Consider the following 114925-nt stretch of genomic DNA (forward strand, 5'->3'; position numbering starts at 1 on the left):
TGAAAATCCCAGAAATCCATTCTATCACTGTCCTGGAGGCCTGAAGTTCAAACTTGAGGTGTCGGCAGGGCCAGGTTGGAGGGGAGGAGACACCCTTGCCCATATCCTAACTTTTGGGGTGGCAGGAAGATGGGAAGGCCCCTGGCCAGTATCGTATGACCCCATCTCTGCCTCCATCTTCCTGGGCTTCTTCTCTGTGTGTTTCTGGGTCTCTTCTCATAAGGACAGAGCCACACGGGACCCAGGGCCCTCCTGACCCAGCATGGCTGCGTCTTAACAAATGACCTCATCAGCAACCTACTCCAAATAGGCTCCATTCCGTGCTTCTGGGAAGGACTCAAGTTTGAGGGAACCCTGTTCACCAGCCTGGAGAGGGGCAGCAGAAAGAAGACAGGGAAAGCCAGACCACAGAAAATGGCCAGGTCGCTCAGAGATCTGGAAGAGCAGAGACAGGCTGGAGAGATGAGGCTGGGGATCCAGGAGCCGCAGACCCCGGGCTTATCCTGAGCCAGGAGCAAGCCTTCTCACGGGTCTTTGCTCCACAGAGACCCTGGGCCCCACGGGGCGGGCAGCATGAAGGGATCTGATTGAGCCGTGTGATACTGTGATTTATAATCAGAAATGCACGTTCGGTCTTTGTCCTGCGCCTGGCACACAGCTCCTAAAACTCTCTCAATTTCCTAGTGGTGAGTGCAACCAAGTTGTCTTTTGTTGTGTTAATGAAATGACTTTGGACTTGCACCCAAAGGATGGGGGCTGGCTGCCGGGAGAACCAGCAGGGTGCATGCCATGCTCCCACCCCCACCCCAGGAGGAGAGGAGCTGGAGCGCTGATCACTGATTCAGCCAATCCTGCCCAGGTAATGCAAATACAACCTGCTCCAGTATTCCTGCCTGGGAAACCCCACGGGCAGAGGAGTCTGGCAGGCTACAGTCCGTGGGGTCTCGAAGACTTGAACGTGACTTACTGACTGAGCAAACATGCCTAGGTAATGTAACCTCCATAAAAACCCCAAAGGGGCGGGTTTGAGAAGCTGGTTGGTGAACAGGTGGAGATGTGGGTAGACTGTCTCGCTGAAGTGGAAACAAAAGCTTTCCCCATACCCCGCACCCTGCGTCTCTTGCATCGGTCTGTTCCTACGTCATATCCTTCTATAATAGACCGGTGGTCTACTAAGTACATTGTCTCTCTGAGTCCTGCAAGTCTCTCTAGCAAATTAATTTAACCCAAGGAAGGGGTCGTTAGACCCTCGAACTGCAGCAAGTCGGCCAGACTCACTGGTGACAATTTGGACTTTTAAGTGGCGTCCGCAGGGCAGAGGTCTTCTCGTAGGACAGAGCCCTTCACTTACACGGTGTGACGCTGTTTCCAGGTGGACAGTTCAGGGCTGAGCTGGGTGGTAGGACTCCCAGCTGGCGTTGCAGAGGGTCGCACGGTGGTAAAGGTGGTGGGAAGCCCCCATGAATTTTAATCGGTGTCAAAGTCTGGAGCAGGTTAAGCTGGGAAGACCTCAGGAAGGTTCTGAGCTGTGAGCTAGGTCTTGACCATCCCACGGATGGGCAGGGAAGATGGGAGGGACACCCCAGAGGGCCCAGGGCCCCAAACAGGCTGTACGTTGGCTCCATACACATTTTCGATTCAGTTTGATGGAGATGCCATGGCAGGAAGGGAGCCGTGCAGGGTGGACTCAGAGACCCAGGGCACGGGGTCCCGTGGCCTGACCGGGCAGTGAGCTGACTAGAATGTGCTCGGCCCCAAGCGGGGCCCCTAACCCCAGACAGCCCCTGGGCACCTCCGGCTCTTCACAGCAGCTTCTGCAGCGCTTCCTGGAGGTGGACTTTCTGAGACGAAGCAGCAGAGGACAGCAGCTCCTTGGCCCATGGGGAGGCCGGGGCTGAAGACTGGTCCCTGCCCTCCTCCGCCCCACCCTCCTCGACGCCCCCGTCACCACAGACGGGGGAGCAGCATAGAGCGGTGCTGGAGGCTGCGGGGTCAGGAACTCTGGAAAGAAAGCCAGGCCTGAGCGGGCTCTGCTGACACGACTTCAGATGCGGGTGGCTGGAAGCTGCCGGGGAGTTTAGATTAAAAGAGTTTCTGAAGAAGCTTCTTCAAGGTCAGCGACAGAGGGTCCAGGCACATCTCCTGCCTCTTGCCAAGAATTCCGGAGGCCAGGACCCTCTTCTGGGAGCCGAAGTTGCAGAGTTTCCCAGGGAGCCCCCTAATGGGGGCAGATTCCATCTTTCCTCATTTTCCACCTCTAGAGTCAGAAGCTGAGGGAGACCCCAGCGTAGGAAGGGAGACGAGGCGGACAGGGATACGAATTCCACGTCTCTGTCGATGAGCTGTGTGATCTTAGGCCACTGACTTAGCCTCTCTGAGCCTGTTTCTCCACCTATAAAAGCAGACGTAAAGTGAGTTGAGGCGCAGAGTGCAGGTGGTGGACATGCAAAGTCAAAAGACGGCTAACGGGGCGAGACTGCACACGTGAGCCACTGCCAGCCAGGGTCCCGGGCAGACTTCATGCGTGAACGTAACATACGTGCGGAGAGTTACTGCCTGCGGCCACTGCCCCGGACACTGAGGATTTGCAGTGAACTAACAAGGCCTTAAACACTTATGCTCGGCTGGAAGAAGACAGAAGCAAATGATCCGATCAGTAAATACAGTCGACCCTGAACAACCCAGGCTTGAACTGTGCGGGTCCACTTGCAAGCAGATACTTTTTCAGTAAGTCCTGCCGTGTGATACAATTGTACTTGGTTGACTCCTCTAATATGGAACCTGGTTATAGTGGTTTGACTGTAAAGTTAAATACAGTGGCACCCCGCACCCCGCATTGTTCAAGGGTCGAGAGTATTTACCACATCAGTTCATGATAAGCTGTCCAATGCGTTGGTGACGCCGTCCCACCATCTCATCCTCTGTCACCCTCTTTTCCTCCTGCCCTTAATCTTTCAGCATCAGGGTTTTTTCTAATGAGTCATTTCTCCGCACCAGGTGGCTAAAGTATTGGAACTTCAGCTTCAGCATCAGTCCTTCCAATGAATATTCAGGGTTGATTTCCTTTAGGAGTGACTGGTTGGATCTCCTTGCAGTCCAAGGGATTCTCAAGAGTCTTCTCCAGCACCACAATTTGAAAGCATCAGCTCTTCAGCGCTCAGCCGTCTTTATGGTCCAGCTCTCACATTGGTACATGACTACTGGAAAAACCATAGCTTTACTGTATGGATAGCATCACCAACTCAATGGAAGGACTGATGTTGAAGCTGAAATTCCAATACTTTGGCCACCTTATGCGAAGATCTGACTCATTTAAAAAGACCCTGTTGCTGGGAAAGATTGAGGGCAGGAGGAGAAGTGGGTGACAGAGGATGAGATGGTTGGATGGCATCACCGACTCAATGGACATGAGTCTGGGTGCACTCCGGGAGTTGGTGATGGACAGGGAGGCCTGGCGTGCTGCAGTCCATGGGGTCACAAAGAGTCAGACATGACTGAGAGACTGAGCTGAACTGAACCAACTCAACGGACATGAGTTTGAGAAAGCTCCAGGAAATAGTGAAGGACAGGGAAAGCTGGCGAGCTGCAGTCCATGACACCGCAGAGTCGGACACGACTGAGCAGCTGAACAATGACAACAAGAGTGATAAGTGCTGAGAAAAAGACCGCAGTCCACAGGGGCAGAAGGGCAGAACCTGGGACACAAAGGAGGACCTGGGTGGGATTGGATTGATCGGGTAGGATTTTAAATAGGACACCCGGACAGGTCTCAGATCAGATGACCTTTGAAGAGGGAGCAGAGTCAAGCCAGGCAAAAGTAGCTGCAGCTGCAAAGGCCCTGAGCAGAGCGGGGGCAGCAGGGGACGGGGGCAGCGCAGCAGCCGAGAGGCCCAGAGCAGAGCGGGGGCAGCAGGGGACGGGGGCAGCGCAGCAGCCGAGAGGCCCAGAGCAGAGCGGGGAGCGGGCAGAAGGGAGACCGGAAAGGACGAGACCCGCATCAGGCAAGGCCTTGTCACAAAGACCTTGGGTTTTATCCACAGCGGGATGGGAGCCTCCTTATCAATCCTGTTTCTTCCATGTTCATCGGGCTCTTCCCTGGTGCCAGGCCTGGGGCTGAGCGCTGCTGTGCATACAATTAGTTCTTAGAGAACCCCGTGGGGTGTGGTCACGAGCCCCAAGTCACAGGTGACAAGGAGGCTTAGACGTGGGAAGCCCCAGTCATGGCTCAGGACTCAGCCAAGGAGTCCCTGACTCTACACCCTCCTTCTGTCTTGGATTATCTTTGCCACCAGGCCTCCAACTCTCTACCTCATTCCCTTTTTATCCAGAGAAGAGCATCTTGCCAAGACCTGTGAGAAGACAAACACAGACCGAAGCGAGGCACCCACAGGCTCTCGAATGCCAGGCGCTTGGAGCAAGACAAGGAACAGACTCTCCTTCTGGAAGGAACCCACCCACTGACACCTTGACTTTAGACTTCTGGCTTCCAGGACTGTAGAAAGAATAAATTCTTATTGTTTTCAGCCGCCAGGTTGGAGATCATTTATCATGGCAGCCGTAAGTAATGAACACAGGTGTGTGCAACGTGATGGAACAAACCCTGAATTGAGAGCCAGATGACCTCAGTTTGAGCTCTTGCTCAACACCTCCCGGCCAGTCTTGACTCAGCTCCTTCATTTTCACCCTGGCCTCAGTATTTTCCTCTGTAGAATGGGTACGCGGACACAGGCTTCTAGCATTGTAGCGAGAATGAAGTGAGAGCTAAGACCACTCAGGTTAGACCCAGCAGGCTGGACAGAGCTCCTAAATCATGGAGGGCTCGGCCAGGGAGGGGGGGCAGTGAGCTGGGCTCCCCGGTGCTCGGGCTGGGCCTGGAAGTGGCAGCTCCCAGGAGCTTGCTTCCAAGGGCTTCGGCAAGCTGTTGGCGACGTGGCTTCTCCCTGACGTCACCTCTTGCAGAGGGAGGGTCCAGGCAGAAGTAACCGTTTGCAGAATGAGTCAGGGAGCCCTGGCACTTGGATCTTCAGCCAGTCCTTCCTGCCAGGAGCCTGGGTGTGTGTAGGGAAGGGAGTCCTGTGCCAACGGGAGTCTTAGGGCTTCAAAGCCAAAGAAAAGGCAATTAAGTTTATGGTGGAATTAGTCAGGAAACCATAAACCTAGGACATTGCCCCCATACAGAAGATCCTTTTAGCACCATCTCAGAACACATGGAACCGCCTGGGACCCGGTTCCAACAAAATTGCCTCTTAAAAATAAGTTCAGAGTCTAGACAGGGTCACCATGACCTCCTCACCACCCCTGGGTCTTCATCTGTCATCACGTTGGGGGTTGTGCTCAGTGATAAACCAAGAAACTCTGAGTCCTGGACCCCCAAGCCTAACCAAACCCCACCCTGGATCTGGCTTCCATTAAGCCCTCCCAGTGGAGAAGCATGGGAAGGAAGCTGGAGATGGCACCGGGCACAGCCCATCAGGGCCGCCAAGGGTAAGAGCAATTCGCCCCCCATTAAGTACTGGCTCTGATGGCAGCTAAGATTGGTGAAACCAAGTTAAGCATCCAATATGGGCTTTATTGTGATCATGTTACTATATCACTCTGACGCTGGTGGTGGTGGTTTAGTCAGTAATTCTTGTCTGAATCTTTGTGACCCCATGGACTGTAGCCCACCAGGTTCCCCTGTCCATGGGATGTCCCAAGCAAAAACACTGGAGTGGGCTGCCTTTTCCTTCTCCAGGGGATCTTCCCCACCCAGGGATTGAACCTGGGTCTCCTTCATTGTAGGCAGATTCTTTACCAACTGAGCCACCAGGGCTCATTAGAGACCATAATCACCATAAAGCCTAAAATATTTACTATCTGGCCCATTAAGAAGTCTGCAGACCCCTGGACCTATTTATCAGGGTTTATTTTGGTATAAATAGTCTGCTTAACCAGAAAGTAATTTTAAGACATTTGATTTAAAAGAAACAGACACCAGATGAACATTTAAATTATAGTGGGTACACACACACATACACACACACGTACACATATACACACATTTATACACGCACACACACACATGTACACACACATACATACACACACGCGTTGGAATATTATTCAGCTTTTGAAAAGAAGGAAATTCTGACACATGCTACAACATGAACTTTGAGGACATTACACTAAATGAAAAAGTCAGTCACAAAAGGACACATACCGGGGACCCTCCCTGGTGGTCCAGTGGTCACGGGTCTGTGCTTCCAACGCAAGGGCTGAGACCCCACATGCTGCGAATCACGGCCAGAAAGTAGAAAATAAATAAACAAACAAAAGGGCACCGAAGGATTACTCCACTGAGGTGAGGTACTCCGTCCCGTTCACAGGGACAGACTGTCAGGACCTGGGGGGAGCGGGGAGTTGGTGCTTAATGGGGACAGAGTCTCAGTTTGGGAAGATGAGAAAGTTCTGGAGGTGGGCGACGGCGGTGGTTGCCGGACAACGTGAGCGCATTTCACGCCACTGAACTTAAAAATGGTTAAGACAGTCGATTTTATGTTATGCGTATTTTATTACAATTGTTAAAAAAAAAAGAGAGAAACAGATAGGTGATGAAGTAGAAGGTAATTTTCCAGGAAGCTTTTTCTTTGGATAAATGGAACTTCTGGGCTTCCTCCATCCCCTGGGGTTCAGGACACACAGGAGGGCGGGAGCTGTCTCGGAGCTGCGGGTCCAGGCCTCGTGCCCGCCACTCCAGGCCTCTGAGCAATGTTCTCTCTGATCCAGGCGGGTCCAGGTGGGTCCCCTCAGCTCACGGGGCCGCAAAGGCGACTGAGCCCAGGCGGGCTTCTCAGGGGAGGGTGGCGCCCACACATCCTGGGAGGCAGCCTGCAGGATACGGTGGGTGGGGGGTCCCTTGGGGGTGAGGTCGGCAGGGAGGAGAGACCATGCAGGTCCCATGTCCACCCCAACCACAGGCTCCGAGACCTCCCGGGAGCAGGAGACGAGATAACAGAGGTGAAAGTGGAAAGGCTTTCAGGAGTTGAAAGCACGTGATGATGGCTGGCAGTGTCCTCTGCCCCTTAGGGGTCGCGTCTGTTTGGACAGGTGCTGCAGGGGGGCAGCCTGGAGCAGAGCTCGGGGGGCCTCCGATCAGCCTGCTCCGAGACCTCCGGTTTTGTGGTGCTGATGAAGCGCTTGGCGGATCTGAGCCTGTTTTCCGGGGCGTAGATGGGAAAAGGGTCAGCTCTGGGGGTGACCCCAATGAATCCAGGAAGGGTTGTGAAAATCCACACGTGCTCCTTGAAAATGGACCTGGAGTCACAGCCCCCAGAGTCAGCCAAGTCCTCCCTGCCCACCCAGCCCACGGCCGGGGGTGATGCCCCCCGAGTCTGCTCGCGGACGGCCTCTGCTCCGTCCAGCCCGAGGGGGCTCCTCCCGGGGTGGTGGTGAGTGAGGGCGTCAGACACCTGCTCTGGATGCCAGGGACACTCACTTCTGAGCAAACCTGCCCATCCAGGGCCCCCCGGCCTGGTGGGCTGTTGAATGAAGCTGCGGAATCCCACCGTCAGGCCAACATCTAAGTCACACAGAGCTGGGTGGTGAAGCCCGGGGCAGAGCTGACTGTTGTCACAGGTGATGGACAGGCAGAGTCGTGGGGTGCCCGCCACCGCTTTGTCAAGACAGAGCCTTCTGTGTGCAGAGAGGAGGCGGAATGGCAGAGCTCAGACCGTGGCCCCGAAGCAGGACCTTGTGAAGCACAAGACACGTCCTCCTGGCCACCCATAGGACTGCACCTGCCACAGACCCAGCGGGGCTCCCTGAGTGGGGGTGGCCAGACCCCACCACTCTGAGCCAGAATCCCACCGCTCATCACCCTCTGGGCAGCCCTAGAGAGAGCACCCTCAGCTGGATTCTTACAGGACTTGTTGGATGATGTTGCTGTTCAGTTGCTAAGTTGCATCCGACTCTGCGACCCCAGGGCTGCAGCCCACCAGGCTCCTCTGTCCTTCACAGTCTCCTGGAGTTTGTTCAAACTCCTGTCCATTGAGTCAGTGATGCCATCCAACCATCTCATCCTTTGTCACCCGCTCTCCTCCAGCCCTCAATCTTTCCCAGCATCAGGGTTTTTCCATTGAGTCTGTGGGCAAAATCTAGACCTAGGAGTGTGGCTGTGATTAGCCTCGGGGGACAGGGTGAGTAGGGGCGAGGGCTGGAGGCGAGGGATGGTGACCAAGGAAGGAGGTCCGCCATGATGCTCTTGTGTAGCGTTGGCCAACACTTCAGTCTTCAGAAAACGCGTGTTGACCCTCAAGTAGTTAAAACCTAGAAATGAAAACAATAACGCTTCCGTGGAGGTTTTTAAAATTAAATAAAGGGCGAGAGCAAAAGGTAAAACCAGGTAGGTGGCTCTGGGCCAAGTCTCAGCTGACTCTCGGGCCAGGCGGCACATCCGCGAAAGGACCGTCTCCCTCCCCCGCTTTCTGCATGCGGTGACATCGTCCAATGACACTTTGTTGAAAATATTAAAACCTTGAGGCCATGCCAAGCCCGGCTTGAAAGCAGGAAGACATTCTTTCGCCCGAGCGCAAGTGCATATTTGGAATTGTAAATGCAAATTCTTTGGAGACAGACGTGCCTTCCTGGCCGTGAGTACAGACAGAACATTTGAAAGCGGGTCTCACTTTAATTTTTGACAAGTGTTAGGAAGACATACCCCTCGCAGCTTGAGAGAGACATAGAATGAAAACCAGCCTGCGGGTCAGAGGTGGGAGGGCGGGGGCGGGGAGAGGAGGAGTGGGCTTCTGGAAGGGACCGTGTGACTCAGTTTCCAAGTCCGCCAAGGGCTGTCTTGGGGGTTAAGGAGGAGGTGGCGGGGACGTCTCGAGGGGAAGTCCAGGGACATCAAGGCAGCCAGTGCAGCGGGGCCGGCAGCCGGCCATCTGGCAAGTAATCTGAATGTTTCTAAAGGAGGCGAGGAGGCGGCAGAAGCGTGGGTCCCTCTCTGCTCAGCGCTCTCTGAGTGTTCATGCTCAGTCCTGTCTACCTCTCTGTGACCCCGGACTGCAGCCTGCCAGGTGCCTCTGTCCATGGGATTTCCCAGGCAAGAATACTGGATCAGGTTGCCATTTCCTTCTCCAGGGGATCTTCCCGACCCAGGGATCGAACCCGAGGCTCTTAGGTCTCCTGCACCGGCAGGCAGGTTCTTAACCGCTGAGTCACCTGGATCTGCAGTGCGCACATAAAGCGTGGCCTGTTGTGTCTGGCTTCTCTCCAGCAGCATAACGTTTTCAAAGTTCACGCATGTTCCCCCATGTATCAGTATTTCATTCCTTTTCGTGGCTGCAAAATATTCCCTTGTAGGAACAATTTGTTGTCATCAGTTGATGGGCACGTGGGCTCTTTCTGCCTCTTTGACCGTTGTGAGTAATCCTGTTCTGAGCAGTTATGTACAAGTTTTTGTGTAGACACTTGTTTTCAGTTCTCCTGGGATGGACCTCAAAGTGGAGTTGCTGAGTCATGGGCTAACTCTAAATTTAACTTTTTGAGGAATTACTGTTTTCCGAAATGGCTACACAGTTTCAGATTCCCCTCGGCAATGCGGGGGATTTCCAATCTGTCACCTTTGCAGCGTCTGTTGCTGACGTTTTGATCACAGCCGCCCTAGTGGGTGTGAGGTGATGCCTTACTGTGGTTTTTGACTTGCATTTCTCTAAAGGTTAATGATGTCAAACTTATTTTATGCCTATTGCTTATTTGCACATCTTCTCTGGAGAATGTCTATTCAAATCCTTTGTCCATTTTAAAATAGTTATTTATTTTTGGCTGAGCTGGGTCTTCGTTGCTTCATGCGGGCCACTCCCTAGTTGCAGTACACAGGCTTTGCATTACGGTGGCTTCTTGTTTCAAAGTACCGGCTCTAGGGTGAACGGGCTTAGCTGCTTCATGGCAAGTGGAGTCTTCCTGACCAGGGATCGAACCCATGTCCCCTGAATTGACGGACAGATTCTTAACCACTGGACCACCAGAGAAGTCCCTGTGTCCATTTTTAAAATTAGGTTGCCTGTCTATGAGGCCTTTATGAGACATTAGATTTGCAAATATTTTCTCCTATTCTGTGAGTTGTCTTTTCACTTTCTTGATCAAGTCCTTTGCAGCGCTTAATTTTGACGAAGTTCAATTTATCACTTTTCAGGAGGTTGCTTTCCCTATGGCGTTATATCTAAAAAGCCATTGCCCGAGTCAAGGCCCTGAAGACTTACACCCAGGTTTTCTTCTAAAAGCTTTAGCTCTTACATTTAGGTCTTTGGCCGCGCTGAGGTAGTTTGCATCTGCGGTATAAGGTAGGGATCCAACTTCATCATTTTTTGTGTGGATGTCCCATAGTTCCAGAACTGCTTGTTGAAAAGTATTCATTCTCCACTGAATTGTCTTGACGTATTTGTCTAAAATCAATTGATCGTAAGTATATGGATTTATTCCTAGGCTCTCACTTCTTCTCAAAAACTTTTTATTGTACATTGGAATATAGCCAATTAACAATGTTGTGAGAGTTTCAGGTGGACGGCGAAGGACTCAGCCACACACACGCGCGTCCACTCTCCCCCAGACTCCCCGCCCGTCCAGGTGGCCGCACACTGAGCTGAGTTCCCAGTGCTGTACAGGAAGTCCTTGGTTTTCCACATTAAATATAGTGCTGTGGTCCTGTTCTGACTCTCTGTTCTATTCCATGGACCCTGGTCTATCCTTTACTAGGACCACACAGTCCTGATGCCTGTAGCTCTCTGTATACATCCTTGATTTCCACACCTGACTGTTTTGAACTTGAAAAAGTATGAGTCTTCCAACTTGGGTCTTCCTTTTCAATAGTTTTGGCTATTGAACCACTAACCTCATGGCCACCTTCACCATGAAGGGTAAGGAAATCAAGACCCACCTCCTCAGCCCCAACCTCAAACCAAATCCTGTGTGGTTGCCTTGACAAAGCCCAGGCCAGCCAGACACACGTCCCCTTTCCAAACGGACAACGCAGCACATTCGTGTTAGAGTGCCATGGATCTTGCAGCCTCGTCACTCTTTCAATCATGAATCCTTCCAGGCTTTGCATTTATCTGCGTCTGAAAAAAAAAAGGAAAATACGATGCCAAAATCCAGGGGTCCTTGTCTCGTTTACATCTAGCATCTGTAGTGTGAGAGCGGCCCAGAAAGTCCACCTCCGCCCTCTCCCCCTCCCTTTCCCACTACGTCCCCCCCAGCACCCCCCTAGCTGGGCTGAGTCAGTTTCTCCCGGGTCCGCCCCTGTGGTCTCCGGCCCAAGCTGCCCGCCACCCCCTGGGCAGCTCCTTGGCAGAGATTTGAAACGTTTCTATTGAAATGACATTTGAACAAACGCGGAGGGGTTCAGCTGTACTTCAATCAAATTCCGTCGGATCCAGTTGGGAGCCGGGTCCCTGTGGACACTGCTCGCGGAGTCCCCTCTGTTTTCTGATTTGAATTGCTTTGTTCTCCGTCCAGGAAGGGGGAAAGGGGGAGGATGCGTTTGGCCCAAAATGAAACATTTCCCTTTTAAGTCAAAAACTTGAACATGGCTTGAAGGAGAGAGTTTAAGCTCCATAATCCCCGGTCCTGAGCGAAGCTGTAACAAGCCTGCAATTTCCTTTTTGGAGGAGGGAGTCGGGGAAACAGCTCTTGGGCAGAGCCGCCCGGCGCCCCCGTGAGCCTGCCCGGAGCTGGCGTTTCCCTGCTCCCGGGGCCAGCGCTCAGAACCCTTTCCTCTCCCTGTGTGTGCAGACACGCTCTGAATTTCAGTTGTTGGAGGAGAACCCCAAGGCAGCTTTTCTGGGGCCCCCAGCTCTTTTCTTCCACTTTTCATTTCTGGGTGGGTGCCCCAGACACCACCATCACCACGGCAGCTGCTCCATGTCCTTTCCGGGCCTTGCTGCCCGACCCCACAGGCAAGTGATGACGTCATGGGGGCGGAGTGGGTGTCGGGCTCTGGGTACGAAAGTTTGAGTGTTCTCGTCCCAGACATGATAAAATCGGACCGTATAGCCCTCTAAGTTATCATCCATTCTGAAAACCGTCTGAATCATCACGGAACAGCCTCAAAGGGACGTGAGCAAGTATCTAACTAGATTTTCTCATTTTTTTTTTAATGCAAAAGAGGGCCTCAGCCTCCAGGCGCAGAAGAGTCTTGCTAATCTGATCATGACCTAGTGTTTCAAGTCATCTCCCTCCTTAGGCCTTGTGATAGTTGCTTTCTTATTTAATTTTCATTTTTTTATTGGTGTATGGTTGATTTGCAGTGTCGTGTTGGCTGCAGATATACAGCGAAGTGATTCAGTTATACATATACAGGTATTTATTTCTTTTCAGATTCTTTCCCCACATAGATTATTACAGAATATTGAGTAGATTCAGTTATACATATACATGTATTTATTCCTTTTCAGACTCTTTCCCCACATAGACTATTACAGAACATTGAGCAGAGTCCCCTGCCCTATACAGTAGGTCCTTGTTGATCACCTGTTTTATATGTAGTAGTGAGTTAAGTCGCTCAGCGGTGTCCGACTCTGTGCGACCCCACAGATGGTAGCCCACCAGGCTCCTCTGTCCATGGGATTTTCCAGGCAAGGATACTGGAGTGGGTTGCCATTTCCTTCTCCAATATATAGTAGTGTGTATCTGATAACCCCAAACTCCTAATTTACCCCTTTCCCATCCACCTTTTCCCTTTGGTAACTGTAAGTTTGTTTCCAAAGTCTGTGAGTCTGGGACTTCCTGGCGGTCCACGGGTTAAAACTTCACCGTCTAAGGCACAGGATGCAGGTTTGATCCCTGGTCAGGGAGCTACGATCCCACATATCTACAGCCAAAAAACCAGGACATAAAACAGAAGCAATATTGTAACGAATTCAATAAAGATTATTAAAAATGGTCCACATCAAATAAAAAAATTTTTTAAGTCTGTGAATCTGTTTCGTAAATAAGTCCATTTGTATCATTTTTTTAGATTCCACGTATTATACGGTCTTTGTCCTTCTCTGACTCACTTCTTTGTGTCCGTTATTTAAACTCTGTTGATATTTGTTTAATTAGTGGGTAAATATAGAGATGGATGGATGAATAGAGGAGTGGATGGAAGGAGATGCTATCAAACTTAAAGAGTTATTAAGTTCTTACTTTTGGCTGTGCCGTGAGGCGTGTGGGATCTTAGTGCTGCGACCAGGGATCGAACCAGCACCCCCGCCTCAGCGGTGCTGCATCTTAACCGCTGGACCACTAGGGAAGTTTCAGGGCTGACAGGTGGTTTCTCTCTTTCCCAGGGCTCAGCATCACAATAATAATGGTCAGAAGCAGGTTCAGAAACGCAGCAGAGCCAGTCGTCCCGAGTTCCAGTTGCTGTAGGTTCGATTCTTTCAGGCTCAAACTTGCTTCTGTTTCATCTGTTCTGGAGGAGGATGACAAGACAGAGTTTTCTTCTGTGATTTGATGTCCTTGGAACTGTGAGTCTTTTTTTGAAGTGCATCTTTCAAACTTCTGATCCGGTTTCTTCATGCTAGTGTTTATGTAGGAAGCTCACTACATTCATTGAACACTTTGTGTTACAAGGGCCAGAAACCCCACCCAACCCAGCTTGAGGCCAGAAGGGAGTTTACTGGTGCATGTAAACAAAAGTTCCAAAGATGGGTTTGCCTCTGCCTAGACCAGTGGAAAATTCTGAAAGAGATGGGAATACCAGACCACCTGATCTGCCTCTTGAGAAATCTGTATGCAGGTAAGGAAGCAACAGTTAGAACTGGACATGGAAGAACAGACTGGGTCCAAAAAAGAAAAGGAGTACGTCAAGGCTGCATATTGTCACCCTGCTTATTTAACTTCTGTGCAGAGCACATCATGAGAAACACTGGACTGGAAGAAGCACAAGCTGGAATCAAGATTGCCGGGAGAAATATCAATCACCTCAGATATGCAGATGACACCACCCTTATGGCAGAAAGTGAAGAGGAACTAAAGAGCCTCTTGATGACAGTGAAAGAGGAGAGTGAAAAAGTTGGCTTAAAGCTCAACATTCTGAAAACTAAGATCATGGCATCTGGTCCCATCACTTCATGGGAAATAGATGGGGAAACAGTGGAAACAGTGGCTGACTTTATTTTGGGGGGCTCCAAAATGACTGCAGATGGTGATTGCAGCCATGAAATTAAAAGACGCTTACTCCTTAGAAGGAAACTTATGACCAACCTAGATAGCATATTCAAAAGCAGAGACATTACTTTGCCAACAAAGGTCCGTCTAGTCAAGGCTATGGTTTTTCCAGTGCTCATGTATGGATGTGAGAGTTGGACTGTGAAGAAAGCTGAGCGCCGAAGAATTGATGCTTTTGAACTGTGGTGTTGGAGAAGACTCTTGAGAGTCCCTTGGACTGCAAGGAGATCCAACCAGTCCATTCTGAAGGAGATCAGTCCTGGGTGTTCATTGGAAGGACTGATGCTAAAGCTGAACCTCCAGTCCTTTGGCCACCTCATGCAAAGAGTTGACTCATTGGAAAAGACCCTGATGCTGGGAGGAATTGGGGGCAGGAGGAGAAGGGGACGACAGAGGATAAGATGGCTGGATGGCATCACCGACTCGATGGACGTGAGTCTGAGTGAACTCCGGGAGTTGGTGATGGACAGGGAGGCCTGGCGTGCTGCGGTCCATGGCGTCACAGAGAGTCAGACATGACTTAGCAACTAAATAACAACAACAGAGCTGAAACCAGGTCCATAACAACATGATCAGAAATCTTTCTCTCTCTTGATCTCTCAGGCTCCCACAGTGGAACCTCAGAAAGATGCTGTACACCAAGTAGGTGAAAGTTGGCTCGGTCTTTAGAGCCAAAGACCACAGTGAAGAGTAGGGCTCGCCCAGTGGTTCCCACTACGTTCTCAGTTTCTCTGGTTTAGTGGAAGAGCTATGCTCATCAGGAGTGCCCCACAGTGGCCATCTGATCAGAGTCTCTCATTGGAAAATGAGGCTTGTAGAGAAGGAGAGAGAGAGAAGTATGATAAATAGGGGGAAACCATTGAAAGACAACAGAGAGAAGACTGGAGATGCAATGGATGACTTGAGACTTAGAAGCCTTAACGGGGCGTCATCAGGGACACGGGAAGAAAGAAATCTGACACCGCTCTGTCAGCAGCAGCAGGGACAAACGGGCCAGGCAGTAACAGATGCCTCTGCTCCGAGGGCAGCCGGAGGACCGAGTTTCTCAGTGGGATGACCGGCGTTGCTATGGAGACCACCTAGCTCTTGAACCACCCTACTGAAAAAGCCTGGCTGTTGAAATACCATAACTCTCGTTATGATGAAAGGTTCTTGTTCCTTGTGGGCCGTGGCCATGCGGCTGCTAAGATGTCTGCCATCTCTCTAGCTTCCCTGGGTCCTTTATCATAAACCGAGCTAACCACGGCAATCTGGACACGCCCCCGTTCCCCACAACTTCAACACACCTGTCAGACCCTCCTCTCCACCTACATGTTCAGGTCTTCCCTCAAAAGAAAGTGTGATGTAGACATCTCAGGCATCAGTGAAAAGACTAGTGGGAACATGTGTTTTCAGTAAGGAAACATAAAAAATCATACCATAGGGACTTTCCAGGGGCTAAGACTCCACACTCCAATTCAGGGGACCTGGGTTCCATCCCTGGTCAGGGAACTCGATCCCACATGCCACAGCTAAGAGTCTGCACGCTGCAACCATAGCACCCACAGGCTGCAACGAAGAGTGGAGACCTTGTGTGTCAAAACTAAGCCCAGGAGCAGTCAGATAAATAAATATTTTTTAAAGCGTGCAGTTAAAAAAATCATACCACAGAGACCACGTGTACAATTACTCCAACAGAATCAGAATTATGCCACAAAGAATTATAGTAATTATTCTTTAAAATCTCTACAAAAGAGTTGAACAGGACTTCACCACAAAAGGATATCCAAATGGCCAATAAACACACAGGGAGGCGTTCAGGTACTCAGCTTCAGTGAGGCAACAACATACCTCTGCATGCCCACCGAAGCAGAAAGCACCAAGTGCTGGCAAAGGGGCCGGGGACGAGAGTCTCTGAGACACTCGGAGCTCGGACGCAACCTGGTCCAGCCGCTTGGGAATGCTGTCTGGTGGAATCTACCAAAGCAGAGCACGCGTAGTCTCCATGACCCAGCAATTCCACTCCTGGGGATCTGCCCCAGAGAAACACATTCACCAAACAACATGAAAAAAAAAAAGTAGAAACAATCAAACGCCCATCAGCAGGAAAATGGCTAAGACCTTCTGTGTAGACTCACATTTGATAAATATAATCATTTGGTGGATAAAGTAGCAGCCCACTCCAGTGTTCTTGCCTGGAGAATCCCGTGGAGAGAAGGACCTGGCGGGCTACAGTCTCTGGGGTTGCCAAAAGTCGGACACGGCTGAGGTGACTGAGCACACACAGTGGGTATTGTATGTCAGTGAGCTTGAAAAAAGATGCATCAACATCACAGGTAAATCTCATAAACATCCTTTATGATCCATTTATATAATGTTCAAAAGTTTCCATTCACAGAAAGTTTAAATCAGGCAAAACTCAGCTCAGGTGTTAGAAGTCAGGGGAGTTATTATCTTTGTCGAGGAGAAGGAATCTGAAAGAGGGTACCCGGCGGGCTCCTGGGGGCCTTGAAACGCCTGTGAAAATCCATCAGGCTGCACCCTGGTTCGCTGTGTGAGCGTCTCTATTTATGTCAGACTTCAGTGAGGACGTACCCTAGAAAAAGGTTCAAAAATTACACCAAGTGGATCAATGTTGGTGGGATTCATGTGCCTTTGTCTCTTAAAAACAGCTCAATTCTTTCAAAAACGGTTCTCCCATTGTTGCATCAGTATAATTCATCGTGGCAAGCCTTCCTTTCATACTGTACAGACAGCTGTGTCCCGGGCCCCACGCTGGCCCGCCCTTTGTACAGACTCGTCTGTTTACTGGCGAGGCCAGCCCGGCTCAGCACCTGTGTTCTCTTGGAATCTCTAGCCCCAACCCAGATGCTCTGGCTAACTTCGCATTTCACAAGGAAAAAAAAAACTTTGTCTGGTAGACAATGGGGTGAGGCGGAAAGAGTCCAGGACTTGGAGTCAGATCTGTGTGGCGAGTACCCTTCTGCGGCTGTAGGCAAGCTGCACCACCTCTCTGAGCCTCGGGGTTCTTCTCTGAGGGCATGGCCGTGGAGGGTGTGAGCAAGGAAGGGGATGGCACATAGGCCGGCGCGCCGAGCCTCCTCCTCGGCGAAGGTGAACTCTCGTTCTTGCTGTTGGAGGAGGACCTGAAACACGTTTGTTTTTTTTTTTCTAATTTCAATATTAATGAGTGTTCTATCGCCAAACACGTGAAAAACCAGGAAAGCATCCAGAAGAAAACAGAAATCGCTCAGCAGTAACCACTGAGTCATACTGCTTTCCTGTCCATGAGCCCTGGGTCCACGGCTTCAGGTGGGCAAGAAAGAGATGTTGATTTCCTGTAGTTCAGCTCATCGTGAACCCGACCCCCCGCAGGCAGGAATTCACTGCCATCCGTTCAGTCCCCTCCTTTTCCCTGGATTAGCAGCCAAATTCTCACCACGGGTGGAGAAGAGAAGGGGAAGAACTGGGGGTCGGGCATCTGGTCTGTAGGTCTTGGCAGTCTTCGATGCGTGCGCTGCCCCTCAGCAGGCCCTGTGAGGCCCCCAGTGCCGGGGAAAGGCCGGGTGGGCCACAGGGCGGGCTAGGGCCCGTCTCGGGTCCTCTCCACGTGGCACCCCACTGGGGTCAGAGGGCTCTGAGCAACAGCCTCAGATGCTCTTGGTTCTCAGAACCTTTGGAGGAGCCTCCACACAGCTCCCAGCAGATTCGGCCCAAGTGATGGGCCAAGCTCAGCATTTGATCTCGGGAACCCCCAGCCCCTCAGCCTCTCTCCCTCTCCCTCCCCCTCCATCCCGCCCCTCCCTAACCCCAGAGGACCTTTTTTTCCTGGGGTGGAGCAGGGAGAGGGGGTGTGGAGTTTATCCATCCTGCCTCCTTATTTCCGCTCTGAAGACTTTGTTATTTTCAAGCCCAAACCCTGACATCGCTCCTTCTCTTCCAAATCCCCTCCCAGAGGCAACGAGCACCAAAGAGCCGAACTTTAATTCGGAGATAGTGGGCTCAGGGGAGGCTCAGCAAAGGAAATGCAGGTGCAAAACAGCCCTTGATGTTTAAGAGATACTGTCCACACACACGAGCTTGCAGGCACGCACGCACGCACGCCTGTGGGATGCAACTTCGTGACCTCATTTTTCCACTTAATGGCACATACGGACCCATCCCTGCACCATGATGGCGTTTTTATCAGCTATGCCGTTATTTGGGGTGCAGTCACTTATCTGACAGCCCCCAGTGTTGAGAAACACACAGCATGTCTTCCTTGATTTATTGGTTTACACCAACAAACTCTGAGTAAGCTGAAACCTCTTAAGTCAAAAACGCATTTCATACACCTCTTCTACCAAACATCGTGGTGTCTCAGGTGGCTCAGTGGCAAAGAATCCACCTGCCGATGCAGGAGACATGGGTTTGATACCTGGGTCGGGAAGAGCCCCAGGAAAAGGAAATGGGAGCCCAGTCTGGTATGCTCGTCTGGGGAACCCCGTGGACAGAGAAGCCTAGCAGGCCACAGTTCAAGGGGCCACAAAGAGTTGGACAGAGCTTAGCGACTAAACAACAGGAAGCATCACGGCTTAGCCCAGCCCACCTCAAACATGCTCAGAACACCTCCGTTAGCCGGCAGTTGGGCAAAATCATCTAACAAGAAGCCTATGTTAGAGTGAAGCGTTGGATATCTCATGTGAATTATTGAACTAACCCTGGACTGAAAGGAGAGGCCAGGGTGACTGTCTAGGTCCCGGGTGGCCGTCAGTGCGTCGGCTCTTTACCCTCGTGACCCCCTGGCTGCCCAGGCAACACAGGGGAAGGGGAGACCGGACCATGCGTCGTGGGCCAGGAAGAAATCCAAATGCCAGACTCGAAGCACAGTTTCTACTGAATGAGCGTCACTTCCACACCAGCTTGCAGTGGAGAAATCTTAAGTTAAATCATCGTAAGTAGGCGACTGTTTGACCCTCCAAATGTTTATACCTGCATATGACGTTGCCACACACGCACCATGGGCATGCCACTCTCAGCTGTGGGTTCCAAGACAAAGGTCATCACTTCTCGAAGCCTCAGCATCTCAATTCATAAAACATTGGCACTACCTCACAGAATGGTCAGAATAATCAAATGAGAGAGTAAATGGAAGATGTGATGTGTGTGTATGTGTGTAAGACTCTTTGCAACCCCATGGACTGCATCCCACCAGGCTCCTCGGTCCATGGGGTTCTCCAGGCAAGGATACTGGAGTGAGTTGCCATTTCCTCCTCCAGAGGATCTTTCCAACCCAGGGATCTAACCTGGGAGTCCAGGAGTGGCCAGAGGGGTGGGCAGGCTGAAGGTAACTGAGATGAAGTTCAGAACGAGGCCAAGGTGAAAAGCGGACGTTGTGATCTTGTTCAAGTACGTTGTGCAGCAAGGATGCCCAGCAGATGAGCAGACCACCTGGTGCGTGCACAGTAGGAGAAAGAGTAATAACGTGCCCAGCACTGCCTTTGGGTGGACCAGCCAATGCCTCTTTCACCCTCTCTCTCCCTCTCTCTCCCTCTCCCTCTCCTTGATGACTGAAGCACCCACTCTGTGCGGCCTTCTGCTCAATCCACACTGGTAATAGTGACAAGACTTTGATGTGCTCCTCATTCAACAGAATGTTGTTTAGTTCAAAGTGAAGAACAGAGGCAATTCTTTGCTTTTAAATTATTAGCTCCCTAAGTCTTCTGTAATGATATAGTTTGACTGAAGTGTGCAGTTTATTAACTACATAAAGACGACATTATCAGAGCCGAGAAAGGCCACTGCGAGTTCTGCCTTTCAGCCCAGCAGCAGGGGTTCTGGAGGCTTTGATCTCAATCAATGCTAAATGTCTTTGTGAGATAGAGCACGAGCTGAAATTATCTTTGGCATGGAGGCAGCATCAATTATTCAAGTCCTTTTCCTTATGAATTAAAGTGTTCTTCGACTTCCTACCCCACTTGTGGGTTGGGGGCTTTTTTTTTCTTTTATTGTTGTTTTTCTAATCAGGAAAGGCCTTTGGAATAAACCTCCAAGCGTTGGCTGATCATACTCCAACTGACCTTTGAAAATTCACGTCTCCTCCTCCTCCTCCCTAATTGCTCTCCCCACCCTCACTCGGAGCCCTGGTCCTCTCGGAGCTGACCCGAGGGACTGCAGAGAGAAGGGGGGGCGTTGTTTCCATCTGGCGTCGTGCCAGAGTGGTCAGCAGAGGCCAGTTCAGTAGCCCCTTGACAACAAGTGTTGGTTTGAAATCGGATGAAATGGAGGCGTCCCTGGGTTGTGAAAAGCCACCCGGGCTGACCTCAGACGCTCACTGTGCCTCTCAAGGAAGAGGTCAGCTATCAAACTGCCTTTCTGATCAAGACCAGCTCTTCTGAGAATGCCCACCCTCTAGGACAGCGGTTTTTCCATCTGCAGGCTGAGACCCAGGAGTGGGTCATCAAGTCAATGTAACGGATCAGGTCCAGCAGAATTACAGAGAAAAGAAAAAAGACCAGAATGCATTTGATGTATTAGGGTAAGTACTGTTCTCTGAGATCCTGTTTCAGATCTGAGTGCCCTCAGTCACCATATATCATCAATGCCGCCCCTCCTTCACCAGAGAAAGCCTGAGACATTGGAGGTCACTTATTTGGGGGTGATTCCAGAAAGTTCCGTGAGGCCGTGGGGTAAGTGAAATAAGAACTGAGAAAACCAATGAGCTGTGTGTTGCTGACAAAGCTGCTGGGCCCCTGGGGCTGATCCCCCTGGGGAACTTCTGAGTTGTCCCACCCAAAATGAGGGAAGCTCTTCGCAATTTATTTATTTTTAATTGAAGGATAATTACTTTAAAATACTGTGTTGGTTTCTGCCACACATCCACATGAGTCAGCCATCGGTACACACGTCCCCTCCCACTTGAACCCCCTCCCTCCCCATCCGCCCTCCAGGTTGTCCCAGAGCACCAGGCTGAGCTCCCTGCCCTATACAGACGCTTCCCCCAGATGAGGGAACTTTAAACCAGTCTGTGAACCACAGCGGGATCACTGAGCACCCACTGATTTCTCAGTGTGGCACTTGGTACTGTGGGCCGTCAGGACCTGGAGGTACTGATGACCCGAAAGAAAGACAAAGCCAAGCAAAACACACCAGCTGAAGCGCGTCAGGCGCATGTGCTGAGTCGCTCAGTCGTGCCTGCTCCTGGCCCATGTGCTGAGTCGCTCAGCCGTGCCTGCTCTGCGTGACCCCATGGACTGTGGCCCGCCAGGCTCCTCGGTCCATGGGATTCTCCAGGCCAGAACACTGGAGCGGGTTGCCAGGCCCTCCTCCAGGGGATCTTCCCGGTCGAACCTGTGTCTCCACGTCTCTTGCACTGCAGCTGGGTTCTTTACCAGTTGTGCCACCTGGAAGCCCCAGAAAGCATCAGGCGGCCAGGGAAAGACCGAGTCAGGATGTGGGACCTGCCCCGCGTGGTGGGTAGGGCCGCAGGACTCAGGTGCTCGGTCATTATTCTAAATCCTTTCTAAATTCTAAACTTCATCCTAAATGTTTCTGTGAAGATAGCTGAGGAGTAGATGAACATGTAAGTGAGTGGTGTTTTTTAAAAATATACTTTTAAATTGTAATACCACAGTAGGTGAAACGGGGGCTCAGATATTCTGCTGAAGGCATATTCCTGGAAGTCAAGTGACCAACAGGTATCAAAAGCATTCAGGTTTTTCTTCTCATTTTCAAGCAATACTTCTAGGAATTTTTTTTGTGGTAAGAAACACCTGTAAAAGTGAAAAATTAGAAATATCCCAAATATCCAACTAAGTGGGATTACTTCAATAAATATGCTATGTCCTTACAATTGAACATGATCTGATTATTTTAAATGATGTTGAGATGAAGATTGTTGAGAACAATATTTATTGTTCGTGACAAGTGAAAAAAGCCAGTATTAAACTGAGTGAAAGGTATATGGGAATTCCCTGTACTACTTTCCAACGTTTCTGTAAATCTAAAACTATTTTCAGATGTAACAGTTTGTCTAAACATCTTAAAAAGCAGATATTTACAGCACTGTCTTATTTGAATTTGACATACACTCATGAAAGAATATGTTTGAAGGTAATCACAGTGGGTATTCTTTATGGTAAGACTGGGGGCTTTTATTGCCTTCTTTTTACTCACCTGTATTTTCTGCATTTTCTACAATGAACATGTAGTACTTTTGTAGTGCTTTTATTTTTTAAAACATTTTTTTGAAAACATTTTTAGAGACTTTTTAAAATGTGGACCATTTAAAAATCTTTTTATTGAATTTGTTACATTTTTGCTTCAGTTTCATGTTTTGGTTTTTTGGCTTCGAGGCATGTAGGATGTTAACACCCTGACCAGGAGTCAAACCTGCAACCCCTGCTTTGGAAGACAAAGCCATGACCACTGGACCACCAGGGAAGTCCCTGTACCACTTTTAATAAGAAAGAGAAATAAAACTTATCTTAAATTTCTCTTAAATGTTCTTTAAAGGGAGTTTATCAAAGAGGGAAAGAAAACAGGCTAATGGATAGAGGAGAATAGTGACGAGATGCTTTAACATTTTACTTTAGTCTTTATTCCAGTTCTAAAATAATGTATCCTTAACACGCAGAAATGAACATTGCTGAAGTGTATAAAAGGTATCATCATCACACGTCAGCTTGCTTCTCAGAAACGGTCCTGGGTAGTGGGCCCTGGAGCAGCACTGAGGCCCCACGGACCCCTGCGGCTGTTTCTGCAGCTCCTCTTCCGGGCTCAGCGTGGTTTTGCTCCTAACCTCCAGCACCTGTGATGCCCCTGAAAGGCTCCTCTCAGGTCCTGGAGCTGCTTTGCCCAAATGTGCAGAAAGGGAGAGGCAGGTGGGCAGACTGTACGTGAAGACATAGAAAACGTGCCGAGGCGCAACATACACGCCAGATTCACGCCAGAGTCCCCTGCGGGCAGAGGCTGTGTCCCGAGAGCACATTCTGGTGTGGCTTCTTCTGTCTCCCCGCCCAGCCTCCCCATCCCTGACCTGGCCCTCCCGCCTCCCCGCCCGGCCTCCCCATCCCTGACCTGGCCCTCCCGCCTCCCCACCCGGCCTCCCCATCCCTGACCAGGCCCTCCCGCCTCCCTGCCCGGCCTCCCCATCCCTGACCAGGCCCTCCCGCCTCCCCGCCCGGCCTCCCCATCCCTGACCTGGCCCTCCCGCCTCCCCGCCCGGCCTCTCCATCCCTGACCAGGCCCTCCCGGAAGTGCTCATCGGGCATCACCGGCACGCGCGTCTTCATCTCAGGGTCTGCTTTGAGGAAACACAGCAGTGTTGTTGCTGTTGACGCGCCAGCTCGTCTCCTTCCCTTTTTTCTCTGTTCACACAGCACACGCTGTACGGCTCAGACATACTGCATTTTTATAGAAGACATGGCTCTGATTTCCCCAGAAGCCAGCGCTGAGACAGCCTGGATTGGTCACATGATTCACGGCATCTATGGGATTAAAAAAATGAATTTGAGCAAACTCTGCGAGATAGTGAAGGACAGGGAAGCCTGGTGTGCTGCAATCCATGGGGCCACAGAGTCAGGCAGGACTGAGCAACAGCAATAACCGGTCACACAGTGTGAGTCAGGTGGGTGAGGAGAAAGGTGAAAAAAATGCTGTTTGAGGACTGAGCATTTTTTCTATGACTGTACAGAAGTAATAATGCCAGGGAATCTCAACTATGTCTCGGGGAAAAGAAGAAAGGGTTGAAAGTCACCCCAAGTGTGACTTAGGAGGCCAGATATGTAGAGTCAGCCTCCAGGACCAAAGGACACATTTTTGTTTTGTTTAATTTCATTCTTAGCTTGAGAATAATCACTTTCCAATACTGTGATGGTTTCTGCACACATCACCATGAATCAGCCTAGGCACACACGTGTCCCCCCTCCAAGCCTCCCCACCTCCCTCCCCACCCCACTCTCGAGGTCATCACAGAGCTCCAGCCGTGGGCTTCTGTGTCAGACGGCAGATTCCCTCCCCACCCCACTCTTGAGGTCGTCACAGAGCCCCGGCTGTGGGCTCCTGTCAGACAACAGATTCCCCCGGCTTTCTACTTCACATGTGCTATATGTGTGTTTCAAGCTACTCTCTCAGATCACTCCACCGTCTTTCTCCCCCACCGTCAGACACACAGACACAGAAGTAAGTGGTGGGGCTGAGGCGTTTTCCCGAGAAGACATCAGCTCACAGCTGCCCCAGCGCTGCCAGCCTGCACCCGTGGCCTCCAGCTGGCCCCCCACTCCTCCAGCTCCTCACTCACTCCCCCCACCCCAGGCTCTGCTCCTGAACCTCCCTCCCATCTCCCCCTGCCCTGCCTGCCAATCTGCTCTCGAACACCAGGTCTTCAGCGCCCCTGTCGTGCCTAAGGATGTCCACGAGGGCTACCTGGCCCTTCCAGCTCCTCTGCTAGCACCCCTCGGGAATCTTCGGACTCAGCGTCATGCATTATCTCCCCCACCCGCCTCCTCCTCTTGGTCTCCTGGCCCATCCGAGGGCAGCTGCCCTCTCTGATGCACCGGGCTCCCCGTCTCAGCCGCCTTCGCCCCCAACTTCTTCTGGCCCCTTTTGACGTGCCCAGGCCTGTTTGACCTCTGGCTGTTCTGTCCCTTCAAACCCCCTTGCTGTCAGCCTCATGCGGTCCCCTTACCCCTCGAGCCCCATGGAGGTCTCACAAGCTCGCTGTGGCTCCGTCATCCCAAACTCTGCCCCCAGACATATTCTTCCAAAGTGTGACTCTGATCAGACATGCTCAGGCTCTATGACCCCCTGTTGCCCATCGAGTTAAGCCCATCCTCCTGAGCGCAGCTCTGGAGTCAGCCTATGTTGCAGCATCACCTCCTCCTGGCCCTTTAGTGAACCAGACCCTTGGTCATTCCCAGATGCTGCCCCGTCTGTCCTGCGGCCACCCGGTTGTCCTTGTGGTCCTTCCAACTGGAATGCTCTCCTCCTCTTCCTCCCATCAACTGAGGCTCAACCTAGACCCACCTGTGAAAACCCCGATGGCACCCGTGGAGTGATTCTCCCTTCTCTGAAGTCTCTAGGCAGTTGATCACATGCTGCTTTGCATCATTTTAAAAAATCTTTATTGGAGTAGAGTTGCTTTACGATGTCATGTTTGTTTCTGCCGTACAGCAAACTGCGTCGGCTGCACATGTATCCTCTCTTTTCTTGGATTTCCTTCCCACTGAGGTCACCACAATGTTGAGGAGAGTCCCCTGTGCTATACAGCAGACTCTCACTAGCTATCTGGTCTATAGACAGCAGCGTACACCATTTTAACGCAGATTTCAGTGCCCTGGGCCTTCCCTGGTGGGTTAGACTGAAGAGAATCTGCCAGCAATGCAGGAGACCCAGGTTCAATCCCTGGGTCAGGAAGATCCCTGGAGAAGAGAATGGCAATCCACTCCAGTATCCTGCCTGGGAAATCCCACGGACAGAGGAGTCTGGTGGGCTACGGTCCGCGGGGTCGCAGAGTCGGACACGACTGAGCAACTAACGCTTTCACTGTCTTTAGTGACCTGACTACCCAGTGAGTCCTTAAGGGTTTAAATCACGTGACTCATTCTTGCATCTTCCCACGCCAACCACACAGTAAGTCCTCATGACGGCTGTTCAATGAACCCTTAAATTACTCAGGTTGTTAGGACTAGCTGAGCCAGGCCACATCTGGAGATAAACCACACTCTTCCTTGGCTCTGCTGCTAAATACACACAAACCTCCTCATTGGTGCTTCCCTCTCGAGCAGAGCAGTGCAGACACGTCCCTCGTTACAGACCGTTCAACTGCTCTCTCTTCAGACTCAAATCTCTTGCCCGGAGGGTTTCAAGCCAACTCCCCCCGACCAGAATCACAGTGTCTGGGCTTAGCCGACTTCTGAGAGCCTCCTTCTTTGTCTTCCCATTCCCAGCTGTCCACTGCTGGGACAATCCCCAGGCGCAGGAGCAAAGCCAAAGCTTGACCCCAAGGCAGTGTCCCCTTGGAGCCAGCTCAAGAGCAAAAGAAACCCTGCCTTCCCCGAGATGAAAGCTCCCTGCAGCCGGATCACCCGTGGCCTAATGCCACGCTGCCATGGCAACATGAATTTTAAGCAGTCATCGGCAGAACGCGCTTCTTCGATTTCGGCAACCCTGGAGCCAGCCTCTCCTGGGTGGGTCTTCCCACCACAAGGGTCCCGGTGGACCTGAGGGCCCTGAATCATTCTCTGCAGTCAAGACAACCCGACCTGGCAGCTGACACGCTGAGACCTGATGGGTGTGATGCTTGGACTACATGCACGTCTCCAGACAGACTTCACTGCCAGGGCCGAACCCCCAGAGAAGGAGGGAAGCAGCTCCTCACTTCTCTGTTCTCCAGGAACCTGGACCTTTCTGTCTTCTGCGTCCACACAAAGATGCCAAGAGCCCCGACTCTGCTAACTGCCCAGTGCATCAGCCCCCATCCAGGTGCCTCTGCCTGGCCCAGCCTCCAGCCTCACCTGCCCAACAGGGGAGCTGACGAGCCGCTCAGGCTGAGCAGGGAAAGACGCGTGTGGGTGCACTCAGTCGTGTCCGACTCTTGTGACCCCATGGGCTGTAGCCCACCAGGCTCCTCTGTCCACGGGATTCTCCAGGCAAGAATCCTGGAGTGGGCTGCCACTTCTTTCTCCAGAGGATCTTCCCAACCCAGGATCGAACCCGCGTCTCTCACCTCTCCTGCATTGGCAGGTGGGTTCTTGATCACCAGTGACATCTGGGCAACCTGCAGAAACAGATGAAGCAAGTTAATCAGTTTGCATCCAGAAGTCGGGGGTGGACATGCAGAGATGACCTTCCAAGTGAGGGATTCTCTTGGCCATGGTCCACAGGCTGAGGAGGGAGCTTTCTTCCTGCGGGAGTTTTTCTGCAGAGTCTCAACACTCACCAAAGCCACTAGAAACGGCCCAGCCCCCAGGTCACCCCCAGGACGCAGCAGCCAGGAGACCCCCACAGGCCACCATCAGCCTACAGCTCAGCAGCTCCGGGGCTCTGGGGCTGAGCACAGGGGGAGGCCCAATCCCTTCCGCTCCCTGCATCCCCCTCTCTGGCTTTCCAGCCAGGAGAGGACCTTCCTCTGGCCCGCTTCCTTCTCACTCCAGTCTTGAGTCCCCAGGAGGAAAAGCTGCCTCTCTGGGGATCCGTGAGCCTGGGACTCCCCCTTCTGGTGAAGCCTCGGGAGGGGACCGTCCCCAGAGTGCAGGGCAGGGCCTCTGAGGCCGAGGAGCCCGGGACCTGTGTCCCCTCGCCCCTACCCCGCTCGGCCTGTAGGCTCCTGAGGGCCCCGGCGCCCTGGGCTGGCACAAAGCCATACCAGTCCCTTGATTGTCTCTCTTCCCTGGAGGCCACTCACCCTGGGCCTTCCCTGCCTTTGAACCGCATGTGGTGGACACAGAAATCCCTTCCCGTGTGGACCACTGCCTTCCTTCCTCCTGGGGTTCTCAGTGACCGCGCTTCCCCTGGTGCAGGGCTTGCCAGGCGCCACTAGTGGTAAAGAGCCCACCTGCCAACTCAGGAGTCAGAAGAGGGGCCTGGAGGCGACCATCCCTCGGGTCGCAAAGAGTCGGACGCAGCTGAAGCAACTTGGCACACACAGGTGCTCAGCTCAGGCAACCAGAGTCCATCATCCATCACCAGATGCCGGGCGGGGTTCCCTGCAGGACCCCGGGCGCCCGGGGGCATGAGTGTGCGAGCCCGGTACTGAGATTCTCCTCGTCTCCAGACACACTGGCTGCCGGGAGGACGTGGATTTGCCCCTCATCTCCTTTCAGACCAGCTTTGCAATGAAACACATCCAGCTGTGATCCTGTGGACTGCAGCCCACCAGGCTCCTCTGTCCATGGGGCTCTCCAGGCAGGAACACAGGACTGGGGTGCTGTGTCCTCCTCCAGGGGATCTTTCCGACCCAGGGACCAAACACAGGTCTCTTGCACGGCAGGCAGATTCTTTACTGTCTGAGCCACCGGGGAAGCCCATTTCAATGGATTGGCCTGCTCAACCGTCCAAGAAACGTGGCTGACTGCTCACCCTCTGGGAGAAAGTTTCCCTTCCCCTTCCTGAGGGACTCCTGTGAGCGTAAGAGAGGGGACTCTGTAGAATCTGATATGAGATGCTATTTCAGAGCTGAAGCCTCTGAGTTTCCCTGCAGGGCAGTAGATCCAGGTTTGGGGGACACAGCTACCCGCCCCCACTCATCTCCTGATGTGTGCAGAGCGATGGTTCAGCCCCAGTGTTTGTGGGCTAAATAAAGTAAGTGTCTGAGGTTAAAAGTGAGAGGCTCTTGAATTCTGAGGATTAAAGGTGAAGAACATAATAAGTGGTTTGGCAAACCACTTACCTTTTTTTCTACGAGGACCTTCCAGGCATCTTTTTTTTAAGTTTTTTTTTTTTTTTTTAATGTGACCATTCTTATAGTCTTTATTGAATTTGTTACAGTAGTGCTTCTGTTTTATGTTTTGGTTTTTGAGCTGCAAGGCCTGTGGGATCCTCGCTCCCTGACCAGGGATCGAACCTGAACACCCTGCATTGGGAGGGAAAGCCTTAACCTCTGGTCCACCAGGGAAGTCTCCAGGTAACTTTTAAGAAATGTTTTATTCACCATGTAACCCTTAATTTCAACCCACTGCCCAGTTCAAGCATGATCCCAGTGGACCCTTTAGGGCAACGCTTCAGGGCTTTGGGCAGAAACCAGCAGCGTCCAGCACACAGGCAGTGACCTGTGACCTCTGTTCCGGGTTCCTCCACTGCGGCTGAGACTTCAGAGCCCATCATCCTCTGTCGAGCAGCGGGTGGGGGCAGTCCCACATTGTAGTTCACTTAGCAGCACCTTCCCTGCTGGCTCAGTTGGTAAAGAATCCACCTGCAATGCAGGAGACCCCGGTTCGATCCCTGGGTCTGGAAGATCCGCTGGAGAAGGGAACAGCAACCCACTCAAGTATTCTGGCCTAGAGAATTCCATGGACTGTATAGTCAGTCCATGGGGTCGCAAAGAGTCGGACACAACTGAGCGAATTTCACTTTCACTTTGGTCTCTGCATACTGGACTTCAGGAAACCCCCACCCCCACCCAGCACAGGCCAACCCCAGACATGGCAACTGAACATGACTCTGGACACTGCTCAACGTCCCCTGTGACAAAGTTGGGCCCTGGTTGAGAACCAGTGCTCTAGAGGAATTCCACCAAGTGAGATGTCCGGCTGGCTGCCCAGGGCCCTGCAGAGACTCACCGTGGGGGCGCTCTGTCCAGCATGCTGAGTTCACAACTGGAGAAGAGCTGGGAGCGAAGGGCGACCAGGGCACAAACCTCTGGGAGCGGCCCCAGCGTGTCCACGCCACAGTCAGGCCGCCCGTGGAGGCTCCCAGCCAACGGCCTTACAGCGGGGTCCAAATGCACAGCCACCCTCAAAAGACACAGGCTCAAGGACACCCCAGCAAACTCGCCAAGACGTTCCTGGAACTGCTCCGCCATCCGGGGCTCCCGCCCCCCGCCTCCCCAAAGGTCGGCCCTGCGCTGTGGTCCGAGAGCCCCACCCCTTTCTCCAGCAATTCCCCTAGCAGTTCCCTGGTCCACCTCATCCCACCTTGCCCTCTGCTTCTGGGTGGATCTGAGCAAGCCTGGCACTCCAGGAGGATGTCTTTCCCAGCCCCCTCTTCCTGTGTGGTGGCCCAGCCCCAAGCTCCCCCTGAGGAGCTCAGTTGATGAGGGCATCAAGCACAAACCAATTATACATGCAGGGAGCTCTTAGAGGCGATTCAGTTCTCTTGGTGCAGAAAACCAAGACCTGAGTTTATCGCATAAATAAGATCTCATAAAGGGCTTCCCAGGTGGCTGCTGCTGCTACGTCTCTTCAGTCGTGTCCGACTCTGTGCAACCCCAGAGACGGCAGCCCACCAGGCTCCCCCGTCCCTGGGATTCTCCAGGCAAGAACACTGGAGTGGGCTGCCATCCCTTCTCCCAGGTGGCACTAGTGGTAAAGAACCCACCTGCCAACGCAGGAGATGCAGGAGATCCAGGGTTCGATCCCTGAATCAGGAAGATCCCCTGGAGGAGAGCATGGCAACCCATTCCAGTAGTCTTGCCTGGAGAATCCCCTGAACAGAGGAGCCTGGGGGGCTACAGTCCATGGGGTTGCAAAAGAGTTGGACACGACTAGAGGGACTTAGCAGGCGAGAACTCATAGATAGCTTATAAAACTAGATGTACGCTAGCATTCCGATCCAAAAACACTTAGACAAGGTAACCTTTTATTGGTTTTAAGGCAGCAAGTCAAGTCCTCTGGTCCACATGCCTTTCTTCTGATGACAAGAGGAAAGATGGGGGCAAGGGAAAGGCTGGCCATGGGGCACCCACCCGGAGCACTCTTCTGCAGAGTCCACCCATCTTGTCCCTCCGGCCCCCACGTGTGATCTTCGTGCACTCTGGTCCCAGAGACATCGGGTCCCGTGGCCCCATCCTGCAGAGTCTGTGGGAGCGACTTCCTGGCCCAAGGCCCCAGGCTCAGCCAGCGTGGCCCTCTGCGGGGCTCTCCCAGGGGCAGATGACCTCCTTTTCTGTGGCCTGGTCACCTCGTGCTCCGGGGCCCGGGTCCTCCGAGTCCATCAGACAGGCCCCGCTTCCCATAGGCACGTCCATCTTGATCTGGAAAAAGCTTCAGACACACGAGCAGAGCAGTGTGTGGAGACGGAAGGTCACCACACCCGGCTCACCCGACCCCCCGAGGAGGCACAGACCCAGGCGCCTTTCTGGAAGCTGTGTGTGCAGTGACCCGCTCGGGGCTGGGGGGGGGACCCCTTTCACTGGGTGTCGAGGGAGGCTCTGTTTTCCTGCTGAATGAAGGATAATTCAGAGAACGCTTTATTTCCCTTTTCAAGGGGCTTCAGTTTTTTCGGTTTTGATGAATTCCAGATATTCCTTAGAACATACCAGGACCCAGGCCTCAGCCCCTTTAAACTGCCTTCTAATAAAGTGATGGCCACTGAGCACAGAGGTTTTCAAAAGCCCCAAGACTGCTGTGGCCACAAGCTAGAGCGTTCCCTCAGCAGGCCCCATCGGGAGGGATCAACGGACAAGTTCTTTCCCCCTGGATCCCCCCACCCCTGATGCACTGCACACAGCCGAGGCTGGAGACTTGGGTATCCATGGCAACCTACGGCCTCAGCACGGAGCCGCCGTCTCCAAGACCATGCGTGGCCGAAACGCAGGAGCATGGCGGAGGGTGGAGGGGTGCTCCGCGATGTCTCCCCCAAGACCAAACAAAGGTGGGGCTGCCTTTGTGTTGCACTGTCCGTAACTCTTCTTTCTGCCCAGGAGCTCGGAGCCCTCAAGTGCAGCCCGGAGCCCCTGTTCTTCACCAGAGAGCTGCCTCGGGGCAGGGGGCTCTCAGAGGTCCGTCTTGCTTTGCCGCCCATAGTGGGGATAACAGGGGCCAGCCCTGATGGAGGCTGCACACTGTCAGCACCCTGTAGCCCCCCTGAGTGCTCCCCAGGGCAGATGTGTGCAGGAGTGGGTTGGGGAGGGGAGGGCCCCCCAGGCAGGGGTGGGGACCGGGGCCCAGCACCACCTGTGGGTCCCACCACTGCCACTGAAATTCCTGACCTTTTAAAAATGCAACAAACTCATTAGGCCAAGGTTTTAGGTGGGGCAGGGTGAGTGGAAGAGGATTGCGTTGTTGTTTAGTTACTAAGTCATGTCTGACTCTTTGCGACCCCATGGACTGTAGCCCACCAGGCCCCTCAGTCCATGGAATTCTCCAGGCTGGAATACTGGAGCGGTTAGCCATTCCCTCCTCCAGGGATCAAACCTGGGTCTCCTGCATTTAGATGGATTCTTTACCACTGAGCCACCAGAGAAGCCTGGAAGAGCATGTTAATAGAAAGGGGGAAAGATGGAAAAGAAAAACAATCCCATGGACTGTATAGTCCAAGGGGACGAAAAGAGTCGGACTTAGCTGAATTACTTTCACGTCACTTCACTTTCCTTTCCCCTAGAAAGACCGCAGAGGGCAGCGCTGAGTCTGGAAAGGGTCTGGAGGTCAAAGGTTTGTCCATGGGGTCTGCTTTCCAGAATCCTCCTCCTCACCCAGCACTCTCCCCCCTCCATCTGCCCAGCCCCCAGGCCCTAGACCCCAGACCACAGAACCTGGGTCCTCATCAGACACCCGTGTGCACACATACACACAATCCTGTGTGCGCACACACACACACACAATCCCCATGTGCACACACACACATTCTGTGCACACACACACAATCCCCATGTGCACACACACACAATCCCATGTGCGCACACACACTCCCCATGTTCACACACACAAAATCCGTGCGCACACACACATACTCCCCATGTGCACACACAATCCGTGCACACACACACACTCCCCATGTGCACGCACACACACAATCCCCATGTGCACACACACACAATCCCCGTGTGCACACACACAATCCCCGTGTTCACACACACAATCTGGTATGGACACACACACTCCCCATGTGTACACACACACACACAATCCCCATGTGCACACACACACTCCCCATGTTCACACACACAAAATCCCCGTGTGCACACAACACAATCTCCGTGTGCACACAATCTCATGCACACACACAATCCCCGTGTGTGCACACACTCCGCATGTGCACACACACAATTCCGTGTGTACACACACACTCCCCGTGTGTGCACACACAAATCCCATGTCCACACACACTCCGTGTGCACACACACAATCCCCGTGTGCACACATACACACAATCCCATGTGCACACACGCACACAATCCCCGTGTACACACACACTCTCCATGTGTGCACACAGAATCCCCATGTGCGCACACACAAAATCCCGTGTACACACACAATCCCCGTGTGCACACATACACACAATCCCACGTGCACACACACACACAATCCCGTGTGCACACACGCACACAATCCCCGTGTACACACACACTCTCCATGTGTGCACACAGAATCCCCATGTGCGCACACACACAATCCCGTGTGCACACACACTCCCCATGTGCGCACACACACAATCCCGTGTGCACACACACACACTCCCATGCACGCACACACAATCCCTGTGTGCGCACACACACAATTCATGTGCACACACACAATCCCCGAGTGCACACACACACAATCCCCATGTGTGTGCACACACTCCCCATGAGCACGCGTGCACACACACACATACACTACCCACTCCATCCTTACTTGGCTGCTCTCCGGGGCCTCGGTCGTGATAGCTGCCGGCTGGCATCCCCCAGGGGCTGCACCTTGCCGTGGGACATAGCGGGACACTTTGGGGAGAGCCGGGCGAAGACCGGGGAAGCCAAACAGCCTCGTCTTAGGAACCGCCCGAGGGACAGGCGCACGCGCGCCTTGGGCTGGGCCCGGGGCCGGGGCTGATCCATGGAGGCCCCGCGGACCGCCCCTGACACGCCGGCCTCCCGCTTCTGCTCGGACCCCGGGGAGCCCTCCAGGGCCACGCTGATGGGTGAGGGACAGACGGTGCTGCTGGGCCTCCGGATGAAGCGGCTGGGCGAGCGGAAGGGCCTTCCAGGGGAGCGGCAGCTTTGGGAGAAGGGGCTGGAGGGAGACGGGGGCGCGCAGGTTCCGGTGTACACAGCCAGATGGGGGCTGGGAGCCAGCCGCTGGCCGGGCTGCAGAGAAGGAGAGAGACGGGGAGTGAGGGCACAGCTGGCCCCGCCGCGGGCTGCCCCCTGCCCATTCGGCCCCTTCCAGGCTGGAGCCCAGGCCCGTCCGGTTGCCCCTGGGGACCAGGGAGGGGTGCCCCGAGCCCCCTGAGAGAATGGCACAGCCTCAAACAGGCTTCCCCAAGCCCTGGCCGCCTCCCCAGGGCACAGCTGGAGGCTCCTCCAGGCCTGGGAGCTGGCGGCGGGCTGGGGTTTCCCCTCGACCATCAACTCCACTCTCCACGAGCATGGGCTCCACCCACCGAGCATCATCCTGTCTCCGCCCTGCCTTGGTGCCACATGTGGTCTGCAGGCATGTAAAACCCTTTCCACAGAGCACTGGAGGTGGCGCAAGGAGCCCTGACTTGTGCGGACCCTTCCAGGCCTGAGACCTGCCGCCGCGTCCTGAGCCCCGACACTCATCCACCGCCACCCTCTCCTGCGCCTCCCACGGGCACCGCAGCAGGGCCTGGGCCCCCGGGGGAGGAGGAGACTGGAAATACAGATAAGGCGGCTCCTTGAGGCAACCGCCCTGGGCGGCTTTGGCCCTGGGTCCCCGACCAGCGGGGCCGGTCAGCTGAAGGAGCCCGAGAGCTCCGTGCGAGTAGATGGGGGCATCAGGATCCAAGTCCTGGGCAGGGAAGCTCGCTTGTCTCGCCTCTCCCCCGCTGGGTTTGTGTCCCCCAGGGCCTGCCGCCGCAGCCGTGCAGCACTTGGCAGCCCGGTGTGGTCCGGGCTGGGGGCTGGGCCGGTCCTGGGCCGTGCCGGGAGAGGTGGACCAAAACTGCCTCCAAGAGAGGACTGGCCTCAGGGAAGCACAAGCCCTCTGTGAAACCATCACAGCCCCACGGCCCAGAGCGGGTGTCTGCCCTGGGGGCCTGGGCATCGCCTGGGCCCGAAGGAGGGTGGCTGCGGGCCCCAGCCTGAAGAGGGAAGGGCGGGCAGGCAGACTCCCAGCAGCCCTCAGAAGAAAAGCAAGGCCTGGAGACTACTGGGGCTTAGCCCTTGGGGTGGGGTGGGGGCCCCACGGGGGCCCCACCCTCTCCCACTTGCTCCCTGAAGCTCAAGCAAGATTCTGAAACAGCAGCTCGCAGCCACCAATGCTGATCCACTGCTCAGACAGGCCTACCAACCAGAGCCAAGGCCCTGACCCAGGGCCACTGGGTTATTATGCTTACTAATCACCATCGTGATTATTATTAACATGCTTGAGAAGCTCAGAAATTTGAGTTTCTGGCCTGCAAACTTGATGTGAATTATTGCAGGTACCTCCAGAGCAGCTAACACTTACTATGCCCATTTTACAGATGAGAAAGCTAAGGCTTCCAGGAGCCAAGCCCAGGAACGCAGGGACGGTCAGCAGGCTTTGCAACTGGGCTCACTGGCTCCACAGTTAACATGTGTGATGCCCAATGGATGCTTACAGGTCAGCATCGCACGGGGTGTCCGTTATAAATGCAGACCCCAGACTCACCCCAGACTCACCGGAGGGGAACCTGAGTTGGGGGACAAAGCCTCACAAACACCGAGGGCACTGCTTTGCAAGTAAGCAAGAGCCAGGTCATGTGAGGAGCTGAGCCCTGTGCTTCTGACGCCGCCTCCTACAGGGACTCACGTCTCCCCTGCAGGACAGTCTGCAGGGAATGGCCGTGATGGAGGGTTTGGGAGGTGACTGTCAGGCATGTGGCCCTGCGGGTTATGAAGACCTACTCTGTGCCAGTTCCCTGCGAATCTACAACTGCCCCGTTTTAGAGACCAGAATGTTGAGGACGGAGCGGTTTGGGACCATCCCCAGGCTCCCACTGCAAACCGGTGACTGCAGAACGTAGAACTTTAAGGTGGCCACCAAGACCTCAGGATGGGTGTGAACTGTGAATGTGCTGGGCAGTCACCCCCATGATCATGCCGTGAGATATGGCATAGGTGACTCTGAATCGTTCCGGTGACACTGAGCTCTTCACCTGAACCCTTCAATCCTGAGTCTAGAAGCCAGAGACAGAAGTCAGAGAGGCTCGTGATAAAAATCCAACGAGCCGGGGTTCTCCATGGTTGGCTTTGAAGATGGAGAGTGGGGAGCAGGTGGTAAGGAGTTTGGGCAGCTTCTGGAAGCTGAGAGCAACCAGCAAAAAATGGGGCCCTGGGTCCTACAACAAGAGATGGGATCCTTCCAACAACCTGGAAGCAGACTCTTCCTGAGCCCCCAGTGAGAACTCACACAGCCCGAGACACCTTGACGGTGTGCCCGGAAATCCTGCGAAGCCTCACCCAGCCAACCGCGAGCTCATAAATGGTGGCCGTTGGTGCGAACTTGCTACTCGGCGATTGTTAACTCTTACCGTGACCAAATGAGACTCTGACCCCAGGTCCGTGTAACCCTCAAAGCCCTTGCTTGCCTACTGATTCACATTGCCAGCCTGTTGCCTACAGGGTTTGGGCAGGACTTGGGGTGCTGGGCCAATATGCCAAACTGAGACCAGGCTTTGTTCAGAGAGACGGGAGGTGGGGCAGCAAGGTTCTCCTTCCTCCAGTTCACCAAGGACACCTGCGCCTCAGGGCATCACCTTAAACCTCACTCATTCAGCCTGTGATCAACTCCTGTTATGATCCCACTTCACAGATTAAAACACTGAGGCCCACGGAGATGAGGCAGCCTGACCCAGGGGACTTCATGGCACGCACCCCCACCTGACTCCGGGCTCTCCCACAGCCCACCCCCCTCCCCCAGCACCTGCTCCTCCCCGGGGTGAACGACAGGACAGGTAAAGAGGCAGCTCTCATCCAGCTTCACTCACCTGTCCTGAGAAGGTCCTTCCTTCTGGGTGAGCAGCCCTGGACACAGCCCAACAGGCCCTGGACACTCGAGCAAGATGCCTCTTCCTCCCGCTTCCACCACGATCCCCAGTTGCCACAGCCCCGGCAGCCCAGGCCACACCCACTGCGGGCGTGAAACAGCAAAGCAGCGCGTGCAAGGCGCATGGCAGAGAAATGGTGCGACAGAGACACAGTGATGGCGAGCTCAGCTTCGCTTTGTGCTGTTTATTTTCCCAGGAGAACGCGATGGCGTGGAGCAGGCCGCTGACATGAGAGCACGAGCTCAGGCTTTCATGAAAGGCAAAGCAGATGGTACAGGGATGCCATTCACGTCCCATCCAGAAGCCAGCTGGGAATTTGGAGGAGACCCTGCGGCCACTTCCTGGGAGCAGGCAGGAGGAGGGGGCCACCTTCCGGGCTGCATGCTCTGCACCAGTCCCCCCTTCCCGCCCCCTCTCACTCTCCCCGTCTCTGCTGTCCCCCAAAGCAAGTGAGCACACTCGACCCCACGGTGGAAAATCCACACGAGCCAACTCCCCGTTTCTTCTGTCTGTCATCTCCTCTGCCCACCCCAGTGTCAGCCTTCCCACCACGGCCTGATCAGTCATTGCCTGCTGCTGGTCAGCCCTCACCCAGGAACTGCGGACAGGCCACAGGACAGTGATGCCCTGCTCTCCTCCCCTCGGATATATCCTAGTGGTCCCTGGAGGGCCAGATTCTCAGCGAGGACAGAGGCAAGACGGTGTGAGTCAACAGGGCTTTAAATGCCCTAAATAATAAAGAATGGTAGGTCACTGTACTGGGCAACACGGACATGCAAGGGAGCATGCGCTTCAAGAGCGTGAAGCTGCTAGGGATGGTGGTGACGCTGGTGGAGGTGATGCTGGTGGTGATGATGGAGGTGATGGTGGAGGTGACGCTGGTGGAGGTGATGCTGGTGGTGATGATGGAGGTGACGGTGGAGGTGACGCTGGTGGAGGTGGTGAGAATGAGTGAGGACAGTAACAGTAACAGTGGATGTGACGCCGCTCACAGCACCAGCATCTGCCGAGCACTCACGCCGGGCATTTCCCAAAGCACTCTACTCGACTCTCTAGCCCGTGTATTTCCACTCAACGCTCACAACAAAAGCAGTCTTTTCTCTAAAAGCCAAGCTTCACACTGGAATTCTACAGAGACAACCCTGGCACTCTGTAGCACAACTTACCTTCTAGCATCAGATACACCCCATATGGGTAGAGAAACTCAGACTGTTTAAAATATGGTAATAACAGAATTGAGAAGGTGCCTAAGTACAGGGCATAATAAGGAGCATGACACTAATTTAAATGTAGCAACAATATTGTCCAGATAAATACTGTTTTTATATCATTGAGAATCAAAGAGGCCCTGTGGGGCTAACAGGGATGGAGAGCAGAGACTAAGCTGGCAGGGGCGGGGCCCGCGGCTGGAGTCCAGAAGCAGACACGCTTCCAAAACCTCAAAACTGGGGAGGGACCTGTGGTTTCTTCCTACAGAACATGAGAATTTCCAAGTGGACCCCTTGAGTCCCCAGGCCAGACAGTTCTCCGTCCCCAGGTTCTTCCAGCACGTCCGTGTCACGCACTGCCCAGCCTGGATGCGCTCACACCCTCGTCAGCCCCGTGAGGGCAGAAGACATCTGTCCACGTTTGCAGCTGGGTCAGAGCCCCCACCACAGGCCCGCACACAAAGCAGGCATTTAAAATCCATCGGTGGGTGTGGATTAAGAGGCACAAACTACTGGGTATAAAATAAGCTGGGTGCCAGGGCGTGATGCACAGCACGGGGGCACGGCCAACGCTTCACAATAACTTTAGACAGAGTACAACCCATAAAAATACTGAATCACTCTGCTGTACACATGAAGCCAACATAATATATAACCTCACTCTACTCTAATAATAATAGAATAAAAGACATGTGTGGAGCGTGACTGCTGCCATCCAGAAGTGAAGACATTTGTCATCCGCCTTCCTTCAGATGGGCTCACGTGTCCAGTAAAGAATGACAACCTACTTGGTTGACATGCCTACGCCTCTGCTTGGATTGTGGGGTCCTTGTGTATCTGACATGAGGTTTCCAGCAGCATCTCTGCCAGACCTACTACGTGTCTGACCCGGAGCACACAGTACTCTGCTGGAGGATGAGTCGCGTGAAGCAGACATGTCTCACAAGTGAGGAATGGGCAGGTGAACGGCTGAGTCACAGATGAACAAGACACACTCCATGACCTGAAGGTTCAAGGTGCACTTCGACACGCCCACCAGCCACCCCCACTCTGCTGGGTGCACAACCTCAGCTCACACACGGTAACTACGAGGGGTGGCAAATACCTCCAGATCATGCTCCGCAAACTTTCCCGTTAAAGTAGGACAAACAGCAGGAGAGCCAGGGAGCCACACTGTCCCAGGAGTCTGAGGGCAGAGCCTGAATCTGCCACAGCCAGGCATGAGATGGCTTTGATGTCTCAAATTTCATCTTAAAAATTCATGTACATCTTGCAGTCTAATTCATAATATATTCATGATTATTTTAATGTGAAATTTTAAAAATTATCTATCTTTCCTCCCATTCCAAATCTTCAAGTAAAACTGATGCTCCAGGCTGGGTATCCTCCTGGAATTCACTGAGTCTGGTCTAAGAAGCATGGATCTGGCCCCAACGCCTCAGTTCACAAATCACAAAGCATAGAGGTGAAGAGACTTGCTGAAGACTACCTGGCTAACAGGAGAATGAGGACCAAAGCCTAGGAGGCCTTCTCCAAACCCAAGGCTCTGCCCACTCATCCATCGACTTATCCCTCCATCCATCCATCCATCCATCCATCCACCCACTCATCAATTCATCCATCCATCCATTCACATAATGCATTGATGCAGAACTAATTAGATCTAAAGCCTTAGACTCCACATGGTGAGGTATTGTCCCCCACTCAGGTCAGTTTACAAAAGGTTCATCACCTGGAATTTCTCCTTGAGGTGCCCCCCCCCCATAGGAGGACTCCAGCATTCTTCAAAGGAGAGAGAAACAAAGCGCCTCTAGTTGCTCTTTCAGAGTGTAAGCTGGTCTCTGACTGGGAACAGCGAGTACCGCCCCACCACAGGCTCACCTAATCTAAAGCTACACAGAAGGGAAGCACCAACATCTAGAAAATAACCCAAAGAGAACTATCTTTGACTCTGACTCACTTTGAAAATGTCACAGACCTCCAACCATCCCTCCTTCTACGAATGAAGACATCAGCACTTTCATCCTTTGTCCAGAAAGATGCTCCGTGTTACCTGGACCCATCCTGAGGCCTCCAGCCTGAGTCCTTCATTCCTACAAGCTACTAATTTCCCCTGGCATCGTGTAACAGGGGGAGAGGAGGCAAAAACGAAGGAGAGACCCGGCCAGCCTTCAAAACTCATCCTGAGAACAGGCTCAACAGAACTGTGTCAGCAGAGCTGCTCTGGGCTGGTTTGACGAGGAACCTTGAAGCAGCCCCTTGGGGGGAGGGCGGGGGGCGGGTCTCCAACTGCTTTAGAGAAAAAGTCTAACTTGGAGAGACTGGAGGAGGAGCTTCCTGAAGCCACTGGACACAAACAAAAAACCTGCCTGAAAGAACTACGCGGAGGGGTGGGGAGGGCCCTTCTGAACGTCCTAAAGCCAGTGGCGGTTCAGGAGGCGGCTTTTCTCTCTGGCTCTCACCCCAAGTGGTCCGGAGGGAAGCAGGCAGATGTCACAGCTATGGAGTCAGGTGCCCAAGCCCCTGCCTTTGCCCACCTGAGGCCACGGCGAGCTGGAGGGGTCGTGGGAAGCCCAGGACGGGGGTCTGAGGAATCAGTGTGAACCCGAGCGGCCCACCGCCCCACGAACACAGAAAGGCCTCCTCCAGCCCTGCCTCCCCCACCCCGGGAGGAAGCAAGTGTGGATTTATTTGGGAGGCGGCTCTTTTCTGAGTTGGCTCCTGCGGTCCAGCTTGCTCATGACCTGGGTGATGTCCACCGTGGTGGCCGCCTCCCGCGCCTTGGCTTCCTCTTCCAGCTGCCGGAGGATGACGGGGCTGGGGCTGGAGCGCAGGTGCCGCCGCAGGAACGGGAGGCTCGAGCTGGAAGGGAGGAGGGGGTGGTCGGCGGAGCGCAGCACTGGACACCTGGTGGGGCGAGGCCGGCCTCTGGCGGCCCCTCATCCTCCCGGAGAACCTCAAGGGGGACCCTCGGAGGCCCCCCAGCCATGGGAGGATGGGGCCTGAGTGAGCCCCAGCTGCCATTAGTTCTTAGAGGCCGCCAGAGGGCTTGGGCAGCACCGAGCACAGACCACCCGCCACAGTGTCTGGAAACCAACATGTCCCCTTAGCTTCCTAGAGGTTCTTCTGGAAAGAAAGGGACAAGGGGGCCTGGGTACTGGAAGCCCAAGGGCTCTCGCCCCCCGGGGAGAACTGGAGCATTTGTTCTCAAAAGTCAAGGTTCTGGTAAGGAAGGAAAGTGCGAGGCCATCGCAGAGCGAGGCAGGACCGGCAGAGGAAGGGGAAGGGGCTGGAGGTCTAGGGATGCGCTGGCGGCTCTGTGCGCATGCGCCGACCCGTCCGCCTCTTCCACCGACGCCACCCACGCATCGCCAAGACCGCACTGTCCACCATCACCTCGGGGGCCAGGACACAGCTCCGGGTATGTGATGGAGGCGACCGTGAGCAGGCTTGGGGAAGCATTTCAGCCGCAAAGGGCGACTTCAGGCCTAGGAGCTCTCCAAATTTCGGGAGCATGTAACCCCTGGAACTTCCGTATCCGCCGGGGGAGGAACCACGCCCCCACCTGTGAGCCGTGCCTGAGGCTCGGTCTCCACCCCCAGCCCTGCCTGCTTGGAGCTCCACTTAACTTGCTCTGGAAAACTTCCGTTTCGTGCACTGTCTCACGCCTGACAGTCATGGGACACACTCACAGCCCCTGCCATTCCCGCACAGCTACCGGCCGGGCTTCCCGGGTCCCCAGGGTGCGCTTACTACCCAGAGCGCGGACAGCATCACCAGACCGCGGTCCTCGACCCTGAAGCCGAGCGAGGCCCCCGCGGTCCAGCGCCACCCCAGACAAGAGCCCAGGCACCCCACAAGAGACCCCAGCTGATTTCTCAGGTCTGTGCCAACCTAAAAACATCTGGACAGAGGCACAAGACGCTCCCCTCCCTCCCCCACTGCTTTCTGGCAGGACGTCTGGAGCTATTGTGGCCGTTTCTTGTGGCTTAAAGAAGGAGCTTTCCGGTCCCCAGGGACACTGAACTCCCGTCCTTACCTACCACCAAGACCTCCTTTCTCTCCTTTTCATAGCAAGGCCGTTATCCTCAAAAATGAAATCAACTTAGGGTCTTTTAAAGCTCCCCTGATGAAGGCTCTGGTCCAACCTCCCCCTCCTTTGGATTGACCGGAGACGCTGGAAAAGCGCCTGGCGTGGGGCTGAGCTGACAAACGGGAAGCATCTATGGGGGAGGGGAGGACAGGCCCTGGGGCTGGGGAAACTCTGCCAAAGTCCCAAATCTTTGTTCAAGCTGTTGTTTGGTTACTCTTCTGAATCTTAAATCCCTCTAGCGTTTTCTTTTTCGCCCCCAGAGAGTTCAAACTGCTCCTCAGGACGTTTTATCCTTTGCCCAAGGGCTGCCAGACGGACATTCGCATCTCCAGTGAGGAAGGTGAGCATGGATAAAGGAACAGAGGGACTTGATGAAAGGCAGTCCCCTGTGGTCAGCAAGAATAGTTCCCCTGTTCGTTCCCCTGAAAGTCCAGCATTTTTCTTTGGGAGCAGTCTGCCCGTCGCCACAGTCTTGAGCCATCACAAAAGATGTTACCAGGATGTAGCTAAATTAATTCCTAAACACCAGTTTGGAGTGGAGAAGTGTGCCAGTTAAAAGGCCAATGCAATGCTTCCATCTGTAATAAAGGTCATTATTCCATTTGATAATCAAAACTCTTTCAAACCAGCATTAGGAAAACAAAACTGACTGGCAGTAATGACCATGTGCGTCTCGCCAGCATGCTTTCAGAGCGTGATGAAGCCAATAAGGCGATCAGACGCTAAGAATGCCTCCCAGTCTCAATATTTTCATCCAGAAAATATCTTGATAATATCCATTTGGCTGAAAAAGATCCTCCTTTCCCTGTAAACAAAACAGCAGGCCGTGAGCGATTTCAGCCCATTCTACTTGCCTTTTCCTCGTAGTTCCCTGGGGTTCAATTGCTTTGGCCAGCATCTCCTTATAGATTGGGGATTTTAAGTAGCGAGCGTAAGAGTCCTGGCAGGAACAAGAGAAAAACGAGAATTATAAGAAGGAAAGGGTCCAGTCAAAAGAATACACTTGCCTTTTTCCCAGCCTCCTCCCAGCAGCGAGACGGGAGTTGAGAGGATTTGTTTCCTTGTGCTCAAGGCATTCAGATCTGCATCTAAAGCCACGGTTCCCAAGTGTGGCCCCCAGGCCGGCGGCATCCATTTCACCCGATCACTCACAGTGCTGTGCTGATGCACTCGGTCGTGTCCGACTCTTTGCGACCCGTGGACGGTAGCCCACCAGGCTCCTCTGTCCATGGCATTCTCCAGGCAAGAATACTAGAGTGGGTTGCCATTTCCTTCTCCAGGGGATCTTCTTGACCCAGGGATCAAACCTGGGTTTCCTGCACTGCAGGCAGGTTCTTTACCGTCTGAGCCACCAGGGAAGCCCGGATTCCTTTGTGTGGCTATTTCCTGGGACCCCGGGCAGGTTCAGAGAAGTCACTCCTGAATGCTCCCTCACCCAAACCAACTGCAAACGTCAGTCCCAACAAACACAGGAGAAAGCCCAGAGCGACAACTGGGGGGACGTCTCAGCAACCAATGGGGAATTGATTTTAATTTCTTGAAATGGTACCATTCTAAAAACTAAGCAGTGACAGCAAAAGTCCTGAGAACTGTGGGCAGAAGAACTAACGGACAGATGGCCAAACAGTCACGGGAAAAGATGCTCAACATCACTAATTACCAGAGCAATGCAAAGCAAAACCCCAATGCGGTGCCACTTCACACCCGTCAGAACGGCCATCATGAAGAAGTCTGCAAGCAAAAACCGCTGGAGAGGATGTGGAGAGAAGGGAACCCTCCCGCACGCGCGGTGGGAATGGAAGTTGGTGCGTCACTATGTCAGGACAACCCTTCAACTGCAGAGTGAGAAGCCCTGAGAGGGCTTGAGCCTCAGCAGCTGCTCCTCCCTGGCCAGAGGGCTCGGGAGCACAGGGAGGGGCCAGCCCTGCTGCAGGTGGAAGACACAGCTGACAGATCTGCACCCAACAGCAGCAAGGCCACGACCACACATGCCCCCTTCCCCCGCATCCGGGGACCCAGAGACGGGAGGACTTCCTGGCCGTGACCACACACGCCCCCTTCCCCGCATCCGGGGACCCAGAGACGGGAGGACTTCCGGCCGTGACCACACATGCCCCCTTCCCCCGCATCCGGGGACCCAGAGACGGGAGGACTTCCTGGCGCTCTCAGCCAACCTGCCTACCTTCTTCATGAGCATGTAGATGTGGGTCTGCGCCGCGTCCAGCACGTAGCGGTGGGGGTGCTTCAGCCCCTTGACCGTGATGTCCATGGTCTTGCCGTCTATGTTTATCCACCGTCTCGCCCCGGGGGCCAGGAAAAGCCTGAGACCGGGAGAAGAATGTTAGCCAAAGTAGCCAGACCAGAAGTTCCCCGGTGGTGGTCCCGTGGTGAAGACTCCCTACTTCTACTGCTGCTGCCGCTGCTAAGTTGCTTCAGTTGTGTCCGACTCTGTGCGACCGCATAGACGGCAGAGGGTGTGAATTCCATCCCTGGTCAGGGAACTAAGATCCTACAGGCTGTGTAGTGCGGCCAAAACTAAATTTAAAATGAAAGTAGCCAAACCAAGTCAGTGAATGGAACCTTCCCAGCTGCTCGGGAGAGAGGGGCTGGCAGACATAACTCACCCCTCACCGACCCTGGGGTGAAAGGGGTCCTTTTCCAGAATACTCAAGCATCTGAATAGGTTGTCAAGCAACATTTCCTAGAAGCAAGAAGACTTCCCTGCCAGCACTGGGAATGTGAAATATGCTTAACTTGGGAATTCCCAACCTCTTAGAGAGCAAACAGTGGGTGGGGTGACCCCCAGCCCCCCAGAGCAGGGGTGAGGCGTCCACACACGAGGCGCACTGACGGCCCGACACGGGGCGTGTGGGGCCTCCGTCCAGTGTGACCTCGGGTGCAGGGCAGGGACTAGCCGGGTGGGTGGCCTCTGCACCCGCACGGCTCGTGCTCACTTGTAAATCTCCTCTGCCTTCTCCTTGACTTTGGACTGATCGCCGTACTTCAGGTCCTCACAGGCTTCCCAGAAGCCCAGGTTCTCCCCTGCGAGGGGCAGACGGTAGACGCCGTGGACACCCAGACGGGAAGCCGGATGGGAGGCGGAGGAGGGAAAGAAGAGAAGCGGTCAGTGGGCATGGATCCCGCCCTGGGCCACGAGCGCGGGGGTGGAGGTGGGACCGCAGGCTCCTGGGTGCTCCGGCCAGGGCCCGGGAGAGGGCATGAGGCCAGGGAGCATGCCGACGGTGCCTCCTTGGTGCACAGAGACCCCGCCTCTGAGAGCCCTTGCAGCGCGCGTTCCCGCCAGAGCCCCTCACAGATGCTCTGCTGAAGCCGCAGCCCTAAAGGACTGACCCTCCGGGAAGGCCTGGCCGCGGGGGACTAAATGCAGGGCCGCCTGAGCCAGAGACCCTGCCCCTCTGGGCCCAGAAGGAAAGCCGGGCGTCACCCTCCTGTGTCCTTCCAGCTCGACGCTCTCCACCCGGTGCCCCCGCACCCAGGAGTGTGACACCGGGTGCATCTCCCCAGGTGGCAGTTTCACCTGAGAAAATAAAGGAGGTCACAGCAGTGGGAAAGCAGGAGCCTGCGTCTGTGTGTGTGGACATGGGTGTGCGCGCGTGGGGGGGGGGGGGTGAGTCATGGAATACCACCACGTAGGGAAATGTACCACCCCATCCCTCTGCTCCATTTCCTCGTTCCCTGGAAGCCTCCCGGGCATTTCAGACCAGAGAAGCCTGTAGGAGCCTAAGCGAGTTGACTCTGTCCCCTAATTCTATAGAATTAGAATTCTATAGAATTCTATAGAATTATACCCTTCCTCTTTGGCATAAAATCCAGGGAGCCCTTAGGACCAAGACCACCCGCAGGAGCAGACAGGCCAGGATGCTCTTGAGTGACAGCCACTGGCCTTACATCAAGGGCCCTGGAGACCACCTTGCCCACAGCAAAAGAGAGTTCATTGCTTAGGAGTAAAATTAAACGCACAATTGTTCACAAAAGTCAAAAGGTGGAAACCACCCAAATGTTCGCCAGCACAAGAGCAGACAAACATGTGTGATGCGCATGCGCAATGAGCGCCACTCATCCCAGAGAGGGAGGGGATCCTGGCACAGGTCACAACGGGGTGAACCCTGAAGGAAGTGAGCGCCACTCACCCCAGAGAGGGAGGGATCCTGGCACAGGTCACAACGGGGTGAACCCTGAAGGAAGTGAGCGCCACTCACCCCAGAGAGGGAGGGATCCTGGCACAGGTCACAACGGGGTGAAGCCTGAAGGAAGCGGTGCCAAGTGAAACCAGCCAGACACAAAGGAACAAATACCGTAGATTCCATGTATACGAGGCCCCCGAGCACTTGGGCCCAGAGGAAGCAGAACGGCTTCCAGGGGATGGGAGTTCGTGTTTATAGGTGACATTTTCAGTTTGGAAAGATTAAAAGGCTCTGGAGATGGATGGTGGTGAGAGTGTCACTGAACTCGACACTGAGAATGGTAACAATGGCAAGCCTTATGAATATTTTACCAGTGTAAATACATGAGCACACAGAAGTGTGTACACGGATGTTCACAGCAGTACTACTCTAAACAGCCAAACAGCGGAAACGACCCAAGTGTCTACCACCTGAGGCTGGGCACACAAAGCCATGTGCCTGCACAGAACGGAACGCTGCTGGTGTTCAGTCGCTCAGTCGCGTCCGACTCCTTTGCAACCCCACGGACGGTAGCCCACCAGGCTCCTCTGTCCATGGGATGTTCCAGGCAAGAATACTAGATGGAGTTCATGGCCATATCCTTCTTCAGGGGATCTTCTGACCCAGGGATCAAACCCATGTCTCCTGTATTGGCAGGCAGATTTTTGCTGCTGAGCCACCAAGGAAGCCTGAATGGAATACTATTTGGCCATTAAAAAGGATGAAGCATTATTACATGCTCCAACACGGAAAGACTTTCAAAATACTATCCTGAGTGAAAGAAGACAGCAAGCCACATATTGTATGATTCCATGTATAGAAAATGTCCCAAACAGGCAAATCCATGAAAATAGAAAGAAAATCAACGGTTGCCCAGGACTGGGGCAGGGGGCTGTGGGGAGAGAGGCAGACAGAGGAATAGGGAACGACTCCATGGGTTGGGGTTCCTTTTTGAGGGCGCTGACAACGTTCTAGAGTTAACACGGTGGTGGCTGTTGTGCAACTTTGTGAGTCTAATACAGAGCACTGACCTGCACACTTTAAAAGGGCAGGTGGATTATATGGTCCGAATTTACAACATGTGCAGCATATCTCAATTTTTAAAATTTTAATGAAATGGACTGATTACTTGTTCTGCCTGTACCAGAAGCCGTGGCAATGTCATCCAGAGATCATCAATAGCGCTCTTTTTCAAAATAACAGCCAGGGAATCATAGAGATGAATTCTCATGGATGCCAAGTAAGGAGTGGGTGGGATAAACTCAGGGTGTGGCTCGTCAGGGGGCCACTAGATGGCGCTCAGCCCACTTCCTCCCCCGGTGCTTCTGGCCTAAAGCAGCCCTCTCCCCATCTCTGGGTTTATTACATCCTGGCAGTCAGGCTTAGTCAGAAAAAAGGCTTTTCCAGAATCCCTATTAGAACGTAAGTTGCCACACCAGGCAAGCAAACAGGCTCATGGCACGTCCCGGGGGTAGTTTCGGGTGCAACTCACAGGCCAGCGGGTCTCGGGAAGCAAGGGAGGGGCATGGGTGCCCCGGGGCTGGGGGCCTGGCGGGAAAGCCAGGATTTCAGGTCAGGCGGTGAAGCCCACGGAATGCTCCACCCGCGGGACGTGGCCCCAGCCTGGCCTCCGCTTTTCCCAGTGCCTCCCTGCACGTCGTGTCTATGAGGCTGCAGGGCCCCCAGGGCCGGGACATGAAGCGCGGGCCCACCAGTGGTCCCCAGCCTTTCACTACCAGGGACCCATTTCATGGAAGACAGCTTTTTCATGGACTGGGGGCAGGAGGGGGAGGGACGCTTTCAGGACGAGTCAAGGGTGTACTTTATGTCCACGGACTTCCCCAGCGACTCAGATGGTAAAGGATCCACCTGCAATGCAGGAGATGTAGGTTCCATCTCTGGGCCAGGAAGATCCCCAGGAGAAAGAAATGGCAACCCACTCCAGTATTCTCGCCTGGAGAATTCCATGGACAGAAGACCCTGGTGGGCTACAGTCCACGGGTCGCAAAGAGTCGGACACGACTGAGTGACCAACACTTTCCCTTTACGTCTGTTGTTACTATGTCAGCTCCACCTCAGGTCATCAGGCGTTAGACCCCCCAGCAGCCCCCCCCACTCCACTGAAGCTGCACCTTCTAAGGAAGCAGACTGGGAGCTGAGATGTGGTCCTTGATTGGGGCCAAACGTTACAGTCACTCGGGGAGTTACCAAAACTTAAGAGCGTCCACCCCACACCAACTGGAAAGGACCCACTGGGGACGGGGTCCTGGCGAACTGAATCGGCAGCCAGGGCACCCCGCGCTGAAGAAAGCCAGGTGCGTGGCAGCGGCAGACTTGGGAGCTCGTGGCTGGGTGACCCTGGGGCTCAGGGTGAGCAGGTGCCAGCAGCCAAAGGGGACGGGGTGCTGGGGAAGAGAGTCACAGCTCACACAGCTTCTGTGAGCAAGGCGACCCCCCTACCAGGGAGCCCAAGAAGGGGGCAAGTCCGGAAAGCTCCCACCAAGAGTTGGCCGGAGCAGAGCCCTGAACACACCTGCCAGCATCCTCCGGCCCCAGGCTAGACGTCCAGGAGTGTCTCCAAAAGCAAATGCTTCTATTAAGAAAAAAAAAATCAAAGACCCACCACTGAACTCCTTCCTGAGAAAGTGCTGGAAGCTCTGCCGACCCTTGGGGTCCCGGATCAGCTCGCTGAAGTTGAAGGCCCAGCGCTCCACCCGCATCTTGGTTGGGATGTCCACCCTGCAAGGACCACCGCGTGTAAGTGCTCCAGACACCTGGGCTGTGCCAGGTGGTGACCTGCGTGGGGCGAGGGGCTTCGGCCCCACTAACCTCCACGCGTCCCCTCCCCCATCCCTGCACAGACAAGCCAAGTAACCCCCTGCTCAGAAAATGCAGCCTCAGACACGTCCCCTGGGCCTGGGGTCGGGAGCTGGCGGCCCGGGCGGGGCTGTGGGGGGGACGCCCTGCTAACCCTCCAGGACACAGGGACACGCACAGCCCCTCCAAGGCCTATGGAGGTGAGGGCCGGCCGCCACACCAGGCCCAAATTCAGGGGGGCCTCTCTTATCCAAATCAGGCCATCCTAAAGGAATCAACCCTGAATGTTCACTGGGAGGACTGATGCTGAAGCTGAAGCTCCAATACTTTGGCCACCTGATGCGAAGAACTCACTCCTTGGAAAAGACCCTGAAGCTGGGAAAGATTGAAGGCAGGAGAAGAAGGGGACAACAGAGGATGAGATGGTTGGATGGCATCACTGACTCGATGGATATGAGTTTGAACAAGCTCCGGGAGATGGAGGGCAGGGAAGCCTGGCGTGCTGCGTCCATGGGGTCTCAGAGTCGGACACGACTGAGCGACTGAACCCCAACAACTCTTAATTCGATACACTGTGAGAGACACACAGGCTGAAGGAAACCATCCTTATAACCAGATGGCTCCAGAGTCCTGGGCCCTGCAGCTGACCCCCAACTCCCACAGGCACCCTCCTTGACCCATCAGCTGACCACAGGGCTACATGGAGGAGGGGAAAGGGCACCCCCCCAGGCCTGCTCACCAGGTTGGGTCTGAGCCCGGGGTGCTCCGCAGGCCTCAGGAGGCGGTGGCCGTGTTGCCGACCTGCCGGTGGTTTGCACCCACGCCCCGACCCTGCCCTCCTCCCTCTCCTCCCCCTCCCCTTCTTTCTTCTTGTGTCAGCTTGGCTTTCTCGTCTGTAGTTCAGCCTTTGCCTTCTCTTCCAAACAGCAGAATTATGCAGCAACAACCCCTCAAATTTCACAAACAGCGAAGGAATGAGTGGTGTAATTCCCCAAGGCAGGTTAAGGGCTCTGCCTTCCCAGAACTTATTTTTACTCTAATTAGAAATCGAGAATGGAAAGCCATAGAGATGACTGTTTTCTTTTCAAAAACAATCTCTGTATGTTAAAACAGAGTTACCCTTTGACCCAGCAGCTCCATTCCTAGGCACACACCCCGAGAAATGAAAAATACATGTCCACAGGAAAACGAGCCCATGAATGTTCACAGCAGCAGATTCGCAACCACTAGGAGGCAGAGACGACCTGAATGTCCGCCAGCTGATGAACGGATAAACAAGATGTGGTCTACCCATAAAATTATATTTTTCATACATAATTTGAAATTGAGTACTAATATCTGCTTCAACATGGATAAACTTTGAAGGCATCATGCTAAGGGAAAAAAGCTAATCACAAAAGATCTCATATTGTACGATTCCATTTATATGAACACCCAGAAGAGGCAAACCTGGAGAGACAGGTAGTTTAGTGGCTGAGGAGGGCTGGAGGGGTTTAGGGGATGGGGACTTGGGGTGATAGCTAAAGGGTGTGTGCGTTAGTCACTCAGTCTTGTCTGACTCTCTGCGGCCCCATGGACGGTAGCCTGCCAGGCTCCTCTGTCCATAGGATCCTCCAGGCAAGAAGACTGGAGTGGATTGCCATTTCCTTCTCAGGGGATCTTCCCAACCCAGGGATCAAACCTGGGTCTCCTGCATTGCAGGTGGAATCTAAAGGGTAGGGGGTTTCTTACTGGGGTGATATTTTAAAAATTGACCTGTGGCAGTTGCATGAGTCTATGAATATAGTCAAAATCATTGAAACGTACACTTTAAGTGGGTGAATTCTATGACATGAAAATTATACCGCGAAAAGTTTCTTTTAAAAGAACACAGATATCTCGAATACGTACAGTTTGGCATTTAAATCCCAGAACTGGGTGTCGTCCGTTATCCACGGATTGCTGGGGAGGCAGCCTGACATGATGGCATCATTGGATGAAAACTGCTCACTATACTTAACAATCCTCAAAAGCAAAAAATAAATAAAAAAGAAGTGATTTCCTGGAAGTTCAACACCCCAGAGACCAAATAAATCAACACTCAGGTCGGTTGACCAGCCTGCCCTCCTTCAACTCTGTCCGTGTGGTTACACACTCATCACGTCTTCTCAGAAAAACACTAACAGCTGTCAGGATTGGCAGGTGCTTAACAAGACCGGTCCCATTCTCGTCGTGAAACGGAACGGCGTCTCCAAATCCGGTTCCTCTGTGACTTCTCTGTGCTTGGTTCATAAAACACGGCCTCTTCACCCTTGATCGTGGGTCTTCACAATGCAAAGCTGATTCTGCACGCATTCAAACAGGGGTCTCGGCACCATCTTGGAAGCATGAGGTCCGTGGAGACTCAGGGAGGCTCTGTCACCACCCTGGGGCCCACCCTCTGTCAAAGGTGCCGGCGTTTGGGAATTCAGACCCATTATTCAACACTGTGGTCTCCCCGAGACAAAAGCAGGCAAGCGCTAATCCCTTCTAGCTGGGTTAGACCTCCTGAACCAACACGTGTCCTGGTGTCCGCTAGTTTGGGAAAAAAATCTGCCAGGTCCTCACCCTAAGGGTGGGCATTACATCCATAATATACACACGAGGTGCCTGCCACGAAGGCTGCCCACCGCCACTAGGGACTGCGGAGCAGGACCCGTGCCCCAGAGACACGGCAGAGCCCCCCGTCCTCAGTCCCGGGTGGAACTCAAGGCCCCGGGCTCCACTTCTCACAAGACCTTCTTATTCCCAACAGACCTTCACCATGGAACAGCGGGAAGAAAGGAGGAAAAACAGGTGCCCACAGGTCCAGACACTAATGGTGTCGAAATAATGGTAATGAGGCTCCGAGACAGTGAGTCTAAAAGCATCCAACAGCCTTTGAGCCTCGTCTAATGGACTGTCCGTTTGGTTTCATAACTGACTTTCTGGAACAGGTCAGAGTAGTAATGCCCTCTGGGAGACTGGATCAAGACAGCTTGAATGTTTGAGAAATCAAACATTAATTTCCAGTTTCTCCCAACTGGATTTTAATCAAAGGTTAACAACGGATGTTTATTAGTACCACTGAACCATACCATCTAGCTCGTGAACGCTTCCCACTTTCCCATCCACAGACTGTCCAGTGCCTCACCCCTCTCTGATTATTCCTCACCCGACCCAGAGACCAACCCAACTTAATCCCCGTGAGACTGCTTTTGTCCCTTTAAGTCCTTGGGAATCTCAAGCCAACCACGACTTGTCAAGTCCTCCTTGAGGCAGAAGTTCTCCTGCCTGATGACCTGCTGTGCCAACCTCAGCAAGAGCAACAGGTTAGAGACCTACCCTCCAAGAGACACGGACGACTTCACCGTGGACCTCATCAAGGCCTGTCGGTAATACATGATCTGGAAAAGACACAGTGGTTAGACCGCCCCGCCTGGGGTGTCGCCAACACCAATGCCTACATGCGACTCTGAACCAGAAGCTGCTTCCCCATCAAAGCACCCCACCCTGCCCCCTCAAGCCGGCCCCCCAGGACCCCAGGGCTCAGGTCTGTAGCACACAGAGGACCCCAACTCCAAATAAGCAGCCTTAACTCATTGTGTGTTCATCTCGGAAAAGACACCACCTGGGAAAAATCAAAGTTCTAAACCGAGACAAAGGCTCAGCATTTCCCCAGTCGCCTCTGATGCACAGAAGCAGATCTAACCTCACGGCCATCATGACCCAGGCCTCTGTCCTGGGCCCTGGATAGAAGATCTGCCCGGGCGGTTAGCTCGTCACCCCAGACAGACGCTGAGCTCCTCTGACTGTGAGTGGGATCCAGGGTGCGGGAGCCACCCTACGCCCCGCAGATCCGCGCCTTCAGAGGGTGCTTCATGTCCCGCATAGCAGCTCACCCCAGGCACATCTTACAAGAGAGGCTTTGGCGTCTGTGCCGTCCGTTACTTTGTAGACAACTGTCTGAACCCTACACCTGGTTTTCATTTCATCGCTGAGTGCAAAGCAGGAAGCCAAAGCACATATAATTTGTTAGAGGATTAAAAATCAAACTTCCCTGAAACTGGGAGGCTAATTACCTCTTTCCTGACAGAAACCACGGTCTGTTTCTGTAAAAACAAAGAAGCAAAAACCATTAAACAGACGTCATGAAATCATTAGAGTCCAAATAGCCATTTGAAACATAAAAACCCTTCCCCAAGAGAACACTGCCCTTTTTTTTTTTTTTTTTTTTTTTTTACTTAAAAGACAGAATTTCCCCATTACTTGTTCCACCCTATTCTGCACAACTACTGGAGAATTAGATCAGCTGAGAGGTTTGCTGACAGAAGGGGCTACTTTGCCACTATAACTTTATCCTGCTCTCCTAAAAGCCAAGATGAACTGAAGACCAAGTTCACCTTGGGTTTTTTCAGGACTGCTCCCAATCCACCATGGCGCCCACATAACATCCACTGGGGGAACTAGCCACTTGACCAGTACTCGATGTTTCAGGGAAAAGCCACGCCACCGAAAATAAAGCACACACTTCAAAGACTCGAGAGCAGCCTCCGCTGCAAGCTGAGCCCCAGAGTGGAGCCGTAACGTGGACACTTTCACCTCGGGCTCCCTCCTCGGTCTGGACTTTCACAGCAGAGGAAGGGCGACTCGGAGAGGAGCCCCGTGTCTAGGATCCTGGAAGCTCCCGGAAACCACTCAGACCTGCCTCCTCCTGAACCTTCCTACTATTTAACACGCGCCCCTGGTACCACTTGTCTGCCCCATCCAACTCTGGGAGGCTGGTTACAGCTGGTGCTTCCCAAACCAGTTTTCCGAGGTCTGCTTGTGTCAAGGACCGCCTGGTGTGACTCTTACGCGTCAAGCTGAGCATCATTCCTGGCGGCTAACACCCGTGCTGCTGAGTCCCACCGGGTTTGCGTCCCTGGAAAAGTCCAAGGACGACACGATCTCCTTTAGCCAGCTAGTGAAGTAAGTCCTGGGCCAGAGCCCAGTGACAAGGAATGAAGGAGGGTCTGATCTGGAACGTCATATGTGAGTTTCCTTTCTACTTTGCGTCATTTTTTAACTTTGCATCATAAATTGTTTTTATGTGATTGCTTTTCTCAGCTGGGGGCGGGAAGCTAGGACAAGTGATCTCAGAAAGGTGACGTGTGACTTCCCTGGTGGTTCAGGGGTTAAGAATCCAGCTTCCAGTGCAGGGGACGTGGCTTCGAGCCCTGCTCAGGGAACTGAGATCCCACACCCCACAAGGCAACCGAGTACCCGCGCCACAGCTAGAGAGTCCGTGTGCTCCGGGGGCCACGCGCCAAACTGAGACCGGACACAGTCAAAGATGAAAAGTACATACTTTTAATGAAGGAAGGGTTGACCCTCATCCCCACACACACTTCCGCCTTTGTCACACTCATCACAACCATAATTAGACACTGTTTGTGCACCTCTCTGTTTAATCTATGCATCACCCATCAGGCGCTACTAGGAGCAGGAAGACCACGTTAATCTTCCCGAGCATAACCTGTGGCAGAGTAGACGCTCACTAAATACCAGACAAATGATGACTGCTGTGTGCCTGGAGGCTGAAAAAAATGGAGATGCATTTTAAGGTTAAGAGAATATTTTTCTGCTTAAAAAACTGAGAACACTCTCCAAATGACCCAAACATTTTGGCAGTTACGCTAATTATCTGTTCCTATGTTCTCCTAACACAGGGCTGTGTGAGAAGACACGCATTTCAGGTGGAAAAGGACCCCAGGGCCAGGGTGGATTTGCATTCAAATCTAATATAATCAGATGCTTCAGTTCAAGTCATGCGGAAGTGGATTAAGAAGAGTATCTACTGGTTTATGCCTTCTGATCAAAAGAGAAGCTGGACTTTTGTGTGAAAATAATCACCTAGCTATATACAAAACAATTTACACCTCTCTGTGCCCTTAGAAAGTTTAAGGGAGGGAGGTTTTATTATTCTAATTTTTGGCCGAGGAAACCAAGGCTCTGACATCTCCTGGTTGGTAACTGGCTGAACCAGGATTCAAACCCAGATGTGACCTTGGCAAGCGGAGAAGTGGGGCTTCCCTGGTGGTCCAGCGGCTAAGACTGCGCTTCCATTGCAGGGGGCTCGAGTTCCATCCCCGGTCAGAGAGCTAAGATCCCACATGAAGCACAGTGCGGGCAAGAGAAAACAAGAATCATAGCAAGAAAGGCTGAAAAAAGGCTGTTTAAAAACAAAAAAATCCGAGCAGTGATCCAGGAGAATCGGAAAACAGTGTGTTCTCTTCACCTGTTCCTCGCTTGCCCCGAGGCTGAGGCTAGTGCTGAATGGAATGCCCCTGTCTGGCCACGAGACACTATACACTACTTCGTATAAAGCAGATAAAGAATGAGGGTCTGCTGCACAGCACAGGGAACTCTACTCAGCAGTCTGCAGTGGTAAAAGAATCCAGAAAAGAGAAGACATGTGTATATTTAACTGATTCACTTCGCTGTAAACCTGAGGTTAACACTGTAAATCAACTACACTCCAATAAAAATTAAAAACAAAAACAAACCAAGAAGCACAAAAGAACGCGAGAGCCCCAGTCCAAGAGGAAGCACACACCTGACTGACTCTAATTAACACTAACGATGGTAAAACACACTCCCAGCTGGAAGAGAAGACCTGGGACCTAACACAGCCCGGTGACCATAATCAACGATGCTGTATTACATGCTTAGAAGTTGTGCAGAGCATAGATCTTAACTGTTACACCACAAAGTCAAGGGTGGAGGTGTGAACTCATTGGTGGAACTCACTTTGCCGTATCTGTTCGCATCTAACCACCCACTGTACCCCTGAAACCTGCACACGTAATAACGCCAATACCTCAGCAAGGCTGGAGCGTGGACACGCTGACGGTGCTAGCAACTGCAACTGTGCTCGGGGTGCCCAGCGGGCAGGGCTCAGACACCCTCCCTCGGTGCCCAGGCCCCAGGGTGACCGCTGTCCCCGGCCCTGCGCCCTGTGCTCGGGGTGCCCAGCGGGCAGGGCTCAGACACCCTTCCTCGGTGCCCAGGCCCCAGGGTGGCCGCTGTCCCCGGCCCTGCGCCCTGTGCTCGGGGTGCCCAGCGGGCAGGGCTCAGACACCCTTCCTCGGTGCCCAGGCCCCAGGGTGGCCGCTGTCCCCGGCCCTGCGCCCTGTGCTCGGGGTGCCCAGCGGGCAGGGCTCAGACACCCTTCCTCGGTGCCCAGGCCCCAGGGTGACCGCTGTCCCCGGCCCTGCGCCCTGTGCTCGGGGTGCCCAGCGGGCAGGGCTCAGACACCCTTCCTCGGTGCCCAGGCCCCAGGGTGACCGCTGTCCCCGGCCCTGCGCCCTGTGCTCGGGGTGCCCAGCGGGCAGGGCTCAGACACCCTCCCTCGGTGCCCAGGCCCCAGGGTGACCGCTGTCCCCGGCCCTGCGCCCTGTGTGGACGCACAGCCCAGCCTGTCCACGGTCTCTGGCCCCCGGGGGCTGTCCTCACACGCCTCCAGCCACCAGCACTCTCACCTCTAGTCTACTCGGTGTCCCCGGCCCTGCGCCCTGTGTGGGCACTGTCCCCGGCCCTGCGCCCGGTGTGGACGCGCAGCCCAGCCTGTCCACGGTCTCCCGGCCCCCGGGGGCTGTCCTCACATGCCTCCAGCCACCAGCACTCTCACCTCTAGTCTACTCAGCATGGTCTCTGGCCTAATACCTGCCGTTTCTTGGGCCACTATCTCGGTCTTCAGGGTGTTAAACTTTTTTATATTTTAATTCCCTTCTTGACTTTACTATCCTTTCAGGGTGCTGGGCTTGCTGTGGGCTTTCTGGTTCCCCCAAACTACCAGCGATCTCCTGGGAATCAGACTGCAGAAGGTTCCTTGGGGTCTAAGAGCTTGTCCACCTCCACCCTGGATCACCCGCGTGGACGTCAGCATTTATTTCTAACTTTAAAAACTGATGTCCAGTGTGGGGTGGAGGGAGGTCCAAGAGGGAGGGGATACAGGTACACTGGTCACTTCCTTGTACAGCAGAAATGCAACACTGTAAAGCCACTGCATGCGTGCTAAGTCACTCACTCGTGTCTGACTCTTTGTGACCCCATGGACTGTAGCCCACCAGGCTCCTCTGTCCATGGGAAGCTCTGGGCAAGAATACTGGAGTGGGTGGTCATTTCCTTCTCCAGGGGGTCTTCCAGACCCAGGGATAGAAACCACGTCTCTTGTGTCTCCTGCATCGACAGGCGGGTTCTTTACCACTAGTGCCACCTGGGAAGCCCAACTACTAAAAAAAAAAAAAAAAAAAAATATATATATATATATATATATATCAGATCAGTCGCTCAGTCGTGTCCGACTCTCTGCGACCCCATGAATCGCAGCACACCAGGCCCCCCTGTCCATCACCAACTCCCGGAGTTCACTCAGACTCACGTCCATCGAGTCAGTGCTGCCATCCAGCCATCTCATCCTCTGTCGTCCCCTTCTCCTCCTGCCCCCAATCCCTCCCAGCATCAGAGTCTTTTCCAATGAGTCAACTCTTCGCATGAGGTGGCCAAATAGTGGAGTTTCAGCTTTAGCATCATTCCCTCCAAAGAAATCCCAGGGCTGATCTCCTTCAGAATGGACTGGTTGGATCTCCTTGCAGTCCAAGGGACTCTCAAGACTCTTCTCCAACACCACAGTTCAAAAGCATCAATTCTTCGGCGCTCAACCTTCTTCACAGTCCAACTCTCACATCCATACATGACCACAGGAAAAACCATAGCCTTGACTAGATGAACCTTTGTTGGCAAAGTAATGTCTCTGCTTTTGAATATGCTATCTAGGTTGGTCATAACTTTCCTTCCAAGGAGTAAGCGTCTTTTAATTTTATGGCTGCAGTCACCATCTGCAGTGATTTTGGAGCCCAGAAAAATAAAGTCTGACACTGTTTCCACTGTTTCCCCATCTATTTCCCATGAAGTGATGGGACCGGATGCCATGATCTTCGTTTTCTGAATGTTGAGCTTTAAGCCAACTTTTTCACTCTCCTCTTTCACTTTCATCAAGAGGCTTTTCAGTTCCTCTTCACTTTCTGCCATAAGGGTGGTGTCATCTGCATATCTGAGGTTATTGATATTTCTCCTGGCAATCTTGATTCCAGCTTGTGTTTCTTCCAGTCCAGCGTTTCTCATGATGTACTCTGCATATAAGTTAAATAAACAGGGTGACAATATACAGCCTTGACGTACTCCTTTTCCTATTTGGAACCAGTCTGTTGTTTCATGTCCAGTTCTAACTGTTGCTTCCTGACCTGCATACAAATTTCTCAAGAGGCAGATCAGGTGGTCTGGTATTCCCATCTCTTTCAGAATGTTCCACAGTTTATTGTGATCCACACAAAGGCTTTGGCATAGTCAATAAAGCAGAAATAGATGCTTTTCTGGAACTCTCTTGCTTTTTCCATGATCCAGTGGATGTTGGCAATTTGATCTCTGGTTCCTCTGCCTTTTCTAAAACCAGCTTGAACATCAGGAAGTTCACAGTTCATGTATTGCTGAAGCCTGGCTTGGAGAATCTTGAGCATTACTTTACTAGCATGTGAGATGAGTGCAATTGTGTGGTCGTTTGAGCATTCTTTGGCATTGCCTTTCTTTGGGATTGGAATGAAAACTGACCTTTTCCAGTCCTGTGGCCACTGCTGAGTTTTCCAAATTTGCTGGCATATTGAGTGCAGCACTTTTGCAGCATCATCTTTCAGGATTTGAATAGCTCCACTGGAATTCCATCACCTCCACTAGCTTTGTTCGTAGTGATGCTTTCTAAGGCCCACTTGACTTCACATTCCAGGATGTCTGGCTCTAGGTGAGTGATCACACCATTGTGATTATCTGGGTCGTGAAGATCTTTTTTGTACAGTTCTTCTGTGTATTCTTGCCATCTCTTCTTAATATCTTCTGCTTCTGTTAGGTCCATACCATTTCTGTCCTTTATCGAGCCCATCTTTGCATGAAATGTTCCTTTGGTATCTCTGATTTTCTTGAAGAGATATCTAGTCTTTCCCATTCTGTTGTTTTTCCCTCTATTTCTTTGCATTGATCACTGAAGAAGGCTTTCTTATCTCTTCTTGCTATTCTTTGGACCTCTGCATTCAGATGTGTGTGTATATATATATATATATATATATATATATACACACACACACAGATGTATGTGTATATATATATATATTCAGGTGATATATATATATTCAGATGATATATATATATATATATATCATTAAAAAAAAACAACCCTCTGTCCATGGGACCTGCCTCCTCTAGGTTAACATACAGGGAGTCTCTCTCCTGTCTGGAGAGTGTGTATCTTGGCAGTAGGGGAGAGGGTTCTGGACTTCTCTGAAAAGACAGAGAGAGAATTTGACGGGATGGGGGTCACTAAAAGAGTATCGACCTTCTGCGTCAGAGAGGTCAAAATCCCGGTCTGTCACTTCTCGGCTACCTGACTCTGGATAAGTTACCCGGCAGCTGAAAGCCTCTGCCTTCTCATCCGTAAAGAGGGACATAAGCTGGAGTGACTGGCGTGGGGCGGGACCCTAAGCACTGGCTGCTGACGAGGGCTCAGATGCTTTTGCCAAGAACGCGCAGGTACCGCTTTAGCCCCAATCAGGAGGCAGATCAGGATGCCCAGGCAATACTGGGGACACAGTCACACCGACAGAAGGATCTGCTGCTTACGTGAAATTTAAACTTAACTGGGCTTCAAAGCCTCACAAATCTATCAATATGATTATTACTATCAATACAGAAAAGGCCACGCGTGTGTGTGCTCAGTCGCTCAGTCGTGTCCAACTCTTTAGAACTCTGTGGACTGTAGCCCACCAGGCTCCTCTGTCCATGGGATTCTCCAGGCAAGAATACTGGAGTGGGTTGTCATTCCCTACTTCAGGGGATCTTCCCAACCCAGGGATCAAATCCGCATCGCCTGCAAGTCTCCTGCATTGGCAAGTGGGTTCTTTACCTCTGAGCCACCAGGGAAGCAGAAAAGGTCATAAGAAACATTTAATCAAAGTGCAGTTATTAAAAAGTACTGGAGTAGGTTGCCATTTCCTTCTCCAGGGGATCGTTCCAATACAGGGATCGAACCTGGGTCTCCCACATTGCTGGCAGACTCTTTACCATCTGAGCCACCAGGAAATCCCTTAAAAAGTACACACACCCATATTTCTAAGCAATTCTGAGAAAGCCGTCTCATTGTAAGACTAAAACACGTCTTGCACCCTGGAAGGCATGCACAAACCCCACTGTCTCCACAGCTAGTCCTCCTGGGGTGAAGTCACCTCTTTATCCCGCAGCCCAGGGAAGAAGACGCTGTTACAGGAGGAGCACCCACCCAAGGAATCTTAGCATTCTCTGCATTCCCAGGATTCTGGCTTGGGATTTTTCCAGAGTTGCCCAAATAGGGATACGTCCAGAGACTGTTTACACACAGCCCTGTGGCCCGCGTGCCAGCCCTGAGACCCAAACGCAGGCTGCAGGCGATGGTCCAAGGCGAGAGGGCTCAAGGTCGTGCCCTGGGGTGACGGGGGCAGAGGCTGGGCAACCCCGGGGAGAGATGAGCAGCGACCTTGGGGTCAGGCAATCAGGCAGGTTTCTGTGCAGAAACAGGTGAGGGCCGGGCAAGCCGTGGAGTGAAACGTAAGGTGGGGAGGACCCCAGGGACGCCGGGAACACGGGCCGCGAGAGCAGAGGAAGAGGCAAACGCCGGAAACCGGAAATCCGAGAGCGGAAGCGGTTCTGGCAAAGCTGACCAGAAAAGAGAGGGGTGTGGCCAGCCGTCCAAGGAGACGCGAGTCCGAGGCTGTGAGCATCGGAAGGAGTCCTTGTCCCGATGGGGGCGGGACTGACCGCACAGCTTCCAGGGGACCAGGGACCTAGAGAAGGTTCTAGAACAGCAGAACATCAAGGCAAGCGCGGGCCTGCTGAGCGTAGAGCTGGGGGCCTGAGCACAGACCCTGCCATGAAGGGGGCGCCGGGCGCAGGACCGCAGGATGCGGCTGGGGATGGGGAGGCGGTACCCGGAGAGGCAGCGGCTACAGAACCGTGAGGACCCACACGCCCGCCGGCTGGCCCGGCCTGAGCAGACGGCTCACTCTCTCCGCAAAACGGAACTGGCATGACCTCTCTCACCACGCTGCTGGGAGAAGAGAATAAACTCCAGCAAAGCCTCCAGAAGCCGCGCAGCGGACATCGGGACATGTCAACAAGGTCCTGAGGGGGCTCGGGCCCGTCAGCTCTCACCCGGCTTCACCAGCCCCGAGAGTGTGTCCGGGACGGGCAGCCCACCCCCTGCGCCTGTGTCCCCAGCTGTGAGCACAGACGCCAGAGCTTCCGCGTCACGAGCCGCTTGCTGAGCCCGCATGGAGCCCCGGCCTAGAGGCATCCAGGGATGCCCCGGCCGCCCGCCGGTCGCACAGGAGCCAGAGGAAGACAGCTGTCTGCCCCCAGGTGGCAGGGACACATGGGGTGAGGGGTGTTGCTCATGGAGGGCTCCTGGCCGGAGCTCCACAGGGCACAGCCCCTGACCGTGGAGCCATGTGTCTGCCCTTCCCCCAAAGGCTGGAGTGGCCACCGGTGTGGACGGCGCTGTTCTCCGCAGCCGTCCACAGGGCCAGGCAGGGTGGTGGCGTTGGCATGTGCCTGCCTCTGCCACCAACAGTCAGGGCAGAAGGATGAGAAGAAAGGAGGATGAAGGGGGACACCTGGGGTGAGGGAGAGCCCCCCAGATAGGGCGGAGGGTCTCCGGGCCCCATAGATTCCCTCTCTGGCAGCAGAGAGATGGTCATGACAACAGTGAGCACTGCTGTGGCCAGTGTGCGCACACGCCAATCCCACTCCAGACGCTTGGCATAAATGACCTCGCTCAGCCCCTGAAGGAGGCACTCTCCTTATTCCCCTTTTACCGACGAGGAAACTGAGGCTTTGAGCTCAAGAGCTTGCCTGAGCCACAGCTTGTCCGAGATGACACAACTGCAGAAGCGGGGAGCGGGGCCTCACCCTGATGTCAGAGCTCCCACCAGCCCTCGTCACAGACGACCTGGAGACCCTGCTGGAGTCCAGGGGAGGGGCACGGCCCTGGCACCACTGCCTACAGCCAGGCTGGGGCTGGCCGCCACTCAGCCTGCTCCCCGTGGGAACAGGTGCCCTCTGAGATTAGGGCGCCCCACCTGCCGGTGTGGCAGGACCAAAACGACCCGCTTCCTGGGCCACCCCGCTCTGGCTGGCTCCTCCCCGGGCTGGGCAGCCCCACGGCCACCAGCCTGAGGCACGGGGTCCCCCAGGGCCCCGGGCACCTGCCAAACCCCAGCCTCTGCCCTCTTTCCATGGTGTTTACAGTTTCCGGGTCATCTGCCTCTGTTTAAGGAAAAGAGGTCTTTCCAAGAATTTACAAACTGTCAGAAACGAGCCCTCTTCAAACCAGCACTGCGCGGAAATCTGACACCTCCGGACACCCAGCCTCCGGGACACGCTGCCCGCTCCCTGCACCCTGCGCTCAGTCCAGACAAGCAGGGACACTGGGTCCAGCTGCGGGAGAGGGCACACACACACCCGCCCTGGGCCCGGGCGGAGGGCTGGGGGCCCCAGGTCCAGGGGGAGGGCCGGGGGCGGGCCCGCGAGCAGAGTTACAAGTCTTTGTTCTTCTTAAGGCGCCAGGGCAGCCCGAGTGCAGACGGAGGAGGGGAGCTGGTGGGAGAGAAACAGAAAGACAGTGGGTACCTGGCTGTGACACCCACCGGCACCCCTGGCCCACCGGCCACCCCTGCCCCCCGGCGCCCCCTGTGCCCCCGCTGCCGGCACCGTGGCCGCAGCCTCCCCAGCCTCGGCTTGGGCTCCTGGAGGAGCGCATTGCCTGCCTTTGTCCAGAAAGGGGCCCTGAGGACCCTGCTCAGCCAGGAGGGGCTGGCCAGCCCCTGGGGAGTCACCCCACAGAGCACCCCCGTGAAGCTGCTCACTCAGCATCTCAGCCATCCTGCCAAGGCCGGAGCCAGAGGGCCCGCCTCTGCCACATACGCACACATACACACAATACACATGCATACATACACACACACAACACATACACACAGAGACATACACACACACACACCACACATGTACACACATAATACATACATACACACAATACACATACAGAGACACACATACATATATACACATAATACACAGAGACATACATACACACAATACACATGCACACATGCATGCATACAATACACATACATACAAAGACACACATACATATATACACACAGAGACACAAACATACAACACACATACATACACACAGAGACACATATACACACCACACACAGGTACACACATAGTATATACACACAGACACACATACAATACACGTACATACACACAGAGACACGTATACACAGAGACACATATACACACAGAGACATATATACACACCACACAATACACACAGAGACACACATACAACACACATACACACAGAGACACGTATAAACAGAGACACGTATACACACAGAGACACATATACACACCACACAATACACAGACACACAACACACACACTTACACACAGAGATACATATACACACCACATGCACATATGCACACAGAGATACACAAACATAACACATACACATGCACACAGACACATATACACACAATACACAGAGACACACACTACACACACATACATATACACACCACACATACACAGTGTGTATGTATGTGTATATATGTATGTGTGTCTCTCTGTGTGTGTTGTATGTATGTATGCATGTATGTGTATTGTGTGTGTATGTCTCTGTGTGTATTGTGTGTATATATGTATGTGTGTCTCTGTATGTATGTGTATTGTGTGTATGTATTATGTGTGTACGTGTGTGTGGTGTGTATATGTCTCTGTGTGTATGTGAGTGTGTTGTATGTATGCATGTGTATTGTGTGTATGTGTGTGTGTGTGGCAGAGGTGGGCCCTCTGGCTCAGGCCTTGGCGGGAGGCTGAGATGCTGAGTGAGTGGCTTCACGGGGGTGCTCTGTGGGGTGACTCCCCAGGGGGCAGCCATACAAACACACGTACACATGTACACAAATACACATCCACACAATCCACACCCAGCACACACATATACACATAACACACATGTGCACATACATGCACACATACAGAGGCATACATATACATATATACACACATAATACATACAGACACATATACACATATGATGCAAACACATATACACACATGCTTGTATACATAAAATACATACATACAATATACACAGAGAGACATGCATATCCATATACCATACACCCAGAAAGATACAAATAATACACAGGTACACACATGCACACACACATGCGTACATGCACACACACGTGTGGTGTGTGGCTGGTCAGGCTGAGTGGGGGCCTCCCCTCCACACCCCCTCCTCCAGGCCACACAGGTCCCAGAGCTGCCAGCATCCACAAAAAAAGCAAATCTCCAGCCCTGTTCAGTATTTTCCTTGATGATGCTGTTTCCATGGCAACCAAGCCACCAAGGCCTGGGCAATTATCTGTCATCTGACGCAGGGAATGTGGAAAGGGCCGCTGACGGTGCCAAACATGTATCAAGGGAGGGGGGCTCTGATTTAGGGGCAGGGAGCCTAGCAGAGTCCCCAGGGTGTCCTCTGCGTATGGACGCCCTCCATGTGGACCCCACCCAAAACGTGTAGGCACTGGTGGGGGTCCCCACAGTCATCCTGAGCTCCGGGTCCCCGTGGGCTAAGAAAACAAGTCAGACTTCCTGCCAGCATTTCCAGGCACCGCCGAGGCTTACAGGTGACACACGGGGCTAATGAGGCCCCTGGCTGCTTGCTGCCAGATACAGCGGTGGACAGAAAGCAAGGGAGCCGTCCACAGCTAGTTTAAGTGGGGACAGGCTGGTTTACTGGGACCCGTGTTCTCAGCCTAGACAGTCTTGGCCCCCAAGACCACCAGATGATATCTGGAGACACTTCTGATCGTCAGGACTGGGAGACATCAGGGAGATGCTTGGAGCTACAGATATCCAGTTGGGGAGGCCAGGGGTGCTTCGGATCACCCCACAAGGCACGGGATAGCCCCACAGAACTATCTGCCCCAAATAACTGTGCCATGCCTGGGAAACCCTAATCAGGGTGCCCTCTGTTTCAGCAGCTTCTGAACCACATTTCCTTAAGTAAAAACCTATTATAGGAAACAGTTCATCATCAGCGGTGGCCTATTAAGGAAAGGGGTCCTTTAAAAAAAAAAAAAAAGCAAAGATCCCAGCCGACTGAGATGCAAAAGAAAGTGGAGGGACCAGGTCCTGTCATGTGGATTAAGGTTTGAACCCAAAGTTGACTCAGGGGTTGTGAGCCTGGGGCCTACTGTCTTTGAGGGGGAAGGGAACTGGTGGAAGCGGCGCGCAAAAGGCCTTTCTGTGCCTTTCTGGCTGACACGGGTTGATAAGTTTCATCAGATTTTCAAAGAGGGAAGTGATTCAGGAGTCTGAAAACCAACCATTAGACCCCATTGCCCTGGCCTGCCCATGCCCACCCTCCTGACCAGAACCCCTGCCCTGGCCTCCCCTCTCTGACACCACAGTGCGCACAGGCCTCCTCTCCCTGGCCTCCTCTCCCTGGCCTCCTCTCCCTGGCCGTCTCAGGGCAGAGGCTCCACTGCCCTACAGACGCAGACACACAACGGCACGCAGACACCTGCCCAGCCTGAGACCCCCGGCCCAGGCCCTGCCCAACGTACGCAGCAGACTGACCTGGTTTACCTGGTCTTCATTTGGGTTAGTCACTCGGTCCAGGCCGTAGTCCAGCACGTTGTTCACCCCTGGCTGAATGAGGAAAAACTCAGTGTAAGGACCAGGAGAGTCCCCAGTTTCTGATTAACTTTGGATTCTGGCCAAGCTGCCCATCGTGAGACCAAGCTGAGGATTGTGGCCCAGTCTGTGGGGAGCTACAGGGGTGTGTAAGGTTCCCCAGGTGGGGGCGTCTTCCACCACCGTAGCATCCCCAGAGGAAGGGAGGGAGGGTGGATGGATGGATGGATAGATGGGTGGGTGGGTGGGTGGATGGGTGGTGGTGGTTGTTCAGTCACTAAGGTCTGACTCTCTGTGACCCATGGACTGCAGCACTCCAGGCTCTCGGAGTTTGCTCAGATGCATGTCCATTGAGTCAGTGATGCTGTCTAACCATCTCATCCTCGGCCACCCTCTTCTCCTTTTGCCTCCCATCTTTCCCATCATCAGGGTCTTTTCTAGTGAGTCGGCCTTTTTGTATCAGGTGGCCAAAACATTGGAGCTTCAGCATCACTCCTTCCAATGAGTATTCAGGGTTGACTTCCTTTAGGATGGACTGGTTTGATCTCCTTGCAGTCCAAGGGACTGGGTGGATAGATGGATAAATAAATGGAAGGGTGGGTGGGTAGGTGGGTGGATGGATGGATTAACACGCAGACTGGATCGGAGTTCATGGGATTGGCACAGGGGCCTTCCAACTGCTGCGCTCCACGGTTCACTGCTCTGGAGAGTCTGGGCTTCAGTCAAGCACCCAGAAGTTCTGATCTGGATTCTGCCATCTCCTGGCTGGGGGAGGATCTTGGAAACGACTTCTCTGTGCTGAGAACCAGAGATGAGCCCTCCTGTCTGTCTGGTTCCTGTGAGGATTTAGCACAATGGAAGCTCACAATGGAGGGTCGCTGTCACCAGGCAAGGCCTCGTGTTCACCCTAAGATCATGGTGGAGGGGCCTGGCCCAGAGCTGGTCTCCGGCTCTGCCGCCTCCACCAGGCCGCCTCCCCGGCCAGTCCTGCTCCAGCTCTGAACTCCTTCAGGCCAGCAATTCAGGTCTTTCACTTCCTCTGTCTGTTTGGTGCAGGCAACCATCTGGGACCTCCCATCCCAGGGAGATGGAAAACAGTGTTACACTCTCTCTCTCTCACACACACACACACACACACACACACACACAGTTGACCCACACTCTGATGCAATTTCTGGGACCCCAGAGGCAGCTGGAATGGAGACCCCTCAGAGCTGACGTCAGGGCACAGGAAACAAGGGTGGCGGTGGCCCGGCGGTGGCCGTCAGCAGACGGGGAGCCGCGCAGCTGCGTGCAGCCCAGGGCGGACGCTCTGGATGAGTGCTCCCGGAGACCGTCTGATGGCCTGGGCTGCTAGCCTGTCAGTCGGTCGCTCCATCCCTGCCCAAGACAGACTTTAAAGCGGATGCTCCTCAGACAAGACTCAGCCCTCATCCCGATGCTCCAGGCCACTGAGAGGCTGAGAGTTTTAAAAAAACAGGGAGCGGAGACTCAGGGACACCCTGGTCTCGTCCCCAACTCCCGGTCCAGTTCCGATGGAGACGGGCAGCCGGGAGGGGGCCAGGGTGTGATAGCGGCTTTGTGTCTGCTCACGTCTGCTCACATGTGCTCACGTCTGTTCATGTCTGCTCACGTCTGCTCATGTCTTTCATATGTGCTCACATCTGTTCACATCTGTTCACGTCTGCTCGTGTCTTTCACGTGTGCTCATGTCTGTTCACATCTGTTCATGTCTGCTCGCGTCTGCTCACGTCTACTCGCGTCTTTCACATGTGCTCACATCTGTTCACGTCTGCTCGTGTCTTTCATGTGTGCTCATGTCTGTTCACGTCTGCTCGTGTCTTTCACGTGTGTTCACGTCTGTTCGTGACTGCTCGTGTCTTTCACGTGTGCTCACGTCTGCTCGTCTTTCACGTGTGCTCATGTCTGTTCACATCTGTTCATGTCTGCTCGCATCTGCTCACGTCTGCTTGTGTCTTTCACGTGTGCTCACGTCTGTTCACATCTGTTCATGTCTGCTCACGCCTGTTCGCATGTGCTCACGCTGTTCACGTCTGCTCTCGTCTGTTTATGTCTGCTCACGTCTGTTCACATCTGCTCATGTCTGTTCACATGTGCTCATGCTGTTCACGTCTGTGTCTGCTCTCGTCTGTTCATGTCTGCTCACGCCTTTCACGTGTGCTCACGTCTGTTCACATCTCTTCACGTCTTCTCACGTCTGTTTGCGTGCTCACACTGTTCATGTCTGCTCACGTCTGTTCACGTCTGCTTGTGTCTGTTCACGTCTGCTCGCGTCTTTCACGTGTGCTCATGTCCGCTCATGTGTTCACATGTGCTCACATCTGTTCACATCTGTTCACATCTGCTCGCGTCTGCTCTTTCACATCAGGCCGTGTTCTGAACACAGCTCCCCAGGGCCACCCACGAGGGGGCAGGTAACTCTGAGCAGCAATCACGCGATGCTCTCATGACTGAGGAGGTGACAAAGGCCTTGCACACTCAGTGACACCACGTGACGCTGTCGTGGGAGGCAGAGGAGCTCTCCAGGAGGGAGAGCGGGGCGCCGGCTCTCACAGGGAGTCAGCACCAGCCCTGGGGCTCTGCTCCCTCATCAGCAAAATGAGACTAATTACAGTGCCTCCCATGCAGGCTGAGAGGTGACGTAAGAACGTGCGCACAGGGACGTCCCTGGTGCTCCCGTGGCCAAGACTCCGTGCTCCCAACACTCAGGCCGGCTTCAGTCCCCGGTCGGGGAACTGGATCCCACACGCCGCAGCCAAAGACCCCGCGTGCCGCAGCGAGGACCTGAGATAGCCAAAGAGAGGAACAAGCTTTTTCTGAAGGAGAAAGAAATCACACCATGAGGCCTAGCGTGGAGCCCAGGCCAGCACGGCGTCCACACCAACGCCTTCACAGGCGGAACACCTATGGGCGGTCTGTTCTGAATCCAGAAAGAAAATGAGCAAAACGGCCAAACCCTGATGGCTCCAAGTTCAAACAGTCCGGGAGCTTGGACACCGTGGGGGACGCAGGTCACTCTGGTTCTGAGAACTCAGTTCTGAACAGCTGACTGTTCAGAATCCTTTCGCCTGCAGTGATCGGGGTCCGACGCAGGCATGAACAGACACTGCCTCTGCTGCACTGCGGGGCGAGGCCGGCCTTCCTGGGAACGAGCTGACAGGGCACGTGGCCGTCACGGCTGGTCTCTCTCGGCCTCTTACCACCCCCGAGCCCCGCACTCGAACCCCCAGGCTGACCACATGCTCACCCCCTCCTCCCGCCCCCACCAGCGGGACAGGACGCAGACAAGGAAGGGAGAGGCGGCGCGGGAACACTGGAGCGTGGCCACCGCGAGGTGACTCCAGTTCCCGCAACGCGGGGTTGCTTCTGCCGTGCGACCTGGGCTCTAGTTCTTTCCTCTTCTTCTTCTTTTAATTTTTTGGCCGCGCCATGCAATGCGTGGCATCTTAGTTCCCCGACAAGAGATTGAACCTAAGCCCCTGCACGGGGAGCAGAGTCTTAACCACTGGACCCCCAGGGAAGTACAGTTTTTCTTCTTATGTTCTTTTTCCAAGGCATCGAGTCCCAGCCCTCACACAAGGCAGACTCATTCCGGTCCCTCCGTTAGGGAACTTCGCTCCATCCTGACACCAACGGACGGGCCGCGGGCAGACTCCATCCAGTCAGTCCATTTCCTCTTCCAGCCAGAGGACCCTGGACGCGAGCCCACACTGAGCTCCTGCAGATTCAGTTCCAGCCCCAGACAGACGAGCCATACGGGGGTGGGGAGTATGGTGGGGCGGGCAGGTGTGAGAGGAGGCGGGTGGGCCAGGAGGGTACTCACAGGGCACCTGTGCACCAGCCAGTACGCCTTCTCCTGGCAGTCCAGCGCGTACCTGTCCACCTTGTTCCGCTCCTTCCCGGCCCTGAAAAGCCACAAGCCACGTTGGAAGCCAGGAAGATGCTGCATGCTTTGCTCACTGATGGCCCCCCTTCCTGACGGACCCTATTCTGGGCCACTCTCCAGATCTGCCCAGATAAGCTTTACTTGCCATAATAATAATGAGGATGATGAAGGTAGCGAACCTTAACACCACACTTACACACTGAGTACCCTGCTCAGAACTTCTACACATATTGACTCATCGAATCTTCTGGTGAGCGAGCCTCACCTTGCAGCCCAGGGACTGAAGCAGAGAGAGGCTGAGCCCCCACTGAGGGTCACGGGGCCACCAGGGGCAGCGGCGGGACCTGAACTGGGGACGGGTCCCAGAGTCCAGCTCCCCCCAGGAGGACGGGGCGTGAGGCGATCGAGGCCCCATGAGCAGCTGAGGGTCTGACCATCCCCACCCACGTCACCCCTGCAGAAGTACGGAGGCCTTTCGGAGCTGAGATCTACCCACCCGGCTTCCGAACTTTCCCTGCTCTGATAAACGAAATCATCAACATCTGAGGGAGGGGACAGCCAGCAACTCCAGAGCCTGCACGGGGAGTGCCCGCTTCTCTCCAGTGTCACTTCCACTCTGTCGCTTCAGAGAATTTGTGCCAAGTCAGAGTTTTCCTGATCCCCCCAGCTGATTCCTGGGAAAGGTTACTTGTGTTCCTTCCCATCCCAATCTCCCCCACCATCACAGGTAGGAAACAAGGCCGTGCTCATTATCCCACCGTGGACCCGTCAGCGCCGTTTCCACGGCGACCTGAGCTCTGCTCGGGGAGGCTCGTTCTCCCAGGCAATGAAGGATGACGCACACACCCTCTCAAGACTTGGTCAGCGGGTTCGTGTGCCAGCTCACGTGTTTGAGTAACTTCAGGACACCCAGCGAGCAAGGTGGGCGGGGAGGGCCCTTCCCGTGGGGCACTCTGCAACCTCCTCCAGAAGTTAACTATAAACACTGCCCCTTGCCAACCTAAGTGGATCTTCTACTGGGTAAACGAGCCAGGCAGATGGGCCACAGATGGCCTGGGGCACTGGGGACTTTCCATAATGCTGGCAGCCCTGGAAATACAGTCGAGGGCTAATTTACTGCTGTGTCCTCTCTGGCTTTGCTTGTCTGCGACGGAGCTTATTGGAGGAGAGTCGTGAGGAATGGGCTCCAAGAGAAGCCTGAGCGAGGAGTTATCTTAGTTTGTCACTTTATGATCTTTAAAGCAAAAGTATCCCTTAATTGATCAATTATGCACTCATTCCCACAGTCATTTGATGTTGTATTTATTGATCTCCACTCTGATCCAAGCACTGGGAAAACCAGACTGTGGAGGTCTGAACGTTAGCAACTCTCCCCCAAAATTCATGTGCTGCAGCCCTAGCTCCTGGTGTGACAGTACCTGGAGGTAGGGCCTTTAAGAAGCACTTAAGAGTTTAGAAGCAGTTAGATGAGGTCATGTGGGTGGGGCCTTTAGGATAGGATTCGTGCCTGGGAAACAGAAGACACTGGACAGCCTCTCTCCTCTCCCCACCACCCTCCCCCAACAAAAAGGCCGCCAGCCATCTGCAAGCCGAGAAGAGAGGCACCATGAGAAACCAAACCCTGGCGGAACCGTGAACTCTGACTTCCCCGCCTCCAGGCCTGTGAGAAAATGAACGTCTGCTGTTTAAGTCATCGGCGTGACACACAAACATGTGTCTTGCCCTTGAATAGCTTCTGGTCTAAATGTTACAGAAAGAGTCGAGCAATAAATACAAAATCACAAGTTTCGCTGTGTGCTCTAGGGACACATTCCGTGTACTGCATGCAGGATCGGGGTGGCCACTGTGGCGCTTTATAAATCTGTCTACGGTTCCCCCCACTGTAAGGGGGGTCTGTGTCGTCTCCCTCAGAGACCGGATGGGGTTTCCGGCTGTTTTGACCAACGGAGCACGTCAGGAAGACGGCCCTGTGCAGCTTCTGAGGCTGGGCCATCAAAGCGGGCAGCCGCCACCTTCCTTCCCTGTGGTATTTGCCCTCAGAGCTTCCGACCACCTGTAGGCAGTGAGATGCCTCATGCTGTGAGGAAGGCCAAGGGACCTCCTGGAGAGACTCTGAGGGGAGGAAGGGGTGAACGCCAAGCCCTCCCCCTCACGGTGGACAGGGGTCACAGAACCGTGCATGCGTGCTCGGGCGCTCAGTGTCCAACTCTCTGTGACCCCATGAACTGTGGTCCACGAGGCTCCGCTGTCCATGGGGTTCTCCAGGCAAGAATACTGGGGTGGGTTGCCATGCCCTTCTCCAGGGGCCCTTCCCGACCCAGGGATCAAACCTGGGTCTCCCGTACTCCAGGTGAATTCTTTACCGCTGAGCCACGTGGGAAGGCCTCAGAACTGTAGATAGATTTAAAAGCGCCACGGGGCCATCCTTGGTTCTGCGTGAGAGTGCACAGGCCATGTCCTTAAAGTTCATGACCCAACACGTCATTTTATATTTGCTTCCTGACTACTTGTGTGACTGTTTCGTGGCTGCAGCCACACGAGAGGCTCTGATCCACAACCTCCAACCAAGCCGTCCCCGACTCCAGAGCTGCGGAAACTTCCTTGAGCGGAAAACAACTGTTGCCATTTGGAGCATGAAGCTTCAGGGTGATCTGTGTGCAGTAATAACTGCTAATCAGAAAAGCTTCTTTGATTGGGACAGACATACACACGCTACCGTGTATAAACGAGGTAACTAATAAGAACCTACTGTATACACAGGGAACTCGATTCACTACTCTGTACTGACCCACATGAGAAAAGAATCTAAAAAGAGTGGGCACGTGTGTATGTGTGACTGATGATCCACTTTGCCAGACACCCAAAACTAACACAGCACTGCTCACCAACTACTGTTGCTGTGTGGCCGCCCAGTCGTGTCTGACTCTGTGTGACCCCGTGGACTGTAGCCCACCAGGCTCCTCTGGCCATGGAATTTCCCAGGCAAGAATACTGGAGTGGGTTGCCATTTCCTTCTCTAACTACACTCTGATAACATTTTTTTTTAAAAAGATAAACTTCTTTGAGCTCATGACATGTGAACTGAGGCGGCTCACCATCCAGCAGTGCTGAGCAGAGTACCCTCTCCCAGTCTGGATGCGACACCTCCAGCCTCACTCCTGCCACTCTCTCTGCCAGCTCCACTTCAGGCGGGCGCCCCCCACACCGTGCCCCCAGCCCCGCTCCTCCCTCCCTGCCCCCCCCACCGCGCCCCCAGCCCCGCTCCTCCCTCCCTGCCCCCCACACCGCGCCCCCAGCCCCGCTCCTCCCTCCCTGCCCCCCCCACCGCGCCCCCAGCCCCGCTCCTCCCTCCCTGCCCCCCCCACCGCGCCCCCAGCCCCGCTCCTCCCCCTCCCTGCCCCGCCACCGCACCCCCAGCCCCGCTCCTCCCTCCCTGCCCCGCCACCGCGCCCCCAGCCCCGCTCCTCCCTCCCTGCCCCGCCACCGCGCCCCCAGCCCCGCTCCTCCCTCCCTGCCCCCCCCACCGCGCCCCCAGCCCCGCTCCTCCCCCTCCCTGCCCCCGCCACCGCGCCCCCAGCCCCGCTCCTCCCTCCCTGCCCCGCCACCGCGCCCCCAGCCCCGCTCCTCCCCCTCCCTGCCCCCCACACCGCACCCCCAGCCCCGCTCCTCCCTCCCTGCCCCGCCACCGCGCCCCCAGCCCCGCTCCTCCCTCCCTGCCCCCCGCACCGCGCCCCCAGCCCCGCTCCTCCCTCCCTGCCCCCCCCACCGCGCCCCCAGCCCCGCTCCTCCCCCTCCCTGCCCCCCACACCGCACCCCCAGCCCCGCTCCTCCCTCCCTGCCCCGCCACCGCGCCCCCAGCCCCGCTCCTCCCCCTCCCTGCCCCCCACACCGCGCCCCCAGCCCCGCTCCTCCCCCTCCCTGCCCCCCACACCGCGCCCCCAGCCCCGCTCCTCCCCCTCCCTGCCCCGCCACCGCGCCCCCAGCCCCGCTCCTCCCTCCCTGCCCCGCCACCGCGCCCCCAGCCCCGCTCCTCCCCCTCCCTGCCCCCCACACCGCACCCCCAGCCCCGCTCCTCCCTCCCTGCCCCGCCACCGCGCCCCCAGCCCCGCTCCTCCCTCCCTGCCCCCCGCACCGCGCCCCCAGCCCCGCTCCTCCCTCCCTGCCCCCCCACCGTGCCCCCAGCCCCGCTCCTCCCCCTCCTTGCCCCGCCACCATCCTCCCACCGCCTGCCGCTCCTCCCCCTCCTTACCCCGCCACCGTCCTCCCACCCCGTCCCCTCCAGACACCCCTCTCCGCTGCCTCCAGCTCCCCGGACAATGCCTCTCCCTTCCCTACGCCTAGGCCTAGCCGGCTGTTTAACACACAGACGCCTAATAAAAGCTCTTTTTTTTTTTAAAGACACAAGGAAGGAAGGGAGGGCAGAGGGATACCAGAGGACCAGGGCGAGCGCCGACTCACCGGTACTGCTCTCTGGCCTGCATGATGACAAAGTCCCACTTGTAGTTAATTTTTTTGTTCAAGAAATTGTAGTTTTCCTAGAGGAGGAAGACAAAATGAGAACACTGAGCCTCAGCTCTGCTGTGTGCAGTGGGCAGGGAGCCCTAGTCAACCAGGAGACCTAGCCAAACGCCCCTCCCCACCAGCTGTGCAAAGGCCTCATTCGTAGGGTGATGCCGAATCCTCAACAAGCTTTCACAACAGAAGCCACAGGTGGGCTTGGATTTTTTTTTTTTTTTAAATAAATGTATCCTAGTCTGATTACGAAGATGGGAGTTGTGTGGAGAAGAATGTGGAAACTTAACAGTCAACAGCAGAGCACCACAAACCCACAGAGCTACAACCTAACACTGTGTGTGATGCTGGCCCTTCTAAAAACGTGTTTGGGGCTTCCCTGGTGGCTCAGACAGTAAAGCATCTGCAATGTGGCCTGGGTCGGGAAGATCCCCTGAAGAACGGAACGGCAAGCGACTCCACTATCTTGCCTGGAGAATTCCATGGACAGAGCAGCCTGGAGGGCTACAGTCCATGGAGTCGCAAAGAGTTGAATACAACTTAGCAACTAACACTCTCACTTTCAAAAAGTAAACACAGCAAGATTGTTGCCATCTGCCCAGAAACCTAGCCTTTTGAGGATTAGGGTGTGTTCTCTGAGAAATTCTGCCCAAAACAAAAGCCTGCACTGCTGTTTTCCCGTCTCACACTCAGGTTCAAATCTCTCCATCCTGGACCTAGAGATAGTCATACTGAGTGATGTAAATCAGACAGAGAAGGAGAAATAGCGTATGACACCCCTTATATGCAGAATCTAAAAAGAAATGATACAAAGTAACTTGTTTACAAAACACAAAGAAACTCGCAGACTTAGAGAAGGAGCTTATGGTTGCAGGTGGGGAGGATGCCGGGAAGGGCTGGTCAGGGAGTCTGGGATGGACCTGTGCACACGGCTCTATTTAAAGTGGATAAGCAAGGATCTCCTGTCCAGCACATGGAACTCTGCTCAGCATTGTGTGCCAGCATGGATGGCAGAGGAGTTTGGGGGAGAATGGACACATGTGTATGTGTGGCTGGGTCCCTTTGCAGTCCACCTGGCACTATTACAAGAGCGTTAATCCGCTATACTCCACCACAAAATAAAAAGTGTTTTTAAAAAATCTGTCCCTCCTATAATGTGCATTATCACACATGTTAACTCCTCTTATTTGGGGACAGAAAGGAAAGCAGTCGCTACTGTGAGCCCAGGAGTTACTGAGACAAAGGCTTAAACTACAGCAGGAGAAACCGTAGCACAACGTGGGGGAGAATTTACTCCAACCAGCTGCTTCCAAATATTAATATATGGGTGGATGATGGATGGGCACAGGATGAGGGATGGGGATGAGGGATGGAGGGGTGATGAGCGCACGTGTGAATGGAGTAACAGGGGGACGGGGGAAGCAGCTCAAGACGGCACTGCACTCAATGACAAGGACCTATACGCAAAAGCGTCTCCATACCTTCTCGTATTCCTCTAAAATCCCTTTCTTCTTGATATTTCGCTTGGCCAGATAGATGGCTGGAAAAGAAAACAACACCATTTTCCACCCTCATCGCTTGTCGAAACCCCCCTATGAGCTAGGCTGCTGTGCTCAGCGTGGCAGACAGGACACTCCCAGACCCGCTCCCGCCCCCAGGAGCCACTCCTAACACAGACAAGGTTCTGACGGCCGCAGACGCCGCCAAGACGCAGCGTGCAGCTAGGCAGCACGGGGAGCCCTCGCCAGGCCTGGGGTGGGCGCGGTTTACCGTAGTCGACGTCTTCAGCCGGCCACTGCTGGGTGGGCCAGAAGTACGGCGTCTGTGAGAGAAACCAGGCGGCCAGGCTGACACGGGCCGTGCGCCCCGGGCCCCCCGCCCCGTAGCCTGAAACGTGCCTCCGCCGCTGCCACCGTTTCTAAAGCTCTGGGGGGACGTGAAGCCGACCGGTAAACCTCCAGATGACATCCTGCCCCACTGACCCCAGGTCACGGCCGAGGCTCACCTGGAATCGATAGAGGCTGCTGTCGGGCTTCAGAGTGAGGTTCCTGGGGTCTTGCAGGGGATAAATGTAGCCGTACTTGACAATGAAGTTGCCCAAGTTCTGGGCCTCTGGGGAGGAGCAGGTGAGACAACGAAGTTAAGAGCAGGGGCCAAGAGCAGAAGCTCACCGCCCGCCCCCGCACAGCACCCCAAACTCCAGGACGGGTGCCCCCATCCTCACGGCACTTTCGCCAAGAAGTGGGAGCAGCGGTTCCCGACCTTCACTGTGGACAAGTACCAGCTGGGGAGACGGTCCCAGAGTGTCCCCCAGCCTGGTTGCCCCAGTGACAACTCAGTGCGTCTGGAGGGGAGCCAGTGGACCCCAGGGCTGATGGGGGCAAGGTTTGGGGTGATAAATGGGGACTTCCTGGAGGAACACCGTTGAGTCTGAAGAAACCCAGGAGCAGGGAGAGTGTCTCTGACCAACAGACCCTTCTTCACCCCGTGAGAGGCAGGAAGGGGTGGTCGACTTCTGCCCCAAGTTCACGGTCGACTTCTGCCCCAAGCTGGATTCTGCCTGCCCCCCGGGTCCAGGCCCTCTGAGCTCCCCTCCACACTTCACAGGCATCATGTCCTTCCAGACCAAGTGTACGTGTGCATCACCCCCTCCAGGAAGTCCTTCTTGACTGACTCCTCCCCAATTACTCCTGCGACTTAATAGCAATGGTCATATTAGTCACTTCAGTCATGTCTGACTCTTTGCAACCCCATGGACTAGCCCCCTAGCCCGCCAGGCTCCCCTGTCCATGGGATTCTTCCAGCCAAGAATGGAGTGGGTTGCCATTCCCTTCTTCAGGGGATCATCCTGACCCAGTAATCAAACTTGGGTCTCTCACCTTGCAGGCAGATTCTTAACATCTGAGCCACCAGGGAAGCCTGTGACTTACACACTCTCAGTATTTTGTATGAAAAAACAACTGCGTCCCCCCGGTTATCACCCCTTCCATGTTGAGTCTGGCTGTTTTACTCACAAAGGCTTCAACTCGCCAATTAAAAGGTCAGTTTCTCAGAGACACGGGCTGAGCCCCACCCAGCCACACCCAGATACGCCCCAGGGTGATGCCCACAGCAGCCCTCAGGCGGGCTGAGGACAGAAGGAGCTCTCACCCAGTCCAGAGATCCACAGGCGCTGGCTGATCCACTGGAGGACGTCACTTCCTGCAAAGCAGAAGGGTCTGGCCAACGTCAGAGCCTCCCCGACACCCACCCACAGGCTGCCACCCAACTGGCCGCCTCCCTGTCCAGCCGTGATCTCGTCCTGCTGCTCAGATCTTCCAGGGACCTCCCTGCACCCCACCCCCCAACTATGTCCAGTCCGAACCCCCAGCCCATGACTCAGGGCTGCCCATAATGTGAATCCAGCCAGACTTCCACCCCATGTCCCCACCACCCCCTCAGCCTTCACCTCTCAGAGGTACTGACTCTCTTTTCTTATTGATACAATAACGGGTGCCTGGACTGTCATCCATCAAGAGGGAAGTAAACAGACTAAGTCTTGACCATTGGGAAAAAAACAGCCCCAAAGCGAGCTGTCCATGGAACTCTGGATGGAGCTCAGTCCTGGCAGTAATGAGAACCCAGATGGGAGGGGAAGGGGGTGCAAGGGGGTTGGGGTGCTGGGTCTCTGATGCCCCTACGTTCCCCAGCAAAACTCTGATGGCCAGTGGTACATCCAAGCCTGGCTTTTCAGGTCATCATAAAGGCTTCTGTCAAAGTAGAAGGACGAGACACTTTCTTAGGAACACTCTGTAGTCTCGTTTACAACATCAGACTGTGGAACGTGGGCTCTGTCTGCCCTTGAGCCCTGCACATCCGAGGGCTGGCCCGGGGGCAATGCAGATGGGAGGCCAGCGAGCAAGAAGGCAGGGGAGGCAGACGGGGACAAGATCGGGGCACGGGGAGCCCCTCCCAAGGATTCACATTGATCCAAGGGCCAGGACAAGCTGAGCCCCACCAGCCAGCCGAGAGTGGACACGGGACCTCAAGGAAGCTGCGCGTCTCCTGCTCGGCCAGGTCCCTGGCCCCTCAGCAGGACATGCTCCTTGTCAGAGGCAGCAGCATCATCTCAGAACAAAGATGCACCCCAGCTCCGAAGCCATCATGCAAATGCCAACCACCACTCTTTCTAGCAACCCCAGCCTGCTTCCCAAGGGCTGAGCTAGGTGCCCTGCCTGAGTGGAAACTGGCCCACGAAACACACCACAGGGGGGGAGCCAGGGTCTAAACCCCACTGCCTGTGCCCTGGGGTGGGGGGCACAGCACGGCTGAGGGGGGACGGCCCATACCCGCCCCTTCCTACACACGTCCTGGGAGCACACATGTCCAGCCAACCACTCCCCACGTCCACGTGCCCACCGTGACAGCTCCCAGAGGGGCCCCTGTCGCTCTCGCCTTTATTCAGCCCCTTGCTTATTCAAAAGCAGACTTCTTCACCTAAAATCTGACTTAAAATCCCAGGACTGGGTGTGTTATTAGACGGTCCACCCCACGTCTCTACACAGAGGTGTGCACACCAAGAAAAGGAGTCCCCCCGCCCCCAGCTGGCAGAAGACGGGTTAGCGCTCCCCGCCAAGGAGCCGAGGACTTTCGCATCCACTTGGGCGTTTCCTGAAATAGATCAGATGGGATTAGGGGGCTCCCGGGGCGTCCACCGTGTGATCTGTGCTGATCTCAGCTCGCACGTCAGCCCCGTCGTCCCCTAAGTCCTGGTCACCTGCCCTCCGAGGGGGCAGCAGCCCTGGCCCAGTCTGCTTTAATCAGTGCCGATGCTACACGACAGAGACTCCGACTGCAGTTGGGATTCACCCACGTAGGAGAAACGAGGGGGACCATGGCTGAGTGGGCAGTGCCCCAAATCTGGGAACTGAGGGGGCCCCAGGTGCCAGGAAGGACAGTGTGTCTCACACCCCTAGACAAGGGATGAGAGGCTGGACACTGGACTCGTGTGTGGGGGGGAGGGGGGGTGTTAACTCTACCACTGCAGTGCAAAACCAGCCACCAATAATACATAAATGGGGACGTGGATCTGTTCCAATAAAACTTTATTTGCAAATACAGAACAGGGGCTGCTTCTGGCCCGTGGGCTCTAGTTTGCCAACACCTGTGTGTGGTCTGTTCAGGCCAAGACCAAATGGCCAGACACCTTACCCGTCATGGCGTGAGGGATGCTGACGACCGTGACCTTCTGGTTCTGCACCCTGACCCCTGTGTCCGGGTCCTGCATGTCCTTCACAAGGGCCTCGATCTGCAAGACAGACCCGCCCGGGTCAGCTGAGTGGCACCGAGGGAGCAAAATATGCCAAGAGGAACATGGGGCGCTTACAACCAGGAGCCCACTGCTGTCTCAGGCCACTGGGCCAGCCGAGAGGCTCACAGTAGAGGGGAGCGAGGAGACGCCCCGGGAGGGGGGTGGAGGGGGTGCTTCTCTTGGACACGGGTGGGGACCGAGGGGCCTCGGGCCACAGGAGGCACCACTTCTGCACTCACGCCCACCCGTGAGCCTGGGACACACCTGCTCCTTCCAGGGCTGCCTGCTATTCAGACGTGAGAGCCCGGGGCCCCGTTTCCCACGTTAGCTCCCAGAAGAAAGTCCACGTTTATCCCAAAACTTGTATGAGATGAAATAGCAGCATTTCATGGAGTCCAGGCACCCATACATTGGAGAATAGAAACCCAAGGTATGAGTTAGAAACCTGAGTTTCTCCAGCAGAAAGTCAGGGGGTTTGATTCCTTCTCTTTGCATTAAAAAAAAAAAAAAAATCTAGTTACAAAGGGTTTGAAAATAACCTTCCGAGGAGGAATAATGAGAGTTATTTTAAAAACACAATGAGGGGAGTCAGATTTCTCCCTGGCAGGTGTCACACTTCTCAGAAAGGGGGGCTGGTGGGAGGGGGAGCACCAAAGGGACCTCGAGAATATTCGGGGTTTGGGTCCACCGTCCTCAGATGTTCCCCAGGGAAGTCCCCCCGGGGTCTCTCCAGGGAGGAAACCACAGGACTCTGGCTGGTGGTCTCATCTCCGAGAGACTCTCTTATGGTGCCCACTCCTCAAATTCATAGGTTGAGGTCCTGGCCCCCAGGACCTCAAAATGTGACTGGATCAGGAGACAGGGTCTTTGCAAAGGTGACCAAGTTAAAAGGAGGTCATTAGGGTGGGCCTGGCTGGTGTCCACTGAAGAGACGAGGTAAGGACTCAGACACACACAGAGGGGCTTCCCTGTGGCTCAGGTGGTAACGAATCTGCCTGCAATGCAGGAGATGCTCAAGAAACACAGGTTCAATCCCTGGGTCAGGAAGATCCCCTGGAGAAGGATCTTCTCAGAAGGAGAACGGCAACCCACTCCTGTATTCTTGCCTGGGAAACCCCAGGGGCAGAGGAGCCTGGTGGGCTACAGTCCACGGGGTTGCATAGAGTCGGACGCGACTGAGCGACTGACACACACACACACACACACACACACACACACACCGGCCGGGGGGAGGGGGCACCATGTGAGGACTCCAGCAGGGCATGGCCCCGCGGCCCAGCAGAGCCGCCCGGAGACCACTGAGCACACCTCGGCCGGGGCGTGCACTCCGGGCCCCGCCTCTGCCGTCGTGGCCCAGCACAGCCGTGCAGACACGGGTTCCAGCTCTGCCTCCGGCAGGAAGGCCCCATGCCCATCACCGATGGGGCCATCTGAGCCACGCCCCGGGTCCTCAGCAGGTGAGAGGCACCACCTTTCAGCTCCAACTGCTGCCAACTCCTCTCTGCTCCTCCCTATGCCTGGGAGCCCAGAGGCCGGGGGGGACGGCCGCCCGCACCCCAGACATCAGCCCCCTTCAAGCCCCCCAGACTCAGCCCCCCCACGATCCTGGGGAGCAAGAAGTTGGAGGGGGATCCAGGCCTCGCCTGACCCCAGGTGACCCCGAGCTGGAGGCAGGATGGGGGCGTTGAAGGCCACGTGCTGGGCGTGACGGCAGGCGTGACAGGGAACTCCAGTGTCACCAGGAGCGGGAACGGCGGCCCACCTCCCACGCCCACGCCGCTCCTGCAGGAGGGAGCTGTCATTCACCGGGCAAGATCACGGGCTGGAATTTTCCTCCGAGCCCAAGAAGGTTCCCTGGGGGACGATAATCATCAGCCCTTTTCTGCACGGACAGTGGACAGCGGGCAAGTCAGCGGCACCGCGGAGTTGTCTGCCAAAAGGGGACGAAGGAGCCCACCTGCCAGGGGCCAGCAGACACTGGGTCACGTCGCCTACGGCTCTCCGACCCCTGGGGGCACCACTCCCGGACAGGCCCCTCCCCAAAACCTGCTCTGCCCACCGGACAGACACCTGGGAGGCACCCCCAGAGCCCCGCCAGCTGCTGCGGGCTCTGCATTTGATTCTGCCGAGTCTCCCACTCGCCCGGTGGACCCGGCCTCTGGGAAACGTGTCACCTCCCCCGACCCCCGGGCTTGGCCGCCCGTCTCTGCCTGTGCCTGGCAGGTCCCCAGCCTCCAGGGCGCCCTCCAGCGCTGCTGCTGCTGCTGCTGACATGCGGGGCCAGAGGTCCTGTGCACCTGGGGGTCTGGCAGCACCTGCCTCCCCCCAGAGATGCCAGGAGCAGCCCCTTCCCCACAACGTCCCCAGATGTCACTCAATGTCCTGTGGCCTTTTCTTTGCACCGAACATTCAAATCACCTGGGAAGCTGCTTTTTTTTTTTTTTTTTTTTTTTTTTTCAGAAACACCGATGTTTGGGCTCCACAGACTTAACAACTTAATTACCTCCTAAGTAAATCAGAAACTCTAAGGCTGGTGATCTGATGGCCATAGTTTTGAAAGTGCCACCAGAGTAGAGAGGCCCTCCTCCCCTCTAACCAGAATTGTTTTTCTAACACGGGAACCAACGGGTTTTATTCCTCCCCAACTTTAAACTGTCGAGCAGCTCCTCACTGAACACAGAAAGCATCAAACCCCCAACCTCCGCAAGATGTGTGCGGACCCTGAGCTGTCCTTCACCACCAGCCCTTCCGTCATCAATTTCTCGCCACCCAAGCTAGTTCCCCACTCCCTGAGGGCTCCCCCACGTCCCCGCCTGATTCCCATGTCTAAGCCCTGGGTTTCCCTAAATGCCGTTCTTCAGCGTGTGTGTGCTCAGTGGTGCTCAACTCTTGGACCCCATGGACTGCAACCCGCCAGGCTCCTCTGTCCAAGGGCTTTCCCAGGCAGGCACACTGGAGTGGGTAGTCACGTCCTTCTCCTAGGGATCTTCCTGACCCAGGGATGGAACCCTGGTTTCCTTCATTCATAGGGGGATTCTTGACCACTGCACCACCTGGGGATCCAGATAGCACCACCGACTCAACGGACTTGAGTTTGAGCAAACTCCAGGAGACGGTGAAGGACAGAGGAGCCTGGTGTCCTGCAGACCACGAGGTCGCAAGAAGTCAGACACGACTGAGCCACTGACTAAACAACAACTCTCTAACGTACGCTCTTCCCCAGCGAGACGACGCTGCACCTGTGCTGTATACCCTCACACCTCTACACCTGGCAGACGCACAAGCTTACTGAACTAAGTGGACCAAGGGTGACCAGTGTCCCAGCGTAGCCCAAACTGCCCAGCTTTTAACACTGCAAGACAGATCAGGGCAGTTTTGACAACAATAGCTTGCTGAGCTCCAAGGGTTCAGGGCAGCTCTTACCGTCACAAAGGATTCAGCTAATTCTCCTCAGGATAAGCCTAAGACAGAGGACACTTCACTGCAGATGGGAGCGGGTGCGGGCGAGTGACCCAGGACAGAAGCCTCTGCCAAGCTCCTCCAATACCAGTTATCTCAAGAGCCCAGAACAAAATGAGCCACTTCATCCCCAAATACATCACCCCACAAGATGCGCTCCACCTGGCACCCAGGGCCTGGCCACCTGGTCTGAGAAAGCCCTTGCAACAGGAGGGTCCTGACTTCCGCGGCCGGCCCAGAGAGCCGAGGGCCACAAATACACGCACTTGAACGAGCAACCTAGGGATGCTGGAAGCAGGGTGTCTCTCTAGCTTACAAATCACACCATTTCTGTGTGTACACATTAACCACACACACAAACACACACACACTTTAAATACTGCCGCTTTGAATCAGAAAACTGTAAACATGTTCATTTACTCTCTGGGCGCCTTCCAACAACGTCTGGAGACTGTCTCAGAAATGACCCAGCCGCGCCTCCTCTCCCGAGTAACAGGTTGTTTTCAGCCTCCAGCCGATCACCGCCCCGCTGCAGACTCTCCACTATAAACAGGTTACAAGGAAACCTAACCAATACAGACTAAGACACACAGACAGACAGACACACACACACACACACGGCAAACCGTCACTCAATAACATCAAGGGGCGCTAACCGACCACCGGGCCGCCTCCAGCCCAGCCCACGTCCCCACCGGCACTTCCCCGAGGTGGTCCCCGCGCTCCTCCCGGGTCCGGCGGATGGCACCGCGCTCACCTTCGGCAGAAACGCCATCCTCGGCCTGTACTGCTGGCCTTGGTGTCGGATGGTCATCCTGGCCCCTGGGACTCAGAACCGGGACGCACGGGACGGAAGGGGAAGCCCCCGGAGAGCGCGCCCGCGGCCCTGAGCCCGAGAGGAGCGAGGCTGCCCGCCGCGCCCTCGACCCGCGCCCCCGGGAGCCCGAATCCGCGCCGGCCAATCAGCGCGCCGCGCCCGCTCGGGCGAGCGCTGCGCTGGCGGCCACCTGGCGCCAGGGGGCGGTGTCGGGCCGGCGGGCCGGGGGCGCCGCAGGTGAGGTGCGCCCGGGGCGCCAGGATGCTCTGTGGTCCGGGGCGAGCCCTTAGGCAGGATGGGACTTCGCTGGGAGGTAAGACAAGGGGCGGGTGGCGGAGGGCGGCGAGGGAGGAAGGGGGAGAAGGGGGGGCGTAAGAGGTACGAAGTATTAGGTGTAAAACAAGGATGTATGCACAGCACGGGGAATATAGCCAATATTTTATAGTAACTACCATTGAAGTGTAACCTTTAAAATTGTGTCACTATACTGCACACCTGTAACTTATATAATATTGTTCAGCAACTACACTTCAATTTTTAAATTTTTTTTTAATTTTAAAAAAGGGAAAAATTACTTTATGGAAAAAGGCATTTTCACGACTTCAAATAGGCTTTGGTTTTTAGACAGCGCTGGGTTTCAGGGAAGGGTGAACCTCCTGGCTAGCCCCTGCTCTGCCCCTCCCCAGATGGGTGACTCTTTTTTCCAGCAGCCTTACTGAGTGAGAAGTGACATACTGAACTGCAGGAATTTAAAGTGAGCAACCTGATGGGCTTCAGTGTATGTATCCACCCAGGAAACTATACCCACAGTCAAGACAGGGAGCACGTTACCCCTCAAAATTTCCTTGTGGCCTTTGTCCCTCTCACTGACACCCCCCACCCACCCCCACCCCGCTTTTCTGACACTTCGATTAGTGGGAGAGGTGGATTTGATCAAGTTACCTAATCTCTCTGAGTCTCTGTTTTCTCAGGAGTAATAAGAAAGAGTCGGGCTCAATGAACTCAGAATTACTCTCCAGTCTTGAAGTCTCGAGACTCTAACATGTGAAGGAAAATACACAGCTCAATCAGCCTGAAGGCTGACAGGGTGGGATTAAGCGCTCCCTACAAATCGAGGCCCTGCTGCCCTTAGACCTGCCAGCCCAAGGTTCCACGTGGCTGAAGAGTGGATGCCATCATGGACATGCCCCAACCATTCCTGACACTTGGGATGGGGGGTGGGGCAAGAGGGAGCCCCACTTCTGACGCTCAGATGCCACCCCTGCCTGTGGGGTCGCTCAGGCTCCACAGGCCTGGGCCCCAGCCGCCACCTCTGTCCTCGGAGAAGAGCCCAGAGGGCCATGGAAAGCAAGGGTCTTCCTTAGAGCTTTCCAGAGCAAGGGATTTTCCAAGTTTCTGCGCTTTCTGCTCTCTCTTGGATTCCCCAGGAATGGCAGTGTCTGGAAGCATACAGGAAGACGGCTGATACGGGAGATGCCTGCAGGTAAAAACATGATCCCTGCAAGACTTGTCTTCTAACATCCAGAACTGCCATGTCACCCATATGCTGGGTTTGAGGATCAGCTCCACCCACGCTCTTTGCTCCCATATATCTATCTAATACTGCCTTCTGTCTCACTCTCTCTGCTCTTTCTGGGTAGGTGGACGGATGGATGGATAGATGGTTGGATGGATGGATGGATGGATGGATGGAAAGATAGACTAGTTAGAACATTGATGGCACAGATGGATGGGTGGATGAATGAATAGATAGATAATTTCTGGTTGTATCAACAGAAACTTGGAAAAGCCACTTCTTTTTCAGAAAAGCCACTGTCCCTTTTCCTCTTTATGTTTGGAACACATAAACCCTCCTGGGTTCAAAATTCAAGTCACTTCACAGGTTACCAAGTTTGGTGCTTTGTAAAAAGTACAAATATTTAGTGGAGGAAAGAGTGGCCGCTAATGAGTATCGAGTTTCCTCTCGGGGCTGATGAAAATGTCCTGGAACGAGACAGTAGTTAATAGTTGCACCACCTTGTGAATAGACAAAATGACTGAACTGTGTGCTTTAAAAGGGTGAATTTTATAGTATGTGAGTTATATCTCAATTTTTTAAAGTGCAAGGTCAGAGAAACAGTTTTCCCCAGGTCCTGCTCTTATAAGGCCCCCTCCCTTCCTTAAAAATCTTCAGTGGCTCCATCAGCTCCCTGAAAATGCTCATCCTCCCCCAGTCTGGCCTGATCTGAATTGTCAGCTGTAGTTTCACTGTCCCTTGACATGGAGTCTGTCCCTCTCACCAGCCCTGAAATTTACTTTTTCTCCAGCACGTGGTGGGTTTTCTCCCCTCCAAATCTTCTCCCCTGTCTCATGTTCTGCTCACATCTCCCTCCTCCCTCAGCACGGAGTAGGTGCCACCCACGTGGCACTTTTTCCATGCAGATCTGGGGGAGACACTGCTGCACACCTTCACCCCCTCCTATTCTATGAGTCTCGCCAAGGACACGGTCAGCCTGCAGCTTGTGAGCGGCGGGTTCTGGGCTTTGGTTCTGGCAGGAGGCAGATCTGATTGTGGCATCGCTGATTCCCGTGGTATCAATACCCCTATTGTTGTGCCATCAGTGACCACAGGGCCACTGGATGGGAGATGAAGGTCCTTTTGCATTTGCTGGATTCATTTTGCAGCACCGAAGCTTGCTAAGAACTAGCAAAATCTGAATTAGGGCACCATTGCATAAACATTTGGTGAAAAACTTTCTAGCAACTAGAATATTCCATAAACTACATAGGTTATTTCATGGACCAGGGAACCGGGAGTCACGGGAATATTCACAGCTTAAGTGGCCATGGTACTGGATGTTGTGAATGAGATCTACACTCAGCGCTTTCGTCTGGTCTAAGAATTACTGAGTCTCAGACCATGTGGCTCCACGTGAGTCTTGTTCAGCAGAGAAACAGATGGTGATATCACTCACCCAGCATCACCACTGGAGGCTGGGCAATCATCCGTGAGAAAGGGTTTTCTGGGGACTTCCCTGGTGGCTCAGTGGTAAAAAAGAAAAAAAAAAAAAAATCCACCTGCCAATGCAGGAAACACGGGTTTGATCCCTGATCCAGGAAGAGCCCACATGCTGTGGAGCAACTGAGCCCATGCTCCACAATTATTGATTGAGCCCGCGCTCCTCAAGAGAAGTCACAGCAGCAAGAAGCCTGCACCCTGCAACCGGAAAGCACCCCCGGTTCTCTGCAACTAGAGACAAGCCTGCACAGCAACGAAGACCCAGCACAGCCAAAAACAAATACAAATAAATAAAACTAATTTTTTTTAAAGGGGGTTTTCTGGCTGCCTGGATCCATCTCGTCCGTGCCTAAGGAGGCTCAGTCTCCACTCTGCATCATGGGTGTGAACTTTTGCACCTGATTATTGGGCTCACAGGGCAATATCTGATATCTTGAGGGTAGATTTGATTTCTTCGAAGGCAGTGGTCATTTCCCCTGCCAGTCCCCAAGAGAAGAAATGGGTTCTAAGGCAGAAAAAAAGCAGTAGTTGGTCAGAAAGCCAGGCTTGGGTACCAGTAGATTGCTGATCACCAGCACCTGCCCTCCATACGAGAGCAAGTCCAGAGCAGGAAGAAATGGAGTCTGCAGTCTCCAGGGATCGCGCCGTTTTCGGTAAGAAAGTGGCTCCAGTTTCATGAGGTTTTCACCATTTCCCCGCTGTTTCTCCTCTAGGATTCACTACACTTTCATTCATTGGTCCAGTGCTCTCCGCTCTGTGTCAGGGAGTATTCAGTTTTGTTCCACAGAATTGATGGAGTACCATTTCTGGGGTGGGAACCGTGTCAAGCGCATGGTATAAAGGTGAATTAAGACATGGTCCTGGCTTCCCAGGGGGCTCAGTGGTAAAGAACCTGCCTGCCACGTAGGAGACGAGGGTTCGATCCCTAGGTCAGGAAGATCTCCTGGAGAAGGAAATGGCAACCCACTCCAGGATTCTTGCCTGGAAAAAAAATCCAACGGACAGAGGAGCCTGGTGGGCTACCGGCCATGGGGTCGGGAAGAGATGGGTACGACTGAGCATGCACGGAAGACATGGTTCTGTCTTGAGGGTGTCTCCAGTAGGTAAAAAAAGACGTAAAATAAACTTCTGGGGCAATGCAGTGGATGATGTGGGATCATGTGGGAGGCAAAAACGAAAAGGAAAAAACAGAAAGCTGAAGAGAGAGCGCTGAGATGAAATCATCATGTTCTGTACTAACAGGCCTTAGCACACCTGCCCTATCCCCCAAGTGTGTGGTATGGTCTCAGAGTAGACGCCTGTTATTAATGCCCCAAGTGTGGTAAAGCAATTATACTCCAATAAAACAAAATACCCCCAGTGAACAAATGGGTAAACAGAGTGGAAAATGGGGGGTAAACTAGGAGGTTGGGAGTAACATACACACACCACTACATATAAAACGGATAACCAGCAAGGACCTGCTGTACCGCACAGGGGGCTCTGCTCAGTGTTCTGTGGCAGCCTGGTCAGGAGGGGAGTCTGGGGGAGAATGGACGCATGTACGTGTATGGCTGAGTCCCTATGCTGCCTGAAACTATCACAACACTGTTAAGTGGCTATACTCCAATTCAAAATAAAAAGGAAAACAACAAAATAGATGACCAAAGGCCTACTGTATAGCACAGGGAACTCTGTAACACTGCAACGGCCTACATGGGGAAGGAATCTGAGAAAGAGTGGATATATGCATGTGTTTAGCTGATTCACTTTGATGTACACCTGAGATGAACGCAACATTGCACATCAACTGTACTACAATTTAAAACAAGGTTTTTCTTTAAAAAAACGAGTAAAGAGGACAAATAATGAGCTGAAGTTCTTAGTGCCCTATGAGGTAGCACCCAGGACTGGGACCTGGGCAGCCCCGCCTCTGACCTCACCCCTCGCCCCCCTGACGTCCTGGGGCGCTCCCACCCGGCACGCCTGGGTCCTGTGCCCACCCCAGACGACTGAGAGCTAGCTGGTTTCCACAGAAAATCATCACTTTAAAACTGCAACACACAAAACTGGGTGTTGGGCGAGCAAACCCAACAGACGTTCGTGGGAGGATCATCTCAGAAACGCAGGTTTTCCTCTCCCCTCCACTTCTCTGATCGTCTGCCCAGGATGAATCCTCCACAGATGCTGGATGTTTGTGTTGGATGCTGTGAAGTTTTTTAAACCTAGACGATTCTACTTTTCCTAGCTTCTGTATTTGAATAGTTTCTGTTCTCTTCTTGGACCAGAAAATCCAAGAGGGTGCTAACAGGAGCCTCTGAACCCAGGCGAACCAGTGGGCCCGCGGGGAAGAGAAGGAAGGTGTGTCTGTGGGCCCCGCAGACCCAGGGCGCCGGAGGGCCGAACCCGCAGGGACACAGGAGCCGCGGGTCCAGCGGCCAGGCCGGGCTCCAGGCCCAAAACCTACTTCAAGGGTGAGACCGCTTAAAAAAAACAAGTCAAGTGTGAGCGAACGGGCGCCAGACTTCACGTCGATAGAGCCCCTCCGGCCGCGCTGTGAGACACGGGGCCCTGGCGCGTTCCCGCGGCTCCACATTTAACATCGTCATGCGGGCAATTCCCGACTCTCGCCAGCAGCGCCGCCAGGCGCGCACAGGTGCCAAAGGGCAGGGAAGGGCCCAAGGCAGAGCCCCGCGCCGCGCTCGCTGCCGCCGCCCGCCGGGCCCGGACCACAGAGACGCGGGCACCGCCCCACCCCTAGAGAGGAAGGGCGGGCTCCGCCGCGGGCTTCCGGCGGCAGCCACTTCCGGCCCGGCCACTTCCGGCCCGGCCCCTCCCTGCGCCCGCCGGAGCTCGGGGGGGCGCGCTAGTGAGGGTGGGTGTGCCCCGCAGCGCCCGCGGCCCTTCCCGAGGGCCTGGCTCGGGGTTGGCCCGCCGACCCCCAGCGCTGTGGACTTGTCTCCTCGTTTCAGCCCCTCGAGGCGACTGGTTTGTGGACAAGAAGGGTGAAAACCCGACCTAAAAGGACGCGAGCTAGGGCTCGTCGTGCTGTGTCGGACCGGCCGCGCGTGTAAAACGCATCAAGTAACAGACATACGCGTGCAGGTGTCGGGGGAAGGCCCTGCCGGCGCCCCGGAAGGGCCCCCCGCTCGGCGCGGGCCGGCGCTCAGAACCGAGCCCCCGCCCGGAAGGGGGCCTGGCGGGGAGACCCGTTCGGAACCCGGCTTCTTCCTCCTCCGGGTAGCGGCTGGCCGCTGGCACCGCTGACCGCCCGGGCTGAGTGCCCTCAGCTGTGAGGAGCGTGGGCGTGGCCATCCTGGCCTCCTGTGTGTGGTCTCCTCCTGCAGTCTATCGTCCTGTCTTCCTGTGAGACCCTGCCCTACTCTGACCCTGTGCTGTGTGGGACCCTGCCCTGTATGTGACCCTGATCTACTGTGAGACCCTGTCCTACTCTGACCCTGTCCTGTGTGGGACCCTGCCCTATATGTGACCCTGACTTCCTCTGTGACCCTGCTCTTCTCTGACCCTGTCCTGTATGTGACCCTGCCCTGTGTGTGACCCTGTCCTGTGTGTGACCCTGCCCTGTGTGTGACCCTGACCTCCTGTGTGACCCTGCCCTCCTCTGACCCTGTCCTGTATGTGACCCTGACCTACTGTGAGACCCTGACCTACTGTGTGACCTGTCCTACTGTGTGACCCTGTCCTCCTGTGAGATCCTGTCCTGTGTGGGACCCTGACCTACTGGAGACCCTGCCCTACTGTGTGACCCTGTCCTCCTGTGTCATCCTGGCCTCCTGTATGTGACCCTGTCCGCCTGTGAGACCCTGCCCTCCTCTGACCCTGTCCTGTGTGTGACCCTGACCTACTGTGAGACCCTGTCCTCCTGTGAGACCCTGTCCTCTTGTGAGACCCTGTCCTCCTATGAGACCCTGCCCTACTCTGACCCTGTCCTGTATGTGACCCTGTCCTGTGTGTGTGACCCTGACCTACTGGGAGACCCTGTCCTCCTGTGAGACCCTGTCCTCCTGTGAGACCCTGACCTACTCTGACCCTGTCCTGTATGTGACCCTGTCCTGTGTGTGTGACCCTAACCTACTGTGAGACCCTGCCCTGTGTGTGACCCTGACCTGTGTGACCCTGTCCTACTGTGTGACCCTGTCCTCCTGTGAGACCCGTCCTACTGTGTGTGACCCTGACCTACTGGAGACCCTGCCCTGTGTGTGACCCTGTCCTACTGTGTCATCCTGGCCTCCTGTATGGGACCCTGTCCTTCTGTGAGACCCTGCCCTCCTTTGACCCTGTCCTGTGTGTGACCCTGACCTACTGTGTGACCCTGTCCTGTATGTGACCCTGACCTACTGTGAGACCCTGCCCTACTCTGACCCTGCCCTGTGTGTGACCCTGCCCTATATGTGACCCTGACTTCCTGTGTGACTCTGCTCTTCTCTGACCCTGTCCTGTATGTGACCCTGCCCTGTGTGTGACCCTGCCCTGTGTGTGACCCTGCCCTGTGTGTGACCCTGACCTCCTGTGTGACCCTGCCCTCCTCTGACCCTGTCCTGTATGTGACCCTGACCTACTGTGAGACCCTGCCCTACTCTGACCCTGCCCTGTGTGTGACCCTGTCCTACTGTGTGACCCTGTCCTCCTGTGAGATCCTGTCCTGTGTGGGACCCTGACCTACTGGAGACCCTGCCCTACTGTGTGACCCTGTCCTCCTGTGTCATCCTGGCCTCCTGTATGTGACCCTGTCCGCCTGTGAGACCCTGCCCTCCTCTGACCCTGTCCTGTGTGTGACCCTGACCTACTGTGAGACCCTGTCCTCCTGTGAGACCCTGTCCTCTTGTGAGACCCTGTCCTCCTATGAGACCCTGCCCTACTCTGACCCTGTCCTGTATGTGACCCTGTCCTGTGTGTGTGACCCTGACCTACTGGGAGACCCTGTCCTCCTGTGAGACCCTGTCCTCCTGTGAGACCCTGACCTACTCTGACCCTGTCCTGTATATGACTCTGTCCTGTGTGTGTGACCCTGTCCTGTGTGTGTGACCCTAACCTACTGTGAGACCCTGCCCTACTCTGACCCTGCCCTGTGTGTGACCCTGTCCTACTGTGTCATCCTGGCCTCCTGTATGGGACCCTGTCCTTCTGTGAGACCCTGCCCTCCTTTGACCCTGTCCTCTGTGTGACCCTGTCCTGTGTGTGACCCTGACCTACTGTGTGACCCTGTCCTGTGTGTGACCCTGTCCTACTGTGAGACCCTGCCCTACTCTGACCCTGCCCTGTGTGTGACCCTGTCCTACTGTGTCATCCTGGCCTCCTGTATGGGACCCTGCCCTACTGTGAGACCCTGTCCTGTATGTGACCCTCTCCTGTATGTGACCCTGCCCTACTGTGAGACCCTGTCCTACTCTGACCCTGCCCTGTGTGACCCTGGCCTCCTGTATGGGACCCTGTCGTGCTGCGTGTGACTCCTCTGGCATGCCGTCTTCAGTGAACCAGATTCACTTTCTCTGACACCGTCAGGCTGCACTGGGGAATATTTCACATAAACAAGCTTTCGCACTGTGTGTTCCTGAGGGGACAATAAAAGACGGACAAGTAAGTTTGGGATCTGAGCTCCAGTCCCTTGCCACAGTTACTGATAGAATACTAAACTGTTCTGAGAAGCTCTGCAGTAATGGAGCTCAGCTGACTTTGTTTAGCTGAGTGGTTTTCAAGCATTTGACCTCAGAGACTTTTGGGTAACACCCTGTTAATAGCCACCTCTCTCCCCACCACCAACCGCGGGTTTTTTCCCAGAACACACTTGGGGGACACTGACATAAGTCCTTCACCTGAGTACAGGCCTGTGCAAGAGTCACTCGCACTCTCAAACGACATTTTGGAACTCCTGTTGTGAAAATCATCTGACTGGATTTCCGTAGGATGGTTTCAGTTTTACAGACGATTGAGAAATCAGTCCATAAATAATGAAGTACTACAAGCCATTAACATTTGGAAAAGGAAGTGGACCCTCCTCGCCCTTCCTCCTACATACATCATGAATAGATACCGTCTCAATATCACTGAGCCAGTGTTATCAATGTATTATTTATAAAATATAGAAACAATTAGGTGGAAAAAATACAACTTGTTCCAAGTGGAAATTCAACAATTCAGGGCTTCTTAATGACAAACCTAGGAAATGTGTTCAAGGACCTACTTTAGTAAAACAGGATTAACATTTCCTCTGATAAATAGAAGGTTGCTAAGAAACACTCAAGAACTGTTGTATGTGTGCATGAAGTAACTTTCACTGGAAACTTGCCCTAACATTATAGAATAAAATTGGGTACAAGGAACCTCTTCAGCTTTATTCACAATGATGTAGTTACTGAAGTAACAACAGAATCAATTAATGAGGCAGTTTTGGCCCAAACCTCTATCAAGGGGAGCTTTGAAGTGACTTACTATTAATAGTATGTTACTAAACTTGCAGTTTCAAGCAAGACCTGTCAAAGGACAACAGTAACAAGACATGACGGCGTCCTTGTTCCTTTGTCTGCCCCTCCATCCTGTATGGCTAGAAACCTACACAGTTCCCACAGAGATAACCAGGCTCCAGAGGACACACCAATGCCAACCAAACTCTAAAGGAACCACTTAAATGATTCCCTTTAAAAAGTTCTAGTCAGTGACTTCCCAGGTGGTCCAGGGGCTAAGACTGCATTCCCAATGCAGGGGCCTGGGTTCCATTCCTGATCAGGGAGCTAGATCCCACATGCCTCCACTAGAGAGTTCCTATGCACAACTAGAAGATTCTGCATGCCACAACTAAGACCTGGAAATAAAAAAATATATATAAAAAAGTTATCAATCCGAAGCGCAAAAAAAAAATTATATATATATATATGACTGACGCCTAGGATCTCAGAGCGATCTTGATCTTTTCTTAAACAGAAACTGTCCACCAACAACAGAAAACCTGCCTAGACTTTAAAGCTCTCCACAGGGGCTGATGCTGCGGCCTTTCTCCGGGCCCCCCATCACCTTTCTGCCCTGTGTGCATCCCTCCTGAAGACCCCTTCCACAACATACAGACACGCAGACCCACAGAGATGACCAGACCACAGCTTCCCAGCTATCATTGGCCTGTCTGACCCCTCAGGCAGGCCTGGCGCTACCACTCCCAGATTCCGGCTCACCGAGGTGTGACCGCAAATGTTTCAAGGAATCCAGACAGTCCCCAAAAGTATCAGAAGGGATGGCTTCAACATCCCGCCCACCCCCCACTGCTCACAATGCTTCTCACATTAGGTGGCTGGCACTCTCCACAGAGATCTCAGCCAGGGGGAGCTCCCACCAACCGGAGAGGGCTCCCTACAGACAAGACGCATCCCCTGGGTCTTCATTCTGCCTCTCCTGGGCCCAGCAGAGCCCGATGCAGCATCCTTGGGTCTCACATTGAAGGCGCCCTTCTCCGCGGTCCTCCCCGACTCCTGGAGTAGAATCGGAAGCCCCTTCCCACCAGACACTGCATTATGTTCCTACCGTTGTAAGGAGACTTGTATCACACCGACAGTTCTTCCAGTGTTGGTCTTCACTCGCCTCAGTCTCCTTACCTGTAAAATGGGGACACTAGTCAAACCTATCTTTATAGTGTCCGGTGGGCAGTCTGATGCGCAGAAGTGGCCGTAAGGGCTGGGGGCCCGATCCAGGGAAAGAAAGGAGTGCAATGCCAGGTGCATTCCTATGCAGGTTCCCCCCGTGGGTCACTGGAAGCTTCTCGGAGCAAGTGTGGCGTGTAGACACCCTTAGGACAGTCGGGCCCGTGTAGTCCAACATGGACCAAGAGGCGGCGTGGAAGCTTAGATACTGCGGTTACTAAGACCACAAAGGACGCCCCCCACCCCACGAGACCCGCCCCCAGCCCTGCCCACGTCCCCGCCGGCACTTCCCCGAGGTGGTCCCCGCGCTCCTCCCGGGCCTGGCGGATGGCACCGCGCTCACCTTCCGCAGAAACGCCATCCTCGGCCTGCACTGCTGGCCTTTGTGTCGGATGGTCATCCTGGCCCCTGGGACTCAGAACCGGGACGCACGGGACGGAAGGGGAAGCCCCCGGAGAGCGCGCCCGCGGTCCCGAGCCCAGGCGGAGCGAGGCTGCCCGCCGCGCCCTCGACCCGCGCCCCCGGGAGCCCGAATCCGCGCCGGCCAATCAGCGCGCCGCGCCCGCCTGGGCGAGCGCTGCGCTGGCGGCCACCTGGCGCCAGGGGGCGGTGTCGGGCCGGCGGGCCGGGGGCGCCGCAGGTGAGGTGCGCCCGGGGCGCCAGGATGCTCTGTGGTCCAGGGCGCCCGCATGCTCTGTGGTCCAGGGCGAGCTTGGACCGAGCACTAAGCCCCAGGGGCGTGAATAGTGCGCCCCGGCACTTGGATCCCTAGCCACCAGCTCCCTGCATGGGCCTTAGCAAGCTGCTTGAACTTTCTGAGCGTGTCTCCTCATCTCGCTGGAGAAGAGTGGATGGAAAGTGACACCTGTCTGTGTGTCGGGCTCTGCGAGGACAGAATGAATAACCCGGTGAACCGGCAGTGGAGTGCGGTTAGCTGGGAGGAGTGCAGCTCCCCTGCCAGGTGGACTGGCTCTGAACCCCCAGATGGCCACTCGCTGTGCTCAAGCCAGTTATGTAACCTTTCTCTGCTTCATTCTCCCCATCTCAGCAGTGCCATTGCTGCTCCCTCCTTGTGAGTGTTTCTTTGGGAAGGGGAGTTTTGGTTTTGGTTTTAGGATACCTGAGCTGATACATATGAAAAGCATTTAGCAAATATCATATGTGGAATCTAAAAGAGTGATACTAATAAACTGATTTACTAAATAGAGACCGACTCACAGACATAGAAAACAAAGATGGTTACCAAAAGGGAAAGGGGGGGGGGAGGGATAAAATGAGGAATGTGGAATAAACATACACACACTGTGTGTGTGTGTGTGTGTGCGCGCGCGCATGCATATGCTATATCTGACTCTTTGCGACCCCATAGACTGTCGCCCCCCCAGGCTCCTTTGTCCATGGGACTCTTCAGGCAAGAATACTGAAGTGGGTTGCCATTTTCTCCTCCAGGGCATCTTCCCAACTCAGGGATCAAACCTTCATCTCCTGCATTGCTGGTGGATTCTTTACTGCTGAGCCACCAGGAAGCCCACATTCATTGTTCAGTCACTAAGTCATGTCCAACTCTTTGTAACCCCATGGGCCACAGCACACCAGGCTCCTCTGTCCTCTGCTGTCTCCAGGAGTTTGCTCAAATTCATGTCCTTTGAGTCAGTGATGCTATCCAACCATCTCATCTTCTGCCGCCCCTTCTCCCGCCCTCAATCTTTCCCAGCATCAAGGTCTGTTCCAAAGAGCCAACTCTTCGCATCAGGTGACTAAATTATTGGAGCTTCAGCTTCAGCATCAGTCCTTCCAATGCATATTCAGGGTTGAGTTCCTTTAGGACTGACTGGTTTGAGAATCCCTGCAGTCCAAGGGATTCTCATGAGTCTTCTCCAACACCACAGTTCAAAGGCATCAGTTCTTCAGCACTCAACCTTTTCTATGGTTCAATTCTCACATCCATACATGACTACTGGAAAAACCATAGCTTTGACTATATGAACCTTTGTTGGCAAAGTAATGACTGCTTTTTAATACACTGTCTTGGTTTGTCATAGCTTTTCTTCCAAGGAGCAAGTGTCTTTTAATTTCATGGCTTCAGTCACCATCCACAGTGACTTTGGAGCCCAAGAAAATTAAATCTGACACTGTTTCTATTGTTTTGCCGTCTATTTGCCATGAAGTGATGGGACCAGATGCCGTGATCTTAATTTTTGAATGTTGAGTTTTAAGCCAGATTTTTCACTCTCCTCTTTCACCTACTTCAAGAGGCTCTTTAGTGCCTGTTCACTTTCTGCCATAAGGGTGGTGTCATCTGTGTATCTGAGGTTGTTGATATTTCTCCCAGCAATCTTGATTCCAGCTTCTGCTTCATCCAGCCCAGCATTTCACATGATATACTCTGAATAGAAGTTAAATAAGCAGAGTGACAACATACAGCCTTGACGTACTCCTTTCCCAACTTTGAACCAGCCCATCGTTCCATGTCCGGTTCTCACTGTTGCTTCTGGACCTGCAAACTGGTTTCTCAGGAAGCAGATCAGGTGGTCTGGTACTCCCATCTCTTTAAGAATTTCCCATAGTTTGTTGTGATCCACACAAAGGCTTTAGCGTAGTCAATGAAGCAGAAATAGATGTTTTGCTGGAATTCCCTTGCTGTTTCTATGATCCAGTGGATGTTGGCAATTTGATCTCTGGTTCCTCTGCCTTTTCTAAATCCAGGTTGTGTATCTGAAAGTTCTCAGTGCATGTACTGTTGAAGCCTAGCTTGAAGAATTTTTGAGCATTACCTTGCTAGGATGTGAAATGAGCACAATTGTGCAGTAGTTTGAATTCTTTGGCATTGCCGTTCTCTGGGATTGGAATGAAAACTGATCTTTTTCAGTCCTGTGGCCACTGCTGAGTTTTCCAAATTTGGTTGCGTATTGAGTACAATACTTTAACAGCATCATCTTTTAGGATTTGAAATAGCTCAGCTGGAATTCTATCATCCCCACTAGCTTTGTTTGTAGTAATGCTTCCTAAGGCCCACCTGACTTCACACTCCAGGATGTCTGGCTCTAGGTGAGTGACCACACCATCGTGGTTATCCCAGGTCACACTACTATATATAAATAAAATAGATGATCGACAAGGACCTACTGTATACAGCAGAGAGTGTTAATGAGGGCTTCCCAGGTGGCGCAAGGGCAAATAATCTGCCTGCCAATGCAGGAGACGCAAGAGATGCAAGTTCGATTCCTGGATCAGGAAGATCCCCTGGAGCAGGAAAAGGCAACCCACTCCAGTATTCTTGCCTGGAAAACTCCTTGACACAGGAGCCTGGCTGGCTACAGTTCCTGAGGTCACAAAGAGAGGCTATACTCAATAATCTATAATAACCCAAATGGGAAATAATCTGAAAAAGAATGGACATATATATTTATACGTATAACTGAATCACTTTGCTGTATACCTGAAACTAACACAATACCGTAAATCAACTATACTCCCATATGAGATTTAAAAATGTTTTAAAAACACTTAGAACCGTGACTGACACGTGGTGAATGTCAGATAAACCACAGTTTCTTGTGTGTTTTGGGGGACTGTTGAAAATTACCGTCTCTAGTGGCTCCATTACACCCATTGTCTGAGTCCTATATCTTTCCAGAATAATGTGAGGACTCTTGGAGTAGTCAGTGGAGGTGAGAGAATAGGATCTGAAGTCAGATTATGTGGGGTCACATCTCCACACTGCTACTTGCAACCAACGAACTGTGTGACTCTGGGAAACTTACTTAACCCCTCTGTGAAATGGGAATGGCACAGTGACGGCCTACACGATAGACAGTACGAAAACCAATGGACAGTTGTGACTGTTACTAATATTAGTGTCATTAAAGATAGTATAATAGAAAGAGCATAAAATGAATAAAAGCAGTCTCATCTGACAGCCACTTCCCTCCCTCCGTCCTCAATTTCTTCATCTGTAAAGGGGTGACTCGAGCTCCCAGTCTCCGACAGGGTGAGCCCTCCCAGCTCCAGCAGCATGGTTCCATGAAAAACGGGGACTTGCCTAGAGCTGGGCAGCTGAGGGTGGCGGGTGACGCTGTGGCAGAGAGGGGACGTGGGCGGCTGCCATCAGAGGCGCAGTCAACAAACCGGGCTTTAGATAATCGGGTTCCCATCCCAGCGGAAGAGCGGAGTTCTGCCAAGCCGCTCTGACATCTCAGCTCCAGGCTGAAGTGCTGGAATAGGGCTGGTTGACTCATCGGGAGATGACTTGGCCGAAAGCCAGCAGATGTGACGTCAGCCGGGCCAGGCGGCCGCCACGGAGCATAACAGACAGCGGGAAAGCCCCGCTTCAGCCGGGCTCCCAGACTCACGGGGATGGGGAGAGCAGAACGGTTTCAGAATCTCATAATTGGCAAACCTGTTTCCCCACTCTTTTGTTTGTTGTCTTAGGCTTTCTGTTTTCTCAATTAGGTTAGATGGTGACTTGTCTATTAGGAGATTGTGTGTGTGTGTAGTTTCCTTGAGAATCAGATTTGATTGAAAAGATAGAATGTTAAGATCATCTGGTCACTGGATATTTCTGCTGTTTAAATTGCTTAACATCTGTGAGAGGGCTCTGTCGACCAGGAGAGAACCGTAGGTGCGTAGAGTGGCCACCTGAGTCACTGTGAGTCGCCCGTCAGCCTGAAGACGCTCACGGTCCTCTGGCACTCTCTAAGGCGACCTTGCTCGGATCATAAATCGAATGGCCACCCTCATCACCCCACAGTTTACTACCCTAACAAGGATCTCATCAAGCATCCTCATTTCCCAGATGAAGGGGACGAGGTAGGGTGGGAAGAAGGAACGTAATTAGGACTCAGGACACCTGGATGCTGATTGCAAACCTACCACTGGCCCACTGGGGACATCAGGGAATCCCAGTCCCCGGTCAGAGTTGTTCAGCGCTCCCCAGAGTCCGCTCTTCAACCTTCTCAAACTTTAATGCACATAGCAGTTCCCCAGGGATCTTGTCAAAATGCAGATTCTGACTCAACAGGTTGGGGTGAGACTGTTTGCTAACCACTAGACCACCAGGGAACTCCTTCCTTGCCTTGATTTCTAATTTATAGCTTACCATTTTACGTTAAGGCTTCCCTGGTGGCTCAGATGGTGAAAAATCCACCTGCAATGCAAGAGAGCTGGATTGGATCCCTGGTTTGGGAAGATCCCCTGGAGGAGGGCATGGCAACCCACTCCAGTATTCTTGCCTGGAGAATCCCCATGGACAGAGGAGCCTGGCAGGCTACAGTCCAGGGGGTCAAAAAGAGTTGGACACAACTGAACGACTAAGCACACACACACGTTTTATATTAAGCATCTCCTGTATGCCTCACTGATCCAACTGTGAAAAGAGGCATAAAGTGAAAGTGAAAGTTGCTCAGTCCTGTCCAATTCTTTGCCGCTGACCCCATGAACTGTAGCCTGCCAGGATCCTCTGTCCATGGAATTCTCCAGGCCAGAATACTGGGATGGGTAGCCTTTCCTTTTTCCAGGGGATCTTCCCAACCCAGAGATCAAACCCAGGTCTCCCGCATTGCAGGAGGATTGTTTACTGTCTGAGCCACCAGGGAAGCCCGAAAAGAGGCATGGTATAAATGAATCAAGAGTTTGGATGAATACTAGATTAAGTGGAAAGTGAAAGTGAAGTCGCTCAGTCGTGTCCGACTCTTTGTGACCCCGAAGACTGTAGCCTACCAGGCTTCTCCGTCCATGGGATTCTCCAGGCAAGAATACTGGAGTGGGTTACCATTTCCTTCTCCAGGGGATCTTCCTAACCCAGGGATCAAACCCGGGTCTTCCTCATTGGAGGCAGACGCTTTAACCTCTGAGCCACCAAGGAAGCCCCAAAAATTAAGTGGACTCATGTCCAAATGACCACATTCCCAGCTCCTCCTTAGTCCCCACTTGGATGTCACAGGATTCACCCAATGGCATCCTATTAAAAATCATAATGACCTGGCTGACGACACTGATGACATAATGCTCACATTTTCAAAGATGCCAAATAAAATAATGGCCAATACATTACAAAATAACATTTGCCTCCAAAAATTCTTGCCAGTCTGAGCTTCCACCGGTGTGCTTTCAAATGCCCATGTTGAATCGGCATCTCTGGGCAAATCTACAGTGTGAGGGTTTCCAGCGGTTACCAAAAGTCATTACAGGAACAAAGCACGTGAATTTCTTTTCGAAAAAAATCTGACTTGACCCCAAACTACTATCAAGACAGTGTCGATTCTGTCTCTCTAACGAACACCACAAAAGAAATCTCCTTCCAAGTTTAGTTCCCTGAAGACAGAAATCACAACGTATCCTTTTTCTTGATCAAAAAGAGATGTGCGCCCAGGCGTTTCCCACCCTGAGCAGCAGAACAAATCTGGCATCGGGCTCTTTTGCAGGAACTGGAATGAATGTTCAATTTTTCGTGTTTTTTTCTCCCAGAGATTTCATTCTCTGGGTTTTGGTCTTTTGGTCAGCCACAAGTCCTTTTTGGAATGACTTGGGATAGAAATAAATTGTATTTGAGTAGCAAATGGGAGTTGACTTGATGAATTGGACAAGGTGGGGGGAGAAAGGAAAAACTGTGCAGTCGAAATGGTCTTCAGGATAAGTGACTATATTCATCCAAATGTTTGTTGAACCTACATTGTTTTATTTTAGTCCAAGATGCATGAGAGAAGGAGAACAGTGTGGTGAAAATACATTGGAGTTTGATGAACATTTGCTTTCCTTGCGAGACAATTGATTACATCACGCCTGTCTATCGAAAGCAATCAGCTCAGTTCAGAAGTAACAGGACATCCTATTTCTCAACCTGAGCTGCACCTCCATGGCTTCCAGGTGAGGTGGGTGAGTGAGTGAGTCGGGGATGGAGGAAATGGGTAGGAACATGGGAATGTGGCTTCAGGAATTCCACGTAGAATGATCTGAGCCAAGCGGGACCTCCTAGTCACCTCCAGGATGCCCCTCTATGATAAAGAATGATTCCCCTCCATCTTCTAAGGAGAAGCGCTCCTGCAGTGAGTCTGGGGCACACACTTCCCAGAAACACCTGCTAGAAATGATCCAAGGCAAATAGGACCACGTTGTCCCGTTCCCTGTTCCCCAGAAGACATCACATTCTGCCTTCCTTAAGCAGGAGTCCGGTGGACTCTGTTTGAGAAAATTGACATCTTTGATTTTACAAGTCTCCTTGTTCCCCTGTAAATATATGCTCACTACTGAAAATATAGAAATAGAAGCGAATTTTTGAACTTCGCATGTAATCTAGGAAAAGAAGTTTGAGTGAGTTGAAGTGGGATGGAGGAGGGAAAGGGGTGGACTGGAGCCCCTGGATTTAATATAGGGAAGGCCCTTTTTTAAAGGTTTTTTTTTTTTTTTTAATGTGGACTATTTTAAAGTCTTTATTGAGTGTGTTACTACATTACTTCTGTTTTAAGTTTGGTTTGTTTGGCCTTGAGGCCTGTGGGATCCTAGCTCCCCCAACAGGGATCAAACCCACACCCTCTTTGTTGGAGGGCAAAGTCTTAACCACTGGGCCGCCAGGGAAGTCCCAAGTGTGTTTTAAAGAGTTAGTCTTCATGTCACATGGATGCCCTCCCCACCCGCTCCGTGTTCAAGAGAGAACCTGGACACCGCAGGAGGCCTGGCCCAGAACTAGGAAGGGGTGGAGATGAGATTCCAACCCAGCAGGCCAGGTCCGAAGTCCAGAGGAACCGCCGCGGGGCTCGGCGACTCCCGAGTGAAGCGCTTGTGGAATAAAGACAGGAGGCTTGTGGAATAAAGACCGGAGGCGCGGGGGAGCTGAAGGCCGCTCCCACCCCGACCTCCCACCCCGACTCTGCCCTCTGCTCCCTCCGTCCTGGGGCGGAGGTGACTCATCCCACGGGCAAGCCCTTTCCCCCCAAGCCGGGGCTTCCCACAGCCAGCATCTCTCCAGCGCTGCCCGCGCTAAGAAGCCCTGCCCTGGTCCAGCCGGGAGATTCCGTCTCCTTCCGGCTTCCGCAGGCCCGCTGGACCCTCAGACTAGGCTCAGGTCTCCAGCCTCGCCCTTATGAGAGAAAAGCACTGTCTCCATGTCCTTTTAACTGTGATGCTCCCTAGTCAGGGACTTTCCAAGGTTCCCGCCCTGCTTCCTTCCGGCTCTGGTCTTCCTGGGAAGAGCCCCTCTGGAGGGCTCAGGAAGCTGACCGACGGCAGGAAGTGAAGACACCTGCGAGGGCCCGTTTCACGGCCACCGCCAGTTTCACTTTCTTTATTTAGACGGGGAACTTCGGTCCTCCCCCTCCCCCACCCCCGCCCTCTCCTCCCTCCTCTCTGCCCCCCACCCCTGCCCTCTCCCCGCCCCCCTCTCTCCCCAGTAACGTGAGCAGCACCTTGACCTTGGGGGCAGCAGTCCTATCCTGCCTCCTCGCTCCTTGGGTAGCCAGCTTTTCTGGGACCAAAGCCAAGGCTGCCCTGCAGACACCAAGCATTTTTTGTTTTTAATCCAAACTCAGAGAATTTATCTTCCGCAGGGACTGCCAGCATACCTCCCGCAAAGACCTTCTGTGGCTCCCTACTGCCTCCCGGGAGAAGACGGCGCCCCTCGCCTGACACCCCAAGGCCATGGGGATCTGAGCTAATTTTCCAGCCAGTGCTGCCCCCTCACCCTCCCGAACCGCCCTCTTCGGTCAGCGCAGGGAGCGGCTTTGGTTCATGTTGGACCTCCGGTCGGCTCTGGCCTCCCCCGGCCCGGGTCTGACCGTGGCGGCCCCGAAGCCCCCCTTCACCCGAGCGCTTCCTTCCTTCTCTAGGCTGGCCCGCGCCCGCGTGTGACACAGATCCCAGAGGCCCGGGTCCCCGCTGCACTGTGGGCGTCCCCGGGGGAGCGCGGGGCCGACACAACTTCCTGGCACCCCCTTCCGGCCCCTGCATCGCACACTCTCCACCTCCATGGGACCCCCTTTCTAAACGAACTGCTCTCTGCCCAAGAACTCCAAGCAGCAGCCCCCGCAGGGCCTCCCACTGCGCACCCCGCCCAGGCTGGAGGCCCCGCTCCCCTGGGGCTCCCCCACCCCCGCCGCTCCGCTTCCTCCCACTGCCAGGTGTCTCCCCCGCGGGCAGTCTCTCGTCTGAAGTGAGTGACTTCAGAGCCCGCGGTGCGGGCAGTCTCTCGTCTGAAGTGAGTGACTTCAGAGCCCGCGGTGCTGTGCCCCCCTTCCCAGCTTCACAGCCCTCGGGGACCCTGCTGTTCCCGCGTCAGCCGCCCACCCCCAGCCGCACGGGACCCTGTCCTCACCCAGCAACGCGCGCCCTTCGGACTCTGGAGTCCGGCTCGGGCCTGCGAGCCAGCTTCCCCCTCCGCTCTCCCCCGCCCCCGCGCCCCCTGACGCCTCCCCCTGGCTCTCCCCCCCCACCCCCCTATGGCCCCCCGGCTCTCCCCCGCCCCCCTGACGCCCCCCGCCAGCTCCCCCACCACCCGCTGCCCCCTAACGCCCCCCAGCTCTCCCCCACCCCCCCACCCCGCCCCCTAACGCCCGGCCCTGCCATTCCCCTTGGGTCCTCGGCCCCCAGGGGCCGCGCTTCCCGCCCGGTTCGCTGGACTCCAGGTCAGCCGGCAAGCTCACTTCTCGAGGGCCTCCTGGGCCCCCGGTGCTCAGCCTGGCCCTCCAGTCCCCCTGGGCCAGCGGAGGTGCCCCGTGGGAGAGAATAAGAGACCCGGGAGAATAACCGGCTGTGGAACCTCATCAGCACGACCGCAGGTCACCGTCTCATCTGGGTCCTGAAGCTACTCATCACCCCGTGACCTTGGCGGGCCCTGCGGCTCGTCCACACCCCTGAGCAGACCTCACCCCTCTGATTCTCTGTATGAAGCGTGGCACCCTTAACCTTTAACCCACATCCCTGCCCTGGTGCATCCTCACTGACTCCTGCCAGAGGGTAAAGCTGTCCGGCTAGAGGCCTCCGCCTCCCTGTGTGAGCTCCAGTCTGCTTCCCGCCATGTCCACCTTGGCCCTGCTCCACCCTGTCTGTCTCTGACTCTGTCTCTGTCTCCTCCCTTGGCTAAGGGCCTTGCTAAGAATAGCCTGGTGAGGCCAGGGCCAGAGTCCAGTTGTGTCCCCTCAAAAGATGGACCCAAGTCCTGACACCCCTTATACGTGAAAATGTGACTTGATAGAGAGACAGGGTCTGTACAGACAAAATCGAATTAAAACGAGGTCAGGTAGACGCTATTCCAATATGACTGGTGTCTTTACAAGAAGGGGAAATCTGGACACAAGGAAGATGACATGAAGACCCAGAGAAAGAAATGGCCGTGGGAGCGGAGCGGTGTGTGTGCAGGCATGGCACGTCCAAGAATGTGGCCACCGCAGACGCTGGACAAGCAAAGGAGGCTCCTGGTCTCTAGCTGGCCACCCCGGGACTTCGGGCTTGTGGCCCCTGGGCGGCGGGAGTGCACTTCGGTTGCTGCCGGTCACCCAGTGCTGGTGCTGTGTGCCCAGAGCCCTGGGGGCTCAGACAACTGGGGAGGCCTCGCCAGACCTGCAGGCAGAGGCTCTGGGGCTCTGCTAGGTTCTTGTGTTCCCAAGGGTGCCTCATGGCTCCCAGGAGAGAAGCCAGCTGGGCTTCCCTTCCCCTTCTGTCTTTCCAGAAGCCCCTGGAACAGACGTAAAGCACCTCTCTCCGTGCCTCCTGGCACTCTGCTTCCAGAGGCCGGCAGGTTAACACTGACAGCCCTGAGCTCCAACCAGCCCTCCCCCACACCACCCCAGCCTTGGGTTGTATACTCCATCCTCGTCCTTGCCGACCTCCTGCCCCCAGGGTAGTCGGGAAGGCGCACTTGTAAAGTGATGGTTGAGCAGGTCCCTGTTGGAGGGCCCCTAAAGGACATGCAGGACCTGGCTCAGGCCAGGCTCCCTGCAGTGGCCCCAGGTCACCAGGATCCAGTTTGTCAGGAGACACACCCCGTCTTTTCCCCCAAGCTCCCCACTCCTGGACCCCCAGGCCCCCAGGCAGGACTGGGAGGGAGCGGACGTTGAGATGAGCAGTTGAGCTTTCCAGTGACCTGGCTGTCAGAGCGTCTCGGAGCCAGCGTCTGCCAGGTAGATGGAAGGTGCTCCCCACGTCCCCCGGGCCACAGTGGGAGAGAAGGGCCCGGATGGGCAGGACTGAAGCGTGGAGCATCAGGGAACACAAGCGGCTACAGGTCACACCCAGGCACAGGCTATGCAGGGCCCTTGTCTCTCTTGGTTACTTGATGAGACAACTCCATACCAGCGCAAGCAAGGCCAGGGGAGGTCAAGGCAACACCAGGAAGTGGACTCTAATAGCTTCCTTATATCAGGGTAGGAAGCTTGAGTTGATAAGGAAGTTGGAATCAAGCGCCCCAGCTGGAAGGGGCCTCCGCAAAGGAAACGTTGGGGTAGGAGATAGTCTGTTTCCACTGTGCTCCTGCCGGGCCTGCAGCTTACACTGACCGCATCCTCGGGCAGCCCGGCCTAGAAAGAAACCCACATCTGCTGCCCAGCCAGCACCCAGGGGAAGTGCCCATGAGTCCAGAGGTGCTTGACGTGCCCGGGGGCAAGGCCACGCTGCACATGCCGCCCTGACGACGGACCCGCCACACCGGGCAGGGCATGACCATCACTTAGGGTCACCTTTGTGTCCTGCACGGAGCTACCTGCTCAGCTCCTCCAGCTAGGTCTACTCAAGACAATTAAAAGGAAAAAATGCTTGTGAATCAGTGTGGGGTCCCCATGTGCCCCCCATGTGAAGTCGAATGAGTTGCAGCCCCCAGGGTGCCCCGTGCTGCTGGGTGGGATGGCCGGAGTCAGGCATTTCCAGATTTCAGTCAGCATCACCCCTTGAGTGCGACCTTGATGAGTGCCCCTGACGGCTCAGAGTTTCAGTCTACCCATCCAGGAAATGGGAAGAGGGCTCACCCAACACAGAGCAAGAGCTCCCGGACAACAAACTTCCAGCAGCATCGTCTCGTTATTCCGCTGTCGTTCCGGGCCTCCTGATCTTTCCCTGAATGTTATTCCCCAGCCCAGAATGCTCACCTTCCCTTCCCCACCTTCCCCTTCTTTTCTTTCAAAATAACTCAAATACCATCCACTTGATTTCCAAGACCCCACCTGAGTTCCCAGGCTGGTGGACATGCTCGAACACATCAGCCGTCCCTGTTCCTGACTTAGCGCCGTGATGGCTCGTTGACCAGTTGGCCTCATCCACTTTGCCCTCCCTGCAATGGCCCGCCTTTCTAAGCCCACAACACAAGGCACAGTGCCCGGCCCACACAGACGCTCCCCACACATCCAGGCCAGGCAGTGCTGGGCTGGTACCACAGGCCATAGGTTGGTCCCTCCCTGTACAGCAGCCGCCACGGGCTGGCTTTTGACCTGGACGGTCTGCAGAAGGAGATGGATCACAGTGACTCAGGCGGCTGGAGGATTAGCGGAGCTGGGGCAAGGGGGAGGCTCGCTGGTGGGTGCGGCAGCTCTCCCTTCCTGCAGAGTCTGCCCCCTCCAACCCAGCAAAGCCCGAAGTCCTGTTAGAAGCTGTGCCTTTCCCAGGGAAGGTATGAAGGGGATTGAAAAGCCAGCCAGGGAGCCATCAGAGACTTGACTTTCCCTCCAACTTCTGATGTCTCCAGCCTGGACCCAGCACCTCCAGGAGTTTGCTAGAATTAAGGAGTGTCCTTCACAATCTCAGAGACTGGGCAAAGTCTAGGGTCACTGTGTGATTCAGAGGGTGGAGTAGATGTCATAAATTACACATTTGTTTTAAAACACACACACGCGCATGTGCGCACACACATGTCTCTTGGGCCTGCGTTCAGCCCTTCCTCAGGAGAGGAGCTTTCTGACAGACAGAAGCACCCTGGCTCCTTAAGCCTTTCAGGGTCGACCCAGTCTCCCAGATGGGCAGCCCCCACGCCTCCCAGCACCTCTGCCTCTGTCCTTGCCCTCACTAAAGAGCCAGCCTGGCGGGCTATAGTCTGTGGGGTCACAAAAGAGTCGGACAGGACTTAGCGACTAAACAACAACAACACGGTTTGCCTGCTAGTCCATGTTCCGAGGGAAAGAAAACTGGATTGGGAGCAGAGGGTGTGCAGACACAGGAGTCAGCTGAGACCCCGCACATGTCAACTTCTCCGGAGAAACAGAACCTACGTTCAGTTCAGTAGCTCAGTCGTGTTCGACTCTTTGCGACCCCATGAATTGCAGCACGCCAGGCCTCCCTGTTCATCACCAACTCCCGGAGTTCACCCAAACTCATGTCCATCAAGTCAGTGATGCCATCCAACCATCTCATCCTCTGTCGTCCCCTTCTCTTCCTGCCCCCAATCCCTCCCAGCATCAGAGTCTTTTCCAATGAGTCAACTCTTCACATGAGGTGGCCTAAGTATTGGAGTTTCAGCTTTAGCATCAGTCCTTCCAATGAACACCCAGGACTGATCTCCTTTAGGATGAACTGGTTGGATCTCCTTGCAGTCCAAGGGACTCTCAAGACTCTTCTCCAACACCACAGTTCAAATGCATCAATTCTTCAGCGCTCAGCTTCCTTCACAGTCCAACTCTCACATCCATACATGACCACTGGAAAAACCATAGGCTTGACTAGACGGACCTTTGTTGGCAAAGTAATGGCTCTGCTTTTGAATATGCTATCTACATTGGCCATAACTTTCCTTCCAAGGAGTAAGTGTCTTTTAATTTCATGGCTGCAATCACCATCTGCAGTGATTTTGGAGCCCCCCAAAATAAAGTCTGACTCTGTTTCCACTGTTTCGCCATCTATTTGCCATGAAGTGATGGGACTGGATGCCATGATCTTAGTTTTCTGAATGCTGAGCTTTAAGCCAACTTTTTCACGCTCCACTTTCACTTTCATCAAGAGGCTTTGTAGTTCCTTTTCACTTTCTGCCATAAGGGTGGTGTCATCTGCATATCTGAGGTTATTGATATTTCTCCCGGCAATCTTGATTCCAGCTTGTGCTTCTTCCAGCCCAGCGTTTCTCATGATGTAGTCTGCATAGAAGTTAAATAAGCAGGGTGACAATACACAGCCTTGACGTCCTCCTTTTCCTATTTGGAACCAGTCTGTTGTTCCATGTCCAGTTCTAACCGTTGCTTCCTGACCCGCATATAGGTTTCTCAAGAGGCAGGTCAGGTGGTCTGGTATTCCCATCTCTTTCAGAATTTTCCACAGTTTCTTGTGATCCACACAGTCAAAGGCTTTGGCATGGTCAATAAAGCAGAAATAGATGTTTTTCTGAAACTCTCTTCCTTTTCCCATGATCCAGTGGATGTTGGCAATTTGATCTCTGGTTCCTCTGCCTTTTCTAAAACCAGCTTGAACATCTGGGAGATCACGGTTCACATATTGCTAAAGCCTGGCTTGGAGAATTTTGAGCATTACTTTACTAGCGTGTGAGATGAATGCAACTGTGTGGTAGTTTGAGCATTCTTTGGCATTGCCTTTCTTTGGGATTGGAATGAAAACTGACCTTTTCCAGTCCTGTGGCCACTGCTGAGTTTTCCACATTTGCTGGCATATTGAGTGCAGCAGTTTCACAGCATCATCTTTCAGGATTTGAAATAGCTCAACTGGAATTCCATCACCTCCACTAGCTTTGTTTGTAGTGATGCTTTCTAAGGCCCTCTTGACTTCACATTCCAGGATGTCTGGCTCTAGGTGAGTGATCACACCATCGTGATTATCTGGGTCGTGAAGCTCTTTTTTGTACAGTTCTTCTGTGTATTCTTGCCACCTCTTCTTAATATCCTCTGCTTCTGTTAGGTCCATACCATTTCTGTCCTTTATCGGGCCCCTCTTTGCATGAACCTGCATTAGAGAACCTTTACTGGTATTGGCAAGGCGAGAGCCATTTACAGGCAGCACAACATAAAAAGCCGACCTCACCTTCAGAAGTGGTAAGGGAAGAGGAGGCATGGTGAGCAAGATGTTCTGAGCATCCCAGAAAGAATCTCAGATTTCCAAGCAAAGCCTCGCATTTAGGATCACATAAATAGACTGCCCAGAAACGCGCCCGGTGCACTGAGCAAGCGAGGTATGAGGGTTTCTCCGAGAACGGGTGTGTATCTTTGAGAGGCAGGCTTCTGACTCCAGAGAAGCCGAGAGGTCATGACTGCCCAACAGCAGCTCACGGATCTTCCTTGGAGACTGAGAAAAACACAGCCAGTAATTAAAGTCATGTTTTCTTTCAATAACACCAGCAACAAAATCCACCACGAAGGCAATTCCACATGCCAGGTTTCATACAAAACTTTCCACATGAGAGGCTTATCCTGGTAAGGGCACCGTTGTGTTTCATAAAAAAGAAAGTTGCCTTTTCATACCGGACTCACATGAAGGGACCATCTGGGGTTTCAGCCGCCGCGTAAATATGGCTGTAAAGCTGGCCTCCTCCTTTCTTGTTTCTACCTCAGTCACCCAGAACATTTTACAAACCAGAGTCTGAGCTCCGGTGCAGAACATCTGACTGTGCCAGAATCAGCCTGTGAGCTGGTGAACTTTGAGGTGGCATTTAGCCCAAAAGGGGCTGGAAAAACAGACCGAGTAACCAACCAACAAATAAACAAACTTAGCTACTTGTTCCTTAAATGTGATCTTCATACACCTGGGCACTAGGGAACCACCTCTTCCTGGTGACTCAGAAAGAGCCCTGGATTTAGAGTCAAAAGGAGGTGGTTCTGGTTCTGCCTCTGCCCCCGGACAGTCGGAGGGAGGCCGCGAGTCCTCAGGCCTCTCTTCCCCCGGCTTCCTCCTGCTCAGGGAGTGAGCTTAACACTGGATGCTCCGTCAGCCTATTGTGAGCAGAGAATGAGATCAAGTAGGTCAAAGTGCTTTGGGGCATTTAAAACGGCACACACACACACACACACACACACACACACACACACAGCTCAGATGATCTGTGTTCTGGGAAGACTAGGGAATTCCCTTCCTTTCCTAGCACAGAAAGGAAGACACGAAAAACCCACGCCTGTTTTATCTGAAAGAAAGCAGCAGAATACACCTATTATAATAACACTGGTGATGAGACTGAAGAGTCAAGTAGAGAAAACCTTGGGTGTGTTGCCATCTTTATTAGAAAATTAACCCACTGTTTCCCCATCCAGTAATGTGACTGATTTTTAAATAAACACATCTAAATGGGTGTTGTCCCATCCTGAAGAGTGAGTAGTCACCTTGGCAGGCCAAGCACTTATTTAAATTATGTTTCCCATCGTTCCAAAATCTTTTTTTTAAAACTCCTTTTTTGGAATCGTTCCAAGTGCCTCTGGCACATTCTTTCGAACATGTCTGAGGGTGACACATTTTTGTCCTCTGCGAAAAACACTGATTTTTGTAAACAGCCCAAAGTTATCTGTCAGAGTCTGGTAAATGAGCTACGTAGTGCCACTATTTTAAAAAGTGTTAGCTGCTCAGTTGTGTCTGACTCTTTCCAACCCCATGGATTGTAGCCCGCCAGGCTCCTCTGTCCACGGGATTTCCCAGGCAAGAACACTGGAGTGGGTTGCCATTTTCTTCTCCAGGGGATCTTCTGGACCCAGGGATCAAACTGGGGTCTCCAGAATTGCAGGCAGATTCTTTACTAACTGAGCCACGAGGGAAGACCACACTTTTTAGAAAACTGTGACTCTAAGATAGGAAACCTGTCTTTCTTTCAGTTCCAACAGAAAGTTACAAATAGGTGGACTGCCCTGGAGGTTCAGCGGTTAGGACTTGGCACTTCCACCACAGGGAGCATGGGTCCCACCCCAGGCCGGGGAACTAAGACCCCACAAGCCGTGGAGCTGCCAAGGTGGAAAAAAAAAAAGAACAGATAGTAGATTACAGGAATGGACAGTATTGCTAGACAGGGCTTGATCCTTCGTACAGTGACCACAGAGAGCAGAAAAGTCGTGTGGAAATGTGTTTCTACGCTGTCAGTCACACCGTGATTATTTATCTAGCAAGACTGTTTGCCACTGGACTTTGAGTTTCCAGTAAGAAGAGAGCCACACGACAACTAATTAACCATTTACCTGTGCAATCTTTTTATCACAGCTCCTCCTTGGGGTATCTGAACCCCTCATCTGCACATGGATTAACCAGCTAATACAGATGCTTCCGATGGATTCACATCTGTGTCTATCGGGAAATACAGTAGCCAGCAGATCCAATTCCAACCAACAGACTCTATATTCCCTTAAAAACTTAAGATTCTATTTTCAGTTATGAAACAATTTGTCTGAAAATTATACTATTCACTAATATCATTACAATGTGACTTGAAGCAATAGTTAGAGTAGATTTGCTTCTGGTGCAAATAATTTTAATTGTTCGAGTTACTTTAAACATAACCAGAGAATTCCCTGGCTATCCAGTGGTTAGGACTCAGCTCTTTCACTGCCAAGAGCCTGAGTTCAATCCCTGCTCAGAGAACTAAGATTCCCACAAGCTGCATGGCCAAAAAAGAAAAAAAAACTCATAATCACAGTTTCATTCACTGAACATTGTATACTGTGGGCCTTCAATGGTAAATGACTCCGGTGAGTTTTGTTTTATGGAAGCTACTGTTTTCCCTACCTCATTTTATTGTGGTGAAATTTACATAACATTAAATTCATCACTCGACCATTTTAAAGTGTATGATTTGGGGCATTTAGTAAATTCCCAGGGGCCTCCCTGATGGGTCAGTGGGTGAAGAATCCGCCTGCAGTGCAAGATATGTGGTTTCTACCGTGGGATGGGGAAGAACCCCTGGAGAAGGAAATGGCAACCCACTCCAGCATTCTTGCCTGGAGAATCCCATGGACAGAGGAGCCTGGTGGGCTACAGTCCATGGGCAAAGAGTCAGACATGACTGAGTGCGCCTATGCATACAGGATGTATATAATATACATATATTCTCAAAATTCTGTGAATGAACTATCACCGCTATCTAGTTCTTAAACATCTTCATCACCCAGAAAGGAAAGCCTATACTCATGAAGCAATCACTCCCTGTTCTTTCTGCCTACTGCTGGCAAGTACTAATCTGCTGTTTTTATGGATTTGTCTATTCTGGACATTTCTTATAAACGGAGCCTTACACCATGTGGAGTTTTATGACCAGCTTTTCCACGTAGCATAACATTTTCAGGGTTTATCCACGTTGTAGCACGTGTCAGTGCTTCATTCCTTTTAATGCCTGAATAATTGAACTGCATAGATATACCACACTGTTCATCCATCCATCCATCGATGGATATGAGTTGTTCACCCCTTTGGGCTATTCTGAATAGTGCTGCCATGAACACAGGTGTACAGTTTTTCCTTTGAACACCTGTTTTCAATTCTTTGCAGGTATATACCTAGGAATGAAATTGCTGGGTCATATGGCAATCCTAAGTATAACTTTCTGAGGAATCATCAAACCTCTAGCTCCTTTTTTTTTCCTAGATTTTTTAAAAAAATGTGTACCATTTATTTTAAAGTCTTTGTTACAATAATGTTTCTGATTCATGCTTTGGTTTTTTGGCCAAGAGGCATGCGGGATCCTAGCTCCCCTACCAGGGATTGAACCTGCGTCCGCTGCAGTGGGAGGTGAAGTCTTGACCAACAGACTGCCAGGGAAGTCCCTCCAGCTCATTTTAAAAAAGACTTCCTTTATTTATTTATTTATTTAATTTTGATTGCCCTTGGGTCTTCATTGCGGCGCACGGGCTTTTCCCTGCCTTGCCTCTCCCTGCGGCGGCTTCTCACTGCCGAGCGCGGGCGCGAGGGGCCCGTGTGCCCCTAGCTGTAGCACACGGGGCTCAGCTGCTCTGCGGCACGTGGGCTCTTCCAGACCCCAGACCAGGAACCGAACCCTGTGGCCCCTGCATCAGCAGGATTCTTATCTACTATACCACCAGCTCATTTTAACACAACACTTTCAAGGTGGCTTGACAACCAGACAGAAGCTACTGGACGACTGCAGCCCGACCCGAGGCAGGGCCCAAAGAGGTCTCTTTTTTTTTTCTGAAGCACTGAGGGGAGCAGCGGGGTTTGATATGAGTCAACCTTGTTCAACGCGAGGTTACACGCAGGGCTCTGGACACCTTCCTCTGCTGGTCTACATGTCACAGCATGAACTGGCAGGGCGGGAAAGCCTTCCTGCCTGAAGAGGGATCCTTGGTGCTTCAATTATGTTGTGAGCACTCCCAGAAAAGGAAGAAAAAGATGCCAGCTATCTAATTGATAGGCTTCCCTCTTCCTGTTTTTGTGGCATTCAGATTAGCATGTGGAGTCCAAGCAGACATGCTGCTTGGGGGCAGCGCTATACCCTGTCCTGGGCAGAGGTCTGTCCTTTGAAGGGTGGAGAACCAAGCTTCCCAAACAGTAGCTGAAGCTGCAGAGAGCTCTTCCAACCTGGGTGGACTTTTACTATCTATTTTGCCTAGAGGCACCGCCTAGTGATACCGGAGACGAACCTACCCTACGGTGTATAGGGCAGCTTGTCCACAGGATAGGCTTGGCCAGGACAACAGGAGATAATCCTACCACAGGTATTGCTTACTGCAGCCAATTTACTGAGTCATGGGGTTCCTCAGCCATTAACCCAATCCGGCCAGCAAACTGATTAGCACTTCTTTTTTTGTTTAGACGTGTTCTTGAGCCTCTCGGGGCACTGACCTCTTTGCCTGACACACACAAGCTTCTGAGCCCCGGAAGCCCCAGGCAAGGCTCTTGGGAGGAGCTGCACTGCCATAGAGACCAGCCCAGAGGGCTTTTTCCACTTGAAACTAGAGCGCTCAGAGAGAAGTTGGCTTCCGGGGTCCTTGCGACGCGTCCCTCTGCCAGCCCAGGTGTCACTTGTGGCCCCGCAGCCCTGCAGGTGTCGGGGCCCGAGTCTTGGCCGGTCACATCCTCTGCAATCCGGCAGGAAACCTAACCTCTGCCGGCTCCTGTCCTCGGTCTGTCTGCGTATCTGCTTCCTCTGGGGAACAGCCGCGTCGGTGTCCGGTGCGGGGGGATTTTCGGAGTGACCTCACCCGTGCAGACGTCGGCTTCAGCCTGCGTGCGGACCGCGTCCGGGAGGCATCCACAGCCCGTCTTAGTGCCTCCCCGGCCCCTCCTCCCCAAGCAGCATCTTGGCAGGGTCTGGGGTGGGGCTGGGGGGCGGGGGTCACGCCGGTTCCCATTAGGGGCTCGGGAGGGCGGGGTGTCAAGGGACCCACTGGAAGAAAATGCATCGAAACCGCAAACGCCCGCTCTCTGTTTGAGCAACTTTGGAGCCAAAGGCTTCGGCGGCCGGCGGCGGGGAGTGGGGGTGGCGGGGAGTGGGAGCGGCGGGAGCCGCTGGGAGCCCAAAGGGCAGAGCCTGGAGCCGCTCTCTGGCCCTCTGGACCCCCGGAAGTAGCCGCTCGGCCCCGAG

The 114925-nt window shown here is 53.8% G+C and overlaps 1 protein-coding gene and 2 long non-coding RNA genes across 3 annotated transcripts; 2 read left to right on the forward strand and 1 right to left on the reverse strand.

Annotated features, from left to right (window-relative positions):
* Positions 1-30440: 30440 nt before the first annotated feature.
* RGS9 (regulator of G protein signaling 9) lies at positions 30441-84005 on the reverse strand. Its single transcript, XM_055574960.1, has 19 exons — positions 83824-84005; positions 79508-79604; positions 77468-77518; positions 76323-76429; positions 76088-76139; positions 75799-75857; positions 74264-74340; positions 69743-69824; positions 65851-65913; positions 53135-53164; positions 52398-52459; positions 50946-51059; positions 48862-48977; positions 45009-45096; positions 44237-44375; positions 42909-42994; positions 40706-40823; positions 33420-33868; positions 30441-30848 (listed from the first exon to the last, which is right to left on the reverse strand). The coding sequence occupies exons 1-19, from the start codon at positions 83878-83880 to the stop codon at positions 30698-30700; spliced, it is 1998 nt and encodes a 665-aa protein (XP_055430935.1). The 5' UTR covers positions 83881-84005; the 3' UTR covers positions 30441-30697.
* Positions 84006-84099: 94 nt separating this feature from the next.
* Positions 84100-87254, forward strand: LOC129648541 (uncharacterized). Its single transcript, XR_008712773.1, has 4 exons — positions 84100-84196; positions 84591-84661; positions 85311-85366; positions 86980-87254. It is a non-coding gene; the product is annotated as an uncharacterized LOC129648541 (long non-coding RNA).
* Positions 87255-102533: 15279 nt separating this feature from the next.
* Positions 102534-103483, forward strand: LOC129651086 (uncharacterized). The gene is made up of 3 exons (XR_008713989.1): positions 102534-102565; positions 103047-103201; positions 103326-103483. It is a non-coding gene; the product is annotated as an uncharacterized LOC129651086 (long non-coding RNA).
* The last annotated feature ends 11442 nt before the right edge of the window (positions 103484-114925 follow it).

This window comes from Bubalus kerabau, chromosome 4, assembly GCF_029407905.1.
Source record: "Bubalus kerabau isolate K-KA32 ecotype Philippines breed swamp buffalo chromosome 4, PCC_UOA_SB_1v2, whole genome shotgun sequence".
Lineage (NCBI taxonomy): Eukaryota > Metazoa > Chordata > Mammalia > Artiodactyla > Bovidae > Bubalus > Bubalus kerabau.

Bases quoted from the DNA above. Each gene is read 5' to 3' on its own strand.
- RGS9 (XM_055574960.1), bottom strand. From the start codon at position 83,880: ATGACCATCCGACACCAAGGCCAGCAGTACAGGCCGAGGATGGCGTTT. The intron at 51,060-52,397 runs GTAGGTCTCTAA...TTTGCTTTTGAG, and splicing joins TCGTCCGTGTCTCTTGGAGG to GATTGTTAAGTATAGTGAGC. The intron at 33,869-40,705 runs GTCATGAGCAAG...CCTTCTCTGCAG, and splicing joins CCACGGTGGACATCACCCAG to CCCGGCCAGCGGCTGGCTCC.